This window comes from Ochlerotatus camptorhynchus, unplaced genomic scaffold (assembly GCF_037179485.1).
Source record: "Ochlerotatus camptorhynchus isolate MF236.1 unplaced genomic scaffold, CSIRO-AGI_Acam_v1.1 ptg000320l, whole genome shotgun sequence".
NCBI classification, from domain to species: domain Eukaryota; kingdom Metazoa; phylum Arthropoda; class Insecta; order Diptera; family Culicidae; genus Ochlerotatus; species Ochlerotatus camptorhynchus.
Genome location: NW_027040808.1, coordinates 3481798 through 3592503, shown reverse-complemented (window position 1 = coordinate 3592503; position 110706 = coordinate 3481798). Strand labels below are relative to the sequence as shown.

The 110706-nt window shown below is 39.0% G+C and overlaps 4 protein-coding genes and 15 non-coding genes across 23 annotated transcripts; 15 read left to right on the top strand and 4 right to left on the bottom strand.

Annotated features, from left to right (window-relative positions):
- Window positions 1–4506: 4506 nt before the first annotated feature.
- LOC135707848 (RB-associated KRAB zinc finger protein-like) lies at window positions 4507–6643 on the bottom strand. Its single transcript, XM_065229763.1, has 2 exons — window positions 6580–6643; window positions 4507–6513 (listed from the first exon to the last, which is right to left on the bottom strand). The coding sequence occupies exon 2, from the start codon at window positions 6497–6499 to the stop codon at window positions 4520–4522; it is 1980 nt and encodes a 659-aa protein (XP_065085835.1). The 5' UTR covers window positions 6500–6513; window positions 6580–6643; the 3' UTR covers window positions 4507–4519.
- A 10784-nt stretch (window positions 6644–17427) lies between these two features.
- Window positions 17428–99188, bottom strand: TTLL4B (Tubulin tyrosine ligase-like 4B). 5 transcript variants are annotated; one of them, XM_065229739.1, is made up of 7 exons: window positions 98284–99188; window positions 33443–34159; window positions 32475–33378; window positions 28832–29754; window positions 28613–28774; window positions 28271–28549; window positions 17428–18951 (listed from the first exon to the last, which is right to left on the bottom strand). In XM_065229739.1, exons 2-7 carry the CDS (start codon window positions 34133–34135, stop codon window positions 18550–18552), a joined length of 3363 nt encoding a protein of 1120 aa, XP_065085811.1. In that variant the 5' UTR covers window positions 34136–34159; window positions 98284–99188; the 3' UTR covers window positions 17428–18549. The 5 variants fall into 5 exon arrangements, with proteins under 5 accessions (XP_065085811.1, XP_065085809.1, XP_065085812.1 ...); XM_065229737.1 differs by lacking the exon at window positions 98284–99188 and adding an exon at window positions 79107–79478; XM_065229740.1 differs by lacking the exon at window positions 98284–99188 and adding an exon at window positions 60724–60869.
- On the bottom strand, window positions 38185–39435 carry LOC135707847 (lactosylceramide 4-alpha-galactosyltransferase-like). The gene is made up of 2 exons (XM_065229761.1): window positions 38632–39435; window positions 38185–38570 (listed from the first exon to the last, which is right to left on the bottom strand). Exons 1-2 carry the CDS (start codon window positions 39384–39386, stop codon window positions 38204–38206), a joined length of 1122 nt encoding a protein of 373 aa, XP_065085833.1. The 5' UTR covers window positions 39387–39435; the 3' UTR covers window positions 38185–38203.
- LOC135707846 (lactosylceramide 4-alpha-galactosyltransferase-like) lies at window positions 50132–51516 on the top strand. Its single transcript, XM_065229760.1, has 2 exons — window positions 50132–51040; window positions 51120–51516. The coding sequence occupies exons 1-2, from the start codon at window positions 50172–50174 to the stop codon at window positions 51484–51486; spliced, it is 1236 nt and encodes a 411-aa protein (XP_065085832.1). The 5' UTR covers window positions 50132–50171; the 3' UTR covers window positions 51487–51516.
- On the top strand, window positions 87309–87422 carry TRNAY-GUA (transfer RNA tyrosine (anticodon GUA)). The gene is made up of 2 exons: window positions 87309–87345; window positions 87387–87422. It is a non-coding gene; the product is annotated as a tRNA-Tyr (tRNA).
- On the bottom strand, window positions 88817–88922 carry TRNAY-GUA (transfer RNA tyrosine (anticodon GUA)). Its single transcript has 2 exons — window positions 88886–88922; window positions 88817–88852 (listed from the first exon to the last, which is right to left on the bottom strand). It is a non-coding gene; the product is annotated as a tRNA-Tyr (tRNA).
- Window positions 89211–89309, top strand: TRNAY-GUA (transfer RNA tyrosine (anticodon GUA)). Its single transcript has 2 exons — window positions 89211–89247; window positions 89274–89309. It is a non-coding gene; the product is annotated as a tRNA-Tyr (tRNA).
- On the top strand, window positions 89477–89574 carry TRNAY-GUA (transfer RNA tyrosine (anticodon GUA)). The gene is made up of 2 exons: window positions 89477–89513; window positions 89539–89574. It is a non-coding gene; the product is annotated as a tRNA-Tyr (tRNA).
- TRNAY-GUA (transfer RNA tyrosine (anticodon GUA)) lies at window positions 89843–89940 on the top strand. Its single transcript has 2 exons — window positions 89843–89879; window positions 89905–89940. It is a non-coding gene; the product is annotated as a tRNA-Tyr (tRNA).
- On the top strand, window positions 90326–90423 carry TRNAY-GUA (transfer RNA tyrosine (anticodon GUA)). The gene is made up of 2 exons: window positions 90326–90362; window positions 90388–90423. It is a non-coding gene; the product is annotated as a tRNA-Tyr (tRNA).
- TRNAY-GUA (transfer RNA tyrosine (anticodon GUA)) lies at window positions 90557–90654 on the top strand. Its single transcript has 2 exons — window positions 90557–90593; window positions 90619–90654. It is a non-coding gene; the product is annotated as a tRNA-Tyr (tRNA).
- On the top strand, window positions 91192–91289 carry TRNAY-GUA (transfer RNA tyrosine (anticodon GUA)). The gene is made up of 2 exons: window positions 91192–91228; window positions 91254–91289. It is a non-coding gene; the product is annotated as a tRNA-Tyr (tRNA).
- On the top strand, window positions 91441–91538 carry TRNAY-GUA (transfer RNA tyrosine (anticodon GUA)). The gene is made up of 2 exons: window positions 91441–91477; window positions 91503–91538. It is a non-coding gene; the product is annotated as a tRNA-Tyr (tRNA).
- On the top strand, window positions 92335–92432 carry TRNAY-GUA (transfer RNA tyrosine (anticodon GUA)). The gene is made up of 2 exons: window positions 92335–92371; window positions 92397–92432. It is a non-coding gene; the product is annotated as a tRNA-Tyr (tRNA).
- TRNAY-GUA (transfer RNA tyrosine (anticodon GUA)) lies at window positions 92584–92681 on the top strand. Its single transcript has 2 exons — window positions 92584–92620; window positions 92646–92681. It is a non-coding gene; the product is annotated as a tRNA-Tyr (tRNA).
- Window positions 92953–93050, top strand: TRNAY-GUA (transfer RNA tyrosine (anticodon GUA)). The gene is made up of 2 exons: window positions 92953–92989; window positions 93015–93050. It is a non-coding gene; the product is annotated as a tRNA-Tyr (tRNA).
- Window positions 93450–93547, top strand: TRNAY-GUA (transfer RNA tyrosine (anticodon GUA)). Its single transcript has 2 exons — window positions 93450–93486; window positions 93512–93547. It is a non-coding gene; the product is annotated as a tRNA-Tyr (tRNA).
- On the top strand, window positions 94672–94769 carry TRNAY-GUA (transfer RNA tyrosine (anticodon GUA)). The gene is made up of 2 exons: window positions 94672–94708; window positions 94734–94769. It is a non-coding gene; the product is annotated as a tRNA-Tyr (tRNA).
- Window positions 95684–95782, top strand: TRNAY-GUA (transfer RNA tyrosine (anticodon GUA)). Its single transcript has 2 exons — window positions 95684–95720; window positions 95747–95782. It is a non-coding gene; the product is annotated as a tRNA-Tyr (tRNA).
- Window positions 99189–110706: the final 11518 nt, after the last annotated feature.

The following is a 110706-nucleotide window of genomic DNA, read 5'->3' as shown; positions in this document are numbered from 1 at the left end:
TTACCTGACCTATAACGAATATAACGAGTACCCCGAATACAACGTATAGTTCGTCTAATTTTACATTGCATTTGCTATGCAAAATTAGACGAGTCATACGTTGTATTCGGGGTACTCGTATACAACGTATATTCGTTATAAGTCAGGTAACACAGTAGAGTCGGTGTATAATGAGTCACGCCAAGAGAAAAACAGTTGAACTCGCATCACGGTTTTCGAAAGATTCCCTTTATAGTATGTTCACATTACGCTCTATATTACGTTATATAGCGAGATGATATCGATATCACGTTGAGGTGTTCACACTACAGCGAGATGATATGGTTTGACATTAACGAACCAAAACAAAACCCCTGACAAAAACAAATAAGGGAAAGAAGACTATCGTTTGCAAACGTTCCATCTCTAAAGATTGTTGAAAGTTAAAATGAGAGTCAGTGGACGAAATTTAAGAATAATACTTACGCAGCACGTAAGACGACTAAACGCAATGAGAGATATGTGCCGTATGAATTCTTTGCGAGAGTCGTTCTATAAACGGAAGTGGCAGGAGCACATTTTGAAAATTATAACACTTCAAAAGAAATCGATTGCAATATCATGGGATATAAGATCAATATGGAAAAAGGTATTTAAGTTCAAAGTTGTTTTTTGTAGTTAATGTAAATATAATTCGTATTTATCAGAATCGCACTTGTCGTTTCTTTGAACACGATGCTCAACAAAACGGGAAAGCAATCTTCAAGGAAAATTTCCGGATGACACGCCTAAACTTCAATGCATTATGCGTTAAAGTTCAAAGTATGGTGCGGCAGGATACGACATTTCAAAAATGCATTCCCTTACAAAAAAAGGGTGGCAATTGCACTCTATGCACTTGGTTCTTCATGTGAGTACAGAACTATTGCCAATTTATTTGGAGTTGGAAAATCAACTGTTTGCGAAATAGTACTGGAGTTTTGCGAAGTATGGGCTAAAATGCGAAAGGAGTATTTGGATTCATTTCCCCTTACAAAAGACCGCGTCAGAGAGTGCATTAATGGTTTTCAAAAACTCGGATTTCCACAGTGCTACCAACAATCAATACGAAGCTAACGATTTTAAATTGGCTCACTACTTGACTAGCCTTTTGATCCCAAGCAAACGATTAACGAACCCCATTCTAGTATAAATTCCAGTACTACACAATGTTTGTTTTGATTCGCTATGAAAGTTTGACAGATAAAATGAGGGGTTAGTGGATTTTCCTATGTTTCGAGGGGTGAATCGATTAGCTTGGGACCGAAGAGAGTACCAGAGCTGAGTCAAAAAGTTGAGCACGTTTCTTCGGGACTTTCTAGTCTTAGAGTTACCTCTATGGTGCTACGGTGCAATCGGTAAGCTACCTTTTATGTTTTTCAAAGCAAGGGTAAATGATTCTTAATTACAGACATATGTCATATTGAAGTATGCCCTGAGATAGAAAACGCGATGGATTACCATAATTATAAAGGCTGGTACTCTATCGTTCTGTTTGCCTGCGTATTTAAGGACTGTTGATAAAAACTAACAAACACCCGTCTCTCTTCATTCATCTGTTCGGACCACTTGTCTAATCTGTACGTTTTTGTTGTATAGATATCGTTTCCAATACATTCATGTTGGAAGTCCGGGAAGATGCAATGATTCCCAAATATTTGAGAATTGCAATCTGAAACGGGAGATTAATTCGGAAAAACTTCGGCAACATTCCAAACAATTGTGTGGCGTAGATGTGCCAGTACTATTGATTGGTGATTCGGCATTTCGTTTATCAGCAAACTTAATGAAACCCTTTACTTTTCGAGCTGATGCATCAGCGAAGGAAAAAAAAAAATTAATTATGCGCTATCGAAGGCACGGAGGGTCGTGGAAAATGCCTTTGGCCACTTAAAGGCAAGATTTGGCAAAGGCATCGATAATAGCATAGACAATGTAACGCTGATTGTGAAAAGTTGTTGCATTCTGCACAACTTTTCAAACCACCAAAACGATGCGATTAACGCAAACTGGATTCAACAGTTGCAGGAAACAGATGGGAACACCCAGAGGCAACAACCAGAGCAGGTAGTGACTATAACGGATATGGATCCAACTGCGCAGACAGTGAAGGAATCGATTGCCAACTACTTAGGTGAGTTTAGACACATACAATTATAGCATTTTCTTTATTTAAATGGAACGTTTCTTACATGTACTCATTTGTTAAGAAATTTGATCAGTGCTTCGTTGAATTCCTTAGTACTTTCGGTCATTTCTCGTACCAATTGATTTCTTTCTTCCTCCACTCCAATCAATCTTTCGTCGGTTTCTCTTAGTCACTCAAACTCGGTTTCCATGAATGCATTATTCTTCTTGAACTCATCCATCATTTCCTGCTGTACATTAACAACTCTTCTTCTCTTTGTAGCTGATCGTCCGGATGATGATGACGATGGTGTCGGTGGGATCTCAGATCCATTAGGATCCTCTTCATCATTCGTGGTGTAATTGGGAGAGGAGGCTGTAATATCCAAGCATTCATCATGTGTATCTGAATTGAATAATTTTAAAAACGTATTAGTGCAATTTATAAAACCATAAAACATAATTGATTAGACATAAATATTAAGGAAATAATATTAAACTATCATTTGGCGCACCCTCTTTCTTCCCTTTGAAATGTATATTGTCGTTTTGTTATATTTGGCGCCTAGCTGAATTGCGATTTTAAATAGGAATTAAAGAGTTTCTACTCATCAACTATTCCTCGAAATACATTCCCTTTTCTCTGAGACCAATGGACATCCCAAAAAGGTATATGAATTAAAGAGACTGAATTGGGTAAAGAAGCGACATCTTATCCATTCGACAGGTCTTCTACTTGATTGGAATAACTTTTCCTATGACTTTAACAGATAATCAATTGTTTCAATTTTGACATTTTGTCTCTTTATAAATTCAGCCTCTTTGTTTGATTTTGATTTTGATTTTGCGAGACAGAAGGGGGTCTTATGAAGGCCAGATCTCAAGTCTCAAGGCCAAATTCCAGAACTTGAGTGGAACATGGTTCTCACGTCAGACTATAATGTCTAAAATGAACCACATGCCCCAACCAACCCCTAGAACGGCTCCCATACACTCTCCATGCTGAATCGTGAGTCCCCCCTTTTCCCATATCATTACATGCAAAATAATAACCCGATGCAGGTCAATTGAATATGCCTAATTGAATTAGTTGCAATGATATTGTTAACAGTAATGACAGTATAATATCTATAATATAGTAATTTAATAAAATGAATATTTACCTGTTAATAATGATCGGGGTTGGTAAAAACTTAAAAGGCACCAAGGTGGTACAAATAAAAGCAATAACTCCACTGAATGCTAATAAATGAAACCGATGAATGACTGACTATTTTACGAGAAATCGAGGAAGTAATATTGAATAATAGTAGTAAAGAGTGATGAAATTCGCTCATAAGGAAATCATCTTCGCTGTCTTCATCCGAGAAGGAATATAGTTGATATCGTTGTTTTCTTCAAAACTGGATCGTATTGATCTAAATAAAAGAAAAGAGAAAACAAAATCACCATTCGATCAAGCCAAATTCAAAGGTAGTATCTGTGTGATGTAGCATTCCAAAAGTTTTGAGCCAAATAATGGAAATTAATTTTTTACACTTTTGTAACTATTAGACTCAATTATTTAAAAGAAACAATTCATATTTTATACTATAATTCTAAACTACATAATTATTTAATTTTGGCTAGTAGTTAAATCAAAACAAACTTTGGTCCGCTACATCACAACTGGCATCACTAGTGTGCATCTTTCAAAATGTAAAGATACAGACAAGCCCTGGGACCTGGTTGCAGTTAAGCAATCCTCAAGGTTATGCCAATGCCCAGGGCTTTATAAATTTAGCCTCTTTGTATTAATTTATTCCACAAAATAAATCTACACGAACACTTCACAGGTCCTATCTGTGCTGAAACCTCGTTATTAGCACAAGACATACTCTTTCGTTAATAACTTGAGCACATAATCGTTTCTTGTTGTGTTTGTCCTTAGATGCTTGATAAAAGCTTTTTTTTTTATCGATATGTGCGCTGAAAACACATGAGAAAGTCTTTACATGACCGTGGGGATAAAAAGAAAAACTCGACGAAGAGAATCTATCAATGTTACTTAGGGCCTAATGCAATGTTCAGCTTGAAGTGTGCACATTGTAGATTAAATACGCTTATTTGTGAAGGGTAAGCTATTAATGTAGTGGAATTAAATGGAAATTACTAACCCTTCTTCAATAGAATGGGTTGAATAATAGATGAAAATATGTAGTTAAGAGATTTCCGAACACAGGTTTTTATGATACATATCAATACTTCACGAGAAAAAAATTAAATTGTAACATATATTTTGCATTAAAAATAAGTCTATGGCTTTCGAAAAACAGTTATGGTAAAACTTAAATATTTTGGTTTGGTTTCCCAGACACTCGCAACCAACAATAGTTTATTCTACCTTAACTTTATGCACATCAAGCAAATGATCCTCCAAAGCCGTTTTAACCCGAAAAGACATCTTGCAGTGCTCGCACACAAACGGACGATCTGTGTGCACGATAAAATGGGCCACCGTCGTCCGTTTGGCCGAAAAGCTCCGCCGGCAGAGGGTACACTCGTACACCCTGGCATTGCCAATCTGGTAGTGTTCAACCGGGTTCTTCACCGAAACTCTCCGCCTCTCCTCATCCGAGTGCGTGTGGGAATGATCACCCAGAAGAGCTTTCCGATAGAAACCCTGCCTACAGATCAGACAATTGAAAGGTTGTTTATCCGGGTGGGCTTGTTTGTAATGCTGCTCGAGAAAGTCCTCATCGATGTACTCTTCCTCGCAGTCGTAGCACTTGCGCAGCCTGTTGTCCGCATTTATATGATTCTGTATATGCCGGTGAGCGGTCCTTTGCACCTTGAACGTTTTCTTACAAACCGTACAAGGGTAGTTGCGTTCACTAGTGTGCGTTGCCATGTGCTCCTTAATGTTCTTCTTCGACATCCACCGCTGACATTGGCCGCATTGGACTTTTTCGTAGACCGACGTAAATTTTGGCCGCGGTTCACTGCATTGACTTTCGTAGTGCTTCCCACCGCAGATTGCACAGGTTATGGACAGTTCCTTCAGATGGTTCTCCTGGTGCTGCAGTTCAGCTTTGGGAGAAGCAAACAGTCGGAAACACATGCGACATTCATTCACCATGACATCGTCGTCGTCGATCGAGAACGATCTCCACAGTGATTGCGAGATGAAATTTTGCACCGACTCTACATTGTGACCGGCTTTAACGTGTTCGCTGAGGTGTGTTAGTAAAAAATATTCTTTTCCACATATGAAGCAATTGTACGGAGCATGACCGTGTTTCTCCAAACAGTGAATATTGTACACGTTGATCTTCGGATCCAGAATCTCGTCGCAGAACTGACACTTGCGCTTGAAGTTTTGTTTGATGCTTTTTACCAGAGTATCTTTTGGGTGTTCCTTCGCGTGTCGCCGTAACGCTGCTTTGGAACTGAACTTAATCTGACAAGCTGAACACGTTAGGGATACTTTTCTACTTGGTGACATCTTATGTTTTTTGTGATGAACATGCAATTTGTACGTATCATCAAATGTTACCGTGCAATCTATGTGTTTGCACTGCAGAAGTATTGGAGCACTTACAACTCCCGGGTGATCCCGTCGAAGGTGTTCGTCGTAGTCTTTAGCGAACATAAACTTCTTACTGCACTGCAAAAATTGACATTTGTATCGTACGAGAAAAACGTTATTGGACTTAACAGTCGTTTGTTCTTTCTTTACGTTATCTGAGCATTCTGCATCGGTGGCTTCAGACGTTTGACTCGCGTCTCCCTGATCGATTTCATTGTCATCCTGTAAATATTCAACGTAATACTCTGAGGCATCTGATTCGTCTCCCATTTGACTGGGATCAAGCTCGATTTGATCACTCCTAACAAGCTCAACCAACTGTTCTTCATCTTTCACAAAATCGATTTCCTCCACATGAATTTCGTCGCCTTCTTCCGCAATATTCCCCGACTCCAGCTGCTCTTCTTCGATGTAGATGAGATCCTCCTCGCCTTGTTCTTCAATGATGACATCTTCCGGTAATTCTTCTATCATTTCTCCTACACTCACAACTTCCTCATGCACAAGTTGTTCCGGCACAAGGTCTTGTTCAACTTTCTGTACTTCTAAATGATCCGGTTTACTTTCCCAATCCGGTTCACCATAGTAAATCAGGATCGACTGAGATTCGGGCTTGTGCATCACCTGGAGACTGGCAGCGACGACAACGGGGGGAACCAATTCATCCAGAATGTTGACTAGCTTGGATATAACATCGTAGTACCGAGCCACATTCAGCAGCATGCGACATTCGTTACTTGCGGCACTGCCTCCCGCCGGATGAAGCAGGGGAGCCGTTGTAGTCATTTCGATGGGGATTTCTGTGAGATGGATCCGCCGATTATTGAACTACTATGGTATAAGTAACATCAGAATACAATACCCACCTCAGATCAATCTGGAACTGCACAATATTGTTGGTGCTTGAAAGCGTACGTAAATTATCTACTGCTATTTTAAAATTATATTAGATGTTTTTTTTATTCTGCAAAACTTGGAATTAATATTTTTTAAAGTAAAAATCCAATTACCTGCGCGTTTTCCCCGCGCCACAACTGTTTGTAAATAAACGGAGAGCTATACTGTCAGACAGCAATGAGCCCTTAAGAAACTTTGGTATACACTGTACACAAACATCATCCTCTGATCAAATGAAACCTAAGACCATTAAAAACAAAACACCGAAATCGCTTTTTCGAATGATACCTGCAACCGGATGATGGTTGTTTTGAAATCAGATGATTTTCCTCTAGAATACTGGATGAAAATTGTTATGAGAAGGGATAGAGCCTCAGTTGAAATGCGTAATGCTCTCTGCAGAATGGCTGTCATACTAAATGGAAATGCATTTGGTATTGGTTCAGCCCCATAACGCAAATCATTCAAAACGATGATGTAAATAATTCTATCGAATGTCATTTGCCGATCTGAGCTGACAAACGAGGTGGAAGCATATGCATCGCTATCAGAGCTGTTACGAACATAGGTAAAGAATGAAAACCAATGTTTGGCTAATTCTATCCTTAATTTAATGGCTTATTATGGCTATTCAGTATGGAATTGTAGATAATCAAATTATAAATCTAATTAAAAGCACTTGCATGTCAAACTATTCTTAAATGTTTGTCCTCGGAGTGTCGTATGTTTTATAGCTAATTTTCAAACGAAAATCATCCTGTATTTGGATGACAGTGATATGGATGTACATCATCTGGCGACGAATTCAACCATAAGAAAATCATCCGGGCTCGAGCAATGCAATAATCATTCGAAGTATTGCGGATGTTTTGGATCAGTGTAGTGCGAGATAATCATGGGGTGGGCAGGGATGCCAGGTTTGAAGACACAAACGAAGTATTAACGCACTGTAACTGGAAAATACGCATTAATGGGTACAATTTCACCCATTTGAAGTAAAGTAGGATAACCCATTTAATGGGTAAAAAAGTTACCCAGTAATGAGTAACTAGTACTAGTATATTATGAAACTATAATGTTAGAGTGGAAACGTAAAACAAAAACACGGAAAGGAATTCTCGAGTAACATTTGAATGTCGAAAACGTAAACAAATCGGGTTTTGATACCATTCTTTAGCACCGCTTGATAGCTACTAATCGTGTAGTAAAGTTCCGCATAATCGAGAAAAATCATAAAAATTACTCGATTTTCGAAACGGCCGATCAACTAAATTTTTCGATTCATTAATCCAGCTTTCCATGCTCGGTGATGGCGGCCTGTTTGTATGAATAAATGTATCCTTCACTGTGCTTTTTGACACTATCTGGATGTTCGAATTTCAACCCCTTCCCTTTCCCTCTCCCAGGAACAGTAGAAAATGGAACAACATACGCCCTCCAGTTAGTGTCAAAAAGCACAGTGAAGGATACATTTATTCATACAAACAGGCCGCCATTACCGAGCATGGAAAGCTGGATAGGCCCGCACGCTAAAACGGCCAACCATTCATTTATTACCACGCCTATCCAATCCCACTTTCGGAAAGGTGAAAGTTGCCCCTATCCGATGATGTTGTTAGTTTGCGTGAGCGTACTTCGGTTCGTGTGTAAAGGGCCTCAAAAGATTGTTTACAAAAGCTTTTGTGCCGTTATCAAACGTTACGCCTGATTTCATTGATAAGCCTATTGACGTAGAAGGGCCGATGATAAAAAAAATTTCAATCCAAAGCTAGGCCCTATACTGCTTGAGACAGGGCCGATGATTTGTTTTGAATTTATTGACGTTGCGAAAAGGCTTAACAAAGGGCGTACCATTTCTGATGACAAGCACAACGGTTTAACCAAAAGGGCCTATCCATTGAAAGATTCACAAAAAGGCTTATTAATTTATGAAATTAAATTGTTATCGATTTTCATATATTTTCGAAAGCTTTTCTATTCTCCTTGTGAACAATTTAAATGCCTAAAATACTTCAATTTTCTTAAATATGAATTGAATAGTTGCGGGAAAATTTAAAATGCATTTTATGGTTTGTTTACGTTTTGGGCATAGGCCCATTTCAAATGTTACTCTAGAATTGTGCAGTATAATCAGAGGTAACTCTAAGACCAGAAGGTCACGAAGAAACGTGCTCAACTTTTTGGCTCAGCTCTGGTACTCTCTTCGGTCCCAAGCTAATCGATTCACCCCTCGAAACATAGGAAAATCCATTAGCCCCTCATTTTATCTGTCAAACTTTCATAGCGAATCAAAACAAACATTGTGTAGTACTAGAATTTCAACTAAAATGGGCTTCGTTAATCGATTTGCTTGGGACCAATAGGCTAGTCAAGTAGTGAGCCAATTTAAAATCGTTAGTTTCGTATTGATTGTTGATACGACTGCACCCATTGATGTAACATACGGCGGCTCTTTATCCAGGATTCGCTCCTCAAGCCGCTGCCATAAAATACTATCTAAGTTACACACCTGTATAGAATCCTTATGAGCGGGGTTGCAGCGCGCTTATAAGTGGCGCGCTTCGACCGTCATTTCATAAGAATTTAACATAAGTGCGACAATATTCTGGGGGTTAAATTAAGCGCAAAGCCGCAAAGCACCTCCCGCATAAATGCAAACCATTGCTTGACCTTACCAAAAAAGGTTAAAAATTGTTTATAATCCCTGCTAAACTTTAACTGAATCGGTTATGGAACTTTACATGAACTCTTGTGTGATAAAGTTTTAACCTTATGTATTATGTTTTTTTTTTAATGAACCTTACAAACTTCTTGTTTTGTCAATACATTTTCGGAAAAGAAATTATATTAAAACCTTTAAATTTGTTAACCATTTTCGGTAAGGACAAGCTATCATTCGGAGCGGCGCCGGTGCTGTACACGCTATTTCAAAACTACCCAAATTTGGGTATAAATAATCCACCCGGATCGGTGAAAACTGAACCTACCCAAAAATGGGTAAACTGTGTTGGGAGTGACAAGTTGACAAATGAACAACATTGACATGAATCCGATCGACGTTGTTCATTTTTCAACTTGTCACTCCCAACACAGTTTACCCATTTTTGGGTAGGTTCAGTTTTGACCTATCTGGGTGGATTCTACCCAACTTTGGGTAGTTTTGAAATAGCCTGTAGTGATAAGCGTGATTACCTCTCACTCCAGCTGGCCTGGGTTCAATCCCAGTCGGCGCCGCCGGGATGTTCTGAGGCATAACATCTCTGATCACGCCTTCTTTCGGAAGGGAAGTAAAGCCGTTGGTCCGCGGTTCATGAGCCGTCATGGGTCGATAGGTAGGGTCCAGGTGTAGGAGCTGCCTCCCTGGCGTCGGTAGTATTGGCAGCTCATAGTAAAATCATGATAGTACCATAGAGGTAACTTTAAGACCAGAAGGTCTCGAAGAAAGGTGCTCAACTTTTTGGCTCAGCTCTGGTACTATCTTCGGTCCCAAGCAAATCGATGCACCCTTCGAAACATAGGAAAACCCACGAACCCCTAATTTTATCTTTTTTTTTAATCTTTATTTAAGAGATTTTTAGCCATAGGCTAGTTCATATCTCTTCATTTTATCTGTCAAACTTTCATAGAGAATCAAAACAAACATAGTAGTATTAGAATTTCGACTAGAATGGAATACGATAATCGATTTGCTTGGGACCAATAGGCTAGTATTTTCCTGTATTTTCAACTCCAAAATATAGTCCGATAAAAACTGTCGGTGAAATCGAGGGTGAAGTGCGTTCTATTTTACTGCAAATGTGGTATAAAATAATCGAAAAAAAAAGTTTGTGTCTGCAGTCGCATGACACATGGTCGATTCAAACATTATTCCAATTACTATCAGCAGAAAATCTCAACTACAGCTAATAGTCAAAAACGATATTTGATTACTGGTTAGAGCATGGTAATCTCTACCCAAGTAACAATTTCGGTTTTATAAGGGTTCTGTAGACCATGATTTAGACTTGTAGCATGCTTTAAAACCTCCATAAAACTTGGAATGTTACTTGGGTACTGAAATGTGGTAAATACAATCACAATTGGTGTGCAACTCTGCACATCCCAATCTGTGCCGAAAGCTAGGTTAAGCGTTGTGTCGAATGTGCCGAAGTGTAGCAAGTCGCTTTTCCGAGTTTTTTTCGGCCTTTTGTGTTTTGGCCTTTCGTAGTATTCCCTATATTAGGATAGGTGTATCAGTTGGTGTGTTCCAATTATGGCCTATGAAATCCCATTAAACACACAATAATAGGAACGTATAGCCGTAACTGGTACATCTACCCTATTGTCATTGAAGGGAAAACATATTAAGCCATCATTCCTAGTTGAACACTCAGTCGGTTAACAACGTCCCGGTCTCAGTCGCGCGGCATCTAGTTTTTTTCGGTGTTTTTTCCGCCCGAGCGGTTTTTTCACCCCCCCATTGGGTGCCCCAAGTGACCAGTGTGCAACAGAGGAAGTGGAATTCCATGGGCCGAGCCCCTTGGAGTTGCCATCCAGCTTTAATCCACCCCGGTAATCCATCCGGTCGTCAAGCCATTTTTTCATCATCGTGCCGACCCACCAACACCAATCATCACCACCAGCAGCAGCAAACGGACCATCTAGCTGCAACGGCTGATAGGTTGTTTACAACCGGCATAAGTATTAGACAATACATTTTGCAAGTCCATTGCCTCCCTATTGTAGTTTAGTTTTGCCTCGTGGCGCGTGACTCTGTCTCTCACCCCTGGTAGGGGAGTATGGGTCATAGTGAGACAACTTTTTGCAAGTAGATATAAGTTTTTTTTTTTTTTTTTTTTTTTCGATTTTTTTTTTCTTTTTGATTTGTTTGTACGTCGGGCAAAAAATTTAATTACTAGTAATTAAAATTAATTAATTAGTGAAGGTTTTATTTTTTTTTCCTTCTTAAGTGGTTGCGCACCGCTTTTGCGCAACACTTATGGCATCTTCCGATGCCTACGTTACGCGAACCAGATACTATGAACCGTCTTCGAAAGGACCATGGGTTGTCTTTTTTCGGCCCAAAAATAAACCTTTGAAAACTCTCGACATAACGAGAGATTTGCTGCGTAAGTATCCGGGAATCTTGGTACATAAGGAGAGATTCAATAAACTGCGTGTAGAAGCACCGACTTATGATGTGGCAAATAAAATTGCTGAACATGAGCTGTTTAGTGTTGAGTACAACATCTACATCCCTTCTCGAGATGTGGAGATAGAAGGTGTGGTCTCCGACGCGAGTCTGAGTGTCGAGGATTTAAAACGAGCATCGGGTTGCTTCAAAAACTCGAAAATCGGTCAGCAGGTACAGATACTGGATGTTAGGCAACTGCATTCAGTATCTTTGCAAGATGACAAGAAAGTTTATCAGCATTCAGACTCGTTTCGGGTGACTTTCGCTGGTTCAGCTCTCCCAAACTTTGTCAAAGTTGATGGTGCTTTTTTTCCGGTGCGGTTGTTTGTACAGAGGGTATATAATTGTACCAACTGCAAAAGGCTGGGACACTCGGCCAGCCATTGCGGCAACAAAACTCGTTGTGGCAAATGTGGTGAAAACCACAAAGAGGATTCTTGCCACAAAGAATCAGTAAAATGCGCTTACTGTGGCGAGAATCCTCACCCCTTGCAGGAGTGCCCGATGTACAAACAGCACTCCGATAAAGTGCAGCGTTCAATCTCTGGACGCTCCAAGCAGACATATGCTCAAATGTTGTAGGCTGCATCAGCCGTCCAAGATGCAAACCAATTTTCGGTTTTGTCAGTTGAAGAATCGGACTCTGACTCATCCGATGAAGGTGATTCTACGGTGGTACACGCACCTTCAAAAATAGACGGTTCCTCAAAAAGAAAATGCCCCTCCCCGAAAGTGCGCCGTAAGAAAACTAAAGTCACCTCCAGACGATTGCCAAATTCCCAGGGTAATGGGGATGAAAAAACAAAACCGAAGGCTCCTGTTGATCCAATCCCTGGATGCAGCAAGAATTTTCCGCCATTGCCCAACAAAGATAAAAAAAATAAAAAAGCTGCTCCTCAAACTTCTCAAAAGAAATCCAAGTCCGAACGAGGTTTGCTAGCTTTTTCGGACATTGTGGAATTCATATTAAACATGTTCAACATACAAGACCCTCTAAGAAGCTTAGTTTCTGCCTTGCTTCCAACGTTAGAATCATATCTTAAGCAATTGACTGTTTCATGGCCCCTCCTTGCATCAATCATATCTTTCGATGGATAATTCGTCGAACGAGGTTGAAGATATGATCACGGTGCTACAGTGGAACTGCCGTAGTCTAGTGCCTAAACTAGACTCGTTCAAATTTTTACTTCACAATTCTGATTGTGATATATTTGCTCTCTGTGAAACATGGCTTTCTTCCGATAAAGAACTCAACTTCCACGATTTTAACATTATACGCCTGGATAGAGACGATTCTTATGGAGGAGTACTTTTAGGGATCAAAAAGTGCTACCCTTTCTACAAAATTTCCCTTCCTGCTCTATCCGGCGTCGAAATCGTTGCTTGCCAAATAAATGTGAAGAACAAAGATCTTTGCATAGCTTCAGTATACGTTCCACCAAGAACCTCCATTAGCCGTAGTCAACTCTGGAATCTAGTTTCGATTCTTCCATCCCCAGTATTAATTCTGGGTGATATGAACTCCCATGGTACTGGGTGGGGCGATCTATATGACGACAATAGAGCGGCTATTTTTTACGATTTATGTGACGATTTCAATTTGACTATTTTGAACACTGGTGAAGCGACACGTATAGCAAAACCTCCGGCTCGAGAAAGCCGACTCGACCTATCTTTGTGTTCAAGATCGCTATCATTGGATTGTCAGTGGAAGGTTCTCAATGATCCCCATGGTAGCGATCATTTGCCAATCATCATTTCAATAAAGTGTGGCCCTCACTCTGCAGAACCATCTCGGGTTCCGTTTGATCTTACAAGGAACATCGACTGGCAGAAATATGCAACGGCGGTGACAATCGGTGTCGAATCAATAGATGCGCTTCCACCATTGGAAGAATATCGATTCCTAGCCGATTTGATTTACAAAAGCTCACTGGAAGCACAAAAAAGAAAAGTTCCAAGTGCACCCTTTAAAAGGAGACCAGCCACACCTGGTTGGGACGAAGAATGCACAAAATTGTATGTAGAAAAATCTGATGCTTTCAAAGCTTTTCGTAGACACAAAACCTCCACTTACTTCGAGGAATATTCAAAGCTTGAGACAAAGCTGAAACAATTAATCAAAGCAAAAAAACGCGGTTATTGGCGCAATTTCGTCGAGGGACTCTCACGAGAAACCTCAATGAACACCTTGTGGAGGGTGGCTCGCAACATGCGTAACCGCTCATCTTTCAATGAGAGTGAAGAATACTCCAACCGATGGATATTCGATTTCGCTAAAAAGGTCTGTCCGAACTCAGTTCCAGCACAAAATATTCTTCGAGAAGCGTCTCCTAGCGGCGGCTCTCTGGATAGACCATTCTCAATGCTGGATTTCTCTATGGCTCTTCTTTCATCGAACAACTCCTCACCGGGAAGCGATATGATTAAATTCAATCTTCTGAAAAATCTCCCAGATATCGCTAAAAGACGCTTGCTAGATTTATTCAATTCCTTGCTAGAAAACAACATTGTACCGCCTGAATGGAGACAGGTCAAAGTAATAGCCATTAAAAAACCTGGCAAATCAGCGTCTGACCATAACTCATACCGTCCGATTGCTATGCTTTCGTGCATTAGGAAATTGTTGGAGAAAATGATCCTTCGGAGACTCGATCACTGGGTCGAATCAAATAACTTGCTATCAAATACACAATTTGGGTTCCGCAAGAGCAAAGGAACAAACGATTGTCTAGCGCTGCTTTCCACAGATATTCAACTGGCCTTTGCACACAAGGAGCAATTGGCTTCAGTATTCTTGGACATTAAGGGGGCTTTTGATTCAGTTTCCATTGAAATTCTGTCAGACAATCTGCACAGATGTGGACTTTCTGGAATTTTAAATAATTTCTTGTACAATTTGTTGTCAGAAAAGCAAATGAACTTTTCCCTTGGACAACTGACAACTTCCAGAATTAGCTACATGGGCCTGCCCCAAGGCTCATGTCTCAGCCCTCTTCTTTATAACTTTTATGTCAAAGATATCGACAACTGTTTGGCAGAACAATGCACGCTAAGACAACTTGCAGATGACGGTGTGGTTTCCGTAAGAGGTCCACATGCCGTGGACTTGCAAGGACCATTGCAAAATTCCTTAGATAACTTGTCTTCTTGGGCTATGAATCTAGGGATCGAATTCTCGCCGCAGAAAACTGAACTGGTAGTGTTTACTCGAAAGCGGTACCCAGCCCAAATGCATCTTAATCTTTTGGGCAGAAACATTACTCAATCATTGTCTTTCAAGTACCTTGGGGTCTGGTTTGATTCAAAGTGCACTTGGAATGCCCATATTACGTATTTGAAACAAAAATGTCAGCAGAGGATCAACTTTCTCCGTTCAATTTGCAGCACATGGTGGGGTGCTCATCCGGGAGACCTCATAACGCTTTATAAAACAACTATTCTCTCTGTTCTAGAGTACGGCTCTTTCTGCTTTCTCTCGGCAAGAAAAAGTCACCTAATAAAATTGGAACGAATTCAATATCGTTGTCTGCGTATTGCTCTAGGCTGTATGCACTCAACGCATAACATGAGTCTCGAGGTTCTGGCAGGAGTAACACCCCTCCAGAACCGTTTCTGGGAGCTCTCTCTCAGAATACTAATCAAATGCGGAGTGACGAACACACTTATAATTGCTAATTTTGAAGAAATTCTTGGGTTGAACACACAATCTCGATTTATGAGAATCTACCACCACTACATATCATCAGATATGTGTCTTCCTTGTTATACTCCAGACCGTGTTCACTTCACCAATCGCAGTTCCTCAATTGAATATGATCTGACCATGAAACAAGCAACTCATGGGATTCCCGATCAACTTCGACCTATTATTATCCCACGTATTTTTACTGAAAAGTACCAACAAGTCAATTGCATGAAAAGATATTTTACAGACGGGTCCCGTCTCAATGGATCCACTGGCTTCGGTGTCTTCAATGAAAACTCTAGCGCCTTCCGCAAACTTCAGGAACCTTGTTCCGTTTTTGTTGCTGAGCTGGCAGCAATCAACTTCGCATTGGGGATGATTTCCAATATGCCCACAGACCATTACTTCATCTTCTCGGATAGTCTCAGTTCGATTGAGGCTATTCGGTCGATGAAACAAGGTAGGCACTCATCTTATTTCCTTTCAAAGGTAAGGGAGCAGATGTGTGTGCTGGTCGAAAGATCATATATGATTACCTTTGTATGGGTCCCCTCACATTGCTCAATCCCAGGCAATGAGAAGGCGGACTCTCTCGCAAAGGTGGGCGCGCAGGAAGGCGAATTGTATGACAGGCAAATTTCACACGATGAATTTTACCATTTAGTGCGTCAGAGTACCTTTTCGAGTTGGCAAACCGATTGGGACACTGGAAATCTTGGACGGTGGATACATTCAATTATTCCTAATGTTTCTTCGAGAGCGTGGTTTAAAGGCTTGGGCTTAAGTCGTGACTTCATTCGCGTGATGAGTAGACTTATGTCCAACCACTACTCGCTAGATGCTCATCTCAATAGAATAAACCTCGTAGACAGCAACATCTGTCGGTGTGGAAACGGTTACGATGACATCGAACACGCAGTTTGGCAATGTACGGATAATGACGCCGCCAGAGAGCGACTTTCGAATACCCTCGAGGCCCAAGGAAGACAACCCTATGTTCCTATCAGAGACGTGTTGGCAACCCGTGATCTCTGCTATATGCAGTCCGTTTATGTTTTTCTTCAAATGTCTAGTATAAGAATTTAATTCCTTTTGTCTTTTGTCTCTCTTTATTAGTTTTTGTTTGTCTTGTCCCCCCGTCTCGATGAGTCTCATCGTCGCCCACTGGTCACCATAGCCGGTCGAACTCCGGACGAAGCTAGAACAGCACTACCGTTCATACTGGCGACAACGCTCTGATGAGACAACAAAACCCTACCCCAAGCTCCTCCCCTGATCCTATCCTTCGAAAATGTACCCTTCTAACCTCGAGTAAGCCGCGAGTAATCGGCCCAACTCCTACTAGACATAGAATTAAGTGAATTTTGTTACACATAGTGAACAATGAATTATCGGCTCCGTAAAGCTAACGCGATTGAGCCTTCCAAATAAACGAACTAGATAAAAAAAATATTAAGCCATTGAAACGAAGACAAAATCGTTTTTTAAAGTATTTCTCGATCAAATATTCAAATCGACGTAAGTGCGTTTGTGAACAATGACTGAAAATGTCAATTTATCGAAACTGATATTGCGCATTGCGCACATTGAAAATGCGGAAACGTTTATATAAGTGCGCTTTTACGTTAAATCTTTGAGATGCTCCATCCGGATAGGCTGCTTCACGATTTGGTACCTACACGGTCAATATTTTACAATAATCTCTTAGACATAATGCGTAATTTAATATTATCTTTCTATTCATGATGCGCTGCCAGTGCACGTATATAATTGTCCCTTGTTCTCTAGACTTTCATGTACACATGGGACAAATCACTCGAAATTTTCGCTGAATTTGGATATCACAAGATTTGGTTAGGGTGGCCCAACTGCCCATTTTCCCTTCTTAGACCTCCCCCCCCCCCCCTTCCCACGTTTCCCACGGATCGTTCGGATAGCATCAATAACACAACAACATTTAATTTACTAAACGATTTTTATTTACTTGCCTAATTTCTTTCCTCTTTGTCTTAAACCTAAAATTAGAATCTTAGTTTTGCTGCGGTTCTATTTTATTCGTTTTTGTTTGCAAAATTTTACAGTTGGCTGATTTTTGCGCCAGACCGGCCCCACCTGTCGTACATACACACCGCCGTAAAATCCATCCACATAGAGCTGACGTTTTTGAATGACCAGTACTTATAAAAATGTGATCGAACTTTAAACTAGAAACTGAGTAAACTAAAACTGGAAGTATAGTAGTCTTTGCTCCGTATTCCTTTTTTTGAAATCCTGTCCGTTTAATGCTTGCCAAAGAAACTTAAAGTTGAAGAATACTAACCACTTTAGTATTTACACGGCCGATGAGACTAGCCCAAATAGAGAATCACATTTACTCAGTTGTATGAGACTGAGTAACCTGCGTTTTTAGAAATTTCTCATACAACTGAGTAAACGCGACTTTCTCTCTCTCTGAGTTAGTCTCATTGGCCGTGTATGAGAATCACAGCTGGCCAATAGTGCGTGCCTGTTTGTAAGTTTTTTCAAATTGAATGTTTTTTTGTTGGCTCGCTACATGCTACAATAGTAAAAGAGTATTTTCATCGAAGGTAATTATTAAAAAATAATAGGGGGTGATAAATTTATTCGATTTTGCTAGTGCTTTCTTCTATTGTTTAGCATAGTTGGTAAACTTTGATATTAAGGTTATTGGAAAGGAACGGTTCTAAAGTGGGGAAATATGCTTTCATCTCTAAGATCAACAAATGGCTCCGTTAAAGCTACATACATAGGTCTACTCCGCTATGGGTTGAGTAGTCAGATTAAGACTAAATTTTCCACACGTTTCTGTATATATTTTTTCCTTTTTGTTAGAGAACACATCGGATCAGTCTTTTTAACACAAACCCGCTAAAAACAGTAATTTCCCTACACAGAAAGAAGATGTATCACGAATCAGACGCACGGGGAAAATCAACATCCGGATTAAAACAAATCTAGTATCGTTGCTCCGGTTATTCAAGAAACGGATTCCGTGAATTCATACTCTTGCTATATGAACAAATCATAAGTAGTAAACTGAAACTAAGACTACTTACATCACTGCTGTACAATAATGGCATTTTCGGTATCACCGCATTTTTGCTGCTTCAGTAGCAGCGCGTCATCCAGAATCAGTTTGATTTTGTCACTCAGTCGGATATTATCGCTTTCAGCGTCGTTAGACTTTTCTGGCTTCTGCTGCTGTTGTTCCTTTTCCAGATCCATCGCTTCCTCGATCAGCGCCGACGTTTTCGTTGTCGAGTCCTCGTCGATTTGATCAATCGATTCCTGCGACTGATATGCGGAACAGGATTCCTGCGATTGTAGCTCTGAGCTGACCGGATCCGACTGGATACCACTGTCCTGGGAGGCGTTTTCGTTGTTTGTACTACTACTGCTGCTACTACTACTGTCCGGTTGTTGCTGTTGCTGCAGCTGCTGCGGTTTACTGTTGGAGTCCTAGCGCGCATTTGGCGAGTTAAGATCGAAAAAGTTCAGATTAGTATCGGTAAAGATGCGGTGGTGAATTGGAAAATAAAACGGGGATGTACTCTTTCGAGAGGGGGGAGATTACTGAGGTTGAAACGCAACCACCACGACACAAGTCAATTACAACATCAAGAATGAGATTATCTCGCACGAAAAAGCTCGCTAATTTGGCTCGGTATAGATGGGCGATGGAGTTCGATGGCTACGCCGTACCATAATATTGGTTTATGAGATGCACTAAATATGGATTGATGAACGATGGGATGACTACGCTTGCTTCGGAATGCGCGCTATATGAGTAACCGCCTATGAGTGCATGTGACGGAGTTGGATGGGATTATTTGGGGAAAAAGGGGGGCCACAATTTAGGGGGACAGAGGTTCGGGTTTGATTATTTACTAGTATAACTATTGCGAAGGATGGAACACGTTCCGGAACAGGTTTTGAACGAACGATTTACAAAACATACTAACTCTTCAACTAACTTTACCTTACACTTAAAACACGCCAAGATGTAGGTGGTTATCGGGAGAGGGGTTTATCTAGGGAAGCTAACTGTTATCAGGCTAAATATTTCTAAAGAAGTCGTGGTCTCCTCGTTTGTTCAACGATTCGATAATTTCGTCGATGGCCTTTTGAATTTGAGGAGAAAAGTAAAGATAAAGAAATGTATTTATTGAGTTTAATCGAACATGTTTTTCTTTGACCTATGATGACGTTTGTTTTTTAGAATTTATTTTATCGTTCTATGTAAATATAGCAGTGATTTCTCTAAATACCCTTCTGAAGGTTGAAAATATTCCCCAAAATTGTGGAACAAAATGTCTATTCTAAAGAACCAGTGGTATTTCCTTAACCTCAATCTACCTGTACACCAACTCTTAAAACATAAACAATCATCAAAATATTGCTTGCAATGGATAGATATCGAGTAAACTGGAAGATTAAGTGTATTTTTCTACCGATTCGAGTATGAATATGACATTAAATCTGGTTTTGAAAGTTGGTACACAGGTAAAAAGTGAGGTTACGAGACGCCACTGTAAAGAACGTATCGACAAACAGAAAAGTATGGACACAGACAAACAGACATAACACTCACAAGTTGTTCGTAGAACAAGCATTTAACGGTCAATTTAAAAGTATCGTAGTTGGTAGTACCGCCACCTGTGGCGCGCATAGTCAATTCCCTTGCGTTTGACGTTTACACACTACTGCCATCTGTTCAGCGTATTACCCACCACAGTATACTAAACAGATGGAGGTAATGTTTTAGCTACGATGTTTTACAGTAAGACATATTTTAATGTGTTATGTCTTTTTGTCTGTGGTATGGATCCAATCAGTACATATTAAGTAATTAACTATTATCTTCTATGATGGTTTGACACTAATCTCGCACAAGAATTAAAAAAATATTACCGATGTCTTGCAGAAGTGAAAGATATGAGATTCCAAACTGAATTCGAGTAAGTTTTTTTTATCAAATCTAGGTAGATTTTTTTCTTTTTTTCCTCGACTTTGTTTTCCATGCTGGGCACCAATGCTATCGACGCCAGGGAGGCAGCTCCCACACCTGGACCCTACCTATCGACCCATCAACTCATGAACCGGGGACCAATGGCTTTACTTCCCTTCCGAAGGAAGGCGTGCTCAGAAATGTTATGCCTCAGAACATCCCGGCGGCGCCGACTGGGATTGAACCCAGGCCTGCTGGGGTGAGAGGTACACACTAAGATTTTGTTTTCGTGTTCGGTAAATTTTACCGAAATCGGAACAGCTGAACGTTCGGTAAAACTTTGATCTTCATTTTAAAGGCTATTGAACTTGAAAATAATTTTAAAACATGTTCAACCTTGCTTAAATTTTTAAAATTTAACCGAACGGTTCAGCTGTTCAGATTTCGGTAAAATTGACCGAAGTCGACGATAATTTCTAAGTGTGTAATCACGCTTACCACTGCACCACCGGTGTTAGCGTCTTAACTTTCAGTTTCTGGCGGATATGACCAATTTTGACCCGGTTGACCATAGTACAGCTATGCAGATTAGGGTAAGGTGAGGCAAGAGTGTAGAGTATCTTTTATTGCTCGGAAGAACTGCTTATGTTTGAAAAATGTTTGTTCTTCATGGTTTTTGACGCTTCTAATACCAGCGTTTTGTCGGCTATTTATTTGTTTATTTTGTTCTAATGATGGATTAAGCAATACTAGGAAATACACAATAGTCAAGAAGTAACAAGCTGCAAAGGTCGTGAAGTCGAACTTAATTCCTAATTCTTAAAAATATATCACGGAATCTCTGACGCAGCGTCTCGCGTGCCAACGTTAAAATCAAATAAGGAAGCAACACGATTGAAAACCCTTTGTAGCCCATTGATAGCACCATACGAACTATAGTTTTTACGACGAAAAGGTATCCTCAGAATTGCGTTGTTACGGAGTGCTCGTGGTTGAACGTTAACGTCGGTTTGTTGTAGAATAGAAGGACAATCGATTCATCCCTGTAGAATGTCTGCCACGGGCCTTGTCGTATCTCTTCGACTCCACAAAGGATCCAGGTGAATTAACTGGCACCGACTTTCGTAGCTTGGAAGGCGATGAGCATCCCTCCAAGGCAATCGTCGAAGGGCAAACCAGATGAATCGTCGTTAAATAGACTCTACTCTTTGTACACTGTTTTGGTAATTGGGATTCCATACAGGGCAGCAATATTCTAACACGACGAGGAAGCAGTAAAGCAGTAAAGCGTGAAACTTTGAGCTTCCTGAAAATGAAACCGAGCGTTCTGGATGCCTTGTCGATCACGTACGAGAAATGCTGGCTGTATGTGAGTTGACAATCTAAGATGACTCCCAGATCCTTAATGTGATTCACACAATGCACGTCAACGCCTTATAGGATATAACTGAATGTAATTGGATGTTTCTTCCGTGAGAACGTGATTACTGAACATTTGGTTGAATTTACTACCATGCGGTTCAGTTGGCACCAATTAGCAAAAGCGTTGAGTTGCAGAAGGTGGCAGTCAGCGATGGCTCGGATTCGGAGATAGATTTTCATGTCGTCTGCGAACGACAGTCGTGGACCGTCGAGGACGAAATTGACGTCGTTGAAATACACAAGAAATATCAACGGGCCGAGGTGGCTACCTTGCGGAATACCCGAAGTGGCAGGGAACGAAGGAGATCGGCAGTCGTCGATTGTAACTTCCAACTGACGATCAGATAGATAGGATGCGATGCGAACCATCGTAGGAGACTGCCGTTTATACCGAGCCTATCCAGTTTGGCGATCGCTATAGGATGGTTCATCTTGTCGAAGGCGGCTGATAGGTCAGTGTAGATGACATCTGTTTGCATATCAGGGGCGACCCCGACGTAGTGGTTAACATCCATACCTCTCACGCCAAAGTCACGAGTTCAAATCTCACCCCCGGACAAGTCACGAATAACCCAAGAGTGTTAAAGTGACTATAATAAAAAAAAAAATCTGTTTGCATATGGTCTGTCATACTCTCCGTAATGTACGAGGTGAGACACAGAAGGTTGGAAGCAGTCGACCGCCCTGCCATGAAACCATGCTGGTCTTCGCTCAAGTGCTGCTTGAAGTGAGAGACTAATGGTTTCATAACGACCAACTCGAACAGTTTAGATAGGGTACACAACGCTGTGATGTCGCGATAGTTGTCGATGTTTCTTTTGCATCCCTTCTTATGCACTGGAAACATCTCAGCTGATTTCCAGCAGGAAGGAAACACCCCACTGGAGAGGGACATTTCGAACAGAAGGCAGAGAGGCTATCGATTGATGATCGCTTGAGAAAGACGGAAGGAACTCCGTCAGGTCCAGGCTTAAATGAAGACTTCAGTTGCGAAGCCGCCCTAGTTATCATAGCGAGGTCGATGTTGATAGCTGGCAAAGATTGACCAGACATTGGAACACTACTGGCTGCTAGAGAAACGTGCTCGTCAGGTAGGTTTTCATCCGAGAATAGACTCGCAAACTTGGTTGAGAACAAACGGCAAATGTCCTGAGGGGATGAAGCTTCTTCGCCGTTCAGTACCATAGTCGATGGAAGATCAGACGTGGTCCAGATACAGGAATCCACCGTAAGATGATCGCCAAGAAATTGCCGGTAGATTGAAGTCGCCAATGATTATCATCTCGTCGGCAGCTGTAGCGATCTCCATTATAGCTCGAATAGACTTACTGTGGGATTCGGCTCTTAACTTAGTGTTCTTTGAAGCACTTCCATCGTTATTCATTGAGAGCTTTCTGTGCAAACCGATGCATGAATTTGTATATTTTATGGCAAGCAAAATAAACGGCGCCGGTGGTGTAGTGGTAAGCGTGATTACTTCTCACCCCAGTAGGCCTGGGTTCAATCCCAGTCGGCGCCGCTGGGATGTTCTGAGGCATAACATCTCTGATCACGCCTTCCTTCGGATGGGAAGTAAAGCCGTTGGTCCCCGGTTCATGAGTTGATGGGTCGATAGGTAGGGTCCAGGTGTGGGAGCTGCCTTCTTGGCACGTCGGTAGCATTGGTGCTCAGCACGGAAAACAAGATCGACGGAAAAAACAAACCAAAGGAAAAAAAAATGGCATGCAAAATATACTCTATGTCCAAGGAAGTCGAGAAACTTTCCCGGTTTTCTTGATCGGACCGAAAATCGAACCGACTGCATCCTGCTTGGCAATACAGTGCCTTTGACAAATAAAGCCCCATTATACATTATTCACATAGTAGAACTCTATACTTCTGTATGGATAATCCAATTTTATACCGACTGTTGGTCGGGAGAGTTGCGATTTAGCGTTGCTTTTATACTAGGTAGGGAAAATGGCTCTAATGTTGGCCTATGGATTTAAGATTGGACCCATCGTAGTAGATTTTTATACTATTTATCAATTTTATGTACGGTACGGTACAAATGGATATTTTGGTCGCTATTGAAAATTTAGTCGATTGCTGAATTTATGTAATGGGCCCAAATTAGGGGCATTTAGGCCGACATTACATCCATTTCCCCTATATTACTGTTAACTGTTATGTATGGAACTGTTAACTGTTATGTATGGAAGCTAGTTAAATAGCTTTGAGGACAATCGTTTAAACGTGTGCACGAAAAAAGAAGATACGCTGGGGTGAGACATGACAATCTGTGCTTCCGCCAAAGTGACAATAAAACACACTCACACGACTGTCCCGGACAGTGTCGGCAAACTCGCCATCACACACCGGTAGAAACACAGTCCGCCAGTGCAACGAAGAGTGCTTTCAACGCGTGAGGTGCACAATTTTGCCGGAGTGACGGAAGCACCGTGGCGAGGAATTCGACGAGTGGGATGGTGTTGGCCCATCCTCGTCAAGGGAACTACCGAGTAACGGTAAGTCCAATACACCTATCTTCGGAGCTGGGAACTAATTCTCACTATTGAAACAGAAGATTTTCCGCACATTCTGCGACGCCATCTTCCCACGTCGAAGAGAAGTAAGCTTGCAACGCCGCAAAAAAAAAAGAATTGCATCCGAATATCAGTCCCCGCAAAACATCAAATCCATTAGTCGAACGAACGAGAACGAGCACGATCCGGGTGAGACGGAGGCCAAATAAGGCAGTAAGCTAATTCTACGATTAATTAAAAATGTGATCACTGATGCATTGTCTCGCCCAGCAGCATCAGCTCCCACACGCCGCGAATTGAGAGAGCCATAAGAGCCAAGCAAGAGCCTTCGACACAGGAGTAAGTTACGCGCTGCATTCCTCAGTGCCACAGCGAGTCTAATGAAGCACCGCTTCAGGGCTTTTGTTTTTACAGCCTCAAATTAACCGGTGGATCACAGACGGCGTAGATCAGTCTATCGCCTGGCCAGAGTAAGGCGTCCGCATCGGTTGAAGCATTCACGATATACGGACCGAACGAAGGCTCGGGTGCAGAGGTTAAGCAGCAAGACGAATGTACGAGAAGATCGTGAGTAAATGAGAGAAAAGGGTGGAAAAAGAATGGAACGAAGAAGCTAGTGAAAGTTAGGAGACGCGGATGCGTCAAGTAAGGGTTCATGAAATCTATGGTATTATTGAGGTGATCATTGTGCGTTGGCCGGTTCGACCAAAGCTTCCATACCTGCTGAGGTCGTCTGCAACAAAACGTCAAAGTGATCCGATGCTAATATTCAAATCAGTTGTTTGTGCCTAAACCACTATTTTTAGTCAACCCAGTCTACACTTTGGACCGTACATTTTCAGGTATCAAGCTGAACATTGCATTAGGTCCTAAGTAAGATTGACAGATTGTCTTCGTCAACTTTCTATTTGTATCCCCACGGCCATGGAAAGACATTCCCTGGTATTTTCAGAACACATATCGGTAAAATCTCGATGAGCATTTCAAATGGTCCTATCTGCTTTTATCGATTCTCTTCATCGACTTTTTCGACCTATCCGCAGCATTCGACAAGTTGAACCATGCTTTTGCGATTGCTAAACTCGGCAGGCTCTGTGTATGCGGTAATCTTCTGAGTTGGTTTCGATCATATCTTACCGGTCGGCAACTAAAAGTTGCCATAGAAGATTGCAGATCAGCTAGCTTCTTCGCCACATCAGGTATACCTCAGGGAAGCCACATGGAACCGTTAATTTTTATACTGTACTTCAACGACGGGCATCTGGTCATCGATTCTCCTCGGTTATCATATGCAGATGACCTCAAAATCTTCCTAAGAATCTGCTCCATTACTGACTGTCATTTTCTTCAACGTCAACTGAATGTATTCGCTAGTTGGTGCAGGTTAAACAGAATGGTAGTGAACCCAGTCAAATGCTCCGCTATTACGTTCTCACGAAAACAACAACCGATAATATTTAGCTATGACCTGCTTGGCTCGACAATCGAACGCGTGAATCAGGTGAAAGACTTGGGTGTGATCTTGGATTCGCAGCTTTCATTCAAGCAACACATTGATTTAAGGCGTCAAGAACTTTAGGGTTCATTTTTAGGATAGCTAAAAACTTCACTGATATCTACTGTCTAAAATCTCTCTATTGTTCGCTTGTTCGATCGACGCTTGAGTATTGTTCAGCGGTTTGGAACACAAACTACAACAACGGTGCCGAGAGAATTGAATCTGTTCAACGTCGCTTTCTTCGTTTTGCGTTGCGTAGATTGCCTTAGAATGATCCGTTTCGATTACCCAGTTACGAAAGCCGTTGTCAACTTATCGACCTAGAACTTCTCCGGACTAGAAGAGACACAAGCAGAGCCCTAACCGTGGCCGATATCCTGCAAGGAAGGACAGATTGCGAGGCTATCCTGAGGCAAATTGACCTGAATGTTCAACCCCGACCGCTTCGTAATAACCTTATGCTAAGACTGCCTCTACGTCGCACAAATTATGGAGCGTACGGTGCGATTTGCGGACTGCAGAGAACATTCAACAGAGTTGCATCTGTTTTCGAATTTCATCTCTCCCGTGATGCGCTTCGTCGAAAGTTTTCTTCTGTTTTTCGCCGGCAGGAGTAACTGACTATAAGATAAATGTTTTTTTTTTTATGTTATGACCATGCTTGAATGTATTTTTTTACCATAGTTCATAAGGTTACATCATTGGGGCTTCATCCAGCCTGTTGATGTAAAACAACAATAAACAATAACCATTCCTATGCAAACAGATTTCCCGCTAATTTTACCAAGTTAGCTCTTATCTAGCGTCCAAAACGTTAAATACAACAGGAAAGGTCTTACAGCTGAGTTATTAACGAAATAGAAAGTCGATGAACAGAATCGATCAATGCAGATAGAACCTTTTGAAATATTTATAAGCTTTTATCCATCAATTGCTTTCTTTACAAGTAGCCCCAGCGTGAAGTTCATGTTTCATATGAATGTTATTATGTAGGTTTATACCTACCTACATGTAAAGGGGTCAGTTAATGATGAATCCATAAAATCCATAATTATGTAACTTGCTTTTGAGCGCCAATACAAGTTAAAAACAAGAAGGCTTTTAAAATTATTGAAATTCGTCAAAACTTATCCTTATTTACATGTTATGGAAACTCTTTACAATGAAATCTTTACACCATAGTTGAACTTTTTTCAACATAAAAAAGCATAATATAACCGAAATGCTAAAAACTTACCCTAACAAAATTTAGTATATAACTTCTAATAAACTAATTATTCCTCAATGGTTTTGCTAAATTTTGAACGTCTCTAAAATTTAACTCTATACTGTAAAACTCTAACTAGCACTAAAAAAATCGCCAACTGTAGCTTGCGAACAAATTTCTTTCGTAAGGAAATCATACTAATCCCAACAATATGAATAAATTCCAACCAAAAAAACTTCATTAGCAATAAACGGGATCGCATTATTTTATTTTTGGTATCACTTGAAAATCTATTTCGAAAACAATTAAACTAAATTGATTAGAGAAGAGAAACTTGTACACTTACGACCCCGTATCGTTCGACAACGCCAGTATGCCTCACGAAAGACTTCCCAGAAATCCTTGAATATGATTGATTTGACGAAATGTGTTTTTTGTTTTTGTTTTGGTTTATTTTTTTTTGCGGATTCGGTGGTGCGCGGATGGATTGGATTTTGTACACGGATTTCAAACAACGTCACGGACGCAATCGTGAGTTTTTGTTTTGTGTATAAATTTTAATAGACGTAGAAAAAATGGTTTTAATAGAAGATTTGGAGAAACTGGTTAATACAATTTGGAAAAGAAGCTATCTTAAGAGACAGGCGAAAGGTTTTTAAGTTATGTACAAAAAGAAGTAAATAGAGTATTATAAAAACATGGTAAAACTGGGATCGTCTTCTTAGTGGGACTTGAGTTGGTTGGGATTCTTCGGTGGTCGAAGCAAGGAACGGGGTTTCTGTGTTTTAGCCTTGGTTATGATTGTTTGGGGTAGATGTTTTGTGCAAGAGTGCTGCTGCTTCTGCTGTTGCATTTTTTCGTATGACGTGTTTGAGTGAGGTGATAATTTTGATAAATTGCTTGTATTCGTGAGGAAGATAAGTGTGCTTGAATTTTGCAGCTTTTTCTCTTCCTGATGTTTGACGCCACTGGTTTCTTGAGGCTTCAAAAGGTGTAATCGAAGTAAATTTGTGGTTGACACAGATGAATAGGTTAACGGGTAGCGATCCTTAATCATGAATCGTTGTGGATGATTATAGTTTGGACATTTTATTTAAGCATTGATTAAGAATCGCTACGACCACAATAGCCAAAGCAGGACCTGGGGGAGCTTAGGGTGGAAGAATAATAATGCTTACCTTTTTGAACGTACTGGGCGGAACCTGAAGGTGGATCTTTTGTTGGCACAGGGACTGCAGTAGGGCGATACCCTCGGCTCGATTGTGGCAGTAGCGCTGTTCCCACGCATCCAGCAGCCGGTTGTAATACCGAGGGTGTTCGGTAAAGCAAACATACCGATGGCTGTTGGGTGCTGGAAGGATACGTTCCAGCGGGGCACTTCTGGCGAGTTCATCTTCGGTCAACAGTAGGCATCGTACGTCGTCCGGAGTCAACTCCTCTAGGATGTTGTTTAGGTACTGGAAATATAACAAGACGCTTGTTAGTTATTATATCAATCCCTGGAACGGAAGGAACATTACCTCTTCTCTGGCCATGTCTTTCTGGATGTATTGATTATGTTTCAGTCTTTCCGCTTTCGACAAGGCAGTCACGTATATTCGCTTGTCATAGCAAAGTGGACTCTTGAGACCTTGTTCAGCGAGAATTTCCTTCTGCTCAGCCATAGGTATTCTTGGTGGAACCTAGAGTAAAATTCGAACCATTATTATGCTAACTACCGATGATTGCTATATTCATACCTGATACATAACCGTATTGAGCAAAGCCTTAACCAATGGCCCCTTGACGTGGGCATCCAGCGTCGAAGCGGAGTGCAATGAAGGTGAAATATTCACCTCCAACAGCCAAGGAACCAGTTCCGAGTCCAGCAACACATCAATCCCAAAGAGTTCGTAACAGTTGTATCTACTGGCGACATTCAGCTTCGACATGGCATATATCGGCCCTTCACCGGCTAGGATCGTTCGCAGCACTAGATTTCTCAGTGCTCCCCACAGTCGATCCGTGTCGATTCCCTGCTCGGCGAAGTAGGACCATAGCGATTTGATGGTCCACTTGTGACCCTCGCAAGCATTGGCATCCTCGTTGGCGTTGTAGTTGTTTGACAGCTTGTTAATACTGTAGTTGGTTAAATGCATGTAGCGATCGCTGAGCGTGTCAGCCTTTTCGCTGTACTTGACCGAAGCGAACCTGGCTAATCCATCGGTGTGCATGTAGACCCTGAGGGGGTTTATTGAGGTAACCAGAACATACAATCGCAGATCGAACTTGCTGCCGTTGATGAGCAACGGACGCTCGATGTATCGCTGCACGATCAGAGGTTTCCGCTTGGGAATTTGCGACCATCGGTTCACTACCTTGATGCCGGTTCCTCGGGCCGAAGCAGGCGGTTTGATGATCCATTTGCTGTTCCGTTGACTATACCTGGGCCACATTTGACGCAGTATTTTCAGATCCTGAGGTATGATGTAGGTTCGAGGCATGAAGCCGAACTCCTTCTTGCCGTGCCGATTCATCTGGGTTTGAAGGTTCCGCCAAACGCGATCCTTCCGTCCAATCTGGAAGCTACCGGGCAGGTGGTTGAACTTTTGGTACGGACGCAGCGTCTTGAAGCAGGGACTTTTCATGTGCTTTCCCCAGATGCCTATCCAGTCGTTTGTTTCTGCGGAGGGGAGAAACAGTGGAAATCAGATACCGAAGCTTGATGGCGAAGAAAATGCTTAACGCAGATGACTTTCAGGGTAGAAGGACAACTTCTGGGGAGTGAAGGTTATTGCCAAGAACTTACGAACTATTTTTGAGGAAAAATCCAGAAGACTCTTGGGAAAATTGCAGCGATTCCAGGTTTTTCTGGTAATTTTCCGGTTTTTCTGGAAATTTTCCCGGTTAGTATATCGCTTTTAAATTAGGCATAAAATCAAAGAAATCACTAGGTTAAATGAGTCATTTCTAAAACAGCTGATTATGTAGAAATCTGAAAACTGATGTAGGAAAAATCTTGAATTTTGAATTTTCGAAGTCTTCAAAATGTGTCACTTAAAACTTCACTTTATTTGATTGTTCTCAAGCATTTCTACGAATTTTAATTTTTTTCTAAGAATTTACTTAAGCTTCCCTCGATTTTTAAAATTTGCTTGCATTCTCTATATCTCTATAACCCCCATGTAATTCACCTTAGAATTGTCGTAAAATATTGTTCAGAATTATCAGGGAGTTCTTCTCTAAATTCTTCTGAAAATTCACTTGGAATCCTCCTTAAAATTATCTAAAAATTCTTTCCGAGATGCCTTTGAAATTATCCTCGGAGTTTCCTTAAAACTCTTCGCACAATGTCTCTAGGATTGTACCCTCAACATTCGAGTCTCTTAATATTTTCACGGATGCTGGAATACTCTTTATAATCGTCTTGGTTTTTTTAAAACTCAAACAATTGATTATGAGTTGTATTTATGTATGTACAATAACTCACACAATTGATTATGAGTTTTAGTCAAACTCTCTTAGTGTTTAAAAACTTCTAGGACAATTTCTCTGAAATACCTTGGTGTTAACTCTAGAATTGATTCTAAAATCTACTCATAATTGCTCTGGTAAAAAAGTTCTTCATCCTACAAATCCTACAAATAGACCAAAGGATTCCCAAGATGACTAGTTCTAGGACAAGTTTATAGCATTTCCAAGACACATCTTCTAGACTTGAAAGTGAATCCACAGAATTTTCTGGAATATGTTCAAAGATATTTTTGACAGATCTAATGGGCACATGTCTCGAAGATTCAGAAAACATTTTCTGGACATTCTTAAAAACTTTTTTTTTTATCTTGTTCAGAAAGCTTCCAGGTCTGCAGAAGATATCCTGGGCATGTCCAATGAAGTCGTTTAGAACAATTTTAGAAGCTATTTGGAAAAGCCTAATGTTACTTCGAAGGACTATTAGGGTAAGTTGGATTTTTTTGCATGGCAATTTCACATTGCTTCAGAAAAACTTCCAAGGTTTTAAGAGTTTCCAGATAAAGTTTAGAAAGTTTTCAGGGTAAGCCCATCTTAACAAAAAAAAAAAAAAAAAAAAAAAAAAAAAAAAAAAAAAAAAAAAAAACAAGCGGACCTCTGGAGCAAATTTGAAGCGCATGTAGGGTAAGCCAAGATGATTTCTCGGTTTAGCATTGTCTATAGAACTTGAAGGAAAAATTCTAGCGAATCTATCTAATCTAGCGAATCTATCTAATTCAGAACAAGTTCAGATCCAAGGCATCAAAGTATGACTTTCGGAGCAAGTGCAACGGAAAATCTAGATAATTTACAGAGCAAGAATACAGGATCTTCAGGGGCAATTCAGATGGCTTCCAATGTTGTTCTGAAGACTACTGAAACAAATCTAATAAAATTTCCAGTACAAGTTCAGAAAGCTTGCAAGAAGGAGTACTATAGCAAATTTGCCAGGGGAAATCCAAAATTCAGTGCCAACATTTCAAAGGGGCGTAATTGCTTTTGTCAACAATGACTTTAGCCGTCAATTTATTGCGAATGAAATCTTACCTCTCCAAAATTACAATGGTAGCTGGTAGAGGAAACATTCATCTACCTGCTGGTGTCATTATTTTTCATGAGTGAGCTTTTATTCGCGAGAAATCGACGGCTAAAGCCATTGTTTACAAATGCAATTACGCCCCTTTGAAATATTGGCACTGAATTATTCATAAATTAACTTTAAGCTTTCTTATTTCATGGTTGGTTCAAGAGGGTACAGCTATTAAATCATATTTTGAATCATGTAACCCATTGAGTGAGTTGATTTCTATAATATTCCGATGATATGTTTTGGGCCCAAAGCATTTTCATGACTATGTAACTTTTTAGATGATTTCTTCTAGCAATTTACTCGCAATTTTCCAAAAATTCCTTCTGAAGTTTACCACCCTTATTCTGTATTTCGTTTCGAACGAAATTCTCATACAAAAAAATATTTTTTTGTATGAGAATTTCGTTCGAAACGAAATACAGAATAGGGGTGTACATAATTTTTATTAAAAAATATTCTGTTTAGTTCTCACACAATACTTCTAAGGAACGTCCAATAATCGTTTTAAGATATTAAGTGCAGAGTTCCCAACTAAATTTTCTGGAATTCCCGAACAAACCAATTTGGCTTGTCCAGAAAATTAACATAGACTTTCATCAATATCCCTCATGGACAATACGCCTAAATTCTTCCAAATAGATCCCTGAAGCCATGGTAGAATTTCTTCAAACATATTATGAACTCTTCAAGGATTCCTTGTACAACCTCTACCCTACAAATTCCCATTGAACCTCATGTATTCCTCCTCCAAAAGTTCTAAACTAGTTCTATATTGTTTTATTGGAATCAATATAAGTACTCACTTTTCAGCAGTCTAAATCCACTGTTGATCAACACCTTCCGCACGACGATCGGTGTAATCAGCGTCATCTTCCACTTGAGTACCTTGTGGATGGCGGGCGGCATTGGGGGTCCTTTCTCTTCGTGCGTGGAGAATGATATGTACGGTGGCACATGAGGAAACAGGCTAGGCGTGAGGGGGCCTTCCGGTGGGCATCCTCCGAGTACGCACCCGATCGACGTCACTGGTCCACGGACCAACGAAGGCGAAGGGGACGAGGAGTGCGACTTTGCCCGCGCTTGATAGGCCGCCAGATGGGTTTGGTAGTTGTCCTCCGAGTCCGTAATCGATCCATTCAGTGCTTCGTCGTCGTCACCCAACAGCTCATCTCCCAAGTCGTCCTCCTCTCCGTCGCATTCGTCATCTAAATCATCGTCCTCGCCAACATCCGAGTGGCCGATGGTTTCCGTATCCAGGTCCTGAGTGTGTACCGATTCTCCGCCACTGGTTCCCGTCGACATACCGGACGGAGTAGGTGAGGTAGAACCGGCCAGGGGTTTGAGCAATGGAGGTGAGACCGACTTCCGGCCGACGATGTGGGCCACCGATCCACCGGAAGCTACGATAGCCGAAGCGGTTGTCGGGGCAGATTTAAGACAGGATTTGTATTTGTTCACGGATGCTCCCGTGCGGGTTCGAACGGTTTTCGTCACCCGCATGCCGTTCGCGTTGCTAGAGGATTTGGTGGATTTTCCGAGCCGTTGTTGAACTTTGCCGCTACTTTCGTCTAGTCCAGTTGAGTCGATAGCATTTAGCATCTTCGATGGTGGTGAGTCTTTTTGAACGATGTTTGAAGGAGCGGATTCCACTGTTTCGTCGCCTTCCAGTGTAGGGGAGATGGTGTCGCGGGTTCGTTTCAGGGATACCTGCAAGAGGAAATGTCAACGGTATTATCTGCTGAAAGAATGATCGTATGAAATTGGTACTTACATCGCGCATGTGGTCTCGATTGGTCCACCCGGGAGTGGATCTCCCGCTGCTAGAAGCCCCACCGACCATCGGCGTACTGGTGTAGATCTCTTGCGGTTCGGATTCGCTTCGTGCCCGCAGCTTGCGATTGCTTCGATCGAAAATAGTCTTTCGCGGATTGAACGAACTTTCCAGGTTACGGGCAAACCGTGACTCGAGTTGCCGTTCTCCCGCAATGTAGTACCCATTCCACCGATCTTTCCTATAAGCATCGAGTTCGTTCATGTAGACATCCTTGACATTGACGCCACTCTCCAGCCGGGTATGCCCGTTATGCATGACGTTCTCTTTAGCATTATTGATTGTTATGCTGGGCAGTAGATCGTTGTTGGCAATTACGGGGAGCATCTTCCGGCCGTTACCTTGAAGACTGAAAGATTCGATCAGCAGGGTAGGGGCGGCTTCACCTTTCGACTTGAGGTTATGGTGATGCTGATGCTGGTGGTAGTGACCGTGCAGTCGGGATTTGCCACTTTTGGACTCGCACATCGGTGCCATCGGAAGACTTTCACTGCGACATCTTCTCCGCAGCGTGACCTTCTGCGGGGCGTTCGAAGATGATGACGAGATGCTGGATGCTGTGGATGATTGATGCTTGAGCCTTGAACTACTCCGAGGGAACTGTGCCTGGCCATTCTGCTGTTTGAAATCCATGATGGTGGCAAACTTCGTCGTTATCTGAAATAGAAACAGAAACAGGTAGCATCCCATTAGTTTCCAATTGCGCACATTATCGCTTCTCGACACAAGAAGCAATAAGTGAAAAGGCGATTATTACATATTTGAAACACTCATAGCAAAAATATAACAACGCGAAGACTATTTTAAGAACGACTGTTCGTATCATGTTAGTTTGGAGCTGCAGCGATGCGAGTTGAACACGTTGAACATAATTCGCCGACCGATGACTGATTTGGCCTCCTGGTCTGGCAGAAATCTCCGTCCAACAGGCAAACGCAGCAAGGCTACAAATGTGCGAAATTTTTCTGAGCTCTTTACGCGAGCGACCGTCCCGTCCCGTCAGAGCGCTTTGGGGTGATGACGATTGGCTCCTCCACCTGGCCCGAGTTTTTCGCGAAATATGAAACAAAAACGCAGTTACGAAGTGCTCTCCATATTTTACGCACCGTTTCTTCGCACACCGTACACTGTTACTGTTACCCTCGAAAAGACCTCCTCTATATGTACGTACATACATGGAGGAGCTATACCACACAAATAACTCACTATTACGGCTGCTACAGCCGCCGCTATTCCGCGATGACGACAGATCTTTCTCTGCTGCCGATATGTTTGTTCGGGCTGTACTCACATGACTCTTCGTTGTCCGGCAGGCAGCGTCTAGAGTTGCTTCCCAGGAGCACTTCCGCAAGCACCTCGCAAGATCCGAAACCCACCGTGTGGAGCCACCGCAAGTCGAAAATGTGGAAACCACTCCCCTACACTAGTAGCCAGCTACTAACCTCAAAGTGGTCTCTTTTACTACGTCGCTACCAAATCAACGGAACGTACGTACCTACATATACACACAGCAAATCATATTGCAAGAAATTAATCACGTTCTTTCTTATCCCGCAATAATGGATAGGATAGGATAGGAAGGTAAGTAGGCATACACATTTGATTACCAACACAAATATAAGAGAGAAGCGGTTTGTATTGACGGAATCTCGCCGATTCTCTCGCGTCGTCTCGCGGAACGAGCCGTTCGCTGTTGCTGCATAGATGCTTGCTTGTGTACAGGCGATGGGGTGCTCGTTGCTCGCTGCTACTAAAAAATACGAGAAAACGAAGGATGGCGCTAGAGATGTTGTTGTTTGATTGCCATGCTTTTACCACCATGCGTTCATGTATATTGTATTAGGAGAACGAGGAGAACGCACCGAAGAGTTTGGCTCTATAGAGTTGAGAACTTGGCCGTTTGCTCCGCTCAATGGATAGTCAGATAGAGTATGGTATGGTGGTGGTTTGGCGTGGCGATGATGGCGAGTAAGCATGTGTTATTCGGAAATGATTCCCATTGATGAGTACATGGTGACCAGTGAATCCCGATTAACAATTTCCCGGTTTAATCTAGTCAAACACTAAAGTTATTAAAAACATTTAAGCACAGTGTACAATGATGGGCTCGGTATTTTAAACCAGTATCTACTTCCAAATGAACCAAATGTCATTGTACCACCTAATGCAATCTAAGTTTATCGGCACAACTAAAAATTTGGATTCACAATTCTGACCTAACCCAACCAAGCTAATACCAATTAGAAGCTACAATATCAAACTCTACCAGAAAAATGCTGAACTCACCCGAAACAACATTTTCCTAACCAGGCTAACCTCAACCTATCATTTATTTATTTAATTCTGTCAAACTCTTCCTTTCCCAAAATTAACTGATTTACAAACGCCTGATCAAAGATATGAGTATCATTTATGATGGCTAATGAAAAAAAAATCACTGCTTAGTGAAACTAAAATATATTAAAAGAGACGATTTATTCTACTATCCTTTAAACTATTTGCCATTCTAAGCCCGTGTTCTATTTGTTCCATGAGAATAGAGATTTAATTTTTCTAAATGTCCTTATTGTGCTTTGGGCTAACTTTCTTCGTTGGCCTGATGATTAAATCTTGTCTTCGTCCGTCCTAAGTGACACTTTCTGTGACAAATTGCTTCATTTCAAAGTCAGTTCCCCATCTATTAATTATATGTTGATGAGTAAGTTCACGGCTACATGATTTCACTGCATCGTGCCCTATCACGGTAAATGGTATTCCCAAATGCCACAACAGAAGCATACCACATTAGGAACCACGATCCAAAGCCAACAGCGATCAAAATATTCACCCTATTCGAAAATGAAGCAATATACTAGATTATTTATGATACCAATGGTAGTATGTAGAGGTATTTTTGGTTATTTACTCAATGATAATTAATTAATAAATAACAACGAAAGATTGTGACGCAAAATAAAAGTGCAGTTTTTTTTATTTTATTTGAAATAAAGTGTTTAAGATTGTTTCTAGCTTCGTCTATATAAGAGTGGATTGTGGCAAATCCCGCTAGGAATACACCTGATGCCTTTATATAAACGAACTACGAAGTGGCAAATACATAAAAGAGCAGAATGTGTGATACTTTCACTACTGGTCAAATTATTGTTCTACCATTTAGCCACACAGTATGAGAATAAGCCCTTCCACCTTCGGCAAGGTGTCAAAAGTGACCAACGGGAGGGATCTTGGTTTTAGCCCTAGAATTCATTCTGAAATCTCCTCAAATTTTTTTATTTAAAAAATATATCTAAAATTCTAGAAATCCAAAGGTGTTGATATTTTTGGACATCTTATTTTTTGTTAAGATATTGTATATTTTATCCGATTTGTCATCGAAATTCACGGGTTTTTTCCCCGGTGTCTTCGAATTCTGAATTCGTTTTCTCGATTTCCCGGGTCACTGGTGACCCTGTGACTAATATATCCCATAGCTAAGACTATTGAAAGTTGAACTCAGCTCAGCGTTGCCAGATTGTTTTAAAGCTTATCGGTGTCAAAGGTAATTAAACATCGGTATTTATCGGTATTTACTATTTAATTAATTTTATATTTTTGCCGTTTTTGAAAGCGACAATTTTAACGATGGTGACGACTTGAGGCGGGACTTGAGGGGAATCGCTTTGTTTAACGGCTTTCTCAGTCTTAAAACAATCGTTATTTTTTTTTATTATTTTTTTTAATTATCGTTGTCCTCAAGTGGTGATCAAAATTGTGACCAAGTAGTTTTTTTCAATTAAATATGAAACCAAAATATGGAAAATCAGCCACAAAAACGACTAAGCTTTTGACAATAACGACAAACAATATTTTCCCTTGAAAAAGGCCACAACCGATGGCCGAAATGTCGGGCAGATTAGAAAAAAACATCCAGAGAAAGACCAGAGAAGCTCTCCTGGGTGAAGTTCGAGAAAAGTTCTAATCAAAGTTGGAAAAACATCCGGGAAACTTCCAACACACAAACTGAGAAACTTGTTGCGAAAATATAAATAAACTATCGAAAAAAAATCGGATGTCACATCCAAAGGATGCCAGAAAAGGTCATCAGGAAATCGCAAATAAATTTCCAGGGAAATCCAGAAGAAGCTCGGAAAAACCATCCAATAAAAGTCGAACAAAAAAACCTTTGGCTTATGGTCAAACTTCCAGAAGAAGACGAAAGAAATTTTTTTTTAACATTATTATTGAAAAGTTATCAATGATTTAAAATTTTCAAAAATATTCTAAATGCCAGACTCATTTGACATTGCTTGGGAAATTACTCTGTGAACCGATGCGCGTTCACGTAACAATTATTGTGTTTACCGCACAATATGTATATGAATTGTGAAAGTGCTCAAAGAACACTAAGTTGAGGGTAGGCGGAAAATTTCAATTGGTTCGTAACTAATTGACATGAAGAAGGAGCTGTCCATAATGCATCCATCCATCCATAAACTTAACCGTGGGCACTCGTCAACTACCCCTAACATCCCCCTTCCGTATTTTGACAGATATCGCAACTTGATAAGAACTACCACCCAAGCCGTCAAAACAGAAGATAAAGATATTAATCATGTACATACACCGCGTGTGTACATGGTCTCGGTGGGGAACTTTGCGATCAGTCTGGGGGTCAAAACAAAAGACATTTTGAATTCGTTGTCGATGTGTTGTGATCTATTTTCAGAAATTTTCAGCCGTTTGCATTAGAACATTTGGACAAAATTGGTTCGCCAGCTGGATGTACGCAGCAGTACTGTTAATCTTGAGCTGAATCCCGCTGGTAGCTTTGTTCCACATGTGTACCAGAACGTCGTCCTTGGTGGAATTCATCACTTCATCCGAGTGCTCTGGGTAAAAGAACCAAGCGTGCCTTGGATACCGTATCCGATAGAACCAATCCGGTGGGTAGACCGTTAGTTGACCGCCACACTGTTCCCGTGCCATTTTGGTGATATCCGTGGTGTTGCAGAATGTTTGCAAGTTGCGCGTAACCATGAATGGTCCATTAGCCGCCCACTGTTTACCGTCGAAATGCTGGGCTAAATCACTGGAAAACGCAGATCGTATTAAATATCGTTGCCGGAAAACAATTCTTGATACATTCCTACTTGAGACAAGCTTCTGCGAACTGGTGCCCGAAGCCGGTAGCTTCCAGATTGATAACTCCATTTGCCACGTATCCACTTCCTTCCGAACCGAGATAATTTGGCTGCATTTTATTGAAGGTTTTACGAACAAGCACATCCGTATCCAAGTAAGTTCCTCCATATTTGTACAAGGTGAGTATCCGCAGCACGTCGGCCGTGTGTTCAACTATGTAACTTGACTGCTTGAGAGCTCCTTCCGCAAAAAGTTTCTCCACAGGACTTCCGAAAGCAAACGTATCCAGATTGACGCGTCGCAGTCGGATGTTGCAGAATCGCAACAGTGCAGAGATGTACGGGTCGGCGGTTGTGTTGAACCACCTTGCAAATACGAACAACGGAAATACCCTCCAGTCCGGATTGGCTCGAGCTGCAGATTCGATGGCACAAGCCTGGCGAGGAGTTAGGTGAATCGTACCATCTTTGGTGAGCGTCGTAAGTATGAAAAATATATTATTCCCTTGGTGGAGATCTTCTTCGTTGGCTTGAACATCCAATAAATGATAGATATCACCATCGACTACCGGAACACTGGTGGTAGTCGATGTGGTTTGATGCTGGTATAACGTTTCATTAATGACTCTCAACTCTGCTTGCAAACTTCGTATCAACAGTTGTTCGTTCGGTTCGGTATCTTGCACTATCACATACACTACGTAGATCACGAGCATCAACAGAAAGGCCAACAGGATCTGCAGGTTGTTGAAGGGCTGTCTCATTGCACTTGAACCACCTAAGCTCGTCCCAAAATGAGTGCTTTTGAATGGTTCGCCGGCAGCTGACTGCCACTAGCGAGAAAGTGAAATAGGATTTACCGAAAGATAAGCATATCAATGCGTAGCAGTCCATACATTTAACGTGTCACCTATAGATAAAAATCCATACATTTAACGTGTCACCTATAGATACGACAAGTAGATCTAGAAAAGTGATTGTTTGTAATGAACTTACCTCAAGAAAATATAACCATGTTTTAAGCACCATTCATGTGGAAAGCTATGTCATATTTGCCTTGTTTACGCATCACACTTATGTGAAAAACATGTACGTTGGAAAAATTAAATTTTTATTACTGTGAAATTCGGTAATGGTTTTGAAACAAGGTAGGCAGTTTTTTTTTTCTAGGATTTTACGGTTTGCACAAATTTCCCGGTTTATAAAGACTGGAACGCGCAAAAATTGGTCGACAAAAAAATCGTTTTTTTCAGTCAAAATTCATATCACAAAAATCTTCTTATTTTTCTTTTCGTAGTTCAATTCATATATTTAAAGAAAAAATGTTCTTTTGGTTTGCCAAATCCGAACTACCGTGCTTTCCGCTTAACCCCTTCGATTAAATTTTGTACAGTGTTCTCATCGACCTTATTCGCCGCCGAACGCCAGTTTGATTTAAACTGCTGCTCGTTTTCCATGGATTTATTAGTTTTTTTGAGATTCCGTTTGACCAAGGCCCAGTACCTTTAGGGCGGAGTTCTGGGCTGTTGGGAGGGTTGTTCGCATCGTACCACTCGATTGCCTTTTTCCCATAGTGGCAGCTCACCAAGTCCGGCCAGAACAGCACAGGTCTATTATGTTGCTTTGGGAATCGTAGCAGCCGCTTTTCCAGGTACTCCTGGACGTAGATCTTTTGATTGATGGTTCCCGTAGTAATGAAAATGCCACTTTTTAGACCACACGTGCATATGGCCTGCCAGACGAGATATTTTTTCGGGAACTTCAATAGTTTGATGGTTTTGAAAATTTCAGCCTCCTTCCCTTGTCCTGATGCGGTATAAAACTCCTGTCCCGAAAGCTGCTTGAAATCCGTCTTCACATAAGTTTCGTCGTCCATGACGACACAGTCGAACTTTTTGAGCAGATTCGTTTACAGTTTTCGGGACCGCTGCTTTGTCGACGTGTTTTGTTTGTAATCTCGGTTCGCCACCTTCACCTTCTTAAACGTCACCCGGCTCGTTTCTTGGCCCGCTGCACAGTATTATGGGAAACATTGAGCTTGCCAGCGACATTCCGGATGGAGAGGTTAGGATTCCGCTTATATTTCACCTCCACCTTCTTCGTCGTCGCTGCCACGTCCGGATTACGATTGCCGCCGCTTTCAGGCTTTGTGGCGGTCCACAGACGCTCCCCGAACACTTTTAAAACGTTTGTCACGGTCGATTTGGCCACATCCAGCAATTTTGTCAACTTGGCGTGTGAGAACGTTGGATTCTCTTGCCGCGCGAGCAAAATTTTGACACGCTGCTCCTCTTGCTTGGACGTCATTTTGAAAACTGGAGAGCAAACGGTAAAAACTCATCATAGCAACCTTTGTATATACACTCAACTTATCTTCCTTTATTAAAGAGACTTTCAGCCATCGAATATATACACTCAACTTCCAAATGTAGAATATAAGTTTTTTTATGCATTTTTAACAGAAATACTCCAAATTGAAGTTGACCAATTTTTGCGCGTTCCAGACTTTAATATTCCGCAAACAAAAACGAAAGAATTCAACGATTGTTTTTACCAAGCGAAAATTTTACAGTATGTGTCTTACTAGCCCTATCGATAATCAGAATATATTCTCTCAGGAAAATATTTTTCATGAATCCTGGGGAAGTAGGAACTATAACTAAAAAAAAAATAAAACTTCAGGTGATGATGGGCTTTTCTATAATCATCAAAAAAAAACTCCAGAGAGTACTTTGTCTTTCATGGTAAAATTGTTTAAAAGATGTTTACATTTGGCATACATTCCTGATAAATTGAAAAATCCCAAAGGTGTTCCAATTTTGAAGCCCAAGAAATAATAATAATAAGTTTGCTTTCTTCCAGTGGCGTTGCGTAACCTCACTTTTTACCTGTGCACCAACTTTCAAAAACAGATTTAATGCCATATTCATACTCGAATCGGTTGAAAAACACTTTTAATCTTCTAGTTAAATCAATATCTATCCATTGCAAGCAATATTTTGATAATTGTTTATGTTTTGAGAGTTGGTGCACAGGTAGATTGAGGTTAAGGCGACGCCACTGCTTTCTTCAATAAATTTAGAAATTATAATTTTGAATAAAAAGATGCTTCACATCAATTCAAACTCAATTTTTGCAGAAAGCGGTAGTTGCGATATGCTGGAAGCGTTAGGTTCTATTAGTTAATAATGGAGTCTACATAAGCAACTTTAGACACCATTCCAACAGCTTGAATTGGCACAATTTAGCTACACCGCTGACTACTAATGAGCCGAGCAAACGTTTTTTGTGAGCGATGAGCTGCGAGTATTCGACCCAACTCCTATTAGACATAGAAATTAGTGAATTTTGTTACAAAAAATGAACAATGAATGATCGGCTCCATACAGCTAACGCGATTGAGCCGAACTAGATAAAAAGAGGTTGAGTTAATAAAGGGTTATACACAAGGAAACATAACCGGAATCAAATTCAAGAGACAAAAAAACATTAACGAACACCCCGTTTTGTGACTGTGAAAATAAACAAGATTTTGATTTATCTTCAAGCCTATTATGTCACAATTGGAACCCTCAGTTAAAGCTATTGGAAGGAACAGAAGAAAAAAAAAACAAGGTTAGGCACAATAAAGCGTCGTTATACCGTTCAATAGTCTAACAGAAATAATATTTTCGTTATCGGGAAACCCATAAATCGTAACCGACTAATCTATTGATAACAAAGCTAATACACTCCCGGAAACATAAAGACACTCAAAAAATCATGACTCTCTCGAGTAAAGTCTGTTCCATTTAGAATTTGGCCGCACAAAATAGGTCATTGTGCGGCAAGGGGAAATAAAGTACAAAAACGCTAAAGGTATCATTTTGTAGGATTTTTATTGAGGAACAATGCAACAAAATTATTCGTCAGCTTTTCGGATGAATTTTCGAACTTTTCGCGGAATACCTCTCATCATGTCTTGCACAGTAGTACTGTCAACCTCATATACCATCCTTTTCCACCACTTCTCCAAATCAGATGGTGTTTTGATTGTTTTGCCACATTTCTTCAATTTGCGCTTGATATTGGCCCAAAATTTTTCAATGTAACGAAAATCTGGACAATTTGGTGGATTGATGCTCAATAAAATCGACATTATTCTGCTTATACCATTCTATGCGGCTGTAATGGCAGCTGGCTAAGTCAGGCCAGAACTTTACCTTCGTGTGATTGAATGAACGGCAACTGCAGATGCCTTGCCAAATCATCAACTTGCGAGCGAATTTATCTGCAAAGACAAATTTGAATTTATCCGGAGCATCCCCCTTAGGTTTAGCAAAGTAAAATTTTTGGCCCGGGATTTGTGCAAAGTCCATTTTTACGTAAGTTTCATCGTCCATCAAAATACATCCGTTATACTTGGTCAGAACTTGCACGTACAGCTTCTTTGCACGGTTTTTGGCAACCAGGTTTTGTTTCAGCGTCCTGTTGGGATGTTTGCTGGCATGGTACGCCCGGAAACCTTCTGGCATACAGATTCGCCGAACTGAACCTTTTCGCCAAATCACGACCGGAGATCCCAGGATTCTTTTGGACTGCGCTTATGACCTTCGCTCGTAGTTTCCGGTCATATGTTCCACTTCTACGTTTGTTTTGTTTAGCACGATTCAACGTTAGTGTTTCCCGGTAACGTTTAAGCACGGTATTTACAGTCGATTTTGGAAATTTGAGAGCGTTTCCAATCATTTCTCCTGACCACGATGGATTTTGCACGTGAATGTGCAGAAGTTTTTCACGTCTGTCACGTTCCATCTTCGATAACTTTTGAACAAGTATATGAATCCTGATGAAATTTTCACTAATAAATAAACAATCCTTCTAGATCAAAACGCTGTCAATAGTTTCTTGCTACGATAACTAGGCGCTACAGTAATTAAAAAGAAGCCGCCAAATACTAACTGGAACAGAGTTTGGGGATGATGCAACAAGTACGTCACGCACTAAGTGGAGAGGGGTGATAATAAATCTGTGACATGCAATGCATGAGTTTTAGGGAAAATCCTGAATTTATCTACCTATGGTTAGGTTAGACCCTTCTTACTTTTTGACGTAGGACTACGTCTGTGATTTCTATATGGGGGTACACTTTGTGAAAACCGAAAATGGAACATGTAGCAAAATTATGAAAGATTTTGAACGTTAAAAACTCAGCTGCCCCTGGACCAATTTCAACCAATCGATCAGAAATATTCCTACGCATCTGTTAAAGTTACGTTCAAAATGTCACTATCGAAAATTGCACGATTGTGCAACTTTTGCTATGATAGTAAAATTATCACCGATTGCCTGCGAAAAGCAATTTTCCTAACACAGATTTCAAAGATGAATTCCATCTGGTTCTAACCAAACGGTGTTTATTCAATCACCGCGTGGTGAGTGATGGTGTTCTCCAGTACACAACGAAAGGCTGCCTGGAACCAGCGAGCTGCAACCCACATGACCATCCATAGAAGGAGGAAGAAGCCGCACAGCTATTGATTGGAATCAGCAGCTCTTCGTGAGTCGCTGTGGGCCATCTGTGTCCAGCGCGTCATACTAAAGAGTATAAACAGAGAGAACCCCGCTCAAATTCCTATTCCCACACAAAACACAAGCTCCTACTGAAGCTAACAAATAAGATTTATTATATAACACCAGTAGTCCGACGTCACCATTGCGTACAACCCCATAGGGCTGTCCGTTGAAGTTTTTAAGTACCTACAAAATTTCTTAAGTCGACTATTTATGGAAGAGAAGTGAGATAAAATCTGAATCATTTGTGGGTATCGTAAATTTTAGACAGGGATCACTCGGAACATGCCCGGTAGACATTTGTATTTGAATTTTGATGTGATTTGATGTGACTTTAATTTACTACAGATTCTAGCCACTGTCCCGGTGCTACCGGAGCATGTATGGTCAATGTTTCCCTGGGTTCTCAATATTCTTGTTATTAAGGTTTCATATGGTATGATGTATCGCAAAATAAGTTTTGACAAATTCTGGTCCTAAGGGGGTCCCGAGACATGGCTGGATATGGACAAAATACAATTGGCAGAAATTCCCATGTGATTTGAAGTATGTGGTTCATCTGAGGTTTTTTTTTCCCCCTAAGGTACCCGGAACATGTCCAATGTGTCGTATGATCGGTTTTGGCCCAAGTCACTGGGCTAGTGGAAACTACTCAGGGTTCACCCGGATAGGACAATGTGGTCCTGCGTGAAAATAAATATACCTTCCATTGAACTAGGTTTTGAATTTTCATGAGATTTAAGGTGTCGCATGATGGGTTTTTGGTCACTACCCCTAGAATGCCCGGAACCTGTGCGGATGTGGTCAATCTGGATCAGGACATTCGATATGACAAACATTGAACTTGTTTTTTTAAATTCTCTTATGATTTTAGGTTTTGGTACAATTCAGAAACAAGTCACTTTCCCGGGGTTACCCGGGACATGTCCGACGTGGTCCTGGGCACTCGATACGACTACCATTGAACTAGGTTTTGAGTTCTCATGTCATTTGAGGTGTGATTTTAATTCCAAATCAGAAGCTGGTCACTTCCACTGGGGCATCCGTAACATATCCAAATGTCACCAATGTCACTCCTGGGTACTTGATGTAGCTACCATTTAATAAGGTTTAAAATTCTGATGTGATTTGAGGTGTCGCAAGATAGGTTTTGGTCCATGTCAGAGACTGACCACTTACCCGGAGGTATCCGGAACATGTCCAGATGAGACCAATGTGGACCTGGGCACTTTTTAAAGCGAATATTTGCTCTAACATCACCTTCTGATGACATATTGTTGATGATAACCTTCTGATAATATTTTGGTGCGGTGAATAATCTGATTTGATCTACATATTCGTTACTTCGCAAAGCATGATGACCAGCAAATGGCGATTATCAATATTTTCCACTTTTGATTCCCGGAATGTTGGCAACTTTCCCGGTTGTATGCATTTACATTTAAATTAAGCATAAAGCCGAGTGCGATTGAGCCGACCAAATCAATATGTTAAATACATCTTGATAATTCACTCAGAAATCTTTACTTAATTTCTATGGAATGTTTTCAAGAATTTCCTGTTTACAGAACTCTTTTTAGCATTCCCCTAAAATAAGCATGAGAACCTCTCTGAAATTCTCCCGTAGATTCCACTTCACAAAATTCTTGGGATTTGCCTTAAGATTCTCTTTGAACTTTAACTCTTCTCAGAATTCCTTGGGAATTGTTTTGTCAAAACTCGATTCCCCTGGTATTCATCTCCGAATTTCCTTAGAATTCAATTGTCTTAAGAATCGACTTGGAATTATCCTCAAAATAAGTTACAATATTCATTAGGATTTAACCTGGTATCTTCGTCACAATTGCCATGAAATTCTCCTCAGGACCACTTAAAAATTCTACTCAACACTCTTCATACATGCCACTTGGAGCTCTTCCCACAATCGCCTTGGAACTCTTTTCACAATTTCCTTGGAGTTCAGTCCACATTGTGCGCTCTTGCCGTGCGGATCTATTTGTTTTTTTGCTGAAGGAAGTGTTACTGCTACCTAAAGCTACAACAAATTTAAACAGTACTTTTCAGTGCTCAATAAACCTGCAAATTTTCTACCTTTTTCGATTCTTATTCCTCTTCGATCCTTGTTTGGATCCTACCTGAGGTAATCCTGCTTGGATATCGATTTGGAAAATTCCTCTTCGATCCTTCGGACTCTTATAGTAATCTGCTTGGAAGTCGATTTGGAGAAACGTTTTACAGCCGCCGTGGCGCCTAAACGCAAAAGAAAAGGGCAATATCTTGATCCCCTTCTGATGAAATTTATTTGAGCAATACATTTGATATGCTCACGGGTCATGAGAATGGTCCATCAACCAGGTAAAATTCCACTAAACTTTCCCGGCTTAAGTCCAAGAAGGAAAAGGTCACCCCTTTTGTCATAACCCCTTCCAATTTCCATGCACTTCACACGGAACTTTTGAACTTCGTTAAATTGAAGTTTTCACTTCAAATTGGCCGTCGGGATGAATGCCGTGTATTGGCTGAAACCTTGGATGGATTCAAACGTCTCGACTAAATTACTTGGAGTTGAGTCACTCCAAGTAATCAAAATGAAAATGAAATCCCGTCCTGGCGATTCACGCAACGGGAATTCCAATGATTTTTATTTAGTTCACTTCAAGTCTAGTGAACTAAACAACTTTAAAGCCTTAGAAAAATCTAGCCTTATGCTCCATGTCCGAGTAAAGTGGGAACACTTCAGGAAAACTGGAGGAAATTTCCAAAACCTTACCCAGTGCCGTAAGTGCCAAGGATGGATCTCGGAAAAAAAAAATTATACATGCCAGCAAAATGCATGAACTGTGGAGATTCCTCTTTACTGTCATGTGAAGGAAGATCATAAGAAATATAAATCTTCAAATTGTGGTGAAAACCATAAATTCTATTTTCAGGTATGTAAGACTCGCAAAGCTATCCTACAATCTCGTTCAAAGTGACAGGTAGGAAACGCACCATGTTCCCGATCAGGTACTAATTTCTTTGCTGTTAGCAACGGTCAGCGAGGAACAAATTCTTCATGTATACCTGCTCCCTTCACTGCTAACAATGTTCAGCGAGTAAATGGAGCTGCCTATGCTGCTATTGCAGCTGGTAGAAATTAAAATTCTAGTCAACATAAGTCTAAAGGAAATTTTGATAATTTTGACTTGGGAAGGAATTTTTACAGGAATCATGAATCGACATGATTACTGATATGCTGAAATTTAACTTCATGTTTGATGATATTCAGACTACAGCCGCAGGCAGTATTTGAGCAAAGTCAGGCGCACACTTTTTGCCTGTAGATTTGAAAACATACTTCAAATCTCCGCGTACATCGTACGGGTTAGGCAAAGTGTGTGCGTTTGACTCGCATTGTCGCATTAATGGTCCTTCGCTCATTTTCAACTTCTATTCAATTTTCATACTGCCGTACTCTAACGGAAATATCTACCTACCCTCTTCTAAGACCATTCTCTAGCTTATAAATTATCACACTAAAGCTTCATGTTAGATAGCATTTCCAACCAACTCTGAAAATCTCAAACTTCGCGTATGAAAACACTTTGAATGCTCAGAGACTTGCTATGCAATTCGCGAATTCCCATAATTTCAGAATTGATTATTAGTTTGCTCGGGATTATCAGAATATTTTTGATCATTCCTGGGGGAGTGATTTGAACGAAGTAAGATCTATAACTAAAAAAATTATATATGAAAGCTCCAGGTGATGATGGAATTTTTTATATCCTCATCAAAAAACTTTCAGAGTGCCTTGTCTTTTTGGCAAACAGATGTTTCCATTTGGCATATACTTTCCTGATGAATGGAAAAAAAATGCAAATGTTGTTCCAATTTTGAAGCCGGATAAAAATCAAGCTGAAGCTTCTAGCTACCGTTCAATAAGTTTGCTTTCTTCAATAAGTAAACGTTTTGAAAAGATTTTTTTTAATAGAATGATGATTCACATCAATACGAACTAAATTTTCGCAGATGAGCACTTTGGATTTCGCCATGGGCATTTAACTACTCATCAACTCTTAAGAGTTACCAATTTAATTCGTTCAAACAAATCTGAAGGCATCTCAACTGGAGTTGCTTTTCTGGACATAGAAAAAGCATACGACGGTGTTTGGCTTGAAGGTTTGATTGCTAAATTGAAAAGTTTAATTTTCCACTCTATATTACAGAATTAGTTCAAAATTATGTAACTGACAGAACTAGGTAAATTATCAAAATTCAAAATCTGATCAACTACCTGTTAGAGCAGGAGTTCCTCAGGATGATAACATTTTCACTTCGGTCCTCTCTGATTTGCCTCAGGGTTGCCACAAATCTTCCCCTATGATATCAGGTTGTAAATTTTACTTTGCTCGGGTATTAAACGGAATTAAAAATAATATACCCAATCCATCCTAATAGCTCTTCAAGTAGGATTCCGTTGAGGTCGGGTTTATTATAAGAAAATATAAACAGTTTCTATCTATCTATCTGAAAACTTGTGTTAATTCTCAACAGCTTGAATAATTTTAAATACAAGACATCTAACTCAATACTGATAACAAATAAATTCGCGTTTTAACTAAATTATAATTATACTAAGCGACTGTCCATATACCACGTTGACCGTTTTGAGGAAGAGTAGCGGATGACAGTGGTCCTTTTTTTTTAATTTACGTTAGTGGAGAAGGACGCGTCTAAAATCTCACAAAAACTGTCCACGTGGAATTAACCTAATTTTTAACTTGGATAAATGTACCATGAAATCACAAATGAATTAAGAAGTGTGACGAACAGTTGGAGGGAAAAAAGGTCGACCGGACAAATGGTCGAAGGAACAAATGGTTGCAGGGTCAAATCACCGAGGTCGAACGAAATTTAAAGAGGGACAAAAGGTCGAAATGGACAAAAGGTCCTTTGCTTCGGAATCAACACCAAAATGACGTTGTATTTCGCTGTTCAACTGGACACTCTGATAACTGATTATTACAACTTCGTTTATTGGAACGATCGTTTTAAAACTCATTAAATACGCGTCAATCAAGATTTGCCATATTAGTTGATTGATGGTCATTATCAGTGATATAAAAACATACATAATGTACATTTGAAAATGACTTCTTGAAATCGACTACGATAGTCTCCCGACTTCTTGAAGCCATAATAAATTATTGCAGGCATCTTTTATCCATAATGCCACTGTCATACCGTAGGAGTTAGATAGCACATACATGCATACATACATCCAGAATCGACTGCTGTTTACAGCTATCGCGAATCGAACCAGCCGTTATCAGCAGTTACATAAATTCTCAGCCAAACCGAGACATGTTGATCATACTAATTTTGATTGTTATCGCATTTGGTTTCAACATATGGTGCATAGACAAGGTAAACATTCGCTTCATAACCTACACCAACGGACCGAGTGAACTAAGAACTTTGACTTTACCCGAACCTTAAATAAAGCGATATCCAGTGCCAGTGTAAGGGACAATACTTTTTCGTATGAGAAGATTTGAACAGATGAGATCTGCACGGCCTTTTGAACCACTGTGCAACGCTATCGTCACAATCAATTTGTTCAAGGAATGGACATTTCACAATGGGGTTCCATTCAAAAAATACGTAGCATTGATTATTCCTTCTTCCTAAATCGAACCACCATCGACCACACATTGCGTAATATACTATAAGAATGGGCCAGAACCAATTCTACTATGACACGTCCAAGAATCTATAACTGAAGCTAGACATCTGTCCTGTATCGACTGAAGAATTTCCGTAGTTCACAGTTGATATCAGGAAATTTCATCATTAACGTTATCAGTGACGTTTCTGGTCCGTTTCATTCGTACAAAAATGGCTTGAAATCACTCTATTGACGTCGTCTTGTGAGTAGCTAGCTCCTTTGAAGAATTTAGGTGGATTGATCTGTCGTATATTTGGATATCAACCGACACGTTAGGAAAAAAAAAATGCCACAGCTAGAATGCTATTTACGTTCCAGTTGCGAATCGTGGTGCGTGTGTTCACGGAACTACCTTTTAGACAGGAGTGCCCGATCGGAGCTCAAAAATATGGTTAAAAATAAGAAACAGATATTCGCGGCCCTCTTGCTCTTGGCAGTGATAGTGCTGTACGTTAAGTTTGAAGCACTACAGAATGAAATAGTTATTCAGATCACAGATGTAAGGACAATTTCTTCACGAACCGTCGTGTTCAGCGAATCATCTGTACAGGTTGCGAATTCGTCTACTACGTACCGATTGTGGACGAAGAGCCCGGATCATCAGGATGGGATATACCATCTGCCGGACGTTCAACGGAACGAGCACGAGATACAGCCTGCGAAGAATATCTTCTTCATAGTATCCACTATAACAAGGATGGGCATAGCCAACCTAACTGCCCGGCAATCTTGTGCGATCGAGTCCGCTGCAAGATCCAACCCGGATTGGAGCGTGTTTGTGCTGTTCACGCCAGCTACCTTGTTCAGCTTCTACAACAGTAGCCATATCATTCCACTACTGGTTTATCCGAACGTTCATCTAAGGCGAATTAATGTGACAACCTACGCGGTTGGAACACCTCTGGAAAACTTCTTCGAGAAAAATTCCCTTAAGAATTCCAGCTACATCGTTGAGCACACATCCGATATCCTAAGACTTCTCACGCTGTACAAATACGGAGGCACATATCTGGATACGGACGTGGTAGTAATGAAATCTTTGAACGAGCTACCACTCAACTATCTTGGATCCGAAGGTGATGGTTACATCGCTAACGGCATAATCAACTTTCAAGCCAAAGGATATGGGCATGCAGTCGCGGAATCTTGTTTGATGTTGGTTGATTATTGGTTGAATCTGATGGAAACGAGTGCAATCATGTCGTAGATAATGAAAATGTTTTCTTTTTTGCAGTGATATCTCTGCAAATTACAACGGCTCGGTGTGGGCAGCCAACGGTCCTTTTCTGGTGACTCGTATAATGCGCAAGTTTTGCAACGTAACCAACGTGTGGGACATGACGCGGGAAAAGTGTGGTGGACAGATGACCATTCTACCTCCGGATACGTTCTTCCAGATTACGTATCCCCACCACACGTGGTACTTCGAGGAAGAGCACGCCAAAGAGGCACTGGAGAAGGTCTCCGGCCATGTACTTACCCATTTGTGGAATAAGTTGACCCATGGAATACAGCTCCGGACGACTAGTAAGGTGGCATACATAGTGTTGGCAAAGTCGTATTGTCCAAATGTGATAAGAAATTGTAAGGAGTATTTTTGAGTGATAATAAATGATGTCAAAAGCCGGAAATTGGGTGTCCTAGGAACGTTGCACGAGTTTGTCAAGTGTTGAATGAGTGTTCAAACCGATGACGATAGACATCCAACGAATATAAAAATACGAACAGACATCAGCCGGTACTGTTAGATAACGTGACACTAAAAGAGTAACTCAATCCAACTCTACTATTAAACACGGTAGCAACATGCGGTGAAAATTTGTCGCATTTGTAGACTAATCGTGTCGAACAGCACATAGCATAAAAGTGTTAGCACCTTCCACCGCGTGGTACTTAATTTTTGTATGAATATTTGAAAATATCTTGATCATGAACTTTGCGTTCGCCACCGCCGAAGAAATCCGTTCAGCACTTAACCTCTTCACCACATGGTAGCATTCTCTAAAAATAATTAGCTGAATAGACAAAAAGAATCATTTCGCATTATGGACGCCAAGCGTCATCCACCATGCGACGATTCCGTCAGCGTGATGAACGAGTTCAAACGTGATCTCCTTACTATTTTTTTCTGCCACAGAGTGATGAATGTTTGGTATTTTCCGCTTCTACCCCCGTGTTACGTCGCCGCCACCAAAGGTCATACGCCGCGGAAATTTGAAGAGCTGCAAACGACTAAGCGTTGGCGTCGGCGTCGATTTGGGATGAAAAATTAAGAGCTGTTTTTCCACCACAATTTGAGGTTCGTTTCCGATTTTGTTTGCGCCGGTGGGTGGAGCGATATTTGCGTCGAAATTCCACAGACACAGCACAACGGGGTATGCCAGGTGATTAATAGTGTTGATCATTTATTATAAATGCGTGGTTTGGGCATATTTTACCGATTGGTCATCGTGGTACAGCGAAGGATTCCGAATTCGTACTGTTTAGTGATCGACTAAGTAAAATGCTATAGGAATTGATCTGTGTGAATTAAATTTTTTTCCAAGTAGTATTCCCTTTATACTTAGGATACATTTCCGCAGGATAGGAAATATTATAGTAAATGTGAGTTACACTCCCATGCAGGTGAACTTTGTGGAGTAGGAAATGGTTGCTCAGGATGAACACCGGCAGGGATTTGGCTCATCTTGTCCATCAAGAGCTGCGATATGAAGATGAAATGGATTTCAAAACTTCGCCAGGATGTCTATACCAACTTTAGACAAGCTAGTGGGAAAAGTTCTCACTAGATATACATGATTCCTTGAGTTCTGAAAATTTCTGTTAACAACTCAATTCTGCAAGGTCTTCAAACCTTCTGACGTCCCTGAAGTTTTGTTTCTGTTCTCCGGTAAAATTTAATTAAAAATCAACAATGTTTCCTGACAATCTGCAAATATCTCGGTAGTTCTACAGATTTCTTTGAAGTTCTGTGTGTTCTTCAGAAGTTCAGCAAATTTTCCTAAAAACCTACAAAGTTCCTGAATCCCTGAAGATTTAAGATCCTTGAAGATCAACAATTATCTGTGATGTTCACAACATTTCTAATAATCTACAAACTTCTCGAAAGTTCTGTAATTTTCTCTGCAGATTTTCATGATTCAATGAATATCTACAAATATCTCTGAACATCTATACAATTTTCTAAAGAATTAGAAGATTATCTAGACATTTTTGAACTTTCCGGAAGTTTTAGGAAGTATTCTGAAGTTTTTCTAATTTTTCTGAAGCTGTGCAAATATCTCTAAAGATCAGCGAACTTACCTGAAGTTCTGTGAATGTCTTTCAAAATCCAAGAACCGCAGTAAAATTCTGAAAATTTATTTAAACATCTGCTAATTTTTGAGTAGATTTACGACCTACCCTCTGAACTTTTCTAAAGTTCCTAAAATTTATTTCAAATTCTGTAAAGTTTTCTGAAGTACTGTATTTCTGCTCTAAAGATCTACGAACTGCCCTGAAGTTCAATAAATTTCACAGTAGATCTCCAACTTTTATAAAGTTATTTAAATTTCTTTGAGGATTCTTGATCTAAAGATCGGCGAACTTTCCCGAAAACGTACGAATTTTCTGACGTTCTACAGACTTCTCTTAAGGTCTACGGACTTCTCTGAAGTTCTTTAGATTTATCTATTTCCGACTTCCATGGAGTTCTGCAAAATATTGTACTTTTGTACTTCGCTGCGATTTGTTTTTGGAATTGAGGTGCTTTTCTGACATTTAACGAATTTTTCTGAAGATCTCACATTTGTGTGAAACTGTGAAACTTTCCGTCAAATTCCTGCAAATATCTTTAAAGTTCTGTAAAGTTGTCTTAAGCTCCGTAGCTCTATTCCCAAGATCTACAAAAAAAAAAAACTTGAGGCTCGATAAATTTCTCAGTAGATCTGTAAACTTCTCTGATGTTTTGTAAATTCCTCTAGGGTTACCCTGAAGATTTGAAACTTTCCTTGAAGATTACCTAAAGTTGTCAAAATTTATCAGAAAATATTTGAGCTTCCTTGAAGTTTTAAATGTCTCTCTCAAGATCTACAAATTTTCCTGAAATCGTGTAAATATTTATTTTTTTAAATCCCTGAAGTTCTGCAATTTTTACAGAATATCCATTAACATTTCTGAGATTCTTGTGATTTTTTCAGAAGTCCTGTGGATTTTTTTCAAAGTTCTGAAGTTTTTTTCTGAAGTTTTTTTCTGAAGATCTACGAACTTTTGTGATGTTGAATAATGTTTCGAGGATCTCCAAACTTCTGTGAAATACTATATATTTCCCTGTAGATTCTTGGACTTATCTGAAGTTATGCGAATTTTCCTGAAGATTTGTAAAATTTCGCTTATAGTTTTACAAATTGATTTGAAATTATTTTTGCTTGCTTGAAGTTTTGAAAATTTCTTTGAACATTTATCTGAAGATCTACGACCTCTCTTGTGATTTTGTTTTTATGTATTTCTGTTAATAACTTTTAATTTGTTTGTAGTTCTGTTCTCAAGATCTACGAACTACCCTGAAGCTCAACAAATTTCTCAGTAGATCTCCGACCCTCTCTGAAGCTCAAAAAAAAAATTCTATGTTGGGTCTCAGACCTGCTGTCTGGCATGCTTATTCTAATACAATACATGCTTCGTATGCTTCCTTTTAACGATTGCCAGTCTCTCTTTTTCGGCTTTTTCCTTTTTACGACGATTTTGATCCTCCACATACAAATCAGCGAAGAGCGAGCGTGACAAGACTCTCTGAATGAACTTGTCTCGTTCGCACACGTTGTCTTAGCTGTCAGATGCTTGTCAAGTTCATTGTCCTTAAGAAACGTTTCGAGAAACCGAACGAAAAACTTCTTTTGAATTACGAATGAAGTGATAATTGGAAAATTCCCTGAGTGGAACCAAAATTCCCTGAATATTCCAGGTTTTTCCAGGAAAAATAAAATTCCCTGTAAATTCCCGGTTTTCCTGGTTTTAACAGGTAGTAGACACCCTGGGTAGGTACATGCTTCACAGGACTTGAAATTAAACATTTTTTTGGAACATTCGTCTAATTCAAGTTAGCTTTGTTTAGTTACATTGAAAACATGTTTGTTTTTTTTTTCTTCATGTGCTATCCGTCAATCTAATTTTCCGTACTGAGTACCAATGCTACCGAATAAACTTTACAGAGCCGAGTTATCATTTTTGTTATACATTATTACTGTCTTATATTTAAAGTTAACCCTCCGTTACTCGCGCCAACTTTTATAACACGAGTACTCACGCGTTGTACTTTGTACAACAGTGTGAGTTTACCATTGCCATTTTGCAGCCGAGCTACCAATCGATATGAAACCAACGGGTATTTATTAAAAAAAAAAACTTTTTTTTAACTAAACAAGCTAAAATTTTATCACAGTTAACCCACAAAAATGCGGATAATAGAGAAATTGTGAATGGAAACCGCGTTAACGGTGTCCGTACTACGTGGAATTTGACTTAATTGGTTACAACATAGAAAATCTCGAGATCCTGACCAGATAGAAAATTACTGTCTTCGGCAAAGTTGTTCTAGAGATCATAATCTTTTCGCTGGTGCAGAGTAGTTCAGAATTTTCTCACAACGTAGCGCTAGAATACATGTGAAATTATCGCATGTGATATATTTAGGTCAACTTAACCTTTACGTTCCTGGACGTTCGCCAACGAAACTTTTTACTGCTTGAGCCCCTCATTGTACGGCCTTCATGATCCTGTCCGCTTAATGCCGGCTAGATTCAATGAAGTCTACATCCTCTTCGACTTCAACTCTACTGTGGCAACATTTAAGCATAGACTAACTGAATTGCATTAATGGATCGAGTGAGATTCGTTACTGTGAAAGGTGAGTAATATTCCATCGCTCCTAAATTGTAACGATTATGCTACCTGTATCTTTTTTTTCACGATTCACCACTACCGGCGAGGATTGCTCCGGATGATGGATGTCCAATGGAGCTGATTAAATTATAAATTTTTATGTTTTTGACTACAGTTGAGATTTGAAGTCATGTTTATTCTATGTTATGTTCACGGATGTTCTTGTTTTGTAATGTTTGTACTGTATTGGCTTTAAAATAAAATACTTATAAGACGACAAAAAGTCAGATGAATAAATAAAAAAATAAAAGGCTAGATGACAATGTAAAAAAATGGTTTTCCCATATTAATTCCCATATAAACTTCAAATGGTTTGTGCCAAGTCAGTTTTTTTATCAAATGAGTTTAAATTTTGCGATGCTTATCAGAACCCGATGTAGAACAGTTTGAGCACTGTGGAGGGAAAATTTCAAAATTACAATAATAGCCTAATAGCCATACAATAATAAAACATGTACGATCATTTGTTGCTTTTATTGACCTTCCTGGCGTTTATAAAACGCACACTTGCGTAGTCCCATTTTCAAATGCGAAGTTTGTTATCATCACTTTCGCTCCAGCCAAAAATGTTGGTTTGATATTTTTATCCTAACTTTCGTACTATCAATACTCGTGCGCGTAGAATGAACGTCAGTTTTGATGTTTTTATGATAACTGATATTAGGGTGCTTCATTAAAAAAAAAAAGTATGTGTAATCAGTGCAGCCACTCTTCAATTTGATTCATAACCACAACATACGAGCCTGTGCAAACAATGCATGGCTGGTACTGCTGGTACGATATAATAGTAGTGACAAAATTTACGCAAATAGTGCAGCAAATAATAAATAGGCAACCATTTATATGGTGACTCAGAAATTCAAATCTGGTTTGATATTGAAATAAACTTTTAATGACATGAAACTGTAAATCATATTTCATAAATTCCTCTAATTTCATTAAACCTCATAACAGAATCTCCTGTGAAGAGCATTTGAAGTGATTTGAATAATTTATTTTGCTTACGTTATACATGATGACCAGCAAATAGAAATTTCAGGATTTTTTTTCCAGAGATTTTTTTTTAAATTTTAATGGTTGTGCGATATACATTTTAAATAATGTATAAACCAATGAAGCCACTAGCTTAAATAGGGATAAAAATCATTACAACGATACCATTTTTTTTTTCGAAGATCTTATGAACTTTTCATAGAATTTCTTCAGAATGATCTCAAGAACTTTTTTAGAATCACTCCCCTTCTTGCCTTTTCAAAAATTATATTGCTATCTTGAAATTTTTTGCAGAACAATCAACAAATTCCTTAGTTGGAGATGCTTGACGACAAATATCAGACTTAAAGTGTTCATTTTATACGTAGATAAGGAGATGAAAGTATAGAGTTGATAGTTCCGTTATAGTACGGCAATGCGAGAAAAGGACAATTTTAAGGAAGGTACGAATCGGGTAGAGCATCCGCTTTACCAAACTCATCCATTGATGAGGTATGGTGAGGGGTGTTTTCCCCCGCCAGCACTGGCAAAATGGATGATTACCGATTTGCTCATGTACCTTCTATGTGCAGAAACAGTTCTATCGATTGTTTCACACTCAAGTCGCTATCTGACGTAAGCATCTACGCAATTGCTTTCCCCGATTCGTACCTTCCTCAAAATTATCCTTTACTCGCTTTCTACTTTCTATATACAATTTTCACACTGCCGTACTACAACGGAACTATCAACTCTATATTTGCATCTCCTCATCTATCGTATAAAATGTCTACTTTATGTGTGAGAGATGGTGTTAAGCATCTCCAACTAAGTAAATCGTTAACTTCACGCATGAAGTTATAAAACATGATTAGTTAAAGTAGATTATTTTCGATTTTTCAATGATGCTTCCAGGAACGCTCTGAATATTCCTTCTATAAATCCATTTTAAATTTACTTGAATTCTCCCAAGAATGTCCATGCAATTAACCTCAGAAATGTCATAAATTTCTACTTAGAATAATCTTGGATTCCTCCCCTGAATTTAGTTGGAAACTCAATTCGCATTCTCCTCAGAATTCTTATAGTATTTTCTCAGAATTATCAAGACAAATTTTTAGTAAGACACCTCTTTTATGATTTTTTTTAAACTGCTATTTCTTGCAGTAAAGTAAACCAAATTAGCTAAAAAGTTGCTCAATTGTAGTTAAAACATGGATCTGCCTTTGCCAGCCGAAAAAAATTACCTAGGTTTTATTTTTTTGCACCATCTGAAAAGAAAAATGGGACGGTAATATACTTTGTCTGTTCTGGTTTTCAGAAATTCTTGTCAAGATAACCTTGGAACTATCCTCGGAATTCCCATAAAACTCTTCGTTTGGGATTATAACCTAAAATTTTGAAACCCTTGGAATGTTTCAGTTTCCCTTTCCCATTATTCAGCATTCACTTGAAACTCTCTTTCTAATTTCCTCAGAATGCAATACCCTCGGAATCTATGAAGTTCTCATAAGAATTCTCTTGACACTCTTCTCAGGACATATTAGGAATATTCATTAGAAATGAATTTAAAATACCCACCTAAACATTCTACTTTGAACTCACATAATTGAATATGCATTCTGGTTAAAACATTCTAAGTTTTCTTCCTGAAACTCCTTTGGATTTCCCCCCTGTTATATTTGGAGTTCATTCTAAGATCTATATAAAATTAATTCTAAAATCTCTTTAAATTCCCTTCTTTGTCCAGTTCTTCAAAGTGATTGCATCCAGAACATCTAGTTCAGTACAAGAGTCATGAAATTTGTTTAGGGCCAGAATCTTTAATCATACTGTCATTGGTCGAAAGTTAACTATGACAGGAGCACGGCGGTATAGGCAACATTAGCTGCAATTTCCATATCTATCGATTAGATGCTTACGTCAGATGGCGACTTTAGTGTGAAACAATCGATAGAACTGTTATCTGCCTGGCGTCGGTGGCACTGGTACTCATTACGGAAAACAAGATCGACTGAAGAACTTTATACTTTCATCTCCTCATCTATCATATAAAATGACCGCTTTAAGTCTGATATTTGACGTTAAGCATCACCAACCATCTAAAGATATTTACAGAGCGTGGACGATGAAATCCTAAAATGTGAGTATTTTCGTAACGGGGATGGTGCGTAGAGGTCCGCCTTCATTCTGAAATCCAAAATGACGGCCGGCTTCCGAATATGTAGTTTCAAATATTCCACAATATGAATATTTACGTGGAAATCGTTGTCCAACATCTTTCTGGAATCCAAGGTGGGAAGTCATCATCGGTCATTTTGGAACTTAGACTCTGTTCACACATTTTTCCAAAAAAACTACATCCTTATGAAAGAATTCGAGAAAGACTGTATAGACAACCGGTGGAAACTAACGATTTTAAATTGGCTCACTATTTGACTAGCCTATTGGTCCCAAGCAAATCGATCAACGTACCCCATTCTTGTCGAAATTCTAGTACTACACAATGTTTGTTTTGATTCGCTTTGAAAGTTTGACTAATAAGATGAGGGGTTCGTGGATTTTCCTATGTGCATCGATTAGCTTGGGACCGGAGAGAGTACCAGAGCTGAGTCAAAAAGTTGAGCACGTTTCTTCGAGACCTTCTGGACTTAGAGTTACCTCTATGGCATAGAGGTAGTGGCGCCAATGGTGTAGTGGTAAGCGTGATTACCTCTCACCCCAGCAGGCCTGGGTTCAATCCCAGTCGGCGCCGTCGGAATGTTCTGAGGCAAGGGAAGGGAAGTAAAGCCGTCGGTCCCCGGTTCATGAGTTTGATGGGTCGATAGGTAGGGTTCAGGTGTGAGAACTGCCTCCCTGGCGTCGGTAGTATTGATACTCAGCACGGAAAACAAGATCGACGGAAAACAAAATAATAAAAAAAAAAAGTATATTCGTAATCTGCATGTCAAATGGAACCGGTTATTCATCAATTTTGAAGCACTGGATATATTTTAAATAAGTGTGATTCCATTAGCAAAAATGACCATCTTAGCACCCCTCAGTGGTACTTTGTATGGGAGCGAGCTGTCAATTTGTTACTTTAGTGTCAAACAGCGAAGTGGTTATTTAGCTTTGAATCTTGATTTAAAAATCGAGATAGATGTAAATGCGATCGAAAAAAAAAATCGTTGTACTCAGGAAGCGAAGCTCTTTCAGATGATATCGTAACCGATATATTTTTCAAAACTAAATAACCCGATTGCTACCGAGCTTGCAATCCGTTTTCCTCGCAAACTCTAAAATGCTATTCTCGGTACAATCTAACTCGTCCCTCACTGTACGAGTGCCGATCGCGATAAAATGGATAAAACGCGCCAAATTCTCGCCAGCAAACTTGTAAACATAATAAGCACACTACTACCATTAGGCACTCACGCGGAGCACATGGTCATACAATCGCAAATGCCGAAAATTTCCACACGCCAAGCCAAGCACTCAACATTGTCGTGTGGTGGTTTGTTGCCATGCTGCTTCTATGTTGCTACTACGTTCGCACGTTTCGAACTGCCTTATCCTTCTCTTTACGAAAACATAGAAATACGAGCAGAATGACACTAACACCACCGAAGCCTTGTGGGGGGAGACCTCTGCCTGAGAAAACATAAAACGGGAGAATTTTTCAGCAAATAAGCAAAATAGGAATCGAGAAAACGAACGACGGTGATGTAGGTTCTTGGACATTTGACTCGCTGGGTGAAAATTTTCTCAATCAACACCATCTTCCTGACACCCTTGAGATTTTTTTTCTTTTGAGAGCAAAGTGCGAGTGAAATCCGACGAAGGGTGACTAATTTTTGCACGGCTCTAAATGGCTGCTAATTAGGATGTGACTAAATGCCAAAAAATGTAATGGAGATATAGATTTTTCGCATCGCTGCCAACAGTGATGATGCTTACACACCCACCTGGATGTGCAACGAACCGTCCCAATGGTGTTTGCTAAATTAGCAACCGTCTTCCTTCGAGTGGCGATTTTTCCAATCAAGCACATTCTGTTCCTATTTGCCTGCCATGTTGTTGTTAGCACACTGGTTATTAAGTAGGTTGTTTTTCTAATTTTGTTTTACGGCACTATACAGCAGCAGGGCTGCGGCACGTTCGTCACAAATTGGATATGCAAAAATGAGCCAGGAAATCCAATAAGCCTTATTTTCGACACAAGGACACAACGACTTCAATGGAAATGGTACGCGAGGCAGCAGAGCAAAGACTAATATGCCCAGAGTGATTGTGAAGAACAGAACAGCAACGGTGACCCGTTGATGATGATAGCTTTCCTTTGTGCACTGCCGTTTGTCGGAGATATAAGCGAACCTGCTGAGCTAAGAGGAGTGTGAGGGTGAGTGAAAGTTTTTGGTTGCATTCGCGAATGAGTGGCACATGCCCACCACCCATTAGGCGAAGGTAAAACAAATACGATTGCACTGTGTAGGAATTTGGAATGGAATTGAGCGAATATTTAAAATGGTTGGTCTATGAAAGACAGTATTCCTGCTGTCGCTGGCGAAACAACAACAAAAAGAACAAATAAGGGAGTTGCGGACACAGGTGAAAATAGAAGCAAACAGAAAGTCACCTTCTAGACAGAATAAGAATAATGCATTATGGCTCCCGGATTTTTTGTTTGTGAAATTATTCGAAACACTCGGCTCCGTAGAGTTGATTTTTAAACATTTGAACATAACTCAATAAAGGAGAGGAGCAACACAATAGTTGGGTAAAGAAGAATTGCATTATAACACACCATCGACTGGAAATGCTCTCGCAACGTGGGGCTTTAGGTAGTGATGAAAACGTTGCTAGAACTATTCCACAGCCGCAGTCAGTTTATGAACAAAAGAGGGACGCACATTTTTTGCCTGTAGACTTGGAGACATACTTCAAGTCTCCGCGTACATCGTACGGGTTAGGCAAAAGATGTGCGTCTATCTTTAAAAACTGTCGCATTTATGGCTCTTCGCTCATTTTCAACTTCTATTAAATTTTCATACTGCCGTACTTTAACGGAACTATCCACCTACCCTCTTCTTAATATCATTCTCTAGCTAATAAATTATCACACTAAAGCTTCATGTTAGCATTTCCAACCAACTCTCAATAAAGGTATTGAAAGAAAAAATAGAAACACCAAGGAGAAGTATCTCAATGGGATCCAAATCCTGTCGTTATTCCATACATTTTAAGTCGTTTGAACCTCCCTGAGTCTTTTGAAACTTCCCCAAAATGTTCTGAACTTCCACGAAGAGTCAATAGATTTTCTTGAGATTTTCTAAATTACAATGAGTTTATCTGAATTTCTGTGAGATGACTAGATGAAACTTGTATTATGTTACCAAATCTTTCCAGAGATTCACTTTACTTTTATTAATTTTCTGTGGAATTCCCTCGAACTTTTCTGAAGTTTCATGAAGTCTTATGAGCCTCCCTGATCTTATTGGTGGTTTTCACAGCTTCTCTAAGATTATTTTTTTCAAGTTCTCCAAACATCTTTACAGTTCCCCTGAGCTACCTTCAGGTTCTCTTGGACGTTTCCGGCTTAAAAGAAGAAACTGGGAATCTCTTGGGAACGTTCGGCAAACTGCAGCAGGTCCAACAGTATTTGAAAATATAGAGCGTGCTTCAGGATTTATATGCGAATTTAAACCTGTTCTCGAGACTTCGGAAGGGTTGTTCAAAGAGCTTTTAACACTCCGAATACGGAGGGTAAAAAACTTTACGCCGAATACGAAGCCTTCAAAAAGCGTGTAACGGCAAGTTTGCAATGACATAACATAGCCATTTCTTGATGAATTTCAAAAATTGTGGTACCTCTAGAATTCCTAGGGTCTGTAGATTATTTTGTTTGTGAGAAGATTGAATATCTTGTCTACTTTTTTTAAAGTGAAAAGAGTCGTTGCACGTTTTTTTAAAAAGTGTGTTAGTGGGTTTTGCAAGTGGCTTAAGACCTATACGTTAGATTAATGGGCACAAATGCTCATAATCAGCCAGAATAAAGTCTTGGTTCCTATATGTGGATCCTGAAGACAACGGAACGGTCCTCAAATGATCCGGAACATCCGTAAAAGTGGTCCATCCATGATACTGATTCTATAGCTCAGCGTTTTGACGTAGAACTACGTATTTGTCGACTATACTGGGATACAAATGATTAATGATTAATGATAGAATTTATTGTCGTGACATGAACATGAACCCGGATAACCATGGGACTGTCCTCCGTAAGATCCGGAACATTCGTAAATTGGTCAATCCATGAAACTTATCCTAGAGCTCCGTAGTTCTTTTTTAAATACTTCGAACTGTGATACAAGAAAGAATAATGGGTCGTATCGTAAAATTTATCCAGATGGCCATCGGACCGTCCTCTGGGAAAGGCTGAACATCCTTAAAAGTGATAAATCTATGAAACTGATCCTTCTTCTTCTTCTTATTCGCATTCAAGCTTATTGCTTAGCGCATATTAGCTTATTGCGTGCTCTCAACTTAGTGTTCTATAAATGCACTTCCACAGTTATTAATTGAGAGCTTTCGATGCCAATACCAATGCATGAATTTGTATATTGTGTGGCAAGCACAATGATACTCTATGCCCAGGGAAGTCGAGAAAATTTCCAACCCGAAAGATTCCCTCGACCGGACCGGGAATCGAACCCGCCGCCTCCGGTATGGTAATACCGTGCCTTTACTGACTAGGCTATGAGGCCCCATGAAACTGATCCTGATAAAGATGAATTTGGAGTCGTGACATAAGCATGGCCCGGATGACTGGATGGCATTACAGTTGTATTTATGCAACCTGGTGGTGTGGAGATCTAGCCCTCACGTATAATTCATATAGTAGAGGGAAAAATGTAAACTTTTCAGAAGACGATTAAAAAAAAATGGAGCTCTAGTATAAGATTCAAGGAATTAGCTAATTCCAGATCTTCCGGAGGACGGTCCCTCGGCCATCTGAGTCCAAGTTTATGTCACTATCCTAAATTCTATCTTATATCACCGTTCCATGTGTTTTCTCAAAAACCACGGAGCTCTAAGATCAGTTTCATTAATGAACCACTTGATGATGCTCCGAATCTACCGGATGACGGTTCCATTGCCATCCGAGTTCATGTTTATGTCACCACCTCCAATTTTTTTCTTATATCATGTTTCACGTGTTTTCACAAAAACTGCGGAGCTCTAGGATCAGTTTCATGGATGGACCATTTTTACGGATGTTTCGGATCTTCCGGAGGATGGTTCTATGGCCAACCGGGTCTGTGTTTATATCATGACCCCAAGTTGTTTCTTATAACACAGTTCCAAGTGTTTTCGAAAATACCCCGGAGCTCTAGGATCGGTTTCATGGATTGACCACTTTTACGGATGCTCTGGTCCTTGTTTATGTCACGATCCCAATTTATTTCTTATATCACGTGTTTTCGAAAAAAAACTGTGGAGCTCTATGATCAGTTTCATAGATTGACCACTTCGAATGTTCCAGATCTTCGTTTCGTTGTATCAAGGATCCATATGTAGGAACAATGGCTGTATTCTGGCTATTATGAACATTTGTGCCCATTTACACACCTTAAAAAAAACGTGTAACGACTCTTTTCGCTTTAAAAAAAAGTAGACCACCCTATTTTTGACCTTTAAACGATCAAGATAATTTACAGACCCTAGGAATTCGCTGATTTGCTCATGTAATTTCGTGATGAGCGGAAACAGTTCTATCGATTGTTTCACACTCAAGTCGCCATCTGTCTAGTATACTCAGATTACGAGGGTACCTTATGTGGTTTTCAGGGAAGTTCTGGAAGGTTAACGGACTTCAGGAGTTGTTAAAACGCAAGTTTTTGGAAATTAATTTAATGAACCGGATAAACCTTTTATATGCATCAAAATAGTGATATCGATAGCTATCTGAGAATTAATTCAGGGCTGGGAGTGGTTATGTAATGGAATAGTAGTGATTTTAACGACTAAAATAACGCAAATAGTGACCAAATAGTGACTTTTCAACAATAAATTGACATTTATTGATCAGAAAGATTGTGAGATGATTTTTTCTCGGTATTTGGACAAATACTAAAGCTGGCTTGACGTGATTTTGAAAAATTTTCTAGACCATTTTTTGACAGTTGAGGCTAGGACAACATTCAAGATCTCGAAGTAAAATAGCCAGAATATTGGGTCTAGAACATTTTTCGAAACCTCTAACAATTTGTGATAGGTCTATGACAATTACGAGATAAAAAAAATCAAAATATTAGTAATTCCGTCAACATCAATTGAACAGGTTTCCGTCTGTTCACAACTCAGAATTTACACACGGATTTTTAATTAATCTTTCTAACACAAATTTCAGGGTGGCCAGTGAATTTTCATTTTGAAATTCCCGGATTTTTTCCGGTTCAAATCTTTAAAAATTCCCGGTTGTTAATATTCAACAAAAAAAAAAAAAACAAAATAGAACGCATTTTTAAGAACTTGCTAAAAGGAATTTACTGAAAGGATATAAAAAAAAAGTTTAAGAAGATTCCCAAGGTTTTGGAGCTTTAAAATTTGGGTAGTCTGAAACTAGAACTTTTTTCAAAACTTGTGATTAATAACAATCTTCGTGATGCAAGATTTGGAGTAAAAATAATTCAAATGTGAGATTTTGAATACCATACTTATGAGTCGTGGAGTCATAATTGTCACGCTCTGAGACTTGGAAGCATTTTAAGGGTTATAACAAATTACATAGCAAACTATATAATCTAGCGGATAAACCCTGGATTTTTTAGTAAAATTTAAAAGAATTCAAAGTATTTATTTCAAACAAATATTGAGAAGGATTCCCACACAGTTTTCGAAGGAGGAGCTCGAAGTTCTGAGCAGATTTCCAGAATTATTCTGACATGAAATACTTAGAAATTGTTAGATGAATTTGGAAGAATTTCAAAATTAAATTGTTAGGTAATTTTAGAAGATTTAAAAAGGAGTTGTGAAAAACAAAACTTTGCCGAAAATCCCTACGTAATTCTGAGGAGATTTGTATGACAGATGAATTATAAGAAGAATTCCAAGAGAATTATGATCATAATTCAACAAGAAACAGAGTTTTAAGAGTTTTCTGGCAATAATTTCAACCCTAGTGCGAAAGATTCATCACAGAACTCCTACAAAATTGATTGCAAAATCGTGATGAATGTGGGCGTCTTAGTGGAATACCTGTACAGTCGAGTATTAGTACAAGACACTGAAGAAGTCTGCACATTGTAGACGAAATACGCGTATCTGTCAAGGATAAGCAAATAAAGTAATGGAATTAAATGGAAAATACTAATCCTTCTCTCTCTCTCATTATATGATTGCAAAAAATTTGCTGATTATTAGAAAAAAAAATCTTTAAAATACTCCAAGGGGTTTCTAAATAAATTTTCGAAAGATTTCTGCTGTTTAAATAGAGTTAAAAGAAATTTTTGAAAAGATTTTCAAAGGAATCAAAGTCTCCTGATAGGCTCAAGGGAAATCTAAGAAGGATTCTAATTAAATTCTTAGAAGGGGTTGCAAGGAAATTCCAAAAAGAATTCAACGGTAATTATTACGCGGAGTGTTTTTTGGTTTATTTCAGAACAATTTCAAGATAATTTAGGGCAGAATTCCAAGTTAATTCTAATCTGAGAATTTTGAACAACGACAAATTAAAACCCCGAAAAATGACGAGGCTCGGTAGCTCAGTGTTTACCGTTTCTGCTTACTGAGCAGAAGGTCGGGAGTTCAATCCCAGGCCCGTCCCCTTCCTTGCAATTTTTCACTTTGCCTTATTCTCTATACCCACTAGATTTTAATGAAAACAAATTCTTCTTTAACACCGATCGCATCGCTTACCGCAGTGTGGGTCGTGATCTAAAAATAGTAATTGGATGAGTGCGCGCGCGCGTGTGTGTGTGTGTTTGTGTATTATAATCGCTCTACCAAAAAACGATCCCTGCGTGTGCGTGTGCAACCTTTCCCCACATCCAACATCCCAGTGATTTCTCGTGGAAGCGCAGAGGATTTCTCGGTTTCCTTCACAGCGAGTACCACGTCAACACATTCCTTCCCATTCCCTAGTTGACCTGCATTCGGACACGGCCGGCGCTGGTATTGCTAAATATTAGATCTCCAGTTCTTACACATTGAGGATGAATGTTAGTCCCAAACATCATCTGTTGGTTCTCTGTGTAATTGCAGCTGATCTGGTAATAACAGAGCAGCATCCGTGGGCGGTCAATCTGATTTGATTTGATTTGAACGACAAATTAAAACCCCGAAAAAGAATAATTCAGTTTCGGTTTTTACAAATATTTGTTCCAAAGTTCAGCATCTTCAATATTTTCATTTAAGGACCATGCACTTTACATCTGAAATTGAGACGACAAAAATCAATTTGGAATATTGCTGAATGATTAAATTCTAAAAACAATAAGAAGGTAAACTGAAGAAAATGATGCAGCAAATAGAGCAAGACATTCATTTGGTAAAGGATCACTCTGTTTTTATGGTTTATTCTGAAATTCTGGTGTAAAAATTAATCGTATGGTTAATTTATTTTTCCCGATTCGGGTTTTTCCCGGTTTTCCCGGTTACTTTTCAAATTCCCGGATATTCCCGGTTTTCCCGGTTTGCTGGCCACCCTGAAATGTGTTAGCTAATCAAGCTGTGATTTGATGTGGGTATTTAATGTCAAATTCATTAATCTCAACATTGGTAAAAAAAAGTGACTAGTGACAAAATTTTAAGGAATAGTGACTTTTTGATGAAAATAGTTACCAAGTCATTAAAAACTGACCTACTACCAGCCGATCGATTATTTCCTGCTTTATGTGGCCTAGCCCGGATGTCCCAGATCTCAGTTCCGCACAATCAAGTTTGTCATGATACTGAGCATCCGACACATCAAGTTATAGCAAGTTGATATATACCAACTGATTCTGTGATTATTCTGTCGTTTCCTTGATTACTCGTGCCAGTCACCTAGCCCGGCCTTTCCGAAGGCCACAATCGACATTATCATGGTACTGCACCGACCGTATATTTAGACCGATTCTGTGAATAATCGTCCCTAACATCTGCTTATCAGTGACCAATGACCAAACCCGGATGTTCCAGATATCAGTTCCGTTGGCCACAATCAACTTTTTTCATAAAAATGATCATGTGACACACATATCAAACTGATTCGTATAAAACGATTCTGAATATTTTGTCATTTTTTTTTAAATTAATCGTGGCCATATTGACTGTCTCATAAAAATTATCACATTAAACACATTCAAACACTTCAATTAACTTCAATAAAATAAAATAAAATAAAAATGCCAATTTTGATATGTGGTTTACTAGGCCGAAATCTACATATTCAAATTCAATTAATCTGAATGCGTCTACACACTTAATCTAGCTCGGTAAAATCTCCAACAGCCGATTACCTCGGCATTTACTTTTGCTGATATCTCTGCAAAATATCTATTTGTTAGCTGGTATCTCAGCAAAATCTTATTTGTTAGCTGAGTCTCAGCAATTGTTTTACTGATTCTCAGCGAAATAAATTGCAGAACTGCTCGGCTGTTGGAATCTCGGCGAAAAAAAATTAAGTGTGTAGGTCAAAATTTGAATGACATCTTTGTCATACGGCAATTAAATAAAGTTAAGCTATAATTGATCCTCGATAAAATTTTCATTAAATAGACAATTGGATATATCTTAAGGAAAGAGAAGCTTAGCTGGGACATCCCTTAGCTCAGTCGGTAAAGGCGCAGCTACTAAGCAAGACCATGCTGGAAATGGCTGGGTTCGATTCCCGGTCCGGTCTAGGAATTTTTCGGGTTGGAAAATTTCTCGACTTCCCTGGGCATAGAAGTATGATTGGACTTGCCACACAATTATACCAATGCAAAAATGTTACAGGCATCGAAAGCTCTCAATCAATAACTGTGGAAGTGCATCTAGAAAACTAAGTTGAGAGCACGCAATAAGCTAATATGCGATAAGCAATAAGCTTGAAATGCGAAGAAGAAGGAGAAACTTAGTCTAGTCTACACATACACAGCCAGTACTTGAAAGAATCCTGGAAAATGATACATCTATCATTTTTCTTGTCATTATTAATGCCTGCTGCACATCAAGGATGTGAAACAAACAATAAAGCGGCCAGGCCTACTGTGTAGCGTTTAGTTAATTTTTGTGGAAGTGAATGTTTACCATGTCTACTTAATAAGTATAGACAGTGGTTAACATTTAATCCACAGGTAATCAAAGAGCGGGGACATACCGTACCAACCGCTCCGTATGCAGGATTTGAAAATAGGCTATATAAATCGTTGGGAGTGACAGAGCTAAGAAAGTTAATGTACACTCCTTGGTTGTCCGATCTCCTGGGATGGAACACAGGTATTTACCCCTTGTGTTCGAGCGTACAGTCCTCCCTCCGTACAAGCGTGGACGGCACCGCCAACCCACTGCCATCCCTCAATCGATCCAGCCGACCTCAGTCGAAAGACAACAGAGAGCGGTGTGCTGACGTAACCTATACGGAGGGAATGCTGTATTCGCCTAGGTTATAGCGAAATGCGAAGAAGAAGGAGAAGCTTAATACGAAAACTAATTTCTAGGATTAAGAACATTTTCAGTGTCTGGGATTTCAAAGTTTGTCTGTGCCATGAATCTATACAACGCCTGATATTGTAGCAAAAACTCAAGAACCAGGATTTCTGGATATATCTAGATTTTTCCTTCTGAAATCATAAATAACTTTACCAGTCCGGATTTTCCTAGCCTTAGAATCTGTAAAAAAAATTCCCGGATTGTAAAATAAGACACAGTCTAGCATCTCTAAACTTGTTCTAAGTACTAGAATCAAGGATTTTTATTTTCAATAATTAGATGGTTGAAATTTTTAGAAATCCGGGATATTTCCTTTGATTTATCGATGTTCAAATTTCGAGATTTTTTCAAATATTGAGAAGTCAAAAAATTTGGTATGTCTCAGAATGTTTAGTTAAGTCTTAAAATATCAAAACTTGTTAAGACTCTAAAATCTTTAACATTTTTCTCAGTTTGCAATCTTGCAAAAAAAAAACTCAGTCTGAGATTTCTAATTTATTTTCGAAATCACAAAATTCATCTCTAAATCTCGACCCTGACTGTTTTTTTTTCTGTGCTAGGGATATTAAAACAAATTTAAATTGCCGCTTTGATACGGTTACTCATGAACCGGGATATTCAGAGTAATTCAAGAATGCAAACGATTCCTATATAGTGTCCCAATACTCATGTCTTAAGCTATGAATGAACCTACACACGGTGACAATTTCATTGTTTCCTTTTATTCTCTTAATACATTCTAATAGAAACACGAGTCACACGAGTGAAACAACTACGCTCTCACCCGCGGAGTGCAAAGCTTAAGAACTTTTCGCTGGAAGGCTCAAGGAAAGCTTAGCGTACAATTACGATACCAGCCAGCCGTACCCGACGACGCATAAAGCCATATGGAATACTTTAAGTAGGCATGCTTATTTCCTACTTCGTCCTACACCACCATTTTCTATGTTAAATTGTGAGGCAGGGGAAGGGGACACGTCACAACATTCAACAGTACACCACGTTGTTCACGTAATGGGCAGACTATGTTGGTATGCGTGCTGTGTAAGGATTCATCGCCCTATTCTGATTCGCACTGTGTTTAAATGGATAATGGGTGCTGAAAAGTGGCTAACTACTTAGTGCCAACCCTGTGCGGATTATCATTCTTCAAGGTGACGTGGCGTAATAATCGATAGTAAATGGGCGCCAATTAAATCCATTTAAAGGATGAGGTTACGCTTAAATAAGGCACGTCAGCAGTCGTACGGTGAACTTTTACAAACTGATAACTGAGGCTACTGACCTGTTGAAAATTTGCAATCGGATTGAAAGCTAATTAAAGAAAATTGCAATCCTCAAATATTTGAACTCTAATTAGGTTATTAGTTCAATTGGATGAAATTGTTTTCGTTCTGCCAACAGCTGCATTGGTAAGGCTCCTTCAAGCTGTCACGGGGTAAAAAAAATGCTGTTTCCATCATTGAACAACAGTGGGCAAGGATTTCGTCGGTGTATTTTTTCAGCCAGGAAATTAGAGTTCATTTTCCCAACTACAGGCAACGGCTGTCAGCCTTCGTTTGTTGTAGGTTGTTTCAGCGGCCTAAAGTGTATCCAAATTAGAACCGTTCTCAAGCCCGGGAAGAAGCTAGGAATGGTTGTCTGGACACCGACGAAAACAAAGCGCTGAGCCACCTCCACTCCATTTCTCTCTCTCAAGAACTGACACTGCTAGACCAGAACACTGCTGCCTGATTGAATGTCAAAACTTTTACGATTGCAGCACTTCTGGAAGAGCGATGATGGTTGGTGGTGCTGCTTCAATTGAACCGTTCGTCTGGTTCGTTAACCCAGTTTTCAGCGCAATTTAGTGATGCAAAGTACTTTCGATGCCGTTGAAAAAAAGACCGAATCGGGGTCATAGCTTCGGGAAGGCCTACTGTCAACAATCACCAAGGAGTAGGGCCTTGAGTTTTACTTTTCCAGTTTACAGTTGATTTGTTTTTGGAAGCGCGATATTTTTGGGTTTTCCAACACGAAAATAAATGCACATATTTAGCATGAAGAGGGTGCAAAAATAAGTGCATCGTAATGCACCAAAGGATGGTGGATTTGAAATGCTTACTGCATGATTTGCAACGGAGCCTTCAATCAAATGGAATGTAGAACACAGCCAGACTGGAACTTTTTGTAGCAGTTCATTGACTTTCGTTGGTGCGAGTAAGGAATTCATATAACCAATAGTTGTGGATAGGGTACAAGCGTCCTCTTGGGTAGAAGGCGCCAGCTCTGCGTTACATGCAGCAGGGAATGCTTGAGGCTTTCTTCTTCCGTCAATTTGGGTGCACTGCAAACGATGATCAGAGCTGCCAGATTTTTGTTTGCATAGTGCGTACAAGGAATCCCCAGTTGAGTAATGTTATACTTTTGAATTTAAATGCCCAAATACATGGTTGGATTCAACTCTCCCCCGCTCTGGTGGTCAATGTTCAAATGACTTGAAAGCTACTTGAAAAAGCTCAAAATCGACAAACCGTCTGGACGCTCAATTCGCAGTTCAGTTAAGTTCAACGCCAAATTTAAGTCGAGCAAATTTACAATCCTAAAATAATTCAACCAGCCGTTATTAACACGACACTCTACAGGCGTGCCCATCGGGAGACCTCCATGACGTAATTTTCTTCTAATCACCGTAATGAACAACTCCATGATTATTGCTAATTGTGTTATGACATTGGCCTCCCAACCCAATATCGCGTGAGCTTCTTAATCTACATTCCACAAATACCGAAATACGCCCTGGAATCATGCTTCCAGTAGTAGCTCCATCAACCGAAACACCTCATTAACATCACTGTCACCGAAGTTTGTTCTCCGGTCGCGCTTTGGATGATATTCGCATGATACACCTTTCCACCCCCACCCCATTTCCGTCAATTACTCATTCGCCTGAATGGTTGAAACATAAACAAACTGCGATCTAGATCAAGGATAGAGGTAGTATTCGGTATATACGACCTCGCACTCTGTCGTTCAGCCGTGGAACTGGATTGGAATTGGCAGACAAACCTGGTCCTACGCTATACGTTTGTAGTTTGGGCTCACTCACGAAATGGTTGATACAACACTGTTGACGTGTTGTCGTCGTCGTCGTCGTCGTCGTCGTCGTCGTCGTCGTCGTCGTCGTCGTCGTCGTCGTCATCGTATGTTGGGAACATGAATAAACGTCACAGACCCTCGAGTGGAGTTCTAAAAGAGAGAGAAGGACTTTTGTTTTCCGAGAGCACGTTCCGGTAATAAGAGCCATTGTCACGCAAAAAAGTTTTGTTCGGCAGGTACGTACGTATAGGCACAAAGCGAAACGAGTTTTTGGGTGGCACGACGATGCCGAGTTTCAGTGTTGAGAAAATTTATGAAACGAGGATGGCAGTTTTCACCTTGTCATTGATTATGTGTGGCTATCGGGAAAGGTTAGTTGGTGGATAGGAAATTGATATTGAAAAGGTGGCGCGATATTTTCCAGTTTTTGGAAGGCTCGTTCACTTGATTCCACTGGACCCTAAATATGCTGAGAAAGACGCTGCAATGACCGAAAACTGTACTTATCTTATCTAGGCTGAAAACATGTAAACTTGTATACTTATCAATTTCCTTATTCGATCATATTATTTTTATGATTAGGTTATTACGTACCTGAAAAGAAAGGCAAACAGAAAATTGAAATGGTTAGAAAGCTACATGTGTGAAATCGCCAACCCACTCCCCTTCTCACTTAACCATAATTTACATTCACAAAATAAAGACTAAAAGTTGTTTTAGGCCATACGAAAAAAAAGTCTGCTGATGATAAAAACCTAAATTTATCAACCTATGGTGAGATCTGACCCTTCTGACTAAATCAAATTTTGAGCAACTTCTCTAGTCTTGGACTAGATTTCTATTTCGACCAGAATCTTGTTTTTGCATTCTGATGTAATTTGGTGTGTTGATCCAACTAGTTGAAATTGGGAACTTCCGTGATAATAATGATTATCTGTACGAACAAATTTAAGCCCATCCAATGCTGATAGTGGCTATGTGATATAATAGTAGTGACTTTGTGACTTAAATAACGAAATTATCAATCTTTCGGTGATTGCGATTGGCACTTCGAGAAATTTTATAAATTCACAAACCCATCATACGTATTTCTCAAGCTTCTAATAAAAAACGGGGCTGTGTCATATCGCCGATTGGTCATTTCGCAAAATGGGTCATTTTGACGAATTTTAATCATGAATCAATATGCAATTAACATTAATTTGGAAAACATTTTAATAATAGATATTCCCATGAGGTTAAGAAAACGCCACTGGAAATCAGTACAACTCGAAATAACTTTTTTTTTTTTATTCTTTATTAAAGAGATTTTTAGCCTTAGGCTAGTTCATCTCTAACAACTCGAAATAACTGCTCATGTTTAAAAGAAAATTTATTTATTTATTTATTTATTTCGTCAACCAACGTAGACTAGTACAACTAATACAGTTTTGTTTTCTTAAATATATATTTATATAAAAAAAGTAGTGTCAGCTTTCTTGTCTTTTCTTTTATGAGTTGTTATTTCTTATGGAATAAAAATATTGCTTTAGTTTATGCCGAGACATTGTAAAGTCAATGGTTTCGTAGTGTTTATTGTAAGAGGCGGTTTAATGGCCCATATTTTGCATAATTTGTGCGATGATGTTTTATGGCAAATAAATTTCGATTTCGGAGTTGCCGAGTGGGTGCATGGAAATTTAATTTTGATAAAAGTTCTGTTGAGTCAATTCGCTGCGAAACGATATCATTTACAAATGAAACCATTGCATATTCACGACGCTCTTTTAATGTTTGTATGTTTATAAGCATGCAGCGTGCTTCATATGATGGAAGAGGAAATGAAGTCCAACCTAATTTACGAAGAGCGTATAATAGAAATTGTTTTTGTACTGATTCTAATCTTTCTTCGTGCGTGATTGAAAATGGAGACCATACAATGCTGCAATATTCCAGTATTGACCTCACATAGGCAATATATAGTGTTTTAATTGTGTAAGGGTCCTGAAAGTTATAGCAAAAGCGCTTGATAAAGCCTAGCATGTTATTTGCCCTGTGAATAATTGTATTGTAATGGTCTATGAAAGTTAGCTTAGAGTCTAAGATAATTCCTAAATCCCTAACTCTTTCACATTTGTCTACAGTTTGATTTCCTAATGCAATTGAAATGTTTGAAGTTGTTCTTTTTCTACTAAATGATATTAAGTTACATTTTTTTACATTCAATTCTAGTAGACTTTTTTTGCACCATATGTAGAATATGTGTATTTCATTCCGGAATATATTGATGTCTTCTTCATTTCTTATTTCCAAAAAGAGCTTCATGTCGTCGGCATAAATAAGCAATTTAAGTTTTTTGAGAATGTAAGATATGTCGTTTACGTATAGAATAAAAAGGAGAGGTCCCAAATGAGAGCCTTGGGGGACGCCTGAAGTGACTTGAATTGGGCTCGATTTCTTTCCGTTGAATTTAATTATTTGTTGGCGGTTAGTTAAATATGATTCAAGCCATTTCAGGAGCCCTGACTTAATTCCAATTTTTTGCAGTTTAAAGAGTAACATTGGTATGTCAATGCGGTCAAATGCCTTGCTAAAGTCTGTATAGAGAGCTTCTACGTGGTTTCCATTATCCATTGCCTTCAATGAATAGTCTATAAATTCAAGTAAGTTGGTCGAGGTCGAACGACCCTTGAAAAAGCCGTGTTGCATGTCAGTAATTCTATTTTTGATTTGGAGAAATAATTTTTCGTTGATAATTGACTCGAAAAGCTTAGGAATGCAAGAGATAATGGCTATACCACGATAATTACGTACGTCAGATTTTCGACCAGATTTAAAGATAGGTACTAGAAATGAGCTTTTCCAAATTTTAGGGAAGGTTCCGGATTCCAGGGACATATTAAAAAGCCAAAACAATGGAGCAGTGAGTTCCATTGCTAGACATTTAATAAATACTGGAGGAATTCCGTCAGGTCCAGGACCTTTTGAGGCATCTAAATTTTTTAAAGCCTGCAAAATGTCCTGCACTTGAAGTTGATTGAGGCCAATGTCCCTTGAAAATTCTGGATAAATGCAAAATAATCGCGGTCACGATCTTCTTCAGAAAATGTCGTATAAATTTCTTGAAAAAATTTTGCGAATAGATAACAGTTTTTTTCCGAACTATCACCGACATTTTCGTCTAGATGCATTATTGAAGGAAAATTGTCAGATTTTAATTTCGTTTTTACGTAATTAAAGAAGTTCTTCGGACAGGACTTTATTTCACGTTCAGTTTTTGCATTATATTCTTCAAATGCAGTACTGATAGCTAAATTCAGTTGATCGCATAGATCCAAATAAATTAATAAATTATTACTACTATTGTGTTTTTTATAAATTTTATGTGCTTTTGCTTCCGATTTTTCAAGTTTTTTATTTGTCTGTTAAACCAGACTGGATTTTGTGTGTTTCTGTTACGTCTTTTTTTCTTCAAAGGTATTTCTTCCGAAATTATTTCTGTTAAAATTTTGTAGAACACGTCTATACCAATTTCGACATTTCCTACATTCCTTAAAATTAATTGCCAGTTGACACTGTTTAATTTAAATTTTATTTTTTCGTAGTCTGCTAATTTGTATTCAAAGACTTCTTCGTATTCGCAGTCGTTGGGTCTTTGGATTTCATGCACAAATAAAGAATATTCAATTGCTGTATGAAACGCTTCATTTTTCCACAGTGGATTCAATGATTCGGCCACACAGAAATCTTCATAAATATTCGTTAGTTAAAAGTCCAAATAGCAATTTTGTTGGTTTTTGATGTGGTTAATTTGGTTCAGTCCTAAATTAGCAGTTTTGTCAAAAATGAACTGCAATGTTTCATTATCCCCAACAACTGGGAGTAAGATACATTCATTTTCAGAGTCCAGAATGAAGTCAGCATGGCGTTGATTAAAGTCTCCATAGATGTGAACTTTAACCTCAGGAGGAAGGTCAGATAGAATTTGTTCAGCACTTTGGAAGAAATGCATTCCTATAAATCAAAAAATATTGATTATTAAAAAAAAAAATTGATATAAGCACAACTTGAAAGAACTGGTCATGTTTAAGAGAAGGAAACATTTCTACAAATGTAAAACATTGATTATTTACAAATTTCCGAAATCAGAACAACTCGAAAGAACTGATTATTCTCAAAAGAAGGAAGCATTCCTATAAATCAAAAATATCTATTATTTGAAAATTTCTGAAATCAGTACAACTAGTACAACATTTGAATAGCTTACCAGGTTAAAAAAATCGAACCTCTTAATCTTTTTTCGAGACTGATTTCAAAATTTTCTGAGCTTTGAGAAAAGCTCAAAACCGTAGAAAATGGCTTGCTCTTCGGCGAAATGACCCACTCGGTAAAATGACCTTCGGCGAAACGTCCTTCAGCGAAATATCCTGCTCCCGATTGCGATTGCCATTTCATGAAATTTTAAACACTCAGAAACCCATCGTGCTTATTTTTCATGCTTCTTGAAAATTAAACAAATGGTTTAAGGATCCTGTAAATTTGACCTCCAAAAATAAGTATGAATTAAATAAGCAAGAGCACGGTCCAAGTCTAATCTCCATATCCCCATTCTGCACTCTTTTGCCTACCTTAATTTTTGGAAAACAAATCATTTACTAAGTTGATATTAGATGTAGATCGCGAATTGATGATTAGAACGAAAAATTGAGGCACAAAGAAAAATGTTCAAAGTCACGGATTCAGACAAATTTTGACAATTATAATGGACGTCGAAATGTCGTAGAACACATCAGAAATAACATGGGAAACTAGTAGCGACTAACATTGATGCACTTCAGCGACTTCACAAATAGGCACGAATATTGGACAGAAGGGTGAAGAAACAGCGAAAGTTAATGAGATCGTTTGCCGGGTGATGCCGAACATCACAATTGAATGAGGATTCATGTAAGACCCATTTTGATTGATGAGAGGGCACGTCTCTGGAGATGTCCCAGAACTCTTCAAATGATACGGAACATCACTATTGAATGAGGATTCATGTAAGACCTATTTTGATTGATGAGAAGGCACATCTTTTTTCCCTTGATTTGTTTTCCGTCGATCTTGTTTTCCGTGCTGAGCACCAATGCTACCGACGCCATGGAGGCAGCTCCCACACCTGGACCCTACATATCGACCCATCAACTCATGAACCGGAGATTAACGGCTTTACTTCCCCTCCGAAGGAAGGCGTGATCAGAGATGGTATGCCTCAGAACATGAAGGCGGCCTACTGGGATTGAAGTCAGGCCTGCTGGGGTGAGAGGCAATCACGCTTACCACTACGCCACCGGCGTCACATAATGGTATTGATAGGCCTTTCAATCGAAAAATAAATCTCATCAATATCTCACACACTGTTTGTTTTATTCAACTTTAAAGATAACACTTAATGGAAAACCCTTTTTATGATTTTAATGATTCAATAGCGATAATGGTGATACGATACGGCTGTACGATAATTTTGTTCAAAAGCTACTACATAAAACTTTTAAGATCGCAGAGTATAAATATGTACACCCGCATAAACGCCAACCATAACTTGATCTTACCGAAAATGGTTAAAAATTGTTTGTAATCCCTGCTAAACTTTTAACCTTATGTATTATGGTTTTTTGCAAGTGAACCTTATAAATAATGGGTTGATAAGAACCATTACCATTCCAAATTTCTGGTTTTCTCCATACATTTTCGGAAAGAAAACTATATTAGAAACATTTTACTTATGGTTTGAGAACTTTAATGGTAATGGTTATGGTAATCAGTAAGGTCCATGAATGGTTTTGTATTGTCGGTCAACTTTACGTGGAATATATCGCGAATTGGCGAATTTACAGGCAACCTATTCGGGATATATTCCACATAAAGTTGATCGATGTTACAAAACCATACATGGTCCTTACTGACTACCATAATCATTACCATTAAAGTTCTCAAACCATAAGTAAAATGGTTCTAATATAGCTTTCTTTCCGAAAATGTATGGAGAAAACAAGAATTTGGAATGATAATGGTTCTTAACAACCCACTATTTGTAAGGTTCACTTCCAAAAAACCATAATACATAAAGTTAAAACTTTATCACACACACGTTTATGTAAAGTTCCATAACCATTTCAGTTAAAGTTTAGCAGGGATTATAAACCATTTTTAACCATTTTCGGTAAGGTCAAGATATGGTTTGCGTTTATGCGGGCACCGTTTGTGCTCAAAAACAAAAGAAGCACTCCAAGCGTATTAAATCCAATGACGTTCCTTCGTATTTTTACGAAATTGAAACCCGTTTTGATAGCCATCCGAACTTTTCCTGCAAATCTCCTAAGTCTTCTTAATTTTACGAGCAAACCATGCGATCAGTCATTGAAATCCAACAAATCTGTACAAGCACCTGAATTTGTTGAAAAAATCCGCACTAGCACATTGTAGTTGAAGAGAAGACCACTAACAGTATAGACAAATCTTCACCCAAAATTGTACCAATCAGGTTAAATATTAGGACTATCACAAATTAAGTTCTCAAGCTCTCTCTAATCATGCAATCTTCCTCAATAAAACCCCGACTATTATTGCTTACATAGGTGCAAACGCAGGATAGATTTGCGTGACAAGCCATCGTTGAATCCGTTCTGCTGGGTTCTCCTCCTCTTCGATAATTCGTATCACACTGTTGAACTAGAACCTTCCGTCTTCCAATCTAAGCCAACCGACCAATATGGCAGTTTTCTTCGAACACTTCACTTGTGTGCCTGTGAACTTTATAGTTTCATCAGTGGTGCTCTATTTCATCAACCATAAATCACCTCTCCACAATGAAATTAATAGGGCACTCTATGGATGCGGTGGCACTGTTGAGTTACCGACAATCTACGATAGTAAGGTAATCGTAATAAAAACTTCACTTTGGGATTGAACTCATTGGCATTTACGATCGCACGAAATCACTTTCAATCAGAACAACGCAGTTTCACATGGCCCGTCAGCACTTCTCGCAACGCAACGCAATCGAAACTTGTACCCGGTTCGGAACGGAAAACCCCTCGGCTTAGTCGGATCTCGTGGAAGAACGTCGGTTCACCCCGCTCGCGAGTCACCACTTGACTGAGCGGTCCAACGCGAAGCATTCAAATTTTTGTTTTAATCGTAGATTTTGTGTTTTTCCGCTTCCACTTTTCCGCCGCCAGCAGAGCGAGCAGCGTTCGGATTTTCTTCGGTTTTGTCGGTCGCGGTAGATTGGGCGGAAAATGCTAACTGCCGCCAAAGGGAAGCTTGTTCCCCCGGTGACGAAGGTAAAGGAAACTTAGTAGGGGCACTGGGTGTAATACGTGCCAGCGGGGTAATATGACCATCGACTTGTTTTTCAAGTACTTTTAAAGTAACAATTTATATGAAAATTTCACTAAATGATAAATCAGAAATTTTGGATGATAAACCATTACATTATGTTTGGATAGTTCATGAAAAAATGATGTTGGTCAAATTACTCCGCTGGTGTGTTTTACACCATTTCTCCCTACAGTGTGCGTCCGACGTCGATAGCACGTTGTCGATGTCTTTAATTTGATTGTGCTGTGTTCGTATAAATTTTAAAAAGGCAAACTTCAATCCGATGTTTCGCAAATCGAACATTTGACTTTAGGCAACGAACGACCAGAACTCCCAGTTGACCTGTAGGGAGATTGCATATTTACGAAAAGTTTTACCAGCTGAAGGACATAATGTGAATGAAGTAATGCACATGATGCGATAGTCAAGTTTGCTATTACTAAAATTAGTAGAAAGCAAAGAAATCAAAATACTTGTGCTGCCAAAATCGAACGCTTACTGTAAAGGGAGTGTGTTTCTAGAGCTAGTGTGAGTTGCGTGAGTGTGTGATTTTTAGTTTTCGGTTTGAGGGTGGCGGCCCATACTGATATGTTGTTTTTAGTTTCTGGTTTTTTTTAGCGGCAACCGAGCTGGGAGTTGCAGCAAGTGGTACATACAGTTGGAAAAGTGTCGGGGGTTCACCGCAACCATGGCGTTAGGAACCAAAAGCGTTGTTGATTGTATTGATCCTTTGAACAGGTCGGTCGGTGCTTGAACCCGGCTTGTTTATAAAAGTTGACTGTCAGTCGACATGTGTAATGCATGCGGTATGATATGGACAAGTTTTCATAAGGGTGCAAAGGATCTGCATCTGGGCCTCCTGATAATCTGGTTAGAATAGGTGGGGAATAAAACGGCGGACCCGGGTTCAGCAGATTCGGTTCCCAGTCCATTACAGGAACTTTCCGAGCTGAAAATTATAAGCAATACTCGAAGTTGAAAAAGCCCGTAACTAACCTTTACGTCCCCGACATTGAGTTCCCAACATTGCTACCATTTTATGTGACCGCTTCCAATAATCCATTAGGGGCATTTTGAGAACATCTTCTTTTAATCACCACATATGCCATATTTTTTTCTACACCGGGTTGTTCAGATGGAAGCTGAGTACCTGGATACCCCTTCACGCAGATAATGGTTTCAAATCAGTTTTGAAGAGACTTCCGGAAGAATTTTGAGGAAAGTTAAAGGGAATTTAAGAGATAATCCCAAGGCAGTTTCGAGAAGAATTTTTAGATAATTCCGAGTAGAGTTCCAAGTTAGTTCTGGGGATAATTTAAAGGCAGTGCTGACTAAAATTCTGAGAAGAATTCTACGAGAATTGAGGTAAATTCTAGAAAGGCTTTCAAATTAGGAGGAAAATTCCAAAAAGGAATCGAATTTTCAGGTTAAAGAATGTACACATCAAAGCTCACACAACTTCCATGTTAACCATGAAATAAAGTCTAGGATCTCAGCAAAAAAATAGCTTTTTTTGTCTTTATTGTTGAGATTTTCAGCCGCATGCTGGATCATTTCATACCTTAGGGTAAATTGCCGTATAATGTCATTGAGATGAACTAGCCTATGGCTAAAAATCTCTCAAATAAAGATAAAAAAAAAGACGTATAGTTTTATATTTACGAATTTGAAAAAGATTCTAAAACAGGGATTCCTCAAGAAACCTTTTAATGCTATTCATGAAGCATTTTCAGAGTTCATTTGCAATTTATATTCGTAAACACTTTCTTTATATTAGACCTTTTGAATGTGCCTCGCAGCCTCGCATCATTTGCTTTCAAATTCTTGTATTGCACACTTTGTATCTAATTGGCTAAATGCATCTTAGAATGAAACTTTTCAGTAAGGATAATCGTTCAGTGATTCAGTTAGATGATTGAAAGTAAATTTATATTACTTACAATATCAGATATCTCGTTATTGTATTGAACCGGTCAACCATCGAAGGAAAATAAATATACGTAGCAGTTGAAATTTATGAAGCATTGCATACCTTCCGGCGTTATCCCCAGGACCTATAGTCTAAATACAATCCAATTATTAAACATTCAAATTTTTCAGTAAATTTGACATGGTTGATGGATGTATTGCTGTAGATCGTTGGATAAAATAATAACCATGCAAAAAAAAAAAATTGAGGTTTTAATTTGAAAAAAATAATAATACAGTTTTTAGGAAATTTTTAAGGTAATCCCAAAGAAAATTCCAAGAAACTTTAATTCTGATCCTAGCATAGTTCTAACAAAATTTTGAAGGAATTCTGAGGAGTATTCAAAGGATATTCCGGTTATAAATTTTAGAAAATTCATAGAGTTTTCCAAGGATATTATGAGGAGCATCTCAAAGAATTAATGGGAAATCTGAGCAGATCTAAAAAGAAATTCCAATGGCAATTCCATGAAAATTTCAGGAGAATACTAAGTGCATGCTGAGGAGAACTTCAAGTGATTTGTCCAGGAGTATTTTTCAGGGAATTGCTAGAATTGTTAATAATATGAAGAGCATTGCAGAGTGAATTCAGAGAGTGTTCTGCAGAAGATTTTCAAGCGTATTATGGAGGAAATTATAAACGAATTAAATTTTTCCACAATTGGACGCAGAAAAAGGTCAAGATTCAAGGTTAAAAAAAATTAAATCCTGAAGTTTAGATTTTTAAAGATTTCATGCTTAGAAAATTAGATGATCCTGGATTTAGAAAAATCTTCATGGGTTAAGGAGTTCTATTTAAAATTTAATATTGTTTTCAAATATCTGTTCAGAATTATCTTGGACTATTCCTCTGAATTCTTCTACAATTTTGCTTAGAAGTTTCCTTAAAATTATCTAGAAATTCGTTTCGTAATGCCCTTGGAATTATCGTCGGAATTTTCTTTAAATTATCATCAGAATTTCTTTGCAAAACTCGATTTACTTGGTATTTTTCACGGATCCTGGGATCCTCTTCATAATTGATTTGGAACTTTCCACAGAGCTAAAGGGTGATACGGTCAAAATTTGGTCAAGGGAAAACGCGTGTAAATCGGTGAAATCGTTTATTTAAAAAATCAAATTAAATTTCTTTTTCAAGTTCAATTAGTATAAAATTCAGGAAAAATATTCAGTTAGGCTTCCGCTTTTCCAAATCCGAATTGCCGGGCCTTACGCTTGACCCCTGCCATCAGATTTTGTACAGCCACCTTGTCCACCTTCTTCGCCGCAGAAAGCCAGTTTGCCTTGAACTGCTGCTCGCCCTTAGCAGTTTTTTTGGTCTTCTTTAGGTTCCGCTTGACAATAGCCCAGTATTTCTCAATTGGGCGGAGCTCTGGCGTGTTGGGAGGGTTCTTGTCCTTGGGAACCACCTGCACGTTGTTGGCGGCGTACCACTCCATGGCCTTTTTACCGTAATGGCAAGATGCCAAATCCGGCCAAAACAGTACGGAACAACCGTATTTCTTCAGGAAAGGCAGCAGACGTTTATTCAAACACTCTTTCACGTAAATTTCTTGGTTGACAGTCCCGGAAGCTATGAAAATGCTGCTTTTCAAGCCACAGGTACAGATGGCTTGCCAAACCAGATATTTCTTTGCGAACTTTGACAGTTTCATGTGCTTGAAAACATCTGCTACCTTTCCCCTTCCTTTTGCCGTATAAAACTCCTGTCCCGGAAGCTGCTTGTAGTCGGCTTTGACGTAGGTTTCGTCGTTCATTACCACGCAGTCAAACTTCGTCAGCATCGTCGTGTACAGCCTCCGGGATCGCGCTTTGGCCGTCGTATTTTGTTTATCATCGCGATTTGGAGTCACTACCTTCTTGTAAGTCGATAGTCCGGCTCGTTTTTTGGCTCGATGCACGGTTGTAGACGATACACCCAGTTTATTTGCGGCATCTCGGAGAGAGAGGTTAGGGTTTCGCTTGAAACTACCGGCAACTCTCTTTGTCGTCTCAGCGGCTTCCGGTTTTCGATTTCCCCCCGATCCAGACTTCCTAGCTGTCGACAAACGTTCCCCAAACACTTTAATTACATTTGTAACGGTTGATTTGGCAACTTTTAGCGATTTTGCCAACTTTGCGTGCGAGTAGCTCGGATTTTCGCGATGCGCGAGCAAAATTTTGATACGCTGCTTTTCTTGCTTGGACGGCATTTTGACAACTGAAGAGTGAATTCCAAAATCAAAATAGGAGCAACATTCTACACACACACACCTTCAAAATGAGGGGTGTTCAGGTTTTTTAAATGCAAAATTGAAAGAAATACGTCAAGTTGATATTGACCAAATTTTGACCGTATCACCCTTTATTTAAAATATTTATTATGAACTCACACAAGTGACATGGAGTTAAAGTGTAAAACAATTAAAGTTCTTTCCAAAACCCCCTTTGATATTCTGTAAAAAAAACTTGGTGTTATCCATTCTAAAATCTTCTCAAAATTCGTTCAAAAGAAGCCTAGTCTTGAGGATTTTTAATGATCCAAAATCTTATTAAAAAAAAAAAAAGAATAAATGAAGGTACTTCCGAGAGTCAAAGTGACTTTCGTCACTAGTGCAGTGTGAAAAGTCACGTGACTCACTGTGCAAATCGAATGGAGAGTCACGTCACCACGACGAGACTTTTCTCACTCACTAGTGACAAAAATCACTTCGACTCTCGGAATAACCTCAATTTTTTTTTGCCGATTTGTCATCGAAATTCATGGGGTTTTCCGGGTTTTCCCGGTGACTTAGAATTTTCGACTTTTCCCGGTTTTTCCGATTTCTTGGTTGACTGCTTTGATATTTTATGAGATCTTAGACTTAAGGATTTTTTTCCTTCAATGTTGAGATTTTTAGCCAGTTGGTTAGTTCATCTCATACTTAAGTAAATGTTAAACTTCAAATTTTAATGGTTTTTAATGTACATTTCTCTTAAAACCGATCAGTCTTGAAGTCGTTTGTGGGAATAAATTTGTTACTTTTCCAAAAATAAAACTTTTTTTTATATTAGAAACCAGCTTTTTTATAAACATGGAAATTATCCGAAAAGATCTGGAAAAACCTGGAAATCTTAGGAAAGGTAATTTAGAAAAATTAACTAGCTAAAATGTAACTTCAATTTATTGTAAGGATAATAAAGAAATTCTGGGGAGACTTTCAATAGAATTTGAATAGAAATTTCAGGTAATTTTGAGAAGTATTTAAAGAAAATTGCAAGTTGAAGGTAGTTCTGAAGAGACTATTATGAAGATTAAGAGTAGTATTAAAGGGTGATACGGTCAAAATTTGGTCAAGGGAAAACGCGTGTAATTCGGTGAAATCGTTTATTTAAAAAATCAAATTAAATTTCTTTTTCAAGTTCAATTAGTATAAAATTCAGGAAAAATATTCAGTTAGGCTTCCGCTTTTCCAAATCCGAATTGCCGGGCCTTACGCTTGACCCCTGCCATCAGATTTTGTACAGCCACCTTGTCCACCTTCTTCGCCGCAGAAAGCCAGTTTGCCTTGAACTGCTGCTCGCCCTTAGCAGTTTTTTTGGTCTTCTTAGGTTCCGCTTGACAATAGCCCAGTATTTCTTAATTGGGCGGAGCTCTGGCGTGTTGGGAGGGTTCTTGTCTTTGGGAACCACCTGCACGTTGTTGGCGGCGTACCACTCCATGGCCTTTTTACCGTAATGGCAAGATGCCAAATCCGGCCAAAACAGTACGGTGTTTCTTCAGGAAAGGCAGCAGACGTTTATTCAAACACTCTTTCACGTAAATTTCTTGGTTGACAGTCCCGGAAGCTATGAAAATGCTGCTTTTCAAGCCACAGGTACAGATGGCTTGCCAAACCAGATATTTCTTTGCGAACTTTGACAGTTTCATGTGCTTAAAACCATCTGCTACCTTTCCCCTTCCTTTTGCCGTATAAAACTCCTGTCCCGGAAGCTGCTTGTAGTCGGCTTTGACGTAGGTTTCGTCGTCCATTACCACGCAGTCAAACTTCGTCCATCGTCGTGTACAGCCTCCGGGATCGCGCTTCGGCCGTCGTATTTTGTTTATCATCGCGATTTGGAGTCACTACCTTCTTGTAAGTCGATAGTCCGGCTCGTTTTTTGGCTCGGTTGTAGACGATACACCCAGCTTATTTGCGGCATCTCGGAGAGAGAGGTTAGGGTTTCGCTTGTAACTACCGGCAACTCTCTTTGTCGTCTCAGCGGCTTCCGGTTTTCGATTTCCCCCCGATCCAGACTTCCTGGCTGTCGACAAACGTTCCCCAAACACTTTAATTACATTTGTAACGGTTGATTTGGCAACTTTTAGCGATTTTGCCAACTTTGCGTGCGAGTAGCTAGGATTTTCGCGATGCGCGAGCAAAATTTTGATACGCTGCTCTTCTTGCTTGGACGGCATTTTGACAACTGAAGAGTGAATTCCAAAATCAAAATAGGAGCAACATTCTACACACACACACCTTCAAAATGAGGGGTGTTCAGGTTTTTTAAATGCAAAATTGAAAGAAATACGTCAAGTTGATATTGACCAAATTTTGACCGTATCACCCTTTAAGGAAACACAAAGCAAACCATAAGGATTTTCAAAAAGCATTCCAAAGGAATTCGTAAGGTGATTCAAATTAAATTAACCTTAAGGCAAACTTAATGATGATATGACTACAATCGTAACGATTATCAACGGCTGAAATCTTTTAAATGTTGAACGATCGATTAATTAGGATAGCTGGAACGGAATATGGAAAATAATTCCAAGGGAACCTAAGCTTTGAATCTAGCTAAAAAAGTGTTTGGAGAATTTTAAAATAGTTTCCAGAGAATTCCCAAAAATAATTTATAAGAATTTTAAAGAAATATCACAAAGTTTGGAAGGTTTTGTCTGAAAATTTTGAGAAGATTCTGAATAATTTTCCAAGGTAATTTTAAGGAGAGCTTCAAGAGAATTTCTAGAGATCCTCCTTAAGAGTGTTTTGAGAAGCTTTCCAAGGAAATCCCGTGGAAAATTTATGTGGAGCATGAAACCGCAAATGTTCATTGAAGAACAAACCTCGAAATATTGCTACATATCGTTCAAATGATAGTAAACGTTCCCGGTTCCGTCTCAGCCAAAAAAGTTGATCGAGCCGGATTTGAACCAGCGATCTATGGATAACTGCTAACATCCGTTGGTATCAATCCTGCATCTACAGTCCACCGCTCTACCAACTGAGCTATCGAAGGCACATATTGATTGGCTTTTTTGTAGTTGCACCCAATCTGCGTGCGCACCTTAATGCTGTTAGCTGCTTACAGTTAAATCAGTAAACAACATGGAATAAAAAAAATAAACAAAGTGAGGGGCGATAAGTTTATAAAAAAAAAACATTAAGCTAAATTGAGCAGATTAGCGCTGATCGGTGCGAGTTTGAGGGGGATGGGAAAAATAAAACAAATAATGGTGGTACTTCGGAAATTTAATTGCAAGTAACCTTCGATAGCTCAGTTGGTAGAGCGGTGGACTGTAGATAATGCAAATGCACTATTATATAGGTGCATACCAACAGAGATCCATAGGTCGCTGGTTCAAATCCGGCTCGAAGGATATAACTTTTTTGATACAGCTTCATTTCATTTTCTTGGTTAATGTAATCTCGTAATTTAGGCATCTTAGAGGTCCAGAATGGTTACAATTTGGAATTAAATTCTCTGTTCTTCGCAGAGTAGTAATTCCAAACAGGCGTTTGACAGGTTAGTTGCATGCATTTTCAATATTTCGACATTACTTATATCATAGCATGGTGTCCTTGACAAAGAGGGGGAGGTTGGCAAGAAGAAAAGCGGCCGCCATTTGTGGCTTCCTTTTATAATGTCCTTAAAACGAAAATCAACTCTCCAGAAGCATCCTAAAGACAGTAATCTTAAAAAACGCTTTCATGCAGACTTTCTTTGTGATTTAATCTATCCGAATTGATCCACCGAATGCACATCGGAACTGTGCAGAAGCAGCAGCATTTCTTCAGTTAATCTATTTTTGTCATGCTGCGTGCTGTTTGATTGAATCGAGGGCACTACAAAGTTGCGTCATTCAATGCAGCTCGATTTCTTCACAAAAGAGGCAACAAATGCCTGTTTGATTCCACTTTGACCGCGTCCGGTGTATTTTTGGATCTATCATTCCAGTTTCCTACTCTAGTATGTACCTACTAGTAGTGAATCACCGCAAACGTCAGAGAATGGTGCTCCATATCGGAGTCACGCAATCCTCCCATTCTATGCGTTCGTCCTTATCTCTATTGGAGCGAAGTTACGTGGCATAAAGTAATTTGCATATTTCACATCTTACGTTTCGAAAGTGCACTTTGAATGAAGTAACAAGCACATAACTGAACAAGCAACCCTGGCGGGGGGCAACAAATTGCACACCGCCACTTCAAATTAAATGCCTGACCCAACTTTGACTGACCTTGACATCCGCTGCGTCGTGACCGGAAATGTGCAAACATTTGCTCAGAGTTGTGTTTTTCTTATTTCATGATTCAATCAAATCCGCTCTTGATTAAATGATTGACATCTGAGCTGGTGACGGAAAGCACCACGCCAACGGACGTCTCGAAGTTGCTGCCTTTGTAGGCTTGCACTTGCATCTTGCATGTTGTTTGTATACATTCAATAGCAGCAGCCGACCGCAAACGTGTGCCAAATTTTGCGGATCGCATTCGGTGTCACCACGATCGACGAGGACGACGACATGCCACGGTGCGGGTGGGGCGTCTTTGTCGTCGTCGGAGCTCGCCGACGACAGGCTTGTTTGATTCCGGCGTCAAGCGTATGAGGAGGGGGGGGGAACTTATTTTTGGTTCCGATCGTACGTTAGGTAACACGATAACATAGTTTTCTACAACCTTGTAGTGGATCAGTGGCACACTTTGACTCTTGTCAATATCTAATAAAATAATATACAACATTGATTGTTTACACAGCAAAAACGAATAACTCTCCTTCGAGCCGGATTTGAACCAGCGACCTATGGATCACTATTTACACAGACCACCTGGATCTCAATTTCTACAGTCCACCGCTCTACCAACTGAGCTATCGAAGGTGTCGACGGTGAACCTGTGAAAGTGAGTGACATAATAAATTTGTATTATGCGCGATCGTCCAGCGGTTGGAACGAAATAAAAATAAAATGCAAGGTCAGTCGTTGGCTATGCTTGTGCCGCAGTAGTGGAACCAACAACAGACATGAAAGGTAATGACTGTACGGACCACAGTAAACTTGTTTTGAGTATGATAATTGTAGGATTGCTGCCACCGCACCACGGGCGGACGGGCCAGAAAATTTGAAATTTTATTTTTATTACATCTCGAGGGTCTCCCCAGCGTGAAACCTTCGATAGCTCAGTTGGTAGAGCGGTGGACTGTAGATTGAAAATTGACTGAACATATAGTAATCCATAGGTCGCTGGTTCAAATCCGGCTCGAAGGATATTATTTTGTGATAAACAATTTAAATACCTATTTATTGTAGTTAATTTATTCATCAATGTATAATTTCTTGATCAGTAATATTGTTAAACCATTATTAATGTAGAATTTAAAAAAACTGCTTTGTCGACAGATGTGCTACGTTGATTTTAATCTTCTAGTACGAAGCCTTCGATAGCTCAGTTGGTAGAGCGGTGGACAGTAGAAGATAATTGAATGAAATTATAGTAATCCATAGGTCGCTGGTTCAAATCCGGCTCGAAGGATATAATTTTTAATAAACAATTAGGATCCTAATTATTTTTATCGATCAATGTATAATATTTTGATTTTTGAATTAAAAAAGCACTTAATTGACAAATGCGGTACGTTGAAATGAGCCTCGTAGCATGAAACATTCGATAGCTCAGTAATATTTTTTAAACAATTTAACGAACGCTGTACAACATCTTGACCATTATTAATATTTGGACAATTTGGATTTTGATTAAAAAAAAAACTGTGTTACGTTGAATAAAACCTCCTAGCATGAAGCCTTCGATAGCTCAGTTGGTAGAGCGGTGGACTGTAGACGAAAATTAACTGAACATATAGTAATCCATAGGTCGCTGGTTCAAATCCGGCTCGAAGGATATATTTTTTAAATAAACAATTAGATACCAATTTAATGGAGATAATTTATCGATCCATGTATAAGATCTTGATCAGAAATATTTTTTAATCATTTTGAATTTTTAAATTAAAAAAAACTGCTTTATCGACAGATGTGCTACGTTGATTTATACCCTCTTGTATGAATTCTTCGGTATCTTTAACTCAATATATGAATAACGCTGGTTCAAATTCAACTTAAAGGATATTTTTGTTAAAGAAAAATTACTTATTTATTCTAGATAATTTATTCATCAATGTATAAGTTCTTGATCAGTAATATTTTTCAATCATTTTGAATTTATGATTTAAAAAAACTGCTTTACCGACACATGAGCTTTCTTGATTTAATCATCTAGTATGAAGCCTTCGATAGCTCAGTTGGTAGAGCGGTGGACTGTAGAAGATAATTGACTGAAATTATAGTGATCCATAGGTCGCTGGTTCAAATCCGGCTCGAAGGATGTAACTATTTTTGTACGTAATTTAATGATCATGTTCTTGATCAACATTATATTGAAAAACCGTTTTGAATTTAAACCAAAATCTGCATTGTTGCCAGATGTGCTACGCTGATTTAAACCGACTAGTATGAATCCTTCGATAGCTCAGTTGGTAGAGCGGTGGACTGTAGAAGAACAATAACTTAAAATATAGTAATCCATAGGTCGCTGGTTCAAATCCGGCTCGAAGGATATATTTTTTTAATAATGAATTAGGTGCCTATATTTATTTTTATCGATCAATGTATAATATTTTGAATTTTGAATTAAAAAAGTACTTAATCGACAGATGCGGTCCGTTAAAATGAGCCTCGTAGCATGAAACTTTCGATAGCTCAGTAATATTTTGACCAACATTGTACAACCTCTTGATCACCATTAATTTTTGGACAATATGGATTTTGATTTTTTTTTAAAAAAAAAACTGCTTTATCGACAGATGTGATACGTTGATTTATACCCTCTTGTATGAATTCTTCGGTATATCAGTTGATAGAGCGGTGGACTGTAGAAGAATTTTAACTGAACATATGAATACATAGAACGCTGGTTCAAATTCAACTTAAAGGATATTTTTGTTAAAGTACAATTACTTATTTATTCTAGATAATTTATTCATCAATGCATAAGTTCTTGATCAGAAATATTTTTCAATCATTTTGAAATTATGATTTAACAAACTGCTTTACCGACAAATGATCTTTCTTGATTTAATCATCTAGTATGAAGCCTTCGATAGCTCAGTTGGTAGAGCGGTGGACTGTAGAAGATAATTGGCTGAAATTATAGTGATCCATAGGTCGCTGGTTCAAATCCGGCTCGAAGGATGTATCTTTTTATTGTACAATTACTATTTTTGTACGTAATTTAATGATCATGTTCTTGATCAACATTATATTGAAAAACCGTTTTGAATTTAAACCAAAATCTGCATTGTTGCCAGATGTGCTACGTTGATTTAAACCCACTAGTATGAATCCTTCGATAGCTCAGTTGGTAGAGCGGTGGACTGTAGAAGAACAATAACTTAAAATATAGTAATCCATAGGTCGCTGGTTCAAATCCGGCTCGAAGGATATAATTTTTTAATAATGAATTAGGTGCCTATATTTATTTTTATCGATCATTGTATAATATTTTGAATTTTGAATTAAAAAAGTACTTAATCGACAGATGCGGTCCGTTGAAATGAGCCTCGTAGCATGAAACCTTCGATAGGTCAGTAATATTTTGACGAACATTGTACAACCTCTTGATCACCATTAATTTTTGGACAATTTGGATTTTGATTTAAAAAAAAAAAACTGCTCGTCAGATGTGTTACGTTGAATAAAACCTCCTAGCAAGAAGCCTTCGATAGCTCAGTTGGTAGTGCGGTGGACTGTAGACGAAAATTAACTGAACGTATAGTAATCCATAGGTCGCTGGTTCAAATCCGGCTCGAAGGATATATTTTTTAATAAACAATTAGATACCTATTTATTGTAGATAATTTATCGATCCATGTATAAGTTCTTGATCAGAAATATTTTTTAATCATTTTGAATTTTTAAATTAAAAAAAAAAACTGCTTTATCGACAAATATGCTACGTTGATTTAAACTCTCTTGTATGAATTCTTCGGTATCTCAGTTGATAGAGCAGTGGACTGTAGAAGAATTTTAACTGAACATATGAATACATAGAACGCTGGTTCAAATTCAACTTAAAGGATATTTTTGTTAAAGAAAAATTACTTATTTATTCTAGATAATTTATTCATCAATGTATAAGTTCTAGATCAGTAATATTTTTCAATCATTTTTAATTTATGATTTAAAAAACTGCTTTACCGACAAATGAGCTTTCTTGATTTAATCATCTAGTATGAAGCCTTCGATAGCTCAGTTGGTAGAGCGGTGGACTGTAGAAGATAATTGGCTGAAATTATAGTAATCCATAGGTCGCTGGTTCAAATCCGGCTCGAACGATGTAACTTTTTAATGTACAATTACTATTTTTGTACGTAATTTAATGATCATGTTCTTGATCAACATTATATTGAAAAACCGTTTTGAATTTAAACCAAAATCTGCATTGTTGCCAGATGTGCTACGTTGATTTAAACCCACTAGTATGAATCCTTCGATAGCTCAGTTGGTAGAGCGGTGGACTGTAGAAGAACAATAACTTAAAATATAGTAATCCATAGGTCGCTGGTACAAATCCGGCTCGAAGGATATAATTTTTTAATAATGAATTAGGTGCCTATATTTATTTTTAACGATCAATGAATAATATTTTGAATTTTGAATTAAAAAAGTACTTAATCGACAGATGTGGTCCGTTGAAATGAGCCTCGTAGCATGAAACCTTCGATAGCTCAATAATATTTTGACGAACATTGTACAACCTCTTGATCACCATTAATTTTAGGACAATTTGGATTTTGATTAAAAAAAAAACTGCTCGTCAGATGTGTTACGTTGAATAAAACCTCCTAGCATGAAGCCTTCGATAGCTCAGTTGGTAGAGCGGTGGACTGTAGACGAAAATTAACTGAACATATAGTAATCCATAGGTCGCTGGTTCAAATCCGGCTCGAAGGATATATTTTTTAATAAACAATTAGATACCTATTTATTGTAGATAATTTATCGATCCATGTATAAGTTCTTGATCAGAAATATTTTTTAATCATTTTGAATTTTTAAATTAAAAAAAACTGCTTTATCGACAAATATGCTACGTTGATTTAAACTCTCTTGTATGAATTCTTCGGTATCTCAGTTGATAGAGTAGTGGACTGTAGAACAATTTTAACTGAACATATGAATCCATAGAGCGCTGGTTCAAATCCAAGTGGATGGATATTTTTGTTAAAATACAATTAACTTTTTTATTCTAGATAATTTATCATACAATTTTTCAATCATTTTGAATTTATGATTAAAAAAAACTGCTTTACCGACAAATGAGCTATTTTGATTTAATCATCTAGTATGAAGCCTTCGATAGCTCAGTTGGTAGAGCGGTGGACTGTAGAAGATAATTGACTGAAATTATAGTAATCCATAGGTCGCTGGTTCAAATCCGGCTCGGAGGACATAATTTTATTTCTATTATTGTAGGTAATTTAATGATCAATAGCTTCATATTATTGATGAACAATATTTTTAAGCCGTTTTGAAATATAAACAAAATCTGCTTTTCCGACAGATTGTTTTTTGTTTGTACACGCTCAACCGAATAAATTTTACAGAGCCAAGTTATCATTTGCGTTATACATTACTAATGTCTTAAATCTAAAGTTAAAGGAATTGAACCGAATACTCGCGGTCTTCTCGAGGTTAGTGGATGACAATTGCATAGATGGGGAGAGGGAGAAGTAGAATTTAAATGAGTAATTCTCGTTGAAACCAGGCCTCCATTAACACATGGTCTTTAAATATTTAAATTATCCGCTTGATTGGTCGAAACTGATAAAAAAATGAGAATGCCACTTTACTTAACTCATATTAATGGACCCCTCGCTCGCCATGGTTTTCAAAAAAGTTGAAGTTATAGCAATTCCTTACATATTTATCATGTTAAATCTTTGAAATTTCATATGGAACCTTCCTGAAAACAACACGTTATTATGTTATTATCTTAGATTTGGCCGCCATATTTTTCACTATGTTTGCAACCACCGATTTTGATTCTGAGGTCACCATCTGAAAGCTGAGATCAGATACACATAACCGAGCAATGACATTAACAGTATGAAACAACAATTTTTCTATAGCGAGGTTCACAATTGTTCACGCATGACGTGCCATCTCAGCTTTCACTTGGTGACCTCAGAATCAAAATCGAGCGAGGGGTCCGTTAATTTGAGCTAAGAAAAGTGGCAATCTCATTTTTTCATCAGTTTCTACCAACCAAGCGGATATATTTAAATATTTAAAGACCATGTGTCAATGGGCTGGTTTCAACGAGAATTAATCAATATGATTTATGATTTAAAAAATTCACTATTTCTAAAACATGTTCTTAATTCGATCAACGTTATATCAATTACATACAGCTGTTACAGAAACAAACATACAAAAAAATACAAACTAACACACACAAAATACAAACTAAACACTAAGTTAATCAAACTAAGGTTAATACTTTTCAAGAAAACATATATGAGATGCATAAACTCCAGATGTGCTACGTTAATTCAAATCCTCTAGTATGAATCCTTCGATAGCTCAGTTGGTAGAGCGGTGGACTGTAGAAGAAAATTAATTTAAAATATAGTAATCCATAGGTCGCTGGTTCAAATCCGGCTCGAAGGATATGTTTTTTTTTAAATAAAGAATTAGATACCTATTTATTGTAGATAATTTATCAATCAATAGGGTAAATGATGGCTTCGGCAGCCATCGACTGTTTCGGCAACCACAATTTAAACGTTTATTTCGCTATATTTTCTCACTAAAACACTTCGCTGAATGTATTTAAACGATTTCTTAGTCTTTCAGGTTCAATCCTTATACATTTTTACGACTGATAAAACCTGTTATGTCAGGTGTTTCTTCAAATGAAACATAAGCACATGAAAATACGGCTGATTTCGAGTTGCCGATAATAGAACAACTGGTTAACACCCAGTTTAAACGGAAAGGTTGTCGAAGTAAAAGAGGCTGCCGACAATAGTCACACTCACATGGAAAGTTTGGAGCGCCTTAAATACGTTTTCAAACCGTTTTGGACAGTTCTGTCGATTGGAATGGATAGAGTAGCTAGCAGCTAATAAATTTAAACAAACAGACACGTCATATGTGTGTGTGACACTGAGGAAATGCTAATTGCCGAGAATACGAAGCTGCTTAGATTGCCGAGAATACGTAAATTCCCCTATATAAGTTCTTGATCAGTAATATTTTTCAATCATTTTGAATTTTTAAATTAAAAAAAAACTGCTTTATCGACTGATGTGGTACGTTGATTAAAACCCTCTTGTATGAATCTTTCGGTAACTCGTTGGTAGAGCGATGGACTGTCGAAGAATTTTAACTGAAAATATGAATCCAAAGGCCGCTGGATTAAATCCGGTTAGAAGGATATTTTTGTTAATATACCATACATATTTTATCGATCAATGTATAACTTCTTGATCACCAATATTTTTTAATAATTTTGAATTTATAATTAAAAAACTGCTTTATCGACAAATGTGCTTTCTTGATTTGAACCCTCTAGTATGAAGCCTTCGATAGCTCAGTTGGTAGAGCGGTGGACTGTAGATTGCAAATTGACTGAAAATATAGTAATCCATAGGTCGCTGTTTCAAATCCGGCTCGAAGGATATTATTTTTTAATATACAATATACTTCGGTGAGGTGCTTAAGAATGGTCTACGGGAGGATTAATTTAATTTTAAACTAACACAATACTCTTAAAAGAAAGTAATGTTTGGTTGTTCCGCCTATTTTAATTGCTGGTCTAGATTTCTAAACGAACAATTGAACTAGGCGGAACAACCAAACGTAAACAATGACTTTAAATGCAAATTTCTTGAGGATCAATCCACATCCACGCAATATTTATACAGCATCTGATAGAGCAAACTTTCTTTATTGAATGGTGCTGTAGTTCAATTGTTCGTCTGGATTTAATAGCAACTATCCTTTCTAGACTTACATTTGAAAATGTCAGAATTCCAAAATCACTATATCGAGAAAAGGTTTGTGTCCAAAGCACGACCGCATTGTTGAAGTAGAACTACAAGATTTTTTTTTGATGCTCCATTCACTAATATATTAATAAAAAAATAAATGGTTTAGAAACTTAACTCCAAAATGAACAATTCGTTATACAATTTCTTGAAATTGGGCGGTTATTGAATAAATCCTAAAATTAGGATTACTTTTGGCCGCTTTCTTGTTGGCTCGACACATTCGAACGCGTTCAGCAACGGTCCGCGTCTGTTTCGCAAGTTTTCCTGCCTCCTGGTCTCTCACGCGTTTCCGAAAATCGCGGAGATATTTAGCAGCCATGTGTTGGAGATTTTTACAGAATTTCTCAATAAACACTTGTTTCACTTCAAATATTGTCCAATGTGGAGTGTTAACACTGAAGCACTTACTGTACCAAGTGGAATTTATAGAGAATGCTACAATGCATGATCACGATGGTGTTTCAATATGATGTCTATGTTTGGGAAACAATCACAAAATGAAATTTGGATTGCCTTTCTTTTTGCACACACCGGTAAGCTACACGCCGGTAAGACTACTCCCATCATGAGTAGTTTGCTATCACGTAGCGACACTCTCCTTTTGCGTAGTTCGCCAATGTCAATACCTTGAAAGCAAAGGGCAATTAACGAGTTATTAACGATAGATGAAGAGAATCGATCGAAATTACTTGCACCCCTGCTTCCAAGTTTGATTATAAGATTCAACTCTGGAGAGCATTTTGTGTGGTCGTTGGGGGAGTGTGGTACTGAATATGGATAAAGAGGCACAGATAAATTGTATTCCAACTCTTTACTGCAATAAGCTTGTTGGCCCTGAAAAGGGCCGTTTTGTTGCCAAAGTTGGCGATGATTTAACCTCCGAGACCGTACAGAGTGCGTCTGTCGCTTCAAAGTGTAGACGACATCCATGGCCGCTTACGCTTGGCGTGTTCATAGTAGGTGACAGCACCACGGATCACATTTCCAGGAACACCTTCAGCACACTTCGTGTTTTCTCGTAGATCAGACCGGAGATACGTTTGACACCGCCACGGCGAACCAGACGACGGATGGCGGCTATCACGAAGAACCTTGCGATGACGCTTGGCGCCTTGTTTACCTTTTCCTCCTTTGCCACGACCAGTCATTATTGCTTGTTAGGTAGAAGAGTGGACTACTGCTGCTATTGCTGCTTCTGCTGCCTGTTCACCACGCCGTTCGAAGCGAAAATGAGTTGAGGCTAGACAGCAGCGCTCTTTGATATCTTTTCAGGTTAAAGCAGAATGATGTGCAACCAAGTGGTACTCGATTATGACGACTGGGTTTGGGAAGAACGTTTATATCATGAAAACAGTGATAACATTATCACTTTTTATTTGTACATTGGACAATGCTTGACATTACAACTTTTTCAATAGTTTCTTGTTGAAAATCATCACTTGGAAACATTGATATTGATGCGTAGACATATTTCTGATCGATTGGTGATAAAATTATTGAAATTGGTCCAGGGGCAGCTGAGTTATTAATGTTCAAAATCTTTCATAATTATGTTACATGTTCCATTTTCGGTTTTCATAAAGTGTACCCCCATATAGAAATCACAGACGTAGTCCTACATCAAAATCAAACCTATTTCACGACTTTCAATTTTCTGGATGATTTTATTCGCTTGACATATAGTTGATAGTGTAATCTATCAGTACGTTTGGCATACTAAAACAATATAGTTCGTAGTTCTGGTGCAAGGCGTAACAACCAGATGCATCATAGAGTTGAAAATTGGAAATACGCCATGTAACAGGAAACGTCTTTGATGATTTGAAATGATATTTTCTTCTACTTTTTCGTGTTTATCGAGTAGTTTGTGAGCTGTTCTCTCTATTTGTGTAAAAATATGGTTTGTTTACATTTTGGATCTTCCGCCTCTTTCAAATGTTAGTCTAGCTTTAACCTGTGACAATAGGTCGTATGGATAAAAGCGTTTACTTCACTTTTCCCGTAAGAAAAGCACGGGAAAGTAAAGTACTATTTTTATTCATACGGCCCAACGCTCAGCTCGGTGCTATTTTACATGTTATTACTCAGAAAATGTTTTATATTGTTGTTGTTGTAAAACAGAATCTTACCTCTCAACCTTTGGCAGTACCAGACACTGTCCGCAACTAAATCCGTCTATTGATGAAAATCCAACGCAACCAAGTCCAATCCAATCGTGCATCCAAAACTCAGATGATTCAATTCGTTTTCAGCTTCAATCCTGCTTCCACCGAGCAACGGAGCAGGAAATCCCGTTTTTATTTTTCCCGAATTATCACCACTCGTTTTGTATTTTATTGATTGAAATTGATGTAAAAAATGCACCGTGAGAGCAGCTTGCAGCCCCTTCGGAGACAATATAAAATCGAAAATCAAGAAAAACACTCCGATGACTGATTCTCCACAAACACCAACACAAGGTTTCACACCGCAGATAGGCACGGAAAGCACCTTCTACTTCTGGCCTGACCAGTCACCACCCCAGCGGCAGATGCCGTTGTTGCACGGTTTTGTTTACGTTTTTTGCTCCGGCGCCGCGCGCGATCTTCGAAAATATCAAAACACACTCACACAGCCGCACTCCGCTTGCTATGAATGAATCCGTAAATAAAAACTCGACACGCGCGAATCAACCAGCGAAAGAGGACCGAACGATGACAGTTACCACTACCAGCACATTATAAACCGAAGTCCAACGGGAAAGGCGGGAAGAATGCGGCAACGGGGTTCACAGAAGCGGGTGGAAGATTCTTCTAGCAGCGTAGCGGTAGCACCCTTTCCGAGGGTCTCCACTGTACGGATGTTTCCTTATGAGAATTTTCCCATTCACTCACGATGAATGCCCGCACTTGTCACTGCACTTGGTTCAGCATTTTTTGTCCAAATTCGATCCGCACGTAAATAAGCGAACAAAAAGCAAAATAAACGCACACACCGAGGTTGAAAACAACCGATGCAGTTTCTGCTGCTCAATCGCCGCGGTTTTCAAAGATGGCAGGAGAACGAAACTTTTGAATCTCAAAATTTGCGCGTTTGACGTTTGGGCTGCGAGTAGAGCTGTGCCCGATGGTTTGTTTTGATTTTCGAGGCGCCCTGCGGCTGGAACTGTTTAATATTTACGGTCGTTCCGATGGTCGATTATAGACCATCGCAGACCCAAATCAAGCTGAACATTGCATTAGGTCCTAAGTAACATTGATCGATTCTCTTCGTCGACTTTCTCTTTCGTTAATAACTTGAGCACATACCCGTTTCTTGTTGTAATTGTTGTATTAGATGCCAGATATAAGCTTCTTTTATCAATCTGTGTGCTGAAAATAACTGGGAATGTTTTTACATGGCCGTGGGGATACAAAGAGAAAGTCGACGAAGAGAATCTCTCAATGTTACTTAGGACCTACACGCTCAGATGCACATACCTTAAAGTTGGTAAAGAATACCTAAATATCGGTAGAAATTACCGATAATCGAAGAAAGTGCACATATCTAAATTATCGGTAATCATGGATTACCAATAATTAACGTTAAATATTACCTAATTTATAGTAAAAAGTAGCCTACTTAAAGTAAAAAGTAACGATTTTTATCGTTAAAAAATACCGATAACTTTTTACCGATAATTTTAGGTAATCGTAGCTAAGAGTGTAATGCAATGTTCAGCTTGAAATGATTTAAACTGCACGGTAAGAAAAAAGTTCCCAACGGCCAGTTCACTTTTACCTACTTTTGACTAGTTTGTCTCCTTTTCTCCTTCTAATGTTGTCAAAAACGGAGGAGCAAAACCATCCAGGGGTGGTAAAGTGTGGGAACCCAACGTTGCGTATAATCATATTTACCTACTTTTGGGTACAACTAACCTACTTTTGGGTAGAAAGCTAGTGGAAAATTCCATATGAATTGCACACAAGTAAATGAAAACTACTTTGACCTAGGGGAAGTACAACTTGATCTGAAGTAATATTTGGTGTAAAAATTGCACAAAATGGTAGATTTTAGTATAAATATTAATGATATTAACTGTCAAGCGGAAAGCTACAAAGCAAAAAAAATTAACAGTGTAACTTTAACGCATACATTCAATTACGTTTCACCGTTGTTGTTTATGTTTACTGCAGCTTTCTGTTTGTCATCATTTTTGCCTAGATTTTCTTTTTCGATAGCTCTGATCGTTTTCGGCTTCGGCTTTTAATGATAAAAACGACACTGGACGTTCCCCCAGCAGTAAATCTCTCCAGGTTACAGGCTCATGGCGAATCGAGAGAAATACGACCTCGGAACCATCACTCTGGGACTCCGTTTACAGAGACGGCGTAGTCAGTCAATTCCCGTTCCATCGCAGACGTGGAAATTAATGGCTATTTCCTGGGAACGGAAGTGCGGCCGAATTTATTAGAACAAGGAGCGGATTTCGGTAGCGGTGGCCAGCAAGATCATCAAGGAATGATTTGCCTCTCGTGTGAAATCCATAGTGTCCACATAGTCAAACACAAATAAACAACTGTCAGCATAAGTATAAGATTCGCAAATATCACACATATTAAAATATTTAATATTTCCACCATCGGTATTGGCCGGCGCCGGTGGTGTAGTGGTAAGCGTGACTTCTTTCTAACACCCCAATAGGTCTGGGTTCAATTCCAGCCGAGGTCGGTGGGATTTTTCTGAGGCATACAAATCTCTGGTCACGTCTTCCTTCGGAAGGGAAGTAAAGCCGTTGGTCCCGGCCCATGTGTGTTGAATGGGTGCGATATCCTACGCAGGTGTGGAAGCTGCCTTCCTGCACATTCGATGTCCGTCGGTGATTGGCACTAGATTGCGGAACAGAGACCAACGTTAAATAAAGGAAAGAAGACCATCGGTATTGATGCCGATACTTGGAGCTGTCCTTCTTCTAGACTTTGACCTACTTTACCTACTTTTGGGTTCCTGCACTATAGTGCCGAGATGAGTGAAAATAACTTACTTTTGGGTACTTTTTTCTTACCGTGTGGTGTGGCAACGTGAATTCTAGACTAACATTTGAAAAAGGTGGAATTTAGAAATCCCCATATCGATAAAACTGCTTGCGAATTTTGGTATCCAAAAGCCAAATCCCATTTAAAAAGTGTTACTTTTTTGGATAATTTTATTAACTTGAATTATAGTTCATAGCGTAATCTATTAGCATCCATGGCTTAAACGTGAAAAAATGGATTTTTTTTCCGGGAAATAAAGAAGTAAACATCATAAGCCTTGATAATTTCTTACATGTTGTTACCTCCTGATCTTCTTGAACGGCCAACACTGGTAATACGCCGTTGAAATACACACTCGGGATTTCTTTGTTTGTTTTTATGCCTTTGCGAGAGTGGAAGTATGCCCGGAGATTTCTCGGTCTTTTTTTTTTGTTTGTTGTCTACACGAGAAATATGCAACAAATGCATTTAAAATGGAGGAGGTCTGACTATATACAGATACTACCGAATTAGAATGTTTAGCATATTAGAACACTTTAATTCGTAGTTTCGGTGCAAGGTGTAACATCCAGATGTATCATAGAGTTGATGGTTGGAAATAAGCCTTTAAAAGAAAACAATTTTGATGATTTCAAAGGATTTTTTCATCAGATATCATATTTTCTTTCAGATAATGTATAACAACCGATACATTTTTCAAAATTAATGAACCCAATTGATGATGGAATTTGACGTCACACTCGTATAACCATTTGAAAAGCGGGAGAACGAAAGAGACGACACATTCACTGTGCCTTACCTACATGGAGAACAAATTCATTAAGTTAAGAAAACAATCCTAGCGGCGCCGGTGGTGTAGTGGTAAGCGTGATTGCCTCTCACCCCACCTAGCCTGGGTTCAATCCCAGTCGGCGCCACCGGGATGTTCTGAGGCATAACATCTCTGATCACGCCTTCCTTCGGATGGGAAGTAAAGCCGTTGGTCCCCGGTTCATGAGTTGATGGGTCGATAGGTAGGGTCCAGGTGTGGGAGCTGCCTTCCTGGCACGTCGGTAGCATTGGTGCTCAGCACGGAAAACAAGATCGACGGAAAAAACAAACCAAAGGAAAAAAAAAAAAAAAAAAAAAAAATTGGTTTCAAGTCATCATCAAAAATCCACATAATTTTAACCTAATTTTTAACTTGTGAGACGTGGAGTATGTATTTTCCTTAGATTTTGCAGTGGTGTTTTAAGGTCGGTAAAGAAAACTTCCAATAATGTCGATAATGAAGAGCAATTCGTTTAATAAAATATAGTTTTCCCAGCAATAATTTAGTTGAATCAACTGAAGTATAGTTGTATTTTGACGTTTGACGTTTGCTCATCAACTGAAAAATATTGTTGAGCAAGCTATGGAATATAGTTGTTGTCCTTTATTTGTAGTCAAATCAACTATAGTTTTGAGTTATCTATAAAACCGAGGGAGCGACTCTCTACGATGCAGGAAAAAAAATGTGTTTTGCTGTGGTTAGCTGCGCGCACGCTGCGTGGATAGAAAGAAGTTTGATGACGATTCTGAAGATTTCCTACAAAAAGATGATGCACGATGCAAGTAGATGCGAGAAATTAAAGAAGATTTTCCTACACGGTAAGAAAAAAGTACCCAAAATTGAGTTCCTTTCACTCATCACGTGGCTTCCGTGGGGCTAGGTAAAATTAAGTTAAAGAAGAAAACTCAATTTTGAGTAATCCTGGCGTTGACCAAGTTGACAAAAAATAATAAAACGGAGCAGTCTGGAAACGAACCATGGACGTTGAGATTACGGGGCCCGTGTGTTGACCATTCGTCTATCAACGCTTGTGAAAATGAAATGGTTAAAGGCGCATAAAAGCAACCTCAATGAAAATAAACTTATATTTGAGTTCATTTATTATTACTCAATAGTTGAGTAAATTTTAAACAACGCCGCTTTTCTGATTCACTCAACGGCGGACCTCAAATGATAGAACCCAACGTTGAGTTTTTTTTAACTTAATTTTGAGTATTTTTTCTTACCGTGAAGTATTAAAATTCGCTAGTGTGAGATTTGCTGAGCATCTGAAATTAAGATTTAGATGTGTCACCCCCCTCGTATAAAACAAATGAGCAAAGTAATTATTTTTACCGGAAAAAATATTGCTTCTAATATATTTTATTCTCCGTGTGTTTACATTTCGTTTATGGATGATCAGTATGCCGATTTGACAGCACATCCCGCTCCTGCAATAAATAGGACCTCAATAACGACATCTCTCGAGCTTGTTGTGGCAAACAAGTCGCTATCAATATTGAATGCAAGATAAACAGAATATATACACTGAAATCATTTAAATGGTAGCTCACACTCGAAAAGAGTGTTTGTTTCTACTATGCCACGAAATAGTAGATATAAATACAAATTACTCAATATTTACTACGATATGTTCAAATCTACTATGCATTGGCTAGAAATGCCATGGTAAAACTAACAACATTTTATCGACAATTCAAGCAGCTATTCCTCTTCAAAGTTACCATTTTCATGGTAGCTGCAACTTCCGCTAATGAGATAAAATTGTCTTCTGTCTACGTATCTACCATTAATATGGTAGAATTAATTGCACAATACCGACAGTTTTTCACTGATAATATTATGCGATTGAAAATACCATGCTTGTGGTATTTTCCGATTCACACTAAACTTCTGGTTGCAGCCATTTGTAAATATGAAAAATATCGTCTTTCCCATCATCGAACTAGACAGCAACCATATCGCCTTCTCCAGTTGTGAGTGGAATACTTCGAAAAAAAAAAATGAAAATTATTGTGAAAGATCGTTGTTTTGCTAGGTAAGTATGCTAGCTGGAATTTTCAATCTTAATTTATTTGTTTTCTTTCGAATATTGTAGTTGGAAGCAAAAATGTAACCTGAATCTGCCGCCCATTATGACGCATTCAGACGACAACGTCTCCCGATTTACAGCTCATAGCACAAACCAATATTGCAATAAGCGGCACCATTTCAAACACCCACGAACTCTGATGGAGTAGCTCTCGGCTGCTGGAACTTTTTGAAGCTGAAGCCACTGAATCCAATTGCTCTGGAATTAGGACCAGGGAACTGTGCCACGGCAAAGTGAAATTTCTGGAAGATCAACCATAATGAATGTTGCAGGAATTATTGTTTATAATTTAAATTTCTAACTAATATTGTTGCTTGTGTTATGGTATATTGTTCCATAAATTTTAATGAATAAAATCTAGATTTTCGATTTGGAAAGTAAAATTTAAAAACATCCCTCAAAAATAAATTGAAAAACAAAACAATAACTACCATGCCATAGCAAAACATCACAGAGCATAGTAAATTCAACAATTATTTTATAGCAGAATGTATCTAAGCCAATGCACAAACCCGTAGTAAAAGTGAGAGCATTCTCAGTTGGAAATACAATAAACTGAGAATGTTTACTGAATAGTATTTTTGACTACACTTGTGCTCGTTGTGAACACATGATGTAGTCTGCAAAAAAACGTAGGTACGTTACGTTTAATTTAAACCACCAATATGGTAGATTCTACTGCACCATTCCTTTCCGTGTAGAAACGTCAAAGTGATTCGATTCAGTGAGTAGTTCGTAACCGTAACGGTACGCTGCTAAACTCATTTTAGCAGCCCTCATCATAGCGCAGCTACCGTATCGGGGGTTGCCATACGAGTAACTAAAATAGCAGTCGGCTTCTCGGTGAGAAGCGCGTTACCAAATTTAGCAGCGCGATAGCAGCGCGGGAGAAAGGTTGCTATTCGTAGAAATGTCAAAATGCTCACTACCGGTACGGACTACGGCGAGTAAATTGCTAACCGCGATAGCAGCGACCGGTGTGGAGAAGAGTGACTAAACTAAAATGAGAGCGCTGTGCGCTGTTAAAATAGTCGCGCAAATGACAACAACCGTTACGGTTGCTCTAAACGCTTGTACGATGATCTTGAATGAAGAGTTACGTCTGTTTGTTTGTGCTTTCTCGTATGGGTTCCTGAACTTAATGATTATGGTGATGACAATCTTTAAGGTTGTCGGATTTGTAATATCAGTCAACTTTATATAGAATATATCTCGTATTGATAATCATAATACTAATGATATAGGGGAAATGGCTCTAATGTTGGCCTATGGATCTAAGATTGGGCCCATCGCTAAAAATCTGCTATTTATCAATTTTAACTAGATGATCGCGTCATTGGGACGGTACTAATGGATATTTTTGGTCGCTATTGAAAATTTAGTCGGTTGCTGAATTTATGTATGGGCCCAAATCAGGGGCATATAGCCCGACATTACATCCATTTCCCCTATGTATCGATAAACTTTGTTTTTTACCTCACTTTTGAGAAAAAAAATGAATCTTTTAACTTTGCAAATAGGGGAAATGACGGCTTCGGCATGACAGACTATTTTCGGCAACACAAATTGAAACACTATTTTCACTGGATTTTCTTACGAAAACACTTCGCTGAATGCATGCAAACGATTCACTTTGACTATATTTTTACCACTGAGAAAAAGCAATCTAGCAAGGTTTTCTTGAAATGCAACACACGCACTACAAATTGTAGCTGATTTCGAGTTGCCGATACATGCAGTTCAAATGGAACGGTTGCCGAAGAAAAACTGGTTGCCGACAATACTCGCTCTCACTAGAGAAGATTGGAGCTTTGTAAAAGCGTTTCAAAACAGTTTTTGACAATTCATTCGACTGAAATTGTTAGAGCAGCTGGAAGCAAAAGATTGTAAACAAACCAATACTGCATATGTGTGCGTTCCTTAGAGAAAAAGACTATAGAAAGAAGGTCACTGCTTAGGTTGCCGAGAATACGTAAATTCCCCTAGATGAACAAAATTTATTATTATTTAATTTTGAGACTTCGTAATGGCCGTGTATGCATGTTCAGTTACAGGGGCATCAAAAATTGCAGTGAGGACAACCACCGTCTGTGAAATATTCACGCTTTTTCAAAGCTCACCAGTTTCGAGTAGGATCCACCCATATTGGTCAGAAGCTATTCAAAAATGAGTAAACTAAGTTGGGATTGGCATGTTGACAAATGAACAACACCGATCGGATTCAGGTCAAATTTGTCCATTTTTCAAGTTGTTTAATTATTTTTGAGTAGCTTCACTTTTGATCGATTTGAATGGATCCTACTGAAATATGGGGAGTTTGAAATAGTGTGTGTTTATATACAAGCATCCTTTACGCTATCTGGTGGTGAACACAAAAAATATTGCGATATGTTCAATCGACAAAGTCAATAAAATAGATAAAAAAGATTGGGCGATAGTTACAATTGGGTTCTTTAGGGGTGTTGCATATTCGTAATCTGCATGTCGAAAGGAAACGAAATCCATAATTCCTTCAATTTTGGTGCGTTTATGTGTGCAAGTTCGATATTATATATTATAAAAAATCACCATCTTAGGATCTAGCGCTCTTCGGTGGGCATTTGTATGAGAGCGAGCTCTCAGTTTGTTAGTTTAGTGTCAAACAGTGCAGTGGTTATTTTGCTTTAAATCTTGATTTAAATATCGTTGCGTTCAGAAAACGAAACCCTATCAGATGATGTATAGTAACCGATATATTTTACAAAAGTAAACTAACTCAATTGGGTCCGAAATGAAAAACGATTTCAATTATATTAATGTAAATTATTAAAAAGTTATAAGATACTGTGGAAACATATGTATGCAAAAAATTGCGAAAATGTCTATGGCAACCAGTGGGATTGGAAGCCACGAGGAGCTACAAGGAGGAACTACCTATACACTTTAGGGAGAGGCAGGGTCTACGCTCCATACACATTTTCAAAAAAAAAATGTATGGGCGATTGTCTACGCGGGATGAGGGGAGGAGGGGGGATCTGAAACCTCTCAAAATTAGTCTACGTAGTTTATGAACAGCCCTCAAGTCCCATTACAGTACACGGGTGCATTACAAGCTGTGTGATATATTTGAAACGATTTGTGTTAGTTAATCGTTGATTGTTCCTAAGAAGCTAGAGCGGTACAGGCACACATTATCGGGGGAAGACGGGTATGTTTACTAGAGGAAACTTGCGATTTAAACGTGCTTTTTTAATTCTTTATTATTTAGATTTTTAGCCAGGTGGCTAGTTCATCTCATATTTAAATGCAATCTAAATCTTTTCTCTCTTCTAAATTTTCCATAAAACAATTAATTTGACTGAAAGTCGTTAATATTATTACTGTCCAATCTGAACAAAACATTAGTGTGAGTACTGATATAACGTAACAGAAGCTGCCTGGCAATGATCACTTATACGACAAATTTTGTCTGTCAATCATATGTATGAAATTTGATATCAAAATAGGCTACATTACGTAATGTCAGCTATAGTAGCATAATAGTACGTTCAGACTATAGCTGATGTCACGTAATATAGATCTTGATATCAAAAGTCATACCTGTAATTTCCGGTGAAAATTTGATGTATGAGTGCTCATTGTAAGACAACCAAATTACGTACGTGATATCAGCTACAGTCTGACCGTAGTATAAGGTAATTTGATCAAAACTGTTCTATGTTTGACAAGATATAGAACTACTTTATGACGATTCCCGCCAATGCAAAAAAGGATCAATCGTTCCGCCTCATCACTACCCTTTGTCACTACAAAATAATAGCTAAAGCGCGTTGCGATGCGAATCCATCCACATATACAGGTAGACAGAAAGTATTCATCACAAAGCTGTAATTTGAAACTTTTTTCCGTTTTCCTAAAGGTTAAGAGAGAATGAGAGTAAATAAACTAATTTGAAAAGAAAGGCAGAGACTCTGGAGGTATTTATTCTCTGATCTGGAGATATTTATTTGCAGACATAGGTAATTCATGACTTAGCGCGCAGTGAAAAGAATTTCGTAAGATGCTGCCGCCGATGCCGTCTGACCATTCGCGCAACAACAAATACAGTAGGCTGCGTTCGCTGCACACGATGGAGAGCGAAGTGAATCGCCGCGGTAGTATCAACAGTGAGTGGCGGCGAAAATTATTGATGATAGGCCTCTGGGGTTGAACATACATAGCTTCGCTATAGCATCAGCTTCGTAAACCGACGGAAAATTAATAATCTCCGGAGACATGATAGACAGATTTGCGGTAAGTTCTCGGCCTCTTTTCCGTTTTTTTGGTGCAGCTTGGCTTCTGCTGGTGCTGTCCGTGTTGTACTTCTCACTCACTTGAGAAGCACAGCATCCAGAGAGAGGGCTTTCCTGTAGGGTGACCAAGGATGGACATGGCAGCCAATTGGTAATTTGTAGACTATATATTAAAAGAGAGAGAACATATTCGAATGTTTGTTCACTTGAACCAAACAACATGTTACAGTTTTAACTGACAAAATCATACCTGACTTTTATATTTATGGTCTCAAAGTTGTGAGATGGAATCTGTTGAGTAGATCTTTCGACCATATTTGAATTTTATTCACTCTGATCTAGTTCATGGGTCAGTCTTTTAAAATTTCATCATGGTAGCCCTATTTCGAATCATCCAGTCCGAAAGAGAGAGAGAGTGGGGATGTTTATGTTGTGTATTTTGGATTTGAATAATAGAGGGAACCGTTCCGTTTCGTTAGACATCATAATACGCGGTTGCTCGGCTGCAGCGCGCAGGCAATCGGAAAAGGTGAGAAGCTGCATTACCTACCACCAGAAACAGCAGTGGCAGCTAAACAAAGTGTTCAGGGCACATCCTCCGGCGTCGTCGTCGTCGACGATGTCGGTAGCTTGATGAAAAAGGAAGGAGTCTGAAAACTGAATGACGACGGTAACGCGGTGGACTATTCACAAGACACTTTGAGGGCGGGTAATTTTCTTATTTTCTCTATTATTTATTTTACTATCCGCGGTACACAGAAGTACCGAAGGATTGCAGCAGCAGCCACTATTTTTACACTTTCCGGAGATCGGCATCTTTTCATCATGTACAGTTGTTGCCAAAGGGGTTGAACCATCTGAACTATGGGTGTGTAAATGGAATTACAACATCATTGAGACCGATGGATTGTAGGAAAGGGAAATAGATCTTTTCCGTTAGATTTAAGGTTACAGTTTTGTTATGAGCTGCAGATTAGAGTACTTTTTGAATGTTTTGCACTAAAGGAATCAAATTTTAACGATCGAATTATTAACCCTATTTTGAAATACATCTACCATCAGATTGCGTTTGGACCAGGAAAGTCATTTATTCCTAATGTAAATAAATCAATATACGTGCCACATTCATAATTAAAACCTTACACCATAAGTTGGTACGCATTTCCCGCGAAACCGGAACGCAATTTTCTCAGTCAAAACTATAAAAATATTGAACATAAACTGACAGCTACTCGAATAAACATTCGCGGACCATTCACCGCCGCAGGCAGACACTACCCGTAGCCGTCGCAGGAGCTTGTGAAAGGTAATGTTATTTTACAATTAAAAGCTCTACCCTATCCCCACCGTAAACGAGCAACCGGTTTTAGATAGCCACCTCGTGGATAGTAGTACTCATTGTCATCGTAGTCAGTTCAAAGCGCGCTCACTAGAATTTCAAATTAAATTAAGCCTAATAAAACGCAGTCATGGGAAAATGGATCAGCGCTGTTGGCAATTACCTAGTCCTACATCGCAATCAGAGGATTAGGATCGCAAGCCATAAGGAAGTGTAGAGAAAATAGTTGTATCGCATGAAGTTGTAAACTTAACACAATGTTGACTCTAAATATGGGCTTATATGGCAACAACCAAAGCGTTATTATGTGTTTCGTTAGTAAGTTAATACATTTATGAATTTTGTATATGCAATCCCGCAAATTAGTCCAAGAATCTACAGAAGAAGGGTAAACATCTCTTCTCATGACTTTAAACGATAAAAAAATATACATACTGTAATATGGTGGGTGAGCCAGTACTGGAGAGGAACTGAGGAAATTTATTTACTAAAAAATAAATAGGGGAAAGTGGGGCAGTTTGTACACCTTAAGAAAATCATCACTAATGATAGCAAATTCAGTGGAGAATTCGAATGATTGTTAACCGAATTTATAGTTTCAAACCCAATTTACTAGACTGTCCAACAAAAATAAAAGTTCTAGTTTTTCACTTGGCATCCGCTAGATTTGTGCCTTTATGGTGAGAAAACCATTATCCGAAAGTTTCAGCTCATTTGGTTCTAAGTGAGCTGGGGATTTTAATTTGAATTTGTGTATACACACTCTATCGATTATAAAAAAGTTTCCTTATTCTCGATTTGATTTAGATTTTCAAAACTTGTAGTTCAGTTAAGGAGTAACAACTTTGCTGAAGATTGCATCATGAATCCAGTTAGTTTTATTGAGATATTCGCTTTTGAATGTATATGAGCATTTTGTAAATGACCATTAAACCAAAAGCGCCAGCCCGTGTAGCGTCAAAGGGCTGAAACATTCAGAGAGTGGTTATCGTACCAAAAAGACACGAGTCAGAATGACACGCGTGATTGGGACGGTACTACTGGA

Bases quoted from the DNA above. Each gene is read 5' to 3' on its own strand.
- LOC135707848 (XM_065229763.1), bottom strand. From the start codon at position 6,499: ATGACTACAACGGCTCCCCTGCTTCATCCGGCGGGAGGCAGTGCCGCA.
- TTLL4B (XM_065229736.1), bottom strand. From the start codon at position 34,328: ATGATACGAACAGTCGTTCTTAAAATAGTCTTCGCGTTGTTATATTTT. The intron at 34,160-34,259 runs GTAATAATCGCC...TTTCTATTTCAG, and splicing joins GCTATGAGTGTTTCAAATAT to ATAACGACGAAGTTTGCCAC. The intron at 28,775-28,831 runs GTATGAATATAG...ATTTTACTCTAG, and splicing joins TCAATACGGTTATGTATCAG to GTTCCACCAAGAATACCTAT.
- LOC135707847 (XM_065229761.1), bottom strand. From the start codon at position 39,386: ATGAGACAGCCCTTCAACAACCTGCAGATCCTGTTGGCCTTTCTGTTG. The intron at 38,571-38,631 runs GTAGGAATGTAT...TGCGTTTTCCAG, and splicing joins TTCGCAGAAGCTTGTCTCAA to TGATTTAGCCCAGCATTTCG.
- LOC135707846 (XM_065229760.1), top strand. From the start codon at position 50,172: ATGCCACAGCTAGAATGCTATTTACGTTCCAGTTGCGAATCGTGGTGC. The intron at 51,041-51,119 runs GTTGGTTGATTA...TCTTTTTTGCAG, and splicing joins GTCGCGGAATCTTGTTTGAT to TGATATCTCTGCAAATTACA.